We start from the raw sequence: 141,313 nt of genomic DNA on the forward strand, positions 1-141,313 counted from the left end.
GTCCGATCTCAGCCCTGTAAAATCGGGCCTGCCTCTAAGCCCAACACTAAGGAGGTAGGGGAAGAAAGATCAAGTATTCAAGGTCGTCCTCAGCTACTTAGAGAATTCGAGGCCAGCTGGGCTACTGTCTCAAAATAAACCAAAACTAAAGTTCTAAGTTTCCTTCCTGTACCCAAGTGAAGCTGTGCGCCCCTTCGGATCTGCTCGCTGTTGGTTTCCAGGGAGCGGGTGTGTGTCAAACTCAGTTACCTGCTGAAAAGGGCTCCTCTGGACTCTGCCTGAGGGTCCGTCCTAAACAGAATCAGGGAAGCCCTGGACTCTTCACAGGTCCTGCAATTCACCAGAATTGGACCACTTTCCCTTCTCTGGACCCTAGCTTCCCCTTTTGAGTAGTGGCAGATTTGTCCTTTAAAAGTCCATTGTCGCCAGGCGGTGGTGGCCCACGCCTTTAATCCCAGCACTCGGGAGGCAGAGGCAGGCGGATCTCTGTGAGTTCAAGACCAGCCTGGTCTACAAGAGCTAGTTCCAGGACAGGTTCCAAAGCCACAGAGAAACTCTGTCTCGAAAAAAAAAAAAAAACAAAACAAAAACAAAAACAAACAAACAAACAAAAAAAGTCTATTGTCCCTTTGCCTGACAGCCTGAGGAAATCAACTTTGGTACTAAGAGCATTTCACACTCATTCGTAAATGCCCTCAGCAGACCCAAGCTTTAGGGGTGGGGTTGGGGTGGGAGCCTCTCTCTACCCTGCTTTCCTTATCTACTGAGTACCATGTGAAGGCTGTCCCTGTCTCATCTACCGTAGGCACACTCTGACACTCTGACTTTATTTAATGCTGAGGAATCCCACCCGGGGCTTCGTGCATGCTAAGCAAACACTTTACCAACTGAGCACATCCCCAGCCCATTACTACATAATTTTTGTTTGTTTTGGGTTTTGTGCACCACTCCTTTCATTAGTGATAAAATTCATCTCTCCTCCCCTCCTCGCGCCGCTGCCCCAGCGCCGATTTCGGAGGGTCTACTGAGACGAACGCTGAGAGAAATGAGTATCAGATCTGCACTAATGGGGCCACTCTGTTCCATGGTGAGTGGTGGCACAGATAAAATAACCCAAAACTATCCAATCTGACTCTGAGCTGTAGAAATCACTAACGTTTTCAGCTGGTGTCACTCAGATGCAAGAGAAGGGAAACTCTGAGTCTTAGACTTCTCATCCCCCTTTGAATGAGTCCTGGTCACACGGATGTGTATGTTCCTGCCAACACACGTAAGGGGTGTGCTGCCCTCACTCCCAGTCTGAGCCTTTGGAATTCACATGTCTTCTCCTTCTAGGGTGACCCAGCCTCTCTTCTTTCTGGTGCTAGGGTGATAGGTGATAGTGTGTTTCACTCTGTCACGTGTTCTTAGCATGGTGTGCTGCTCTACCACAGGCCCAAGAACTACAGGGCCAATCAGTTACAGCCCAAAACTGAGGTGCAGAATCACCCTTTCCCTTTATGAGTTTATTACCCTGGGTATTAGTTGTAGCCACAGAAAGCTGGCCAACTGCTGGTTTGTCAACTTGACACAAACTGAAGCCATCTGGGAACAGGGAACTTCAAGTGGGAAAATGCCTCCATCGGATTGAGCAAGTCTGCAGTGGGAATTCTTGATTTACGACTGATGTAGAATGTTCCAGCCCACGGTGGATGGTGCCAACCCTGGGAAGGTGATCCTGTGCGGTACTAAAAGCAAACTCAGCAAACCATGTGTCTTAGGGTTTTATTGCTGTGAAAAGACATCATGACCACAGCAACTCATATAAAGGAAAGCATTTAATTGTGGCTGGCTTACAGTTTCAGAGGTTTGTGATTGGAAGCGTCACCCAGTCCCTGGCATCCATCTAAGCCCCCTCCCCTGGGATATTTGGTTCGAAGCATCACCCCAGCCCCTGGCCTGGAAGTTGCCTTGGTCTGGATTCCACTTCCAGAAAAGCCCGCCAAGCACTGACTCCTCCCCAAGGAGGATCAGGACCACTCCCACAGGTTATTTAGGCTTGCAGCGGAAAAAGGATCACGTGACTTTGGGCTTTGTATGCCCCGCCCCTTTCTGTCTCTCCCTTCTCCCACCCAGGAGCACTGCATTTATTAAATATGGGCATCTTTGATTCGGCCTAATCTGGTCTAATTGGAATTATTTGCGTCAGCAGAGAGACTCCTCCAAGATGACCAGGCTCCTGTGTGACCAGGACAGCATGGAGAGAGGGGGAGACCACGCAAAATCCCGGAGACCACCTGTTTCTTTTCCTGCCGCAAGCCTAAATAGCTGTGGGACTGGTCCTGCCCCTCCCTAGGGAGGGGTCAGCCCTTGGTGGGCTTTTCTGGAGGTGGAGTCCAGACCAAGGCAACTCCCAGGCCAGGGCCTGGGGGTGAGGCTTCCAATCAGGTTGGTCCATCATCAGCACGGCAGGAAGCACGATGGTACACAGGAAGACATGGTGCTAGAGAAGGAGCTGAGACTCCTACATGTTGATCCACGGCAGCAGGAAGAGAGACTAACACGAGGCCTAGCTTGAGCATTTGAAACCACAAAGTACACCCCAGTGACATACTTCCTCAAGATCACACCTACTCCAACAAGGCCACACTTAAGTACCGCCACTCTCTAGTGACCAAGCATTCAAATCTATGAGCCTATGGGGGCCATTCCTCTTCAAACCGCCATAGACTTCTTTCAGTAAAGTGTGAGAGAAGAAACACAACTGAGCGATGGCTATTGTATGAAGTGTATGTACACAGGAACACCTATACCCAGAAGGAGGAACTGGTAGCCTTGGTCCATAAACACCCACAAGTACCTCTCCCAAAGGCCCAGCCTTGTGGTAGATAGTACCGTCAGCTCAAGACCTTGTCTCTTTCTTGATTCTCACTTAAGGTTAACTAGAATCCCTAGTGGACCGTCCAGGCCACTAGAACTCAGCATAGAGAAGGGTTTTGAGTCGTAAAACCATGATCTGGATATTTGAATGATGCCGTTTGAAAGTCACGAGCACATTTCCATAAGGATGACAGAAGTTGGAGCCACTTTAGCATCTGGGCTTGTGATGCTGCACAGATAGCATCACAGAAAGTCAAAGACTCTGGGAGTCCTGAGGTCAGCCAGGCCCGAACTAGTACTCCAACTCTAGAAATTACTCCCTATGTCTCAACAAGAGTATGGTTCAGTAATGTGATATTTGTATGGATTAAACGGCATGTAAAACCCAGCACATGCTTTGCATATCATAAACTCTCCATAAATGGAAAACTATCACAGTTAGATGGTGCACTTACATAATTGACAGAAAATAACAGTTTTGTTAGAAAGTGGAATCTGTAGAGCGAAACTATCTTGTTGATGAAAATGAACACATTCACTCCCTGTTCGAGGTGAGCCATCTCCAGACCCATAGTTCAAGTCTGCAAACTTTATAATACACACACACAGCTTACATACTTACTGGCATAGGTAAATGCCTCTGTTGCTACTTCCCTGAGCATAGGCTGTGGCTTATTTGTAATGTGTGAATTAGCTCCTTTTCTGTTGCTGTAGTAAAACAGCTTGGCCAAGGCAACTTATAGAAGGAAGAGCTTATCTTGGCTTCCAGTTCCCAAGGGATAAGAGTCCATCATGGTGGGAAGCATTGCAGCAATGAGCAGGCAAGGTGGAAGAAAGGGCCTGAGAGAGAGGTCGCATCTCCCTCTGCAAACAGGAAGCAGAGAGCAAACAGGAAGAGACCATAAGCACTCAAAGCCCACCCTCATACTTCCTCCAGCAAGACTTCATCCCCTGAAGCCTCCACAGACTTCCTAAACAGTGCCACCCACTGAGGACCAAGTGTTCAAATGTGTGCATCTCATTCAAACTACTACAAATGTGGAGGGCAGAGGTCAGCATCAGGTGTTTTCAGACATTTGCCCCCTAATTTCCTCTTTTTGAGTCAGGGTCTTTCGTTGAACCTGGAGCTCACTGATTCAGCTGCCAGTGAACACCAAGAATTCATCTAACTCCATCTTCCCAGTGCTGAGGATCTATTTTTATTTTCTAGATTTACTTTACGTGTATGAGTGTATTGCCTGCATGTGTGTATGTGCACTACATGCATGCAGTGCCTGTGGAGGCCAGAAGAGGGCATCGGATCCTCTAGAGCTGAAGTTACAAAGGTTGGGAGCCATCATTTGGGTGTTGGGGATTGAATTTAGATTATCTACAAGACCAACAAGTAGCCGGGCGGTGGTGGCGCACGCCTTTAATCCCAGCACTTGGGAGGCAGAGGCAGGCGGATCTCTGTGAGTTCGAGACCAGCCTGGTCTACAAGAGCTAGTTCCAGGACAGGCTCCAAAACCACAGAGAAACCCTGTCTCGAAAAAAACCAAAAAAAAAAAAAAAAAAAAAAAAAGACCAACAAGTGCTCTTAACTACTGAGCTGTCTGTCCAGTTCCAATACCTGGCTTTTATGAGTGTTGGGGATTTTAACTCGAGTCCCTATGCTGTGAAAGCAAGCACCTTTACTAACTGGAGTTACAGTTGGCTGTGAGCTACCACGTGGGAGCTGGAAACTGAACTTAGGTCTTCTACAAGAGCAACAGGCGTTCTTAACTGCTAAGCCACCTCCCCACCTCCCCCACCCCACCCCTCATCTCTCAAGACAAGATGGAGACCAAGTATGGTAGAGCATGCTTGTAATTCTAGCACTGTGCCTAAGGATAGCCTGGAACCCATAGTGAGACAGACAGAGAAAGAGACAGAGAGAGATTTAAAAATAATGAAATTGCTTTATGAGACGATTACAGGACACGCACATTTCAGTGTATTCTCTCTCCAATTTAAGCGTCTGCTTCTTTTTAGTTCTCAAGAAACAGCAGTCTGAAGCCTGTTCACCAACCAAACTTAAATGAAAACCCACCTATGAAGGACTAGAAATAAGAAGCCTTATAAAACTGGTCAGCAGTTCACTCTCTGGCTTTCAAGAATCAGGAGCATGATTTCTTTTTGATTCCACACAATGCAACTGTTTAGACCTGTCGTTGAGCCCTATTGTGACTGGACTGGTTCAGATAGCTGTCTATTCAGGCTCTCATGCAGTTCTTATCTCTGAAACAGAGCATTGGCCCTGCCACAGTGTCATGCATAAGTTATGTTGCTGCTTCTTCTTGATACTCTCTATGACGTCAGGGGTGGAGTCAGTTAACGGAGGCTGGGAGAGCCTGTAGTTTGGAGCTGTGTGCAAACCTAGGTGGGCTCCTGTGGCTGATTAAACCACCCATTTCTCAAGGGTGTGTGAAACTGTGTCTCATTTGTGTGGAGAGTCTTCCCACTAAGGTAAGGGAAAGTTCATATTTTCTAGCCCCTTGTTGTTGATGACTGTGTTCATGATGGCCTGACAAAGATGCGTTCTAGGAACTTTTCAGTTTAGATGCAATCATGACCCCGCGTTTCTTGGCAAATCCTTTGTTTTCTGGGCTAGTCTGTTTTACAGTACATTTTGGTGTACTAAAGTGTTTCACTAATAGAGTTCATGGTGAAAAAGTAATGTGTTTACCCACCACTTTAAAAATGAGAACACCAGAGTTTCTAAAGTGAAAAAATTGAAAGCATAGTTCTAGATACAACAACCTCTCCTTGGGTCATTGAGAAGGTATATCAAGATCCTGCATGTCCTGTCTCCATGTCTGTGAGTGGTCCATATTGTCCCCTGTAGCTGTCCCAAAAGCAAGGTTCCCAGAGGGACAGGACACACAGACATGCCTGTCAATCCACCCTAACAAAACCAAAATGTTTTTGTTTTTGTTTTTGTTTTGGTTTTTCGAGACAGGGTTTCTCTGTGGCTGTGGAGCCTGTCCTGGAACTAGCTCTGTAGACCAGGCTGGTCTCGAACTCACAGAGATCCGCCTGCCTCTGCCTCCCGAGTGCTGGGATTAAAGGCCTGCGCCACCATTGCCCGGCTCCAAAATGGTTTAAAACAAGCAAAAGTATGTAAAAGGCTTTGCCTGAATCTTAAGAGTTTAAGCATTGTCCTCAGCTATTGGTCTCAGTCTTTAGACCCTTTGGCTACACTTTCAAAATGGCTTCGAGCACCTGTAGACACATAACATTGCATTCATGAGGATTGGGACCAGGGGCAAGCTGAATCCTCTGTCCTCCCTGAACCATCCTGTGTGGCCTATAGGCCCTCAACAGCTGTAGTTGGAAGACATGCGATCATCTAAAGATTACCTTTCAAGAAAGGCCGGGGAGGGGGGAGGAAGGAAGTGGGAGAGTTGGTGAGGAAGGAGCCAGGCAGGATGTGGCACAGCCACACACACAGACAGGTGTGCCATGGTCTGGACTGGATGATACAGCCATGCAGCACAAACTGCACTGTAGATGCCTCACAAAGGGACTATCCATTTGTATTCTTTCTCCTGAAGTCACTGGCTATTCCCCAAAGAAAGTCACTCATTCATCAGATCCATTCTCTGGAAAGCGGGGATATGTGACTTCAGCAGTGGGTGTCATACAGCTAGGTCAAGAGCAACGGAAGGGGTCAGCGTAGTAGCATGACAGCTTAGACTACGCTTCCGGAACCAGTCTACACTGGATGTGTGTTTTCTGTGGGACCCAGAGACACTGCGGCTTTTAAACTCATTGTTCTTTCCATTCTCCCATTGCTCACGTCCTCTCCAGCTTTACATCATATGCATGTTTACACTCATATCTAAACCTGGACTCCAGCTATAAAAACAGGCAGCATTTGTTTGACATAAAACTGTTGTGTAGTGTCTGGAGACGGGGGGGGGGGGGGAGAGGAGGGGTGGGAGAGAGGAGAGAGAGAGAGAGAGAGAGAGAGAGAGAGAGAGAGGAGAGAGGAGAGAGAGAGAGGAGAGAGGAGAGAGAGAGAGAGAGAGAGAGAGAGAGAGAGAGAGAGAGAGAGAAAACGCTGGTGTGCATATGTGCATATGCTGTGGTGCATTGAAGAACAACTTTTTGGACATTTGTTCTCCCTCCTTGTACTGGGGCAAGGTCGCTCTTGTTACTTCTGCTTCCCTGCCTGTTCCTGGCCTCCTGGTGATGCTCCTACCTCTGACTCTCATCCCCCTGGAGGGATGGGATTACAGATGCTCCAGTCTGCCAAGTTTTCTGTGGTACCAGAGCTGGAACACAGTGGTCAGGCTTGTGCAGCAAGAGATTTTACCCACAGAACCATCTTGCTGGCTTTCCCATGCATATTTTTTGACACGTTTGTCAAAAGTTAGTGGCTGCAGCTCTGAGAGCTTTCGAAGTCTTTTATTCTGTGACATTGGCACTAAGTGTCTGTTTTTGTGCTAGGGCCGTGCTGTTTTCATTACCATGGTTTGGGGGTACAGGCTGAGATCGGGTCTTATGATAACTCCAGCATTGCTCTTTCTGCTTAGAATTGTTTTTGCTATTTGGGGTCTTTGGTGTGTCCACGTTATCTTTCTGACTCCCTTTTTCTAGTCCTGTGAAGAATGTCATTAGGATTTTGATGGCTATTGTATTGGTAGGATAGACATAACACCACATTAATTCTTCCAGTCCACGAACATGGTGGTTTTTCTAACTTCTGGTGTTTCAATTTCTTTCACCCCATCCCCTCTCTCTGGGTATGTACATGTGTTTTCAGGTATGCATATGTGCAGGTGGTAGCCAAAGGATAGCTAATGTCAACTACCTTCCTCAGTCATCCACCATCTTATTTTATTTTATTTTAGGTGTAAGAGTGTTTACCCTGCATGTGTGTAAATGCACAGCATCATGCGTGCTATCCGCAAAGGCTAGAAGAGGCCCTGGAACTGGAGTTCAAATGGTTGGAAGAACAGCCAGCGTGCTAACCATTGGTCCACGTAGCAGCATTTCCTGTTGGCCTGCCACCAGAGTTAGCAACTTTCCCTCACCCCTACTGGGCCACACCTAGCCTAGCTCTGGAGTTAGCACCCAGCCCTAATCCATCCTTTGTGTTACAGATACCTTTTGTCACCCAACGTGAATCTTGTCTGAGAGTTTTCCAAGGATACAATGCTTATGTAAAACTTGGTTAGGGGGCAGCATCAGCACCTCCTGAATCAGGTATTTGCCCTTGGCATTGTATTTTTGGAAGCTTCTTTCAGGTTGTTTTGAGCTTATGGAAATCAACTGGCTAAAGTGTAAATACAGGAAAAAATAAAAATGCCCTGGGGGAAGGAAAAAATGCTTCAGTCCATGAAGGCCGGGGACCCCTGTGGCCACAGAAGGCTAAGTTGATTCTCCAGTGTCTCTGAGTCTTCATTTCACGGACCCACGTGAACCCACAGCCACATGGCAACACCTTCAACAGATCCATCTCTCCAGACTCTCTATCTTTTCCAGTCCAAACTGGATGACACAGGTTTCTTTTCATTGTTATTTTATTTTACCAGTACGGGTGTTTTGCCTGCATGCATGTCTGTGTACCACATTCATGCAGTGCACACAGAGGTTAGAACATGGATCATGACAGGTGTGAGGCTCCATATGTGTGCTGGGAACCAAACCCTGATCCTCTGGAAGAGCAGCCAGTGCTCTTAACCACCGCAGAATCTCTCCAGCCCCTGACACGGGTTTCTTTTTTTTTTTTTTTTTTTTTTTTTTTGGTTTTTCAACAGGGTTTCTCTGTGACTTTGGAGCCTGTCCTGGAACTAGCTCTTGTAGACCAGGCTGGTCTCGAACTCACAGAGATCCACCTGCCTCTGCCTCCCGAGTGCTGGGATTAAAGGCGTGTGCCACCACCACCCGGCATGATACGGGTTTCTTAATAGCCACCCTCTAAAATAGTAAATCAGAAGTGGGGAGGGGTGAATGTACACGGGATGTTTTCAGGAGGTGCAGTTGAAGCTTGTGGCCTTATCTACCAGTAGGAGGCAGAAGGAGACGGCTGTCTGGGAATGGCACGAGCTTCTTAAATCTCAAAGCCCACCCACCCCCAATGACACATCTCCTCCAACAAGGCCACACCCTGTAATTCTTCCCAAACAGCTCCACCAAGAATTCAAATATATGAACCTGTGGGTGTCATTCAAACCACCACAGCAACATTCTTTTGTTTTCCTCACCTATATATTATCCTGAGATTATTTTAAGTTTTTTTTTGTCTGTGTGTGTGCTTGTGTCCTCATGTCCACTTGTGCACACATGTGTGCGCACATATGTATGTGCCTGCTGCTAGGAGAAGAGTGTGTCAGGTCCCCTTGATCTAGAGTTAGAAGTGATTGTGAGCTGCTTGCTGTGGTTTCTCGGAGCTGAATTTAGGCCCTCTGTAAGAGCAAGAAGTGCTTTGAACCATTGAGACATCTGCAACCCGAGTTGTCTTCTTTTAATCTTCCTTTGGGGGAATATTTTGAATGAGAGAATAAGATTGAACAAGTTATAGACTCCCTGTAGCAAGCTTTTTCTTTTGGACCACCAGCCAGCTCCCAGATCATGACACGGAGATTTTACTGTCAGTTATGAATGCTCAGCCGTATCTTAGCTCTATTTTAGCCTGGTTCTCTTAATCTGCATTTTGCCTCAGGGCTTTTTTACCTTTCTTCCTTTCTTTATGTCCTACTCTGTCTGCTGGGGGGGTGGGATGCCTGACTGGTCCCAGGCATTTCCCTTGTTCTCTCCTCTCTTCTCTCCTATTTCTTAGAGGCTAAATTTCTCCTCCTAGTCACTCTGTCTGCCCTCCATTCTTGCCTATACCTCTCCTGCCTAGGTACTGACTGTTTTGTTTTTTATTAGACCATTCAGGTGCCTTAGGCAGACGAGGCGAAACAAATGCAACACATCTTTTCATAATTAAACCAATGCAGCATAAACGAATGTAACACATCTCTGTCCAATTCAAATAATATTCCACAACAAATCCCCGTACTGGATTGCCATTAGCCATTTCTTAACCATTTCTATTTTGTGGTTTGTGAATCTACTTTTCACTCTGTTGTCTTCTTCAGGACTTGACTTATGTTCCCCCCCCCTTCATATGTTTCTGCTAGACCACAACCTATTGTGTATGTGTAAGGGCTTTAGCATAAATCCTAAATATCCCTTTACTATTTTATAAATCTTTCCATATATATATATGTGTGTGTGTGTGTGTGTGTTTGAGAGAGAGAGAGAGAGAGACAAAGAGAGAGAGAGAGACAAAGAGAGAGACAGAGACAGAGACAGAGAACACTGAATAAAGAGAAATACTTCCATGTCAACAAACATGAGCTGGTGGTGTCCTCATTTCTGTTCACAGACTCGGAAAGATGAACTCTTTCCTCTGGGATGACTTTGGGCCCAGGATACAGAACAGGGCCATGGAGCAGATCATCACACCCATGGCCATCCGGCTTTGTCAGCTGCTCATCTCAGTGGAGAGGAAAGAGGTACAGAGAGAAGCACTTGCCTCCTTGCAGAAGGTGGCAGAGGAATTGGCCAATGCAAGCGAGGCATTTGTGCATGCTGCCAGCAGGTAATATCTCCAAGGGACCTAAGGCCCTTGCCCTGACGGCCTGGCAGACAATGAAGCATATAAATAGAACCTGGTTCTAGTTTTCAATGCTTTGGGGACTGGTGGATGTAGCTCAGTACCTAGCATACAAGAAGCTCTGCTTAAGGTGGATGTGGTGGCGTGCACCTGTAATCCCAGAACTCAGGAGGTGGAATGTGGAGGGCCAGAAGTTTGAAGTTTTCCTTGGCTACTGTCTTAGTCACTATTCTATAGCTGTGAAGAGATACCATGACCAAGATAACCCTTTTCTTAATTAATCTTTTTAAATTAACTTTTCTCATTTTACACACCAATCCCAATTTCCACTCCCTCCCTTCCTCCCGCTCTCTCACCTTCCCTGAACCCCACCCCTATCCACTCCTCAGAAGGGGTAAGTCCTCCCATGGGGAGTCAACAAAGTCTGACACATCACTTTAAGGCAGGACCAAAGCTCTACCCCCTATATATAGGCTGAGTAAGGTATCCCTCCAAACAGAATGCGTTGACAGAGATTTCTGTTCTGTCAGGTCCTGCAGCCATTCAGTCCCAAAGAAACACACAGAGGTCTGCATTAATCGTAAACTGGTTGGCCTAGTAGCGCAGGCTTCTTATTAACTCTTACATCCTACATTAACCCATAATTCTTGTCTTTGTCAGCCACGTGGCTTGGTACCTTTTATCAGAGAGGCATTCCCATCTTGCTTCCTCTGCTTCTGGGTCACGACTGCAGACTGCGACTTTCCTCTTCCCAGAATTCTCCTGTTCTTGTCTCCCCACCTGTACTTCCTGTCTGGCTACTGGCCAATCAGTGTTTTATTAAAATGATACAACTGACAAATCTTTACAGGGTACAAGATCATTGTCCCACAGCAAGAATGGAATCCAAAATGCCAGTTCAAGCACTAGGGATAAATCCTGGTCCCACTACCAGGGGCCCCACAGACTGCCCAAGCCACACAACTGTTACCCACATTCAGAGGGCATAGTTTGGTCCTAGCAGGTTCCCCCACTGTCAGTCCAGAGTCAGTGAGAGCCCACTAGCTCAAGTCAGCTGTTTCTGTGTGTATCTCCATCATGGTCTTGACACCTTTGCTCATATTATTGCTCGTCCCTCTCTTCAACTGGTCTTGGGAAGCTCAGGCCACTGCTTAGCTGTGGATCTCTGCATCTGCTTCCATCAGTTGCTGGATGAAGTTTCTATGATGACAATTAAGGTAGTCATCAATAGGGTCTTAGCTGGGGTCATCCTTGTGGATTCTTGGGAATTTCCTTGGTGTCATGTTTCCATAATGGCTCCCACAATCCATAACCAAGATAACTCTCATAAGAGAAATCATTCAATTGTGGGCACTCTTACGGTTTCAGAGGTTCGTCCATTATCATCATAACAGGGAGTACAGCAGCATGCAAGCAGACATGGAGAAGCAGCTGAGAGTTCTGCATCCTGATCCAATTGGAGAGGGAGCCTGGGCTTGGAATGGGTTCTTTGAAACAAGTCGATTAACTCCTAATTCTTCCAAGCCTTTCAAATAGTACTACTCTCTAGTGACAGAGCTTTCAAATGCATGAGACTGTGGGGGCCATTATTGTGTATACAGTGTTCTGTCTGCATGCATGCCTGCAGGCCAGAAGAGGGCACCAGATTTCATTACAGATGGTTGTGAGCCACCATGTGGTTGGTGGGACTTGGACTCAGGACCTTTAGAAGGGCAGGCAGTGCTCGTAACAGCTGAGCCACTCTCCAGCCTGTGGGGGGGTCATTCTTATTCAAACCACCACAGCTATGTAGTCGGTTTGAATCCAGACTGAGCTACATGAGACCCTGCTTCAAAAATAAAATAAAAAAATAAAATAAAATAAATGCTTTCTGAAAGAAGACGTGTGGAAAATAAATTAGTATAAGAATGGATATAGATTGTTTTAGTTTGCTTCTCTGTTGCTGTAACAAAACACTGGCCAACAGGCCAACAGCAACTTGGAGGAGGAAAGGGTCCACTTGGCTTAACATCGTCATCGAGGGAGAAACTCAAGGAAGGAACTTGGAGGCAGGAACTACAGAAAAAGCCGCGGAGTGACACTGCTTGTTGGGCTGCTCCTTTGACTGCTCAGCTACACTTCTGGACTAGCCCAGGCCCACCTGCCCACGAGTGGCACCGCCCACAGTAGGCTGGGCCCAACCGTGTCAATTATCAATAAAGAAAATGTCCCCATAGGCCTGTCTACAGGCCAATCTGATGAAGGCAATTCTTCAGCCCAGGTCCCTCTTCCCAGGTGTGCAAAGCTGATGACCAAGATTAGCCCTCATGGAGTTGGGGCAAGGCCTAAAGATCATGTGACTCTAGGAAGGTAAAAAGGAAAACTACAGTGAGAAATAATGCAAGATATTTGTTATAAATTATGTACAGGAGCTGGAGAGATGGCGGAGCACTTAAGAGTGCTTGCTGCTCAATTCTGAACCTAAGTTCAGGTCTCAGAACCCATGTAATAACATTCATACACATACCTAAAATAAATTATGAAGGAATTTAGTAACAGAGCAATTTTATACCAACTTAATACTTCTTTGTAGATTTTGAATTTCTGACAATGCATTTTTTTAATCACAAGAAGTACAGTCAGTTTTGAGAGAGGCTAAATATTGTTTGTGTTCACTGCAGGATAAATGCCTTTGCTCCATTGTTTGACCCTGGCAAGATAAATTATTTATACAGACAATTATCATCAGTGTTCATGACCGTGGGAAACGGTCCAGCCTTCTTTTTCCTAGCAGAACTGTGATAATAAACATTTGGACTTGAGTTAGGCTCCACCATCGCTGAGCAGTTCCCAGAGAAGCCAAATGGAGGCCAGCAGCACACCCCACTGAGTGTTGTTGGGCTGGCAAGTTCCTGCCTTCCTTTGCTGGGCAGGCTCTCAGGGGGCCAGGACCTGCCTCATCAGCTGCTGTCCGTCAGCCAGCCTGTGCCAGTGAGAAGAGGCCGGCGCAGGGATCCGTTTCCTCTTGCTTAGAAACATATCTTATGATGAACGTTTAGGAAATATGAATGAGAAAAAGAAAGAAAATAATATTGCCCACAAACCTGCAGCCTAGAGAGGCCAATCGGAGGATTCGAGTATATACTTACCCCACATGCTTTCCTTCTCTTTCTAACTTTTCCCTCCCCATCACTCCACTTTCAGTTTTTTAAAACTCATATAAAACTATCTCTGTTAGGGCTGGAGAGATGACTCAGTAGTTAAAAGGGAGTTCTGCTCTTGCAGAGGACTGAGTTTGGTTTCCAGAACCCATGTCACATGGTTCACAATCACCCTTAACTCTAGTTCCAGTGAGTCTTTCATAGGAACCTGCACCCACTTACACATAAATACACACACACACACATATGTATAATTTACATATTATTTAAAGTCTTATTATGTATATAATAACGAATGAAGAAAGTATGATACATATACATATATATACAAGGAAATATGATACACGTAGACAATAAAATTACATTTTATTCACCTATAAAGAAATTGTGACATTTTCATGACAATGGAAGGTACTAGCAATCATCATATGAAAAGAAATAAGACAAACTCAGAAAGATAAACACCATGTTTTCTTCACTTAGATCTAAAATTGTTTGTGTGTGTGTGTGTGTGTGTACACGTGTGCGTGTGCTCGTGTGTGGGCATGTGTACACATGCCTGGAAGTTGTGGTACTAGAAAGGGAATCATGAGGGGGAGGAGGAGAATAAAGAAGGCAGTGGAATACATGTGACATGAAAACAGAATGGGGGAGCCTGTGGAGGAGAGAGGAGCACCAGGAAGGGCGGTGAGAGAGGGATGAGGTCAAGACGTCAATGTGGGGGGACTTGATGAAGTCCATTACCTTACACACTAGCTTAAGTTAATTTAAGAGGTTTTAAAAACCTGTGTGGGTGTTCCTATCCACATACGTGGTATACATGTACGGACACACGCGTGTTTGTGCAGGTGCAAGGGCATAAAGCAGTCTAGACTGATAAGCCCCACTCATCCCGGGTCTGTGTGAACAGTACTCTGAGATTGGATAGCACAGTTTCATATGCGTCCTGGTAGCTTCATACATATTTCACTGTTTAAGGCATTGCCAGGGGTGTAGTTGGGGTGAATCTGGGAGGAGTAATGACCCAAACACATCACAGGCATGTATGAAGTTGTCAAAGAACTAATTAAATACTATTTTTTGAAAGAAGTTGCCAGGGCTGGAGAGATGGCTCAGAGGTTAAGAGCATTGCCTGCTCTTCCAAAGGTCCTGAGTTCAATTCCCAGCAACCACATGGTGGCTCACAACCATCTGTAATGGGGTCTGGTGCCCTCTTCTGGCCTGCGGTCATACACACAGACAGAATATTGTATACAAAATAAATAAATATTTAAAAAAAAAAAAGAAAGAAAGAAGTTGCCAGCATATGTCACATTGTGTTCAGCAGTACGCGAACCCAGTTCTCACACACATTCCTCAGCCCCTGAAATAGTCAGAACTTTTTGTTTGTTTTTCGAGACAGGGTTTCTCTGTGCAGCCCTGGCTATCCTGGAACTCACTCTGTAGACCAGGCTGGCCTTGAATTCACAGAGATCTGCCTGCCTCTATCTTCCTAGTACTGGGGATTAAAGGTGTGTGCCATTATTGTCCAGCTAATAATCACAATTTTTAATTTAGCTATTTTAGCAAATGTTTTTACTGTGATTTTAACTTTAATTCCCATGAAATAATGCCTTAAAATATTTTTATTCAAGCCTGGAGGTGGTGGTACAAGCATTTAATCCCAGCACTTGGGAGGCAGAGGCAGGTGAATCTCTGTGAGGTCAAGGTCAGCCTGCTCTGCAAAGTGAGTTCCAGGACAGCCAGGGCTCTGTTATGCCGATAAACTGTCTCAAAAAGTTAAAACAACAACAACAACCAAAAAAAAAAAAACCAAAAAAATAAAACAAACAACAACAACAACAAGAGATTCAGAAGCACATATATAGGTGTGCACACCAATTCAAAGGACACAGAGAGAGCACTTAGCTATTTGTGTGCAAAAGTAATTGTGGAACTGTATACGAAGATCAATTCAAAATCCATCAAATGTCTAACTATAGCTCTTAATCTTATAAATGATTCATAAAGAAACAGAGGGATCCGAGTCTTTGAGATCTTGGGTTAAGTACAGATTTCCAGATGTAAAACTGGAAGCTTGGCTCATGAAAGGACCAAACAAGCTTCTCTTTGGAGGACTCTATTAAATAGGCAGAGAAGAGTAGCCAGACGCTGGGAAACGCTTTTTCATGGAGGTGTGCTGACGGTTGTCTACAGCCTTGAAAGTGCATCAGAACTGACGGGAATCACAGAATCAGAGCTCCTTTCACGTTTAACATCGTGGGTGATATAAAATAAATACACTTATACAAATGCACAGTTGCTGCTGCATGCAGTACGGTCCACTTTACAATGTATAATTATAATAATTATAATGTAAAATGTATAATTAGTGGTTTTATAGATGTATCCATAGATACAGACGTGGTTTTATTGTTTGTTACTATTATTTGTCTTTTCGACTACTGGATTGTTATAAACATTTTACGCTTCTTACACCTTTATGATCTCTACACATAATGCTATCACACAATCTTTGTGCTCAGGCAGTGTAAACAGAGATGCTTTTGATTCACCCAGGTACAATCGCCAGCATCCATTTTCTCATCAATAAGAAATAGGGGCTGGTGAGATGGCTCAGCCGGAGGAAGCACTTGTTGTTAAGCATAACGTCATCGTTAGATTCCTGTTGCTGTGGTAAAAACCCCATGACCTAAAGCAGACCTGGGAGGGGAGGGTTTATTTGTCTCGAGGATACAGCACTTCATCAGGGAGAGCCAAAGCAGGAGCAGAGGCAGGAACCGTGGAGGAAGGCTTCTTATGTGCTTGCTCTCCATACCTTGCCCAGCCTACTTTCTTATACAAACCAGGACCACCTGCTCAGGAGTGGCACTGCCCGCCGTGAGCTGTGCCCTCCCACAACCAATATTAATCAAGACCAGCCCCACAGGCTTGCGTACAGGCCCATCTGAGGGAGGCACTCTTACAATTCCGGTTCCCTCTTCCTAGTTGGTTCCAGCTTGTGTCAGTTGACATAAATCAGGCAGCACACCCAATGACCTGAGTTCAATCCCGGGGCCCCCGTGGAAGGAGACACAAGAGTCATGGCAGAGACACAGCATCACGTTGCTTTGACTAACAACAAGCCAGTCTTAGTGTTCTATTGCTGTGAAGAGACACCATGACCAAGGCAACTCTTATAAAGGAAAGCATTTAATTGGGGCCTGACTTAGAGTCCATTATTATTATGGCAGGGAGCACGGCAGCACACAGGGAGCACGGCAGCACACAGGGAGCACGGCAGCACACAGGGAGCACGGCAGCACACAGGGAGCACGGCAGCACAGGGAGCACGGCAGCACACAGGGAGTATGGCAGCACACAGGGAGCAAGGCAGCACAGGGAGCACGGCAGCACACAGGGAGCATGGCAGCACAGGGAGCACGGCAGCACACAGGGAGCACAGGGAGCACGGCAGCACACAGGGAGTACGGCAGCACAGGGAGCACGGCAGCACAGGGAGCACGGCAGCACACAGGGAGTACAGCAGCACAGGGAGCACGGCAGCACACAGGGAGCACAGGGAGTACGGCAACACACAGGGAGCACGGCAGCACAGGGAGCACGGGAGCACGGCAGCACACAGGGAGCACGGCAGCACACAGGGAGCACAGGGAGTACGGCAGCACACAGGGAGCACGGCAGCACAGGGAGCACGGGAGCACGGCAGCACACAGGGAGCACGGAAGCACACAGGGAGCACGGCAGCACACAGGGAGCACGGCAGCACAGGGAGCACGGGAGCACACAGGGAGCACGGCAGCACACAGGGAGCACGGCAGCACACAGGGAGCACGGCAGCACACAGGGAGTATGGCAGCACACAGGGAGCACAGGGAGCACAGGGAGCACGGCAGCACACAGGGAGCACAGGGAGCACGGCAGCACAGGGAGCACGGCAGCACACAGGGAGCACGGCAGAACAGGGAGCATGGGAGCACGGCAGCACACAGGGAGCACGGCAGCACACAGGGAGCACGGTAGCACAGGGAGCACGGGAGCACGGCAGCACACAGGGAGCACGGCAGCACAAGGAGCACGGCAGCACACAGGGAGCACAGAAGCACACAGGGAGCACAGGGAGCACGGGAACACGGCAGCACAGGGAGCACAGGGAGCACGGCAGCACACAGGGAGCATGGTACTGGAGAAGCAGCGGAGAGTTTTGCATCCTGATCTTCAGGCAGCTGGCAGAGAAAGAGAAAACACGCTCAGCCTGGCATGGGCTTTAGAAACTTCAAAGCCCGCACTCCCAGTGACACTTTCTCCAACAAGGCCTCACCTATTCCAAGATGGCCACACCTCTTAATCTTTACCATGCCCTGGTGATTAAGCATTTCAATATATGAGCCTATGGCAATCAATCTCATTCAAACCACTGCAAAGCCTAAAAGAAGAAAACCAAAAAGATGGAAGCCTGGTGTGAAACATACACCTCGGGCTCTTGTCAATACGTGGCATTGAATATCAGTGGTCTGGCTCACATTTCTCAGTGGTGGTTTAGTCTTTACCATATGCCCACGTAGCAATTAGAGCTACACTTCTTTTTATTGTAATAATTAATTAACTGATTGATATTTTTCCCCTTGAGACAGCATTTCTCTGTAGCTTTGGAACCTGTCCTGGAACTCATTCTACAGACCAGGCTGGCCTCAGACACCCAGAGATCCACCTGCCTCTTCCTCTGGAGTGCTGGGATCAAAGGCATGTGCCACCACCACCTGGGCAAAATTGTTATTTTTCTATTGTGAAATGCTTGTCTCCTGTCTTGCCCAGGGTCAGTTAAACTGAAAACCACGCATTGTGCTTCCTTTTTTAAAGCAATGTCCATTTCACATGGCCACTTGGTAGCTCTGATTTCTGACGCCTAAGTACTTTGGTGGCACAGTGAAAATAGTGTTCATATTTCTGTGTATCGTATAACTGAATAATAGCAACTTGCAGATAGGTTCATCCCCAAAGGAAAGGGACTGGTGTATGACACAAAGTGTCAAAACTTGCATCCAAGCACTCTGCGGAAGCCACATTTGATCTTTGAGAAAAGTCTGGAATATGTTTTCTCATTGGCGATCACTAACTCTTGGGATGTTTAAAATGAAGAACGACCTCAAGTGTTGATGAGAATGTGTGAGAACTTGAACTCTCTCTTTGATGAGTAGAACACAGTATGTTGCAACTACTTTAGAAAGTATTCTCTAAAAGTTAAACATATACCCGTTGTTATCTAAGAGAAATGGACTCCTGTGTCCGCACGAAGACCAAGGCATGCATAGCCACAGCAACCTTCTTTCTTTTTAGTTCTGTGTCCCCAGTACTGGGGATTGAACTCAGAACCTGGCACTCGAGGCAAATGCTGCATTACCCAGTTAGATCACCAGCCTTTTTATTGCAAGCTTCAAAACAAGTTTCCAATAAGTTGCCCAGGCTGGCCACAAACTCCCTGTGTGGTCTATGTTCACCGAGAGCTTGTGGTCCTCCTGCCTCTGCCTCCCAAATAGCTGGGCTTATAGATGTGCCCCACCGTGCCAAGCTTGGTAGCTTTATCTTATTTTAATAACTAAGATAGAGTGGCCTCAGGTTTCTTACCTGAAACTCTGGAGGACAGAAGATGATGGATCAGTTGTATACAGGCAGTTGAAAAGAAAAGCCTGAGACTCAGAATTCTCTACCCAGATTGCCTGTCATTAACCTGTTTAACCTTAACGCATGAAGTTTGTTAAGGCTAAGATTGAGGTAACAACTCTAGTTCATAACTAAGACACCTGAAGAAAGGATGAAGAGAGTTTTTTTTTTGTTTTTGTTTTTTTGTTTTGTTTTGTTTTTTAAACTCAACATGTGTCTTGGCTTGTAAGCACAGGCGTCAAGGTTCAGTTTAATGGCCACCTGGTGTTGTGCCTTCTGTGTAGCCTCGTTTCCATGGGACTCTTTGGGCTTAACATGATAACATTCTAAGTGCAATGTGTCCACTCAGGCTAGCGGAAGACTCTGAGGATGAGTGGTTTAGGGAGGAAATGAAGCCAGTGGCGGAGTCTCTGACCCTCTCCGGGAGGAACATCCTGCTGGTAACCCAGAAGCTCCCCGTGCAGCCAGAGTGTGAGCGCCACTGGGAGGAGCTAGTGGCCACAGCTCAGCAGATCCTGGTGGACACTACCAAGGTGAGGCTCCCTCAGAGCTGGTTGGCAGCATGGTCATCGCTGGAGAGCACGTATGGCCATGCAGTTCTCACAGGGACTCCTGGCCGTCCCTTAATTTGAAACCTGCCCAAGTGCTTGCCAAGATCCTAGACAGAGTTCATTACCGATTTAATCAAGGCTAAAACTGAAGCTGTAACAGGAGCTGGTAAGAACCCCTCAGTTTCCAAACACACTCAGTTTTTCATCCTGACCCACATTCCTTTCTAAATACAACTTAAATTTACTTTGGAGAGTTTATGCATTTTTATTTTATGTCTGCGAGTGTTTGCCTGAATGTGTAGCTATGCACCACGTCTGTAAACCCATTGAGGAAGAGGCGGGCAGAGGAGGGCCTAGGAAATTCTAGTGTTGGAATTACAGACAGTTGTGCGCCCCCTTGTGGATGCTAGGAATCAAAGCTAGGTCCTCTGGTAGAGCAGCCCGTACACTTAACTGCTGACCCATCTATCTCTCTGGCCCGTTTACAACTTTTACATTGGGATATTGCTCCTGGTTCAAATACAAATCTTCAAAATATTTTGTTGTTGTTCATTGAATAACATCTGTAGTGTGGTTTATTGGAGCGTATTGCAGTGGGGTAGGGGAGGATGAGAGGCAGAACCGGAGGGGTTTGGGCATCTGCTGGTGGTGAATGAAAGAGAGAGAAAGGCTTTTGGCTTGGGTACCAGCCCCAGGGATAGGGAGTGGATGGATGGAGCTGTCTGTGAGAGGTGAGTCAGGCTAGAAAAGCTGCCTCAGGGAAGCCCTCCAGCCCATCGTTCTCATTTAAATAATAATACGTCTTTGGACAGTCCAGAGTAAACGCCACGCCCCCTAAATATGGAGAGAAGGCAGCCAGTTCAGACCTCTGGTTTACAAAGAAATGCGCACACACGCAAACCTCCAAGACTGGAGGGTGCATTCTCCAGTCCGGCCACCTAGACAGTGTGTTTGGTTACATTCAGGTTAAGTGACAATGTAAGGTCTCCTAGGCTTAAGCTACATGGCCCCAAGAATGTTCAGTCATCTTCAAGTCTCTTTCCTGTGACCGCCCCAGCAGGTCTTGCTGCTTGAAGACGCAGCAATGGCGAGGAAGACGGTGCCAGCGGCTGGTTGGTGCCTGACCTGCCTGGAGGCTCTGGAGGCGGCGGAGGACTCCACCTCGCTGCGCGCCTCGCTGTCTGACCTGGCGACTGCGCTGCTGCGACTGGGAGGCCTGACCACGCGCTGGGCCCGGGACGAACGCCTGAGTCGAGTTCGCCACCGGCTAGGGTGCTGCATCCCAGCGCTGCTCGCAGCCGCCCGCGGCCACCTCCGGCACCCGCGCGAGCCGCAGCTGGTGGCTTCACGGCGCCGCATCTTTGCCCTGACCAGGCAGAGCCTCAGGGAGCTCCTGGCTGTACTGCAGCCCGGCATTGCAGGGCCTGGTGCACTCTCTCAGAATGGCGCACTGGCGCATCGTCTACAGAAGCTGTGGCAGGTCCTGGAGGAGCCCGGGCCGAACCACCTGCGTGGTGAGCTGCTGGATGCTCCAATGGTTGCCGTGGTGTGGCACTGCCTGCACCTAGCCGCCTGCTCCACGCCAAGGGAGAGGATGCACCTAGTGTCCCATTGCCGCCAGCTGCTACAGCTCTGCCCTGGGCTGCACGGGTCTCCCCAGAACAGCCAAGGGACAGAATGCGAAGCTGTGCAGGCCGCGACTGAGGCGCTCTTTCGGGGAGTCCGCGCTGGATTACTGCACCAGATTCTGGACACGTTCACAGATACCCAAAGTCCTCTAGAGAGGCTGGTCCAGGCCGCCTTGGCGACTTCCACCATCAGGTACCAGTGCAATAGCGAAGCTTTGGCAGAGACTTTCCGACTTCTCCTTGATGCTTTTCACAACCAAGCCAAGCAAATGATCCGAGTGGCACACTTGGTTTGGGTCTGCTGCCCCCAACAGCAAACTGGCAGAGACGTGGAGGCTGCCGTGGCAGGTCTTTGGGGGCTTGTGGTCAAAGCTATGGAACTGTTTTCACAAAGTCCCCAAACGCAAGGCCTGGACTGGAGCCCTGACATCCTAGAGGCTCTGCTTGAGGCCTGGGCTAGGGAATCGGAACACCTCTTGGCATGCTTTGATGTCGTTCTCGATATTCCTGAATTCCTGAGTTTGTCCATCCAGGAAATGGCTAAACATTTGGACTTGTACACAAGTGCTCTGAGGAGCGGAGCACCCAGAGAATTTTCCAGACCTGTGGCGTTCTTACGCGGAAGAGCCACACACATAGTGCAGGTGATGAACAGGTATGTGGGTCAAGACCCAGATCCCATTTTTCGAAACGGGATGAGAGTCGTGGTTCAGCAGCTGGCGCAGTCTTCCTTGACGCTGGCTGCGGCCACTGAAGGCAGCACAGGTAGGGACAGCGCCCAGGACACGGGTGTCTTTTTAACCATGGCAAAACACCTCATCTATTCAGCTCAGCAAGTCCACGAGGGGCTGGATGGGACCAACCACCCAGACATCCTCAGCCCGCTTCGATTCCAAGTCCAAAGGTTTGACCTCGCCAAGGGATGGCCTTATTTGACTCTCTCCAGTCGCCAGCTTCCTACAGCTCCCAGGCTGAGATACCAGCAGGTGCCTGGGTTAGGGGGAAATGACATGAACACCTCTTTCCTACCCCTAGAACAACTTTCCTACACGGTGGTCCCTGACACCTGCAAACAGGGGTGGGGCTCACCATTCCTTGCTGTCAGCAAAGTCATCACTACTGTGGAGAGCCAGGAGCACCGGGTAGTGACCTCACCACGCACCAACATGCCAGAGCCCGAGTCCACTGTGAATACAGCCCCAGAAATCCAGGCTGGGGAAGCACCCCTGGGACCAGAGAGGATGTCAAGACTATACAAATTCTCAAGAGTGGTGCCTTTGATTACTGACCTAGCCAGGGAGGAAGTCCATAGCACAAACACTAGAAGTGACAGACTTCTGGAAGTGGCTCTTCAGCAATCTGGGAGGACCAGGGAAGCCAGACAGGCTCTCCTAGCCAGGGCTGGTGACTGGTACCCTCTGTGTCGACAACTCTTTTGCCGTAGCCCAACCACTGAATTACCAGGGAGCACGGAAGTGTTTGTGGAACTTCAGCAGAATTTGGCCTCAATGGTTCAAGTAGCAGCCAAAAGTGGTCCTGTGAATTTGGACGAGAAGAGCCCTGGCCCAATGGAGCACCCAGGAATGATTTTAGAGCTGCAAGGTAGATTGGAAAAAACAGAGGTCCATGCTAAACAGCTATTGGACCAAGTTCTGTCTTCTGTTGGTCGCCAAGCCCCCAAGGCGAGGGATGAGAACGTTGACAATGAGTGCCTTCTATGGGCAGTGGCTGTGCAGGACCTGATGCAGTGTATGAGGAGGCTCAGCAGGAGACAGAGCCTGTTCCTACTGCCCCTGCAGGAAGCAGTGAAGAGCCAGCAAGGGTTGCAAGAAGGGTTAGAGCAGGCAGCGCATGTTTCCCAAAAGTTACAAGAGGCCGCTGAGCTGTCTCGTGCTCTGTGTGGTGATGAACAGGTAAAGGATGAGGTTTCCTTCCTGTATCGAGAAGTTCATGTACTCACAGATGCCTTGCTGGAGGTGGCACATGTCCTGGTCTCCTCCCCCAAGCCATGTCCCAGCCTCTCCACACGCTTTGAGTTTCTCTGCTTGGAACTCGGCCTTCAAGTCAAGGCCCTGACCAACCATCTGAGCAGCATTAACGCTGTCTATGAGCATATGTTCCAAGATGCTGTTGGCAAGGGCTCCCAGACAAGGATGCTGTCTATTATCCAAGCTGTGCAGGGAATCATAGCAGAAAGTCAAGAGTCTGGACCCTTCCAGGAAGACCTGCTTGTGTCTCTAGAGAACATACTCATGCTCACTAAGGAGGTGGCCGAGAGGGTCCCTGAGCTCCAAGAACACCCGGAGGAGCAGGGATTGCATATGCTGGATTGGCTTAAGTGGGAATGGGCAGCCAAGGTCCACCATGCAGTGACTCAGCTCCAGGCCTCGGAAGGTGGTCCCACTGAGGCCTGGAGACTCCTAGTCCAATGCCTGAAACCCGGGGAAGAGCCAGCAAATGCCCCAGAGGATGTTCTGGTCCAGCTCCAGCTGCAATGTAAAGAATGGGCAGTAGAAACCTCTGCAGGGGGCAGTGTGGAGTTTCAGGATGCTGTTTCCAAAGGCATCACAGGAATCTCAATGAGGACCTGTGCTGATGAGCTAGCCACCACGGGAACCACCACAGCAGACGTGAGCATGGTAGGCTACTTGGCATCTTTCATCTACCTACACCTGGACCTGTTTTCTAGTAACCAAAGACCCTCACATATTCCAGAAACTCAATGCCCACAGAACATGTATAATTCGTACAGGGCAGGCAGTATGAGCAGCCTCTAAAAGCCTAGGCTTGGGGTTCAGCTACCCTAGCCCGCAGCTACCTCTGCCATGTCCTTACCAAAATCAGAGAGAAGTCTCAGCACCATTTAGACGCCAGCTTTCTAGTCCTCTAGAGGGCTGCTGAATGAGTCTCTGCAAAAATATTTCCCCTCCTTTAGCATCTAGTCTGTGTCCTAGGATGAGTGCCTTTCCATCAGCCTTTTGGAGTTTTTCCATGTTACTTTAACAAACTTTCCTATGGCTGCCAATACTCAGGCTGCTTCATCCACTTTGACCTGTACAGATGTCGCCTCCCTGCTCCAAAGTGACAGGAACACAATTAGAATAATTGTAGTGGGGGGGGGGTGAAGGGGTTTATTAGAAAGATACTAGGTCTGTCAAATGCCTCCCCTACATATCTGCTTCTTTCTAGGGCAAGACAGGACACTTAGGCATTAAGGATCTTAAAGATTGTATTTCTACTGACCATAACCAGAGTCAGTAGGCAACAGTACAGCTTAGCAGGACTCTAGTAGTTTCTATGCAGATACACTTCATTCAGTGTTTACCGCTCTAGAGGTGGGACCTGGGAGAGGAGAGCCTAAAACGAGGCAGACTCGAGTCTCCTGCCATAGCCAGCCTTATTCAGAGCCTCAGACAGTTTATACTCTGAGAGTTAAGAAAGGTCACATGAGGAAAGTTCTCGTGAGTTTGGGCTATACACAATCACAAGGACAAGCCCCATGTGGTACAACCCATTTTTCCACAGAAGCAGATAAACAGCAATAGGCAATTGTCATGGATAAACTCACTCCTTTCTGCTACACCCGGGAGGAGCACGAAGCACATTCCAAAAACAACTCTGTGGTTTTGAGGAAGCTGAGGTCTCAAGACTCTTGTTTTCTTGGCGTTCTCTCACAAGCACTCAGAATCCCGCTGCATGACTCCATCCTTAAACTGTGTTCTGACAATCTAGGATTTGATAGAGACCCATCTATCCCCACCGTGACCTTATAAATCCAAATAGCCTTCAGACTTCTCTCCCCTTCCCTGGCTCTCTGTAGCCGTCAGCACACACTAAGGATGCCACCCACTTACCAACTTGACTCCGGTTTCTGTCAATGCATCAGAAGTGTCACCCATAGCTGCAAGGCAGGGCGGCAGGGTAGGGAGATGGTGGGCAGCCAGCTTTCAGTCTCTGAGTCTGGAGTCTCTATCACACAATCCTCGGCCAATGTTGAAAAGTTTGGAGTCCCATCTGATTTGGATGCTGAAAGTCTCTGGTAGGTGTTAAAAAGGCCCTTTTCCAAGCTTCCTTACATATTAGTTCAGGTTTCTATTGTGATGGAGGAGGGTCATCTGTCTATGTGTTACTTTCATTGGTTGATAAAGAAACTGTCTTGGCCTTTGATAGGACAGAAAATTAGGTAGGTGGAGTAAACAGAACAGAATGCTGGGAGGAAGAAAGAGTGGGGCAGTCGCCATGACTCTCCTCTCCGAGACAGATGCAGGTTAAGAATCCTTCCCGGTAAGCCACCACCTTGTGGTGCTGCACAGATTATTAGAAATGGGTTAAGCAAGATGTGAGAGTTAGCCAATAAGAGTCTGAAACTAATGGGCCAGGCAGTGTTTAAAAGAATACAGTTTCCATGTAATTATTTCGGGTATAAAGCTAGGCGTGCGGGAGCCGGGCGGGAATGCAACCCACTGCTCCTACTACACTATTGCTGTGATAAAACATCATGGTCAAGTCAGCTTGAAAAAGCAAGTGTTTAATTGACATAACGGTTTCAGAGGCTTAAGGTCAGTGACGGTGAACTGAAGATATGGTGGCGGGAGGCTTGGAGAGCTCATATCTCGATCCGCAAGTAGGAGGCGGAGTGCACCCTGGGAATGGTGGGAGGCTGTTGAAACCGCAAAAGGGACACACCTAATGATACGCCTCCTCCAAGATGGCCACACCTCCTCACCCTTCCTCAAAAGTCCCACTAACTGGGACCAAATATTCAAACACATGAGCGTATGGGGGCATGCTCATTCACCCTGCCACACCCACTTTTAGCTCCAGACCACAACGTCCATTCTCCGTGGTCTTCAGTTGCTGCTGCTGAATTCCTGGTGAGTGAGTTCTTCATCACTTACTTCTTTTCAGCTACTCCTGCCTTCCCAGCTCCCAGCAGGCTGACGGGTGAGCCTTTCTAGAAAAGGCCTCTGCCCTCCACTCCCAGCACATAGGGACATCCTGATCTAAAGTCAGGCCATTGCTGAAGCAGACGACATCATTCATTTTCAGAAGGATGCTTTATATTGAAAAAGTCATACAGAAACCCCAGCAAAGACATGCGATTTATTAGTACTCACTAGCTGAGGATCCTAGCCCACTCCACAGGGCTACTACAGAGCACCGCAGATGAGGTGACTTGTAAAGAAAAGAAACTGAATTGGCTCACAGTTCTGGAGTTTGCACCTGTCTGAGAAGAGACAACCAAGGATATCTTCAATGCTTAGTTATTGGGGTCACTTCCAGTGTAGGACAATTTATCTTGATTCTGGGGTCAGAAAGAACACAGGAAAGATGCCACTAAAGATCTGATAGAAAAACCACATCTAAAAAAGTCAGGTCCAGCAGACTTTTCAGATGTTGGGGCTGCTGTTTCCTTAGGAGGAAGCCAAAATCAAGTTTTTAAGAAAAAAAAAATAGTTATTCACTGTGAAGACCTTTGGAATAGGATGGGTTCAAGTTGAAACATCCAAGAATTCCTGAATCTCCTTTTAAGAAGATGAACATCTTTTATTTATTCTTTGGCAGTTTTACACATGTGAACAATGTATCTTCCCCATCTCCATCCCCAACCATCACCTCCAATTTGACTCACAGGTCCCCTCTCCTACTCCCACTTAGTCTCCTCCCCACCCTCTTTTGGAATTGTCTCAGACCTATGGTCTCACTGTGTAGTCCTGGGTAGATTAGAACTCTATGTAGCCCAGATTAGCTTTGAACTCACAGAGATCTGCCTGTCTTGGCTCCCTGGTGCTGGGATTAAAGGTGTGCACCACTATGTCTGGGATCCCTATTTTTATTTATGTGTATGAGGGTTTTGTTTATCTGTATTTCTGTGTACCGCATGCATGCAGTGACCTAGGGCCAGAAGGGGGCATCAGATTCCCTGGAAGGAAATTACAGATGGTTCTGAACTACCAAATGGGTGCTAAGATTTGAACCTGGGTCCCCTGGAAGAAAAGCCAATGCTCTTAACTGCTGAACCATCTCTCCAGCCCCTTCTCCTAACAAAACAAAAACCAGAGACTGGAGAGTTGGGCCAATGGTTAAGACACTGGCTGCTCTTCCAGAGAACCTGGGTTCAATTCCCAGCACCCACGTGGCAGCTCACAACAGTCTGCAACTCCAGTTCCAGGAGATCTGACACAGTCATACAGAATATAGAAACAGCCAAAACACCAGTGTTTATTAAATAGATTTTAAAACAGGCAATCAAAAACCAAAACTGTAACCAAACAAACACACAAAACTGAATCCCATCAGTGCTGCCTGCTGAAATGCTAACTGTTCATGTTGGCTTGATTTTGTCCAGGTAATCAATCATAGCTGTGGTGGCTCCATGAACACAGTGGCCGTGCTGTGTCCAGAAGACAGCCTCGACAGCTCCCCATCCTCCAGTTCTTATATTCTGCCCTTCCTCAGTGTGCCTAGGCCTCGGTGGGGTGTCAGTTCAGATGTCTCATATAGGGCTGAACACTCACCTGTCACTAATTCTCAGCATGTTGACTAGCTAATGAGTCTGTGATGGCAACTGCAGAGGGCGGCTTCTCTGGCTAAGGCTGAGAAAGCACTAATTCATTCCTTCCTGAGCTGTCAGCAGCCTAACCCTAAGTTCTCCTCAGGAGGCCACATGCTCGTAAGCCTGAACACTCACAGGAAAGAAATACACTATGCCGCCTAGGTTGAGATTCAAGGATGCCGTGTTTCAGTCTCTGCAAATTCCAGGGAAACGGAGTACAGACTCACAGGGGATCATCATGTCTCTCCTTGGTGCTTCCCTACAGTACATTTGGAAGATTGCCCAGGGCTTTGAGGACTCAGAAAATCTGCCTGATTCCCTTGTGCCTTCTTTAAAATGATTTAAAAAGCGATTGAGAGGATGGGGTGAGGGAGAGGGCTCATTTACCGCTCCTGGTGGTGTGAAAGAAAATGGTCCCCACAGGGAGTGGCACTATCAGGAGGTGTGGCTTTGTTGAAGTAGGTGTGGCCTTGGTGGGAGTGTGTCACTATGGAGGCAGGCTTTGAGGTCTCATACATGCTCAAGCCACGCCCAGTATCTCAAACCACATCCTGTTGCTTGCACAAGATGTAGAAATCTCAGCTCCCTCTCCAACACCATGCCTGCCAGCGTACTGTAATATTCCCAGCCACCGTGCTCCCAACCATGATGACAAAGGACTGACTGAACCCCTGAAACTGTAAGCCATCACCTCAGTTAAACGTTTTCCTTTATAAGAGCTGCCGTGGTCATGGTGTCTCTTCACAGCAATAGAAACTCTAGCTAAGACACAAGCGTGAGGACTTAAACTTTATTCCCAGGTTAAAAACTTAGGTATACTAATTGTTACACACTTGTAATCCCAGCACGGGGGAGGGGGGAATGGCAGAAGTGGGCGAATCCCTGGTCCAGTCCAATGGCAGAGTCTGTCTCAAAAAACAATGAAGACATCTCCTGAGGAACACTGGCCTCCACGTGTGTACGAACACACATACACACACACACACACACACACACACACTCACACACACACACACAGAAGCATCCTCACTACAGTTCAGTGGCCTGAATGTCAGGAACTGTGTTGTTCTAACCCTCTGACCATCTTTCAGCACCAGCGTGGCAACCCCTCTCTGCCTCCTGCTCAGATGGACCAGACTGTTGAAGAGAATGGCGGTGCAGACAGCGAGAACAGAATCACACAGATCATACACGAGATGGCCAAGGAGGTGCTCCTGATGGCTCAGAGCTTGAGGAAGAGAGGGCGAGTCCTGGTACTTGATCTTCAGCAGGTCATGGTGGTGGGTGATTGGGCGCCATGTGGGAAGTGGTGTCTTGGCATTCCTAGACAGGGCTGGAAGGAAGGGTCACACTGAAGATCCTGTCAGTACCCCATCTCTGTAAAGTCCACCTCACTTCTCTCCTCCTCTCCTCTTTCTGGCTTGACTACTATGGTTTTCATCAATTATATCAGGGAAGATAATTTTGCCAAATCTTCAATGCAGTAAAATTAGTAAAAATCAAGGTGCCATTCATTCCCCAGAACAATGAGTCAAGAGTGTCATTTATGCCTTTTAAATTTTACTTTTTTTCTCTCTCTTTTTTTTTTTTTGGTTTTTCGAAACAAGGTTTCTCTGTAGTTTTGGAGCCTGTCCTGGAACTCACTCTGTAGACCAGGCTGGCCTCGAACTCACAGAGATCCACCTGCCTCTGCCTCCTGAGTGCTGGGATTAAAGATGTGCGCCACCACTGCCCAGGTTAAATTTTACTTTTAAGTGTCATTTCATTATTCCCCTATGTGTGCATGACCCACGGAGGGGCAGACGTGCTACGGCATGCCTATGGAGGTCAGAGGACAACTTTGTGGCATCAATGCCTTCTGTTTTTGTGGGTTTCAAGCTCAGCACACAAAGCGTTTGCAGCGAGTGCCCTTTCCCCAAAGCCACTTCAGGAGCCTGTTATTCACATCTTTTAAAGCTGACCTCTGGAACACTGTCTCAATGCCTATCAGGCCTTTAACTCAGTGTCCCCAGTTTACCTCAGTCTTCCGAGTGCTGGGATTACAGGTCCACGTGTTAGCACACCTTGCTGCTTCCCCCTCCACGCCCCCGCTCTGGCCGCCCCCGGATGACAGAGAGGACTGAGTTCCCTTGAATGCTAGCCCATTATGGCTGGCATCCCTGGAGGGGAAGGGCCTTTTCCCACTAGCTTCTAGAGGCTGACTTCCACCGTGAGCCTATTCCCACTCTCTGTAACCCTCTTCTTGATTAAACTGAGGCAATGTTAGCTATCAACATGCCATAATGGGAAAAATAAATAAATAAATAAATAAATAAAGAAAGAAAGAAAGAAAGAAAGGTGCTTACTTTGTGCATAGACCAAAAGGAAGACACAAGATGGCAGGTAAAAAACTTCCAGCGTGGGCCTAACAGGCACAGATGGCTTCAAGGGACCTGACTTTCCTATCCTGGGGCAGGACAGAGGGTTCAGGAGAGAAGGGAAGTACACCCCCTGGCTATATTACTACAGGGACAAACCCAGAGCCTCCATTACACCAAGACTCAGATCTTCCGTTGTTGGGTCCCTTCTCTCAGCTCCCCCAGCCAGTCAACTCTGGCTAAACCAGAGACACCCAAGGGCACCCAAACAGGTGTGGCTTTCCAGGATGTGTTTCCAAATCCAGTGTTCTGATTTAAATAGGACGCAGGTTTCTGCAGGGGTGTGTGGCTAAGAACCTAGGAACTTGCAAGCCCTGCATCCCTTGTGTTTACGGAGAGATGTACAATCCAAGGGCCATTTTAGGAGTGGGGTTTGCTTCTGGTAGGAAGTGGCTATGCAGAATTCACCCGAGTTCCCCAATCTCACATCCTGATCATAATACCATTTTTTTTTAATAACTGAAGTATTGTGCTCTTGAGTGAAACAAAAATAAGACAGAAAATATCTAATTAGGGCTGGGGTTATTTGGTAGATCTCATTTGGTAGGACACTTACCTAGCATGCACAAGGCCATGATTTAACCCCAAGCACCACATAAGCCAAGCGTAGTGGTACGTGCTGGTTATCCCAGCACTCTCAAGTCAGAAGTCCAAAGCCATCGTCAGCTATATCAGGAGTTCGAGGTCAGCCTGGGATATGTGAGCCTAGGAGTCTGGGTCCTGGTCTTCTGCTGCCCCCACACAGGAAGAATATTGTTCCTCATTCAGTCAGGTTTTCTATAACCCAAGAGAAAGCCCTTAGAGTTGACTCAGGAGATGGTGGTTTAGGCTCAAACGCACTCATTTCCAGGGGCAGAAGTAGTTGAGCTAAGAAAGCTGAGGGCAAGCGTTGTAATTTGTCCCTGATGTCTCGGGGGAAACCTATGAAGGCAGTGTTTACCTACCTCTCACATTTCCTTCTCTGATACAGACCAAAGATCAGCTCATTGCCTCAGCCAGAAAAATCTCAGCTTCCGGAAGAAACATCGCCAGACTCATTCACATCATTGCTAAGAACTGCATAGATCAGAGATGCTCCGGTGAGCTTCTGTGTATGGTGGAGCAGATTCAAACCATGAGCAGCCAGCTCAGCATCATCTCCAGGTAGGAAGCAGCTTGCGAGAGAATGGCTAAGTTTTGTGAGGCCCAGTGGGGATGGAGGGTGAGTTATTTGTATATGTTTAATGACTTACCCTCCTAGAGTTTACACTGGTCCCTCCCCCATGCCGAACACAGGCCCTTACTCTATGGCATGGCTGAGCTCACAACACTTCAGGGGTAGTTAGCCTTTGACACAAGTGACTGACACCCTTTCTTTGTAACCACGTGTACATTTTGACAATCCTCTGTTTTTATGTTAATCATATCTAATGAAAATGCCAACTACCTTTTAAAACATGGTGCACAGTGACATTTTGGACAGCGGAAGACTGCATATGTGATGCTGGTTCCATAGGATACTCACGTGATAACAGCACAGCACTCTTGGTTTGTAGTGTAGATGCATGCACGTCCATGCCAGAGAACATGGGGAAGTCAGAACAACTTGTAGGGTGGCCCCATGGTTAAGAGCACTAGCTCCTCTTCAGAGAACAGAGGTTTGACTCCCAGCACCCACATGGTGGTGCACAACCGTAACTCCATCTCCTGGTGATTGGCATCTTCTTCTGGCCTTCATGGACACCAGGTACACACATGGTACATGTGTACACATGCAGGCAAGATACTCATACATACAAAAATAAATCTTTAAAAAATAATAATAAAACTTGGCAACTGCTCTCCAGGAAATACCATTTCAGATGCATCATCATCTTGTTTTCCAGGTGCCCAGACCCGAATAGTCACATGGAAACTATATTAATTACAACACTGGCCATTGGCTCGGTTGTATTTCTAGCTAGCTCTTACGTCTTAAATCAACCCATTTCTCTGTATTACCACGTGGCTATGGCAGTACCTCATTTTCTACACATCTTGCTTCCTCAGTGGCTGACTGGCATCTTTCTCCTTTGTCATCTACATGGCACTCAAGATTAGCTGACAATATTTTTCTACATAAGACATAAATATGAAAATGACTACCACAAACAAATCTGTTTTATCATCAAAATGAGACCACCCCATAGACACAAGGCTCATGGTTCCAAGCAGGGAGAATGAAACAAAAAAAACTTCTCTGGAGGCTGGAGAGATGCCTCAGAGGTTAAGAGCATGGACTGCTCTTCCAGAGGTCCTGAGTTCAATTCCCAACAACCGCAGGGTGGCTCATAGCCATCTGTAATGAGATTTGGTGCCCTCTTCTGGTCTGCAGGCATACATGCAGACAGAACACTGTATACATAATAAATAAATCTTACAAAAAAAACAAAAAACCAAAAAACTTCCCTGTGTCAACCGGCAGGAAGCACTAGGGGGAAATAGGCAAAGCATTTCACTGGGTTCTCATGGGAAGGAATGGGCAAGGCCAAATGAGCAGGCTAAGCATGTGTAGGACTGATTATTTTGGATTTGGAAGCTGTGTTTGCAGGTAAGTCATTTGCTCCGTCTGGGAACTGGTGAGCCCTGGAAGAGGCAGTTCCTCCAACATCAGCCTGCATACAGCTCTGTGCAGGGTTTATTCTTGTTCATGTTTTGATGACAGCTGGCGTCTGTTCCGTTTCCTTTACTCAGTCATTTCCATGAACGACACACTCTTCTTTGTCATTATAGATGCTATATGACTCACATTTTCTTGGCATTAAAGCAAAATTTTCACTTAAAAATGCTAAATTAAGCTCTTAGAGTGGTCTTCCCCGGGACTATGGAGACAACACCTGCATGAGGAGGACTTGAGTTTGATTCCCATCTAAAAACTGTGTGTGGTGGTGTGTAGGTCTAACCCCAGGGCTGAGGAGGTGAAGACAGGGGGTTCTCCGGGGTTTACTGCTATAGCCAAACCTGTTAGCTCCAGGCTCAGCGAGAGACGCTGTCTCAACAACAACAAAAATGGAGGGGGGGGGACGACAATTGAGGAAAACATTTTCATTGTTCTCTGACATGCGTGTACACACACACACACACACACACACACACACACACACACATCCTTTGCCTGAATATTCCTACCAAAGTGTCTCAACTTTCTGTATGGGGCTTCTTGACAATACTGGTATTTATTGGCAATCGCCTCCTAACCTGGGTTAAAGACTTCTTTCTTTCCCAACACCCACAGCGTAAAGGCCTCCCTGGCAAGAAGCAAGTCCTCTGAAGAGCTCCTTCTAGACAATGCACAGCGACTCCTCCAGGCAGTCTCCAAGGCTGTGAGGGCTGCAGAAGCCGCCTGTCTTCGGGTGAGTGCCACAGGGACCTGACAAATGCCAGCAGTCACCAGGACGCCTTCTCTTAGCTATTCCACGCTGTTCCTTCGAAACCAGTGACCTCACTTCCTGTCGGTTTATTTGCATGTTTTCTCTAGCCTGGCCTTAATTTCAACCCTTCTTTAGCCATGCTCAGCCTGCAGATGAGCCTACCTTAGCGTTCCACATACCTTTGCTATGTGTTCTTCTGTTTTAGGTTTCCCTTTTTGTTTGTTTAGTTAGTCCAATGAAGTTTTTGTTTTTGAGGTAAGAGCATGGATAGCCCACACTGGGTTCAAACCCACTGTGTAGCCCAGCCCGACCTTTAAACTCAGGGTCTTTTTACCTCAGCCTCCTGAGTGCTGAGGTTGTCGGTGTTTACTACCAGGCCTAGATCTCTTTTTTTTTTTTTTCTTTTGTAGGATTTATTATTTACCTGTGCATTTTTGCTCACATTTCAGTTAAAGTTGTGAAGATATTAATTGCAGGGGTATTCACTTTCTTCTCTGATAACAGGCTCAGATCTGACTCTAGCTGATTTAGGGGCTTTGACTTTTGTTGTTTCTTGACAATGGATGGGGAGTGTTTTGTTTGCATGTCTTATAACTTTCCATTGGAAACTTGACATTACATGTAGATTTTAAATGCTAATTTTTACACATATATTCATGTCCTCCAGGCATTGACCTGACTTGGGTTTTATTGTTGCAATCACTGAGGATTTCAGGCTTACCTTGTGTTTGGTTTACTGTCCTTTCCTCAATAACCGAAGACTTCCATTCAATAAAAAAGGACATATCAACAGTGGTTCACGCCTATGTGACAGGAGTTGCTCCCTTCCCCAAAGCCTGCATCTCAGAGAGGGCTTCTTAGTCCTCTATCCCAACCCGAGCCTTTCTAGGGAGCATCAGGCGAGGTCTTAGACAGAAAACTCTGAGGACACATGGACCTTGCTTGTGGATGGGCGCTATACTCACACTAATCCAATTTGGACATTAGCAATTTGTTCATTTTATTTTTCAGTTCTGGAGGTCAAAGTCAGTGCCCTGAAGAGACTAGGCAGATGCTCTCCTACTGAGTTGCATTCATAGCCCTTAAAACTTTTCCCCAAGCCTTACGTTCAATTACATGGCTGCCCTGTCTCCCCACAGGCTGAGTCTTGTGCAAACCAGTCCTATTCCCATCTCTCCTCAGAGATGTCTGTTTTTCAATACACCTAAGGCTGGAGAACCTCAAACTCAGTTCTCAAATAGATTCAAGAAAGCACAGTTTTGTGTAGTGACTGACTGTCTCATTGGGGGGAAAGCAACGCTTTCCTGGCTTCCCGTATCTTAAGCAACAGCTTTAGATGGATGCTATTGGCATGCCTAAGAGGGCACCTCCCCCGGTCTGATGTAAGACACTGGAGGTGGATGCAGGAGGATCGGAAGTTCAAAATTATCTTTAGGTACACAGCAAACTGGAGGTCAGCCTGAGCAACATGAGACCCCCATCTCAAAGCAAAACAAAACCCAAATCAAAAATAGATTAAGTAAATAAATAAGAGATTGCATAAGGCCTCTGTGTGAGGCCTACCTCTGTCCTCATCACTTCTTCCCAGGCCTGGTCGCTTCTCCTTCAGACCTGAACTTAAATCCTACCTCCTCTGAAGGGATGAAACACCTCAACTGTACGGAGGCCTTTTGACTCCTGATAGAGTTATGCCCCTAGGAACCCACCACAAATTGAAAATATGGTTAAATCATAAATGCATTTCAGGCCGGACATTGTGACATACACCTATAATCCCAGCAGTTAGGAGGCTGAGGTAAGAAGATTGGAAGTTGGAGGCTAGACTGGGATTCATAGTGATGAAACCTTGTCTCAAAAAGGGAAAAGAAGGGGCAAAAAAAGCTAACAAACAAAAACATAGAAGACACATTAATAGTTTGACCAAATTCTTAAAAATTACTTAGTTTTTATTTTATGTATATAAATGTTTTGCCTGCATGTGTGTCTGAGTATCATATGTATGCAGTGCCCTCAGAGGCGGTTTTGGGGGCGGGGGGTGTCAGATCCTCCTGGAACTGGAGCTACAGATGACTGTGAGTCAGCATGTGGCTGCTGGGAATCAAACCCAGGTCTTCTAGAAGACCAGCCAGTGCCCTTAACTGCTGAGCCTGGTCTCCAAGCCCTAATAGTAATATCTTAAGACATAATCATATTTCAAAGCTGTAAATTGGTAATCATAAGTCAGGGATCATCTGTAATGCAGACTAAGTCATATCCAGTTTCTTGTTTCAGTTCTTTGTGTGCAAGACACAAGCAGAGGAAAATTTTGGATGGGGAGGGAAAAAGATATTTTAATATGTGTGGGTATTCTGGCCTGCATATATGTCTGTGTACACACGTGTGCTTGGTGCCCGAGGAAGCCGGAAGAGAACACTGGGTCCCTTGGAAGAGGAGTTAGAGGTGATTGTGAGCTATCATATGGGTGCTGGGAATAAGACCTGGGTGCTCAGGAAGAGCAGCCAGTGTTCTTAACTGCTGAGAGGGAATGTAAGAGAGCTGGCGGTGATCTCAGAACATTTATTTCACTGGGATAAATCTAAAGCCCTTTGCTCTACTTTTCATCTCCTTCCAGGGTGGGTGGTCTCTTGCCCCCTTCACAATGATACTTGATGCTGTATAATGAGAGCTGTGACTCTAGAAGGAACCCCATAAGAGCAAGCTCCACCAGGGTCCTCAGTATTGAGCTTGACTTCTTCCACTCCTGCAGGGCTTGAGATGGCCTTCCTCAGATCCAGAGGAGCTGGAGGTGGCTGCCTTCTGCACACAGTGGAAGAGGAAACTACTACAACACCGACTTCAAGAAGCCTCAGACAAAGACTGTGATGGGCTGGGCTTACGAAAAACAAGCACGAGGAACCTCCCAGCATTGGTGGCCCTGGTTCAAGACACATTATAAAAGCTGAGGCATATTCTCCAAATCAGCCTGTGTTGACCAGTACTGTGGTAACTCAGCACGCCTGTTGGGCGGAATCTGAGACATAGGTAGATGTGGCCAGGGCTTGTGCTTTACAGAGCTTCCCTGACAGCATTCCTGGTTAAGAACATGGGGCACTGATGGAAACTTAACAGGGAATGCTCCGGTCTATATGTGATACAAACAGCGGGATTTAAAAAAGAGCAGCACAGACAGAAAACGAATGTGAACGTACTTGAAGAGACTCATGCCTTTTTGTTTCTTGTTTGTCCCATCTATTCTTTCACTCTGTTCTGCTCATTCTGTTTTTTAAACCACTTTATTATTTCACATATCATAATATTCATACATCTAAATTATATCTTCAGTGGTTTTTAATGCTCACAGATTTATCAACACAGTTTAGATAATCCCTTTAGTAGTCTTTTCTTTTGCCCAGCCTAGTAGCTGTTAATTACTTTCTGTATTTATTTTAATTAATGTTTTAAGTTTCATTTTACATTCCATCCCCCATCCACTCCTCCTCAGGGGTAAGGGCTCCCATGGGAAGTCAACAAAGTCTGCCTGGTGCTTGGTGTGGATCTTTGCATCTGGTTCCATCAGTTGCTGGACAAAAGCTCTATGATGACAGTTGGGGTATTCACCAGTCTGATTACAGGGGAAGGCCAGTTCAGGACCCCTCTCCACTATTGCTAGAAGTCTTAGCTGGGGTTGTCCTGTGTGTTCCTGGGAGTTTCCCTAGCACCAGGTTTCTCCCTAACCCATATGTCTCTCTATATCAAGATCTCTCTTTCATTGCTCTCCAACTTCATCCCTCTCTCTCCTCAACTTTTTTTTTTTTTAAGATTTTCCTAGACTGGACACTTTCTATAAATAGGATAATATAAGTGGTTCTTTGTGACTGGCTTACATTGCTTAGCATAGATTTTGAAAGTCCATTTATATTGGTACTTAATTTCTTCCTGCCATTTCCATTGTATGGGCATACCACACCTTACTTACCTGCTCACCAATGGCTGGACATTTGGGTTCTTTCCAATTTTAACTCTTCTGAGTAAAACTCGCATTGAGCTTATTGGAATGGTATTGTGGATAATACTTCTGCATTACTCTCTTTTTCTGTCAAATATATAATTATGTCACATCTCTCAGTTTCCTTACAGTTCATCTGTGCACTGGTCCCCCTCCCATTATTACGGCTAGTGATTCATTAATTTTATTAAACTTCTCAAACAACCATATTTTGGTCCTGTAGATTTTCTTGTATTTTTGTTTTTATTTCCTACACTCATAGCTGGTTAAGGCAGAAGAATAGAACTTGTTCCCTCATTGCAAGCGGAGAAGAAGTCCTGTGGGGTGGCTTGATGTGTGGGCAAAGTGAGTGAAGGGCCGAGGCTAGGCAGGAGGAGGAAAGTCCTCAACCATCAAACCCACCCGTAGATCCTACGTCCCTGAAATGATCACCTGCTGCGATAGTGGCACCAATGTTCTGGGAGTGACCAACTATTTCCTAGTCAGGATTTGAGGGCTGATCCACGGGATGGAATATGTGCCCGGCATTGCAAACCTGGTCAAAACTTTTATGTCTATGTGGGTCACAGGTCCTATAGTGAGCGTACTACTGATGTTTTGCCAACTTGTAGCTAAGCTGCCTTGTGTTTGCACGCATAGACTAGTGCAGTTCTTAGCCGTGGTTAGAGAGGCCTATTTCAGCAATGGGCAATGGTCAAAGCAGGGACTCATAACTAGCTAAAGTATTGGAAATGAGTGTTGGTCCTAAGGGGAACATCTGTGTCACCTTCTCTGAGGCCCAAGGAACATCAAGCAAGATGGGATAGGACTATGGGAACCAAGCATGGGAAAAATATGGCGGGGCATTGAACACGTGTTCTGAATATGACACAACAATCACACCAATTCAGCAAGCCAGCTGACCAGTGAACTCCAGGGATTCTCCTGCCTCGTTCTCCTTGGTGCTAGGATTATAGGTGTGTGCCATCGTGCCTTGTTTTTCATATGGGTGCTGTGGACCTGAACTCAAGTTCCCATTGCCTGTACAGCAAGTATTGGGCCAACTCTCCAGTCCCTCCATCATTCTTGAGCAAAGGAATTTGCATCTTGTAGCTGTGGCATGTGATACTCAGTTAAAGCCTGAATGACACTGTTCATACAGAAGAGGCACCAAGACTAGACTATGCTGGCTCTCAGTGAAGCAGTTTCTGGTGATTAGATTGATTGGTCAACAATTAAATCTAGTAATCTTGTAAGTTCCCATAAGGCAATGAACACTTGATCAGTGAACAGACTAAGAGAGAAGCCAGAAACCATCTTACTGTCATGTTCCCTGACCATGAAGGGTTGCTGAGCATCTCCTGCTGCAATGAGATTCCATTTTGACCCCAATGAGTTCCTGCAGTTGATTTTCTAGCAACCTGTCAGAGTCACATATTCTAAGCATAGTCAACCTACAGCCTGTGTGCTGCGTGCATCCCGGGGTGTTGGAGCACACAAGATTATACAGGAAATGTACAGCTGACAGACCAATAGACTAATCCACAGGAGTGTATACATACATGTCCACATGCAATAACCCGTTTTGCAGAGCTGCAGGAACACTTGTCTTTTGAAAAAGTCATTGTTGTAATGGTAAAAATAAAATGGCACCATTCCCTGAGGGGCCCGTGAGCCTTGAGGGGTAGTGGGTCCCAGGCAGGTGAGAGACAGAGACAGAAAGGCATGCCATGCAGAGAAAGTGGGTATTTACTTAGTGGGTTATGGAAGGGAAGAGGAAAGAGGAGAGGGAGAGAGAAGGCAGACAAGGAGAAAGACAGACAGAGAGAGAGAGAAACAGAGGGGGGAGCAGGGAAGAAGAGAAGAGAAGAGAAACTACTTCTTCGGGAAAGAGATGGAAAAGGAAGGAGTTCAGGCTGGAAGTGGAGGATGGGAGGGAGTGGACAGGGCTTGTCTCTTAAAGGGACAGGACAGACCATTACAGTTGTCATGTCTGTAAAAGCCTCATGTAGCCATGATTCTCCCTTCAAAATGGGATTCATTCCCAAAACACCTCAGCAGTGTAACTTCTCCTGCACAGGCAATAGAATGAATGACCTTTCCATTCCCCACACCATGAGACCTTAGGGTGATAACATTCACTCTTTGTTCTAACAGTCAAGATTACATAGAGTCAATCCCACAGAATTACCTAACAGACCACATAAAATTTCTATAGAAGACAGGCACTGAGCAGGAAGGCAGCACACCTGCTCTTACCAGACAGACAGGTCAGGGTGTGAGTGAAGTCCAGATTCAGGGACAGTTAGTAACTTTATTTAATGGTTTGGAATGTCAGCTATTTCCCCTTGAATTCTGACTCTTTCCTGGGTGGTGTCACCTGTTCCAGAGTGCTGCTTTGTCAGGTTCTACCTGCCCTTTTTGTGTGTGTGTGTGTGATTTTGATATGTATATTATCATTGTCCTTGCCTATGGGATTTTCCAACCATGTCTGTAAGAACTAGAACCTCATTGGAGATTATGCTTCTTCTTCTCCTCACTGTTTCTTCATGCAAAGGAATTAAGAACATGTAGTGGTAACATTGAATTATTCTGTTTACCCTCAGATCCAGTTATCCAGTTTTTGCTGGCCATAGCAAATCTTTCTGGGTCCTGAGATTTAATGGGCTTAACCCCAAAATAAACCTCAATTACCAGGGTAACTATGAATGTCGCTCAAACAAAACCATCAACCTTAACATGCCATTATGTCTTTTTAGATAGCTGCCCAGTGCAAACTCTGTAGGTGACGTCACAACATCAGAAGAATGCACACACCTGAATGTAAGAGGGTTCCTAGAATGAAGACAGCTGGGAACAGGGCCTTATGCTGCTAGTCTGTAGTTAGATAAGGCATAATTTCCCTGAAGAAAGGATTTGCTGAAGGACAGTGTTCCCTTTTTAGGAAGCCTTGGGATGATCCCCATTTATAAACTCTTGTATGTGCACAAGGCTCCCTTGCCTTGAAATGCTGAAATTAGAGCAAAATAGCACACTTCTAGATGCACACAGTAGAAATGCTTTTAAATTCAGATAATACAGAAAAAATACTACAGAAACTTGCAACAGTTCCTCTGCTGAGAATGTCAATTAGAAATTTTACTAGTAAATTAAACAAAAAACAAAAAACAGCATAATCTGCTTTTTCCCAAGTGATTTGCTAGCTCTTAGTGTTATAGTTATCAATTCAGCAAAGCACACCCTTGCTGTATTCTCTGAACAGATTAGCGATGGAGTTGTTCCAGTAAATTGGTATATATAAACTTTCCAAGGTGAAATAGAAGAATTACCCAAAAATCTGACATACAATTTTGGGAAATAAAATAATCACACTGGAAGCGTCAAACAAAACACTTTATCCTGAGTAGGTATAACCCAGATTTCAGCCCAGACAGATGGTGCGAGTGGATCTGAAAGCAAACACATCACCAAGTCTAGACACCTCGGGCACAGGCCACCAAAGGCCCTGCCTTATGCAAGCACTGAAGCCCTGTGGAATCCTAATCTTGGATCTATGCTGAGCACCTTTCTGAGTGAGGCGGCTGGGGCATAAGCAATGTAAAAATGTTTTAAATTTTGTCAAGTCAATATGCAAATGACTACTTCTTGACTTCTATTTTTATTTACAAGGCAGTATACTGTTTTTTTTTTTAAAAATCTCTTCTATCTTAACTTCCCTCCTAAGCACCTGGAGGAAAAACTGTAAGATGGAGGCACGTGACACCCTCCCTGAGTGGGTGACCATGCTCTCCTTTGTGTTGACTTTAAAAGCATGCAAAATAAGACAGGGCATCACTGACAACACAGAGGCACGATGGCAACGGGGATCCTGGGAAAAACTGTTACTGTTTAAAAATTCGGCCTCTATGTGTTTATTTCTTTATAATAAATTATTATGGATAAAACCTCCTTGGCAAGATACTGCCATTGTTATGATTTTTTTTTATTGCAGTAAAGAGACATCATGACCATGGCAACTCTTATAAAAAAAACATTTAATTGAGGGGGCTTGCTTACAGTTTCAGAGGTTCAGTCCATCATCACCATGACAGGGAGCATGGCCGCGTGCAGGCAGACACAGTACTGAAGAGAGCTGAGAGTCCACATCGTGCGGGCAACAGGAAATAGACTGGCACATGGGGCAGTATCCTGAGCATAAGAAGCCCCACTGCCTCCAACAAGGCCATTCCCATTCCAGCAAAGCCACACCTCCAAATAGTGTCATTCCACCATGGGATTATGGGGGCCAGTTACATTCAAAGTACACTAACGAAATGCAAGTTTTAATATTCCTTCCAGCCTTAATATCCTCAAAGATACTTAAATCCATAGCGAAGGGCTGGAAAGTGGAGCTCAGTGGCAGCTCTTGCCTGGTAGCTTGAGGCACTAGGTTCCATCTCTGGCACTGAAAGACAACAAAAGTTGTTTGTATAAAATCAACAGTGAGTCGGATGGATGGGGACTGATCAGTTGAAGAGCTGACACTAATAATACATTAGAATATTTCCATTCTTTCTAACACATTTTACATTTAAAATATGAACAACTCATGAATAAACAGTGTGGTCATATGCCCACCTGAGCCAGTATCTCTGCTGTTTCTAAGAACCAGTGGCTTTTATACTGAATAGATGTCCACCCCACCCTCACGTATTGTTTCAGAGACATACAACGTGGCCCAGCAGCAGAGCAGTTGTTGACATCCATCAACATCCATCATGTATGAATTGGGCAGATCAGATCCTTATGACAAACTACAAATCTATACACCTACCTCTAGGGTAGAAAAGGTCTGTATTTCTTACACACTGCCATTTGAAGACTTGCTAGCCTGGTGGGCTAGTATTCTTGGAAACAACATCTCAGGTAATTCTCTTATGATTTCAGTGCAAATCTAAAGCTTCATAAAATCGGTAAACCACACAGGTCACGCCTAGTTGTTCTGGAACAACCTGGAGTAACTTAATAACCCTGACAGGAATGTAGGGATTGTGTCTACGATATACAGAAAGCAATTAATTATATTTACAAATATGCTATAAAGACAATTCCCTCCTTACCTCAAACCTAGGAATAGTTGAAATTATTTATATATCACAGATAAGAAACTAGACGTTGGCATAAAGCTCAGAAGTCAATTCAGAACAAGAAAGGGAATTCCTTTGTCCTTAGACATTGAGACCTTCAAAAGTTCTCTGTCCTTCCAGCCCCGTAGCTATTCAGTTGAAACAAGACTTAACTACTCATCTGTTCTCTCACTCTTGAAATAAATAGGACTAGCAGGAGCATTAAGGTTTGGAAAACTAAGGCAAGTTAAAAGACAAAACAAAACCAAACCAAACCCAAAACCCGAAGCACATATCATCACATAATGTGGCTCTTTTTACTGCAGCCCAGTGCTGGGGATTCAAATACAGGGTGGGAAACATGGAGGTTCCATACAGAAATGGGGTCAAGTATCTAAGAGTGAAACAAACCATTTTAACATCTGATTTGTTTTCAAAGTTCAGAATAAAGTTCTAACCAAGATACAGGAAAATAGTTGACATATCTAAATTCTTATGATCAGCTGCTATTCCTATTTTATGGCCTGATTCGTACTCTATCCAACCAAAGTAAATGGGTATGAATTCTGAGACCCAGCAGGAAGGTTCAATGCATCACAACAGAAGCGACTACACAGTCTTCCAGAACCAGCCTATTTCTGTTGTCTGGAAATGTGAAGCTTCTAAGAGCAGGGCATGTAGGGATAAGTCCCGCCCCTTAAGGGGCGTGTTCGCCTCGGGCTAATGTCTGCCTATAAATTTGGCGAGCAAGCTCCGAGCTCTCGCTTCTGCTTTCCTGGACTCCGCGGGAACGGTGGTTCTGTAAGTCTATTTCTACATTAAAGCTATATATATATTTTTACACTCTGTCTGCATTCGTTTACGCCGCTACATTTTGGCGTCCAACGTCGGGCTATTTTGCCCCCGACTCAAGCGGGTAGCCCGCTAGCTAACACAGCACCCTCCCGGGTGCTGTTTTTCAGTTCGTCACTCCGGCCCCAGTGCCGAGTCCGAGACACACTCGGCAACACAGGCCCATTCTGCCTGCCTTGGCTAAGTTTTGCAGCGGAACCCCACTGCCTGAATTAGCAGAAGCTCAAGTACTTGCGGTTTTGCAACAAAAGCTGCCACAGTGTCAGCTTTGGTCTGTTACAAAGTGACTTGGCCGGTTGTGGTGGCCCACGCTGGTAGGATTTGCTGAAGGAGGCAGAGGCAGGAGGATCACAAGTTTGAGGCCGGCCAGGCAGTGGTAGAGCACGCCTTTAATCCCAGCACTTGGGAAGCAGAGGCAGGCAGATCTCTGTGAGTTTGAGGCCTGCCAGGCCTTGATAGTGCACGCCTTCAATCCCAACACTTGGGAGGCAGAGACAGGCGGATCTCTGTGAGCTCAAGGCCAGCCTGGTCTACAAGAGCTAGTTCTAGGACAGGCTCCAAAAACACAGAGACCACCACTGGCAGGAACCGATCATTGCAGGTAAAAAAATTTTCTTTTATAAATAAAATGTCTGAACACATTACTGTTCAAGAATTTAATGATTTTTTTAATTGTACCATGTGGGAGATTTTACAAGAGGTGTCTATCACCCCACATATATGGATCCTTCTGGGATTCGTAGTTTTCATTGGCACCAAATGGTTTGATAATAGAAATATGATAAAGTCTTTACGAGACGAATCCAGGATTCTTAAGGTAGAGATTGAACACTTAAAAACAATTGAGAATGACAACAATCTTCTCAAGAATCAGTTTGAAGTTCTCCAGGCTGATAACAATCTTCTCAAGAATCAGTTTGAAGTTCTCCAGGCTGATAACAATCTTCTCAAGAATCAGGTTGAAGTTCTTCAGGCTGATGTTAAGGAGAAATTCATTACTATGGAAGAGGGAACAGCTGATCTGGACCATAAGATTCAGTCCCTTTCTGTAGGAAATGAAACATTAACTGAGAGAATCAAAACTGCTGAATGTGACAATCGGATTTTGTCTAAAGCTTATGACAGATTGACGGAAAGATTGTCAATACAAGAAGGCACGGTTTATGCCATAAAAAAAAGATGAGATGTTATCTCTAACGGACAAACTTCATACTTTAGAATCCTCAATGAAGGCTTTGGAACATAATTCTGGACAGGAGATTCAGACATTGCAGAAGGCAATGGTGAATAGAATTGAAAAGATTGAGGAATTTCTAAATTCTGATGAGGAAGAGCAAAGGGTAGAAAGGCAAATTTTAACTACATCTGTGGGTAAGTCTCTCCGGGACAATTTCCACAAAGCTCTACCTACAGCTCTACCTGCCTTTCCAGTAATAACAACAGAGAAGGTGATTGGTTCCAAAAACCCTAGGGTCATCAAGGAGGATACATGGGAGCCTGTGCGTATGAATGATCTCAAGGAAATAAAACAGGCTGTCATGACTTTTGGGATGCAAGCCTCTTTTGTTAAAGAGATGCTAAGATCTTGGGCCACGACAAGCAGAGCAACCCCCTCAGACTGGCTCCAGCTGAGCTCTGCGGTACTCGAGAGTGGACCGCAATTGAAATGGAAATGCTTATTCAGGCAAGAGGCTAGACTCTTAGAACAGCAGGAAAAAGCGAAGGGAATTGACATTTCCCTAGATCAAATTCTAGGTGAAGGGCTCTTTTCCGATCCTCAGGAACAAGCTAATTTGGATGAAAACACACTCTCCATGTGTACTACAGCAGCCTTAAGGGCTTGGGACAGGGTACAAGACCCAGGACAGAGAATGGAATCATTTGTCAGAGTTAAACAGGGTCAGAGAGAACCCTTTAGTGACTTTTTACAAAGATTAACTAAGGCTGTACAAATAGGAATATCTGACCCAGAAGCAAGACGTATAATGATTGAGTCTTTGGCTTATGAAAATGCAAATGTGGAATGCAAAAGGATTTTGGGTCCTTTAAAGCTCAGATCAGCGCCGTTGGAAGAATCGGTCTTGCATACACTCAATGTTGATACATTTGATTATGGCACTGAAGCATGGGTAGAAGAAGCAATTTCCAATGGTAAAAGGAGACACCAGAATACCAAATGTTTTAATTGTGGAAAAATGGGTCATATTAAAAGGAATTGTAGACAACGGATTTTCAGAAATAATAAAAATAATAATAATAATCATCTTTCAGAAATAATAATAATAATGCATCTTCTAGAAATAACAGAAATAGGAGGACTCAGCCTTCAGGTTTATGTAGAAGATGTGGAAAGGGCAGACATTGGACGAATGAATGCAGGTCTACAAGAGATAGACAAGGCAACCTGATACAGCCGGGAAACGTGAGAGGGGGGGCCTCACAGGCCCCCATGGCAAACATGGTTCAGTCATTTCCAGTTTCTGCAGAGAACGTGCCTCATCAGGACAATTAGGAAGCCCCATGCCTACTGTTACAAGCAATAATGATCAGAAAGATAAGTTACGTGTGTTTTGGCAAACTTCTATAAATGATCAAAGACCTAAACTGAGAGTGTGTGTAAATGGCATTTTTATTACTGGCCTGCTGGACACAGGTGCTGATGTAAGTATCATTACCCCAGAATCTTGGCATCCGTATTGGCCTCTTCAAAATGTAAATGTTCAGCTCCTGGGAATTGGAACCCTATCTCGAGTAAGGCAGAGCATGAGATGGGTTGAATGTATAGGGCCAGAGGGACAAATAGGAAAATTAAAGCCATATGTAGCCAATATCGCAATGAATTTATGGGGTCGTGACCTATTACAACAATGGAATACCGAAATTAACATTCCTGCTAAATCTAGAGCCTATATTTCTGAGAATAATATTAAAAGATATTACAAACTGAGAAAACCGGCCATTCGGGCTGTAAAAGAACAAGCAATTGATGTCCCTTCAGAGATACCAACAGCCTTGCCTCTAAAATGGTTGACTGAGAAACCAATATGGACAAAGCAATGGCCTTTAGCTGAGGAAAAGTTACAGGCTTTAGAACAGCTGGTACAAGAACAATTAGATGCTGGACATATAGAAGAATCTACCAGCCCTTGGAATTCTCCTGTATTTGTGGTTAAGAAAAAATCAGGTAAATGGAGAATGGTGACAGATCTCAGGGCCATCAACAAGGTTATTCAACCTATGGGCCCTCTGCAATCTGGAATTCCTTTGCCCTCTTTATTACCAAAAGGATGGCCTCTCATAGTTATTGATTTAAAGGATTGTTTTTTCACTATACCTTTGCAAAAAGAAGATAGAGAAAAATTTGCCTTCACAGTGCCTACTTATAACAATTCTCAACCTTCGAGGAGGTTCCACTGGACCGTTCTCCCCCAGGGTATGTTAAATAGCCCCTCCCTGTGCCAATATTTTGTGAAGCAACCATTGCAAATAATTCGCAAGAAATTTCCCAAATCTATAGTATACCATTACATGGACGACATCTTGTTATCCGATTCAAACATGGATACCTTGAATAGACTGTTTGAAGAAATAAAGATACTTTTACCTAAATGGGGATTGCAAATAGCTCCTGAAAAGATTCAGAAGGGAGATTCTGTTAATTATTTAGGTTATAAAATAGGTTTGCAAAAAATTAAGACACAAAAAGCACAAATTAGGAGAGATCGCCTACGGACTCTTAATGACTTTCAAAGACTGTTAGGAGACATTTCCAGTCTACGACCAGCTATTGGAATAACACCTGATCTAATAATTCATTTGAACAAAACCTTGGATGGTGATAAAGATTTAAACAGTCCCAGAGAATTAACAGCTGAAGCAGAAAAAGAACTGACAATGATTGAGGAAAAATTACAACAGGCACATGTGGACAGGGTGAATCCAGAGCTCGATTGTATTCTCGTCATACTACCATCAAAAATTTCTCCTACAGGAATTTTAATGCAGAGAGATGATATTATTTTGGAATGGATCTTTTTACCACATAAACCAAGTAAGAAACTGAAAACTTATGTGGAAAAAGTCTCTGAGTTAATTATAAAAGGCAAGCTGAGACTTCGTCAACTAGCAGGCATAGACCCAGCAGAAATTATAGTGCCTTTCACTGCTGATGAACTAAAGAAATTATGGGAAGATAATGAACCATGGCAAAGAGCTTGTGCTAATTTTTTGGGAGACATTAATAACAACTATCCAAAAAGCAAGCGGCTTAACTTCATAAAGAGAACTTCTTGGATTCTTCCTCGAATCGTCCGTGATGCTCCAATAACTGGAGCCCGTACATTCTATACTGATGCCAATAAATCAGGGAAGGCAGGTTACAAATCAGAAGACTTGGATAAGGTGGAACAAAGTCCGTATACTTCTGTCCAGAAGGCGGAATTATATGCCATTCTTATGGTGCTAAGGGATTTTAAAGAACCTATTAATATAGTTACAGATTCACAATACGCAGAAAGAGTTATTTTACATATTGAAACTGCTGAATTTATACCTGATGATACTGAACTAACCTCATTGTTCCTCCAGGTTCAAGATTTGATCAGGAACAGGCTTTGCCCTATGTACATAACACACATCCGATCCCATACGGGTCTGCCAGGTCCTCTAGCACAAGGTAATGCAGAAATTGATCAATTATTGATTGGTAGTGTGCTACAAGCCTCTGAATTTCATAAAAAACATCATGTTAATAGCAAAGGTTTGAAGAAAGAGTTTTCAATTACATGGCAACAAGCTAAGGAGATTGTAAAGAAATGCCCTACTTGCTCTTTCTATAACCAAACGCCACTGCCTGCAGGGGCTAATCCAAAGGGCACCCAAAGGAATGAAATCTGGCAGATGGATGTGTTCCACTTTGCAGAATTTGGCAAATTAAAATATGTACACCACACCATAGACACGTATTCAGGTTTTCAATGGGCTACTGCCCTGAGCTCAGAAAAGGCTGATTCAGTAATCACACATTTATTGGAAGTTATGGCCATCATGGGTATACCTGCGCAAATAAAGACAGATAATGGTCCAGCATATGTATCTAAGAAAATGAAACGCTTTTTTGATTATTATAATATAAAACACATTACAGGTATACCAAATAATCCTACAGGTCAGGCAGTTATAGAAAGATCAAATCGTACTATAAAGGATATGCTGAACAAACAGAAAGGGACTGAAAATACCCCCAGAAATAGATTACATAATGCTTTACTAACCTTGAATTTTCTTAACGCTAATGAGAAAGGAACGACAGCAGCAGAAAGACATTGGATAATGGAAAAGTCTGCTGAACTAAATCAACCGATTTATTTCAAAGATGTGCTGACCTCTCAGTGGAAGCCAGGAGATGTGCTACGTTGGGGAAGGGGTTTTGCTCTTGTTTCCACAGGAGAAGAAAAATTGTGGATACCATCAAAATTAATAAAGTTTCGATTTGAAGAGGAGAAACCTCTTGGAAAGGAGAAATGACAACTCATCCACAACGATGATATTCATACAGGTGGTAAGAAAAACATATAAAATGGGGGCAGGGTTCTGTTCTTATCTCCACAGGAAAACACTCATCTTTGAGAAATTCAAGGGACCCTGGATGTTTGGATACTGACAGATGGAAAAATACCTGCCCAATAGGAAATATCAAGACAACTGAATGGGTTGTGTAAGTAATATTAAACCATATTTCTAAATTTATAAAGCTGGTTTTGAAGTTGGACTCTGGCTCAGTCCCTCTCCAATTCCAAGCCTGTTAGTAAGAGAAAAACCCAGAGTTTCTGGAGTTTCTGTCTCATGTCAAGAGCCATGATATGGGACAGAAAGAAATATGAGTTTAGAAAATATCTTTGCTTTTCTTCATATCTATCATACTTTTCATTGAATATATCTATCATGTCTTTCATTGAATATATATATGTCTATATATGTCTATATGATTAATGTTTAAGTTTTTCATAATGAACAATGAGTTTTTCCTGAAGTGACATTTGAAGTTTCCAGGAAGAAGATGGGGCCCCATAACAACAACTCCACCTGGTTGATATGACGTCATGATACTGATAGCGCTACTACAAGACCTGCTTTGGGTACCAGCTGCACAAGACAGTTCCAACTTGGTTAGCTGAAATGGTGCACATCTTATACAACATTTTGGCCAGACCTGCACGAAAATACTCAGAGACTATTTGCAATTTTAAAAGACATTATCTTGAAATTTAACCATCATTTTACTTTCACAGGATCCCCCAGAAAGAACGTCGCCCCTATGACAGCTGGAAGTAATTCTAGAGAACGACGTCCCCTCTCCCAGTAAAGTTTGCCCTTGGGTTTAGGGACATCATTTAGGGGTTGATTATAATTAGTATATGATTGAGGGTTGGGGGAGGAATTTTATAAGCTCAGGGATCATTTTGAAAAAAAAAGAGGGATGATGGGATAATAGACAAATATATTGGTATAGATTGACTATTGTACGCATGCATGTTTCTACCTCTGTTTAAAACATTTTTATGTATTGACATATATTGTATTGATATATATATATTGTATATATTTACCATATTGCAGTGTACATTTCTACCTCTGATTAAGATACTTATATAATATTTGTGTATTGATATATATTTACCTACTGCAATGTATATTTGTACATTGTTTATATTTGGAGGTCATTGTCCTCATTTGTTTCACAGTCATTTATTGTCTTAGTCTTTAAGTTAGATAGATATTGAGAATTATATAGACTAATTGTCATCTAAGTTTGTCATTTATAATTAGACTAATCAGGTTCTTTATATATATAGAGATTATACTCAGTATAGATAGATAATCTTCAACCTCTTCAAAGAGCTGTAGAAAATGGCCTTTAATCTAACTCAGAGTTTTGTGATAGTGAGACACAATTGCTCCTGGCAACACCGCTCTATTCCCGAGAGAATGTTGAGCACCAAAAACAGAACTGGCCTTTGGGCAAAGAAATGCCCATACCTCAACCACTGACACAGATACAGAGCGTGCATCAATGGATAAAACAGGACTGTCATATCCTGCCAAGACAGGGTAAGATAGTTTTGAAAAGTTCCTTGCCTTTAATAATGGTATGTCAGTTATGTTAGGCCTTAGCCAAAATTGGTTGACTCAACGTTGCAAACGAGACTTTGGGTGATTGCCCAGGTAGTCAGTTGTCTCTGTCAATTGTTGCACATTTTGGATATATCTCGTTTGTTGAGTAGTGTTTATTCCCTTCTCAGATCTTTGACTGAGTTGAAGATTATATAATTGTAGTTACTCTTTACATTATTTGGACTTCTTGAGATAGAATGTTTAGCAAAGCTTTTGTTCTCAATATTTTTTGTTGTATTTATTATTTGTTGTTATTGTATGTAGTTGTATTTGGTTTAGTTCTGTCTTATTTAGACAAAAAGGGGAGATGTAGGGATAAGTCCCGCCCCTTAAGGGGCGTGTTCGCCTCGGGCTAATGTCTGCCTATAAATTTGGTGAGCAAGCTCCGAGCTCTCGCTTCTGCTTTCCTGGACTCCGCGGGAACGGTGGTTCTGTAAGTCTATTTCTACATTAAAGCTATATATATATTTTTACACTCTGTCTGCATTCGTTTACGCCGCTACAAGGGCAGAACTTACTTTCACTGTAATATTATACACCAAATTCCACAAATTCTGAAAATACCAACTCCATCAGCTGCTTCTCTGTTGCTGTGATGAGGCCCCATGACCAAGGTAACATACAGAAGAAGGAGCTTATCCTGCCTTGTGGTTCCAGAAGCATGAGTCCAACCCGCAGGGAGGCATTGAGAGCAGGTGAGCACCGCTGTGGAAGTCAGAACTTGAGAGGTCACATCTTCAAAGCATGAGATGGGCAAATTGGAAGTAGGTGAGTCTTTTTTACTCTCAAAGCCAGCCACAAGAGACAAACTTCCTCCAACAAGACCACATCGCCCAAGCCTCCTCAAACAGCAGCTCCAGCTGGGTCCATGAATTCAAATATCTAAGTCCACGGGGAAAGTTATTTTTAAACCCCAATGCAACCCACTTTAAAGAAGGGCTTACTCACTGGGAGAAGCCGGTATTTGTTACACTTTTTGGGAGATAGTAATAAAGGGGGATTAAGCAAGTCTATGTTGACGGGCTCTGTAATCGAGTATCTCAATCCCAAAGACTTGTGTATATTAAAAGCCCCATTTTAGATAAAAAATACTTTCATATAAACTGTATTGTCAAACCTGCAACTAAGAATAAATTTGCTTGTAAAATAGTCTTTAGGGCACTAGCTGATATAATAGACATCCATGAATGAGTGTGGTGGTTTGAATAGTAATGGCCCCCATAGGCTCATATATTTGAATTCTTAGTCATCAGGGAGTGGGGCCATTTGAGAAGGATGAGGAGGCGTGGTCTTGTTGGAGGAAGGGTGTCACTGGGAGCAGGCTTCGAGGTTCCAAAAGCCCATGCCGAGCCCACTTCCTTCTCTTGGCCTGCAGACAAGGATGTATCTCTTAGCTGTTGTTCCAGCACCTTGAGTGCTGCCATGCCCGCTCCATACTTCCTGCCATGCTGATACTGACAATGGATTAAACCTCTGAAACTGTAAGCAAGTCCCGGGCTAAATGTTTTATTTTGTTAAGAGAAGCCTTGGTCATAGTGTCTCTTTACAACAACAGAACAGTAACTGAGACAATAAAATGAGTAAACAAATATTCCATTATTGGAATTAATAACTTTGAAATCCTACTTTTAAATTATCCATTTAATTTCCTTTTCAGAAATTTAAAAAGGAGAGCTTTTGTTAAGAGTTTCATGTTTAACAAGCCAAATTATCTTCTTTTATATATTTAGAATTATTACTAATTCAACAATAGGGATAAATGCATGAGTGGAACTAAAGATTTGTTGCGATTTTTGATTCACTAAAATTTAGATATTTTACTGATTTTTTAAAAAATTCCAATGAAAGGAAATTGTACTACTTTGGGATACATTTTTTTGTCAGTTTTAACTACTTTATTGACTTTCCAATTAACAGTAAAGTAAAGTAAAGTTCATTTGAACAGTAAGTTAGAAAATGGTTTCTATGGTTGCTTTAAACAGTATCTTTAATCCTACCCTGTTATCCAGATCCATTTTAGGCAACAAATAGAAACAAAAACCTTTGCTGTGAACTGTGAAAACTGCTTCGGTGGGCGCTCTCTTTAACTAAGCACTGGAGTTATTACCTCCTTTGTCTCATAAAAACTTCCCCTTTACAAGCGATTTCCTGAAGGCACCCCAGCAAACACTGCCATACACCAGCAGTTCAAGAGACCATGCCAGTGTAACACTGTGAGTTATGAGTCAGATCATAAAACACAGGTATCATTGTCTATACTCATCAACGAATACACAAAAATGAATACAAGTTACTTGTCATAAAATACAATTTCTAATCAATTTAAATTTCTAAGCTATGAGAACATTAAATAATTAGAACACAAGTGACCTCTGCTATAGAACCAGTCATGTGAGATCTAAAAGATTGTTTATTGGTACCCTATACAGTGGAATATATCTGCCATCTCAGTGGAAGTTTTTGCTATGCAAGAAAAAATATAGAAACTAGACATTTAAAACATTATCAGCTTATAATTACTACGGTCTCACTTTGAAAATTGTTAAAAATTGCCAGTCATAATGAACACAATTATTGCAGTTACATCATTTGAAAGAGATAAAAATTATGTAGCTAAAGACCAAACACTAAAATACATACATTATTATCACAATGTGATACAGCAATAAACTCATAACTATTTAATATGAAAAATTAAATTTTAAAAGTTCTGTTACAGAACCTGGGATTTTTTTTACTGTAGCAAAACATCTTATTTATTTCCTTCAGCTTCTATGATACAGTGTACAATAAAATACTTTTAAAAGATACAACATTCAAGTGCTTCATGTACACAAACAGTGTTGCCAATGCTAATGAAGTGATGCCCTTAAACACGAGCTGAGCTAACTATGGTTTTAAATGTTTTCACCTTGCATTTTATTTAGCAGTTGGCTTTACAAACTAATCAGTTTTGTGCTGGCAGAGAGGATCCTAGTTAAAATACTGATTCTCAAAATTAATGTATATCATATTGCTTGAAACTAAACAACCATATAAAAGTGTTAGTTGTTAACCTAAACATTGATTATGAAAGACAACTGGCATTTACTTGGGCTGAGTGTTGAGTTCATGATAGTTCACTTACTTACAAGTAAAAAAGTACTTTTACTAGTTGGGTGGTGGTGGTGCACGCCTTTAATCCCAGGACAGGTTCCAAAGCAACACAGAAACCATGTCTCAAAAACCAAAGAGAAAAAAAAAAATACTTTTACTAATGCTAACATGATATGTATCTATACTACAGTCTCTTGAAGTTATAAAAATATTATATAAAATACCACAGACTTTAGAGGATATAAGTTCATGTGGTTCTGATACTAGCAGCTGAAAAATGCTTATAATTTAAAAAATAAATAAACTATAGAGGTAAACCAGTTACAAACAGCAGAGAACTGTGAGAGGGTGGCAACAGCTTAATTACACAACAGCTAACAAAATGGTGACGCAGTTGGATCAAATGTCTTAAAAACCTCTCTCAGAGACTTGTCATCGTCTGGGGCTGGGCTTCCCTGTCCTGGCTCTCTGGCCTGCCTTGGGTCACTGTATGGAGGTCTAATTAAGCCTGTTAAGGCCTGAACAGGAAGACTGTGCAGAGCGGGAACCTGGACCTTATCAGCACTCCCCAGAGTATCTGCCTGCATGTCTACTGGCCCCTCAACAGGGACTTCCATGTCTGTAGAAGATTTCTGTAGGATCACTTCTCCAGGGGAAGGGTCATTTTTATCACTATTTTTTAAACCACTTGTTTCCTGGTTCTCTGCATTTTCTTCTGAAGAAATGGCTGCTAGCTCTGATGAAGATGATGAACCCTTCTCCCTGGGATCATACAAACTAATGCCACTAAGAACTGAACTTGAAGTTCCTAGTGGAAGGCCAGCTGAAGAAGACAGTTTGGGGGCATATGGAGGAAGAGCCACAGGTCCAGCATTGGTAGGTAATGCTGTTGAAGGCTGGGACAAAGTAGGGTTTGATCTGGCTAAGTTTGGGGCACTCTTTGATACATGTGAGTCCTTTATAGCCACTTGATGTGACTCTGTATTGGGCAGTCTGTGAAGCCTAGGGTCAGAATTCTTTTGCAGCCTAGGGTCTCCTAATTTACCTCCTGAACTATGCAAGTCTGCACACTGTTCTAAGTAGCCCTCTCTCTGTGTTAGATTCATTTTGGCTTTGGCTGCTGATTTTAGATCAAGGGACAGGGCACTTTGATGGTCACTTTTTGTATTCCATAACATACTGAGCCTCTGGTCGGCTATAAGTGGAGGCAGAGGTAAATTGATTGAAGATACTGGATCAGGTTTAGGTAAAGGTACTGGAAGTAAGTCTTCTGGAGCCCACACGATGTGTTTTGCAAAGTTGGGTTTGGTTAGGATAATGTCCATTTTAATGTGACTGAATTGTCTTAACTGTGACCTTGGATCCTGGAGTACTACTCCAGGTGAAGAATCCAAAGGTATTAAGAAGGGTTTTTCTCTCAGTTCTCGTTCTGTATCTTCATCATCATCATCTCTTCTTTTCGGTTTGCGATTTGTACCAGCATTTGCATGATGTAAATCACACTTTGTTCCACTAGCAGAAGAGCCTCCAGGAGCACTTCCATTCCCTCTTAATTTCCTGGGGTCCCACGCAAGTCTAAGATCCACTGGGACAGACTCATGAGGCTTCCTAATGTCTTGCCTTGGGACAGTCCGAAGCCTAGGGTCAACCACCTGACTTCCTTTCCTCTTCTCTTTAGCAAGTCTCGGATCAGTAGGAATGCCAAGCTCTGGGGGAGGGTGCTGCTGACTTCTTAGAGTTCCTGTTTGTTTCTGTAATGTTCTCAGTATTGACCTGACACCACTTCCTTCTTCCTCTTCACTGCTGGAGTACCAGTTAACTGTATCGTCTAAACAAAGACAGAAGCTTGTGGTCAAAAACAAAGCATTCATATGTGACCTTAATTAAGACTAAAAGCAATACTATTTCTGAACTTTATTATAGTCATTAAAAGAGATCCCCCCCCAACCTACTTGGCTACATGTACTCTCGCCTCTAAATAATAGTACAGATTTCTCCACTCCTAGTAACAAACAGATTTAGACAGTTTCTATTCAAGTGTATTCTCAATGTTTAGGAAGAGCTGATCCTGCATCAACTGGTTTTAGGGACATGCACAGTAAGGCAAACTGTGACTTTCAAGTAAAGTTTTAGGAAGACTATTCTATCTGCCATCTTTTTTATGCTTATATATAAATATAACCTTTGCAACTGCTATTTAAAGCCTGTCACTGAAGCCAGGAACAGTTATAAGACGAGGGCTACAAGGTAAACTGGAAGGTGATGGTGCAGAGGAACTCATTTTCACATCTAACCTATTAAACCTTCTTCCTTGCTTGATGTTCTATGAGGCCGGATGCCAGCTGCTTCTTCTTGGTATCTCTGAGCCAATCGGATGAAAAGAGCTCTCTGCACTGCAGGAGGGAGCCCTGAGGCAGGCAGAGGGCAGTGACCTGTCATACTGCTGCTGGTGTCAGGCCCACTCCCAAGGTTAGATGAGTCATGGGCAGTGGGAGGCTGCTGGGGTGCAAATTCTTCAGGCCACATCTCATCTACAGAATCAAAAGAAGAGACACTGTGAGCTCAAGCTCCACCAAAGTGTAAGAGACTGAATCTCTCCTAATTACCACATTAAATTCTTAAGTTGTATAATTAAATATTTAAAAATGTCTAAATTCTATTGTTTTAAATTGATGTGGGATGTCCTTCTGTATATGTGCTGCTTTTATTGATTGATGAATAAAGCTTTTTTGGCCAATGGTTTAGCAGAGTGAAGCCAGGCAGGAAATTTGAACAGAGATATATATAGAGAGTAGGTGGAGTCAAGGAGATGCCATGTAGCTGCTGAAGGAAACAGATGCCCAAACCTTTACTGGTAGGCCACAGCCTTGTGGCGATATACAGATTAATAGAAATGGATTAATTCAAGATGTAAGAGCTCTCTAGAAATACACCTGAGTCATTGGCCAAGCAGTGTTGTCATTAATATTGTTTCTGTGTTATTATTCGGATCTGGGCAGCCAGGAACAAATGAGCAGTCACCGACAACAAATGGCACACTAACATAGACTGATTACATCCACATAAAACCTGAGAGAGCTTGGGAAGAGATTCTAGACACAAAAGAACAGAGATAAACACAATTTCTTGGTAGCAGCATTTTCTTGGGTGGGATCTGTTTGCTGGCTGCAAGCAGAGATACTGCTCCTTTAAGAAGGCTTCCTGGTTCATACTGGCAGCACAAACAGATGTGGCTCTTTCAGGAGGTCCTGCTATGGAACATTTAAATGGGGTTTGTGAGCAGCATGTTACAAACTGCTTAATGGTGACACAGACTCTCTGCGTCCCTGAAGCTGGGGCAGTGAACATGCCTCTGCCATGTTCACTGTCTGAGAAAACAGACAGGGCTGTGGAGTTGGTCCTAACCACACCCACTTAACATTAAAAAAAAAGCACTCCTAGTCAGAAAATGATTACAGATATGCAATAAAGACAGATTCAGATGAACAAGACCTCTGAATGGATCTTGGATAAAAGAACATAGGCTTGGGAGAGAGAAGAAAAAGTATAGATAGTTACAAAAAGAAATAGGTTTAAAAAATAAAACAAAGTCTTTAAAGAGACATCAAAAGTAATATAAAAGATTACAGACAGTCATAGATTAAAGGAGTAAAAAAAATAAACCACATAAAGATGGAATATACACAGAGAGTCTAGATTATGTATATTATTGTGTTTTCTTTGAATTTTTTAACTGTAGAGAGACATTTGATTCTGGGGGCTGCTAAGCTAAATCATCATATATGTTATAAAAGTATCTTAACTTCAAAATTTGAGTCTAAGGATGGAAAAGAGGTTCTGCTTGTTTTTTAAATTTATTTATTTATTAAAGATTTCTGTCTCTTCCCCGCCACCGCCTCCCATTTCCCTCCCCCTCCCCCACTCAAGTCCCCCTCCCTCTTCAGCCCAAAGAGCAATCAGGGTTCCCTGCCCTGTGGAAAGTCCAAGGAACCCCTACCTCCATCCAGTTCTAGTAAGGTGAGCATCCAAACTGCCTAGGCTCCTACAAAGCCAGTACATGCAGTAGGATCAGAAACCCATTGCCACTGTTCTTGAGTTCTCAGTAGTCCTCATTGTCCGCTATGTTCAGCGAGTCCGGTTTTATCCCAGGCTTTTTCAGACCCAGGCCAGCTGGCCTTGGTGAGTTCCCAATAGAACATCCCCATTGTCTCAGTGTGTGGGTGCACCCCTTGCGATCCTGAGTTCCTTGCTCGTGCTCTCTCTCCTTCTGCTCCTGATTTGGACCTTGAGATTTCTGTCTGGGCATGGGATGTACTCACTCATATTTGGTTTCTAGCCATAAACAAAGGACATTGAGCCTATAGTTAGTGATCCTAGAGAAGCTAAATAAGGAGAACCCAAAGAAAAACATATAGGCATCCTCCTGAATATTAACCTTCATCAGGCGATGAAAGGAGACAGAGACCCACATTGGAGCACCGGACAGAAATCTCAAGGTTCTGCTTTTTTGAAAAATATTTATTTATTTACTTATTATGTATACAATATTTTCTCTGCGTGTATGCCTACAGGCCAGAAGAGGGCACCAGACCTCATTACAGATGGTTGTAAGCCACCATGTGGTTGCTAGGAATTGAACTCAGGACCTTTGGAAGAGTAGGCAATGCTCTTAACAGCTGAGCCATCTCTCCAGTCCTGAGGTTCTGCTTTTATTTCCATAGAAACCTGTGGATTCCCTCTAGGCTACGGTGGTTTGATGGAAAAATATCCCCTGGAAAGTTCTCCGTGAACCCTGAAAATACTTTACTCAACAAAAAGCAGGAAACCATTTAGAGAAAACTACATCCAAATTCCCAAAATGATTGTTTATAAATGTTTGTTTTCATTTAAAGGGGAATATAATATAGATATAAGTACTTTACATTTGTATGGACTTTGGTGTATTAATACAAATTTAAGGTCAACTTAATTATATGCATATTTCTACTCTTATTTAAGGTATTATGCCTGTACAGATCATTTAACTGCCAGATATTCTGCAGGACAGAAGAAAGTGACTGACAAACTACCATTAAAGGCAGAACAGATCTTCGAATATCCCGCTTCACGGAAAAGTCTGCTTGATACTATGGGCCTGTAGGCTGAAGACGGATGCCCCAATGGTACAGAAGAACTATGGGTGACTATCCAGGCAGTAAGATGTCTAAGTCAATTCTAGAATTTTGGAAGCTGCTTGGCTGCACTTCTTGCTTGCTTAAGTAATATTATTTCCTTCTGGGGTCTTTGATGGGGTTGAAGAAAAATAGTTTTAATTATAGTTTTCTTTAGTTATGATAAAAGATAAATATGAGACTTTAGACTCACAAAAAAATTTTAACTATAATTCTTGCTTGATAACAGTTTTGTATATATGATTTTACTATGTTAAAGTTAAAGCCTTTCTTTTTAATTACTCAGGAAAGGGGAGATAATGTAGCTGTCCTTCTGTATATGTGTTGCTTTTATTGGCTGATGAATAAAGCTGTTTTGGCCAATGGCTTAGCAGAGTGAAGCCAGCTGGGAAATCCAAACAGAGATATATATATATAGAGAGAGAGAGTAGGTGGAGTCACAGAGACACCATGCAGCTGCCAAAGGAGATAGTTGCCCAGAACCTTTACCAGTAAGCCACAGTGTCATGGTGATACAAAGATTAACAGAAATGTGTTAATTCGAGATGTAAAAGCTAACTAGAAACATTCCTGAGTCATTGGCCAAGCAGCGTTGTCTTTTTTTTTTTTTTGGTTTTTTGAGACAGGGTTTCTCTGTGGCTTTGGAAGCTGTCCTGGAAGTAGCTCTAGTAGACCAGGCTGGCCTCGAACTCACAGAGATCTGCCTGCCTCTGCCTCCCAAGTGCTAGGATTAAAGGCGTGTGCCACCACCGCCCAGCTCCAAGCAGTGTTGTCATTAATATAGTTTCTATATGATTATTTGGGTCTGGGCAGCTGGGATCAAACAAGCAGTCTCTGTCTACATTAAATTCTGTATTCTTAAATATTATCAGAAATTTTGTTGCATCAGACATTAGCTAAAGTTTTGTTCCTATAGTTTTGAAGAAATTGAAAACATTTGAAGGTTTCAATTTCATCAATTTTACTTAACTTAAAAATGCATGTTTTTTAATGAAAAGCAAGTCTTAACATTTTAAATTGGAAATTAGTTGCCTTCAACTTACCAGCACAGTTATCAGGCAGTTGAAAACTATGTGCAGCATGCTGTGAGTAGTAGTCCTCGTAAACCTCGGCTGGGACTTGAGGGGATGCGGAGTCTGTGCTAAGCTGCATCTCTCCATGCATTTGCTGGTACAGTGAGGCTGGAGAGCAGTGGTTCTCTCTAGGGACTTTCATTGCAGTTCCTGGAAAGCCTGGGGAATGATAAGCTCTACCCGTGGCTGGTAGTATGTCCAACTGAGTAAGCCCTCCAGCTTGACTATGAGAGCTTACAGTTTCAGGTAGACCAGGTGGCAAAGGTGCACTCTCCTGCACTGGTGGGCCAGGAGGTCCCACACATGGGTGATGTCCAGGGGAGCCTGGACGCCTCACAGGACTATCACAACCTTGAGGCACATTAGGGCCCGGATCTGGACTTGACTCAGAATTGTACATGTGCTGTGGACAGGGACTGCCTTCCTGAGACTGTGGTCCTGGCGGTGAGGCACTGCTGTAAAATGCTGGTGGTCTGTAGAAAAACCAAACAAAATAAAAATAAAAAACAAAAACAAAAAGCAGTATTTCTCAGTTCAAAGCAAAGAGACAAACAAAAATGTTATCATCCTAAATAGATAATAGTTAAGGATGATCTTTTATGTTCAATTAGAATCCTGTGTATTTAAGAGATTACTTAAAAACATACATCTCTTGCTTTCATTTAGATATGGTTCTCTTAATTGCTGTTAACTGCCAGCTGTTTGGAAAATACAGAAAACTGCAAATATAAATAAAGTCATTTGAAACCAAGTACTAGAAGACTCTTTTCTGTTTTTCTGGATATACACAAACTTATCTACAATTAAATTAAAATCTTATTATCTATACATATAGCTCTGATCATGATTTCCAATGGAAGCTTATTATGTTGATGGCATACAAAAGATTTCATTTTTAATGCTGACTTTATCATTTCTAATAGTTTTGTCAGTTTATTTTTTGGTTTTGCTGAGAGAAACTGCCCAATGATGAGTCTCCCACTACAATTCTAATTTAACATATTTATATCTTTCATTAATTTCATTGATTATGATATATAATATTGGAAAAATGGTGGGTATTCCTATTCTTTTAAAATTTGAGGCAAACTCTCACTCTATAGCACATAGCGGCCTTACACATATAACCCTTCTACTTCAGTCTCCTGTCCTAGTCTGCTTTCTATCACTGTGACAAACACTGCGACCAAAGCAACCTGGGGAAGACAGGGTTTACATCATCTTATAGCTCAGCCCATCATGAAGAGAAGCTGGGCAGGGACTCAAGGGAATGAAACAGCCCATGGAGGAACACTGCCTTCTACTGGTTTGCTCCCATTGCTTCTTCAGCCTGCTTTCAACCCAGGTCTACCTGCCCTAGGATGGTGTCACCCCCATGGGCCATATTCTCCCAAACAATCAAGCAAATGCCCCTCCAGTCTTGCCTACAAGCCAATGTGATGAAGGCATCTTCTCTAAGGTTTCCTGTTCCAGATGACTCCAGCTTGTGTCAAGCTGACCGAAATAGCACACCTCTCAACGCCCAAGTTCTGACATCATGAGCACATCTACCACCATGTCTGGTTTTCTCCTTAACTTTAACTGAAATACTCTTTCTGGCTCATGTTAGTTGTGATATTTACTCTAGTTTCTTGTTCCTCATCTGCTGAGGTATCATTGCCTCTCCGGGCATTCAGGATTAAAGAATAATAAATAGCAAGGCCTGGGTATATGTTCACTAAAGGACAGGAATCAGGACTGAAAAGGACTTGCTAGAAAATGAAAACTGGATGCGGCTTACCCAGAGTCTTTCCTAATACCTTAAGGAAATTATTTTCAGACAGAACCAAATAAAGGAGACAGCATATCAGCCATTTGAAAATGTAAGCTCCTAAGTAAGTAGACAGAATGTCAAATTCACCCTGCCAGTGCTACGATACAGCAAAGCTCCTAACGTTGTGTAAAATCCACAAGAAAATCACTGGGGGCAGGAAAGAAGGGTAAGGGTATAGAGAAAGGGGAAGCAGCAACCCCAAGCCAGGCCAGGTAACTGCTGCTCCGCCTAGGTTTAACCATGTGAATGACCTGGAATGCTCTTTGGTATCTTAATGTAGAATTTTAGGGGAGAATGCTGCCATATTGGTGGTGTTAACTTACTTCTTCCCAATTTTATGTGCTAAATCCACAGTAGGTTTTACGACTATTTCAAAAAGAGATGGAATTTTCTTCATATCATCAGAAAGATCTGTCTCAAAATCATCTTCAGGATCAGAAAAGGGTAAGTGCTCTGATGGGGTTGGCAGAAGCCCGACTCCTGGGGGTGGTTTGGGGAGAGGAGTTATGCCACGCTTTCTAAGTTCTTCCAATTCTCTTTCATCTTCATTTGTAAGTTCTTCATCAGCATTCAACACCTAGACAATTGCAGAGGTTAGTGCCTCAGAACAAGCTTTCCTCCTCACATTGAAAATGAAAGACCTCAGTAAGCTACTTTCGTTAAAAGAAAAAAAAGTAAGATTAACATTAAAGTTTAAATGGATCAGAGATGAGCAATTATTTTCAATACTCAGAATGAGGTTCAAAGTGGTTTAAAGCAGTCAAACATAGAAGGTAATTTAGTCTGGAACCCTTTCTAGTTTTTGCACACACCACAGACACAGACATACAGATACACACACATTCTTGTAACAATGTACTTGGAAGCCTAGCTACTTTACTTGCATGTACTATACATACATACCCCTCTCCAAATAACGTACCTAGCAACCTCAGAATCCCCTAGGATCCCCACCTGCTTGGCTACATATACTCTCATTTCTGAACAACAGTACAGATTTCTCCACTACAAGTAACAATCAAATTTAGACATCTTTTATTCAAGTATACTCTCAATGTTTAATATAAAAAACAGAAGGGCTGGTCCTGCGTCAACTGGTTTTATGTGCATGCACAGTAAGGTAAACCATGTATTTAAAGTAGACTTTAGGGGTAACTTATTTACCATCTTATTTAAGCACATTTTGCATAATTGGATATATATGTGATTAAAATCAGATTGTATTATGGGAAGAGACATGAACAATAAAAAATTATTATATGACCTAAACTACTAAGCAAAATAGAGAAGTAGGGATTGAAGCAATGACCTAGTGGCTAAGAACATTGACTGTTCCTCCAAAGAATCCAGGTTAAGTTCCCTGCATCCACAGATCCACTTCAAAACCGTCTGTAACTCTAGTTCCTGGGGATCTGACACAATCTGGCCTTCAATGACATCAGGCACATCTATTGTACACACACATGCATGTACGTAAAACACTCATAAAATAAGAAGATAATAATTTTTTAAAATAGAGAACTACATGCTACATTCTTCTTCTTCTTGAACCCCACTCATGTGCCCACTGTCAGTCCTGACAAGTGCCCACTCCAATCCAACTTTGCCCCAAAGAAAGTTATCTTGCTACTTTGGCAACTTTGTATGAACCCTTATTTTCTTTTTCTCATTTTAATCAAGCAATTTACTTATTCTTTTCTCATATATTACATCCCAACCGCAGTTTCCTTTCCCTCCTTTCCTCTGGTCCCCTCCCCTGCTCCCCCAGATCCACCTGTCCTCTGTTTCACTTCAGAAAAGAGCAGGCCTAGCAGGGATATTAACCAAACATGATGTAACAAGTTACAGTAAGACTAGCACCCTTATTTTCAACCTTTAAATAAAGGCCAAGATTCTAGAACTATTGATCCCTAGTAAGTTTGGAGTATTGTTCAAAGTAAATTACTTCTTTTAGTATCAGAATAGGGATCAGATTAAAATATTCTCAAATTTCTAGACCATAAATTCTATTTTCCAACAAACCATATTACTAGAACAAAACCTACAGGATGTTCCTCAATTTCTTAGCAACTTTATAAAATACTCTTTATAAGGTCTGATTTAAGTAAAATCTGAGGGAAGATCTAACAAATAATCAACAGTGCACAAGCACAACTCACTTTGTCCAAAAGTTTCTTTGTCTCTTTAGTCAGATCATCATGGGAAAACTTGCAGTTGTCTCCTTGGTAGCACTTTGCTCCACTATGATAAAACTTGCAAGGAAATTCACGTAAACGAAAGCATTAAGGAACAGACCGAGTACGAGCAAGGATAACTGTGTGTGTGCAGACCTGTGCATGCACATGTGCACATACACATGCCTGTATACATGGAGGGCAGAGATCAACACTGAGTGTCTATCACTCTCAACCTCAATTTCTAAGACAGTTTGTCACTGAACCTGGAACTCACCATTCAGCTACACTGGCTGACCAGTGACCTCTAGGGATTTGTCTGTCTCCATCTACCACCCAACACTATGTACACATGCCACTGCACCCAACTTTAACATGGGTGCTAGAGATCTGAACTCAGCTCCCCATGCTTGAATAGCAAGCATTGTCCGGAGCCATCATCCCAGGCCCAAGGTTGAGTCTTTTTCCTTTGAAAAACTGTTATAAAGATGATTCACTTCCAGATATTTGCTGTATAACATTGTACCTACAATTAACACTTACATGTTATACCTTCTTAAAAATTGTTAAGAGAAGGCTGGAGAGATGTCTCAGAGACTAAGAGCATTGGCTGCTCTTCCAGAGGTCCTGAGTTCAAGTCCCAGCAACCACATGGTGTCTCACAACCATCTATGATGAGATCTGGTGCCCTGTTTAGGTATGCAGGCATACATGCAGGCAGAATACAGTATACACAATAAATAAATAAACCTTAAAAAGAATTGTTGAGAGTATATCTCATATTAAGTCTTCTTACCATAATAAAAAAATGCTAAATCAATACAACTTTGCTAGTATTTGCTATACTGAAGAACCCGTAATCATGTCTAATAATATATTATAGATCAATATTTTAATAATTTAGAAACATTAAAAATTTTAAATTCTTATTCTACAAATACAAATGTACTTTTTTCCATTTTTATTAGTTCTTTGAAAATTACATTCAGAATGTTTTGATAATATTCACTACTTAACTTCCCTCAGATATTCTCCCTTCCCTATCCTCCCAACTTTTTACCCCCCAAAACTAAAACCATCAAGTCTAATTTGTGCTATCCATATATTCTTAGGAGTGTGACCTACAGGAGCACAGTCGACCTACCAAAATCAATACTTAAAAAAAAAAAAACTAAACTAAACTAACATCTCCCCAGCTGGGGTGGGACTTCCTGCTTGAATTATTGTTCTTGAGTCTGCACATCTTGTGCTCGATGTCACATGTGTTCTGAGTTCATACATGCAACAGCCCTGCTATGTCTGGAAAACACCGTTCCCCGTAGTCATCCACTGCCTTTGGCTCTTAATATAGTTCTGTGTTATGGAATGACCTTTTCGTATACTGTAAAGATGTGTCTTTGCCAACACACCATTTTTTTTTCCCCTAAGGCAAGGTTTCTCTGTAGCTTTGGAGCCTGCCCTGGAACTAGTTCTTGTAGACCAGGCTGGCCTCGAACTCACAGAGATCCGTCTGCCTCTGCCTGCCAAGTACTGGGATTAAAGGTATGTGCCACCACTGCCAGGCTGCCAAGGAGCCTTCTTAATGGCTTAAGAAAAAGCTAACTGGCATTAGCTAGGCAGGAGGTATAGGTAGGACAGCCAGATACAGGACTGCTGAGAAGCAGTGAGTAGTATGAACACTATGGAGATGAAGGAATATGAAGCATGATTAATAAAAACTCAGAGACAGAAACTGGGGTTCAACCTAAAGTTTAGAAACGCAAAATAGCTGACCACTTGCTCTTACCTTTACCTCAGGCCGAAAATGGCGATCCTGCTTCCAGAAATCTCAAATGAGACTGTGTCTGTGAGCTGTCTCCTCCAGTATTTAAAGCTCTGTAGGGCTAGGATTAAAGGCGTGCACCACTAGGATTAAAGGCATGCACCGCCTGGTTTCTAGGAACTAAAGGTGTGTTACCACTGTCTGCTCTGTAAGGCTGACTAGTGGGGCTGTTTTACTCTCTGATCTTCAGGCAAGCTTTATTTATTAAAATATAAATGAAATGCCACTACAGTAATAAAGCTAAGAGGCAGAAAGTAAATGAAAAGAAATGGGTTAATTTAAGTTATACGAACTACTTAGAAACAAACATAAGCTAACAGCCGAGTTTTTATAATTAATAGTAAGTGTCATGATTTGGGAGCTGGCAGGAGGAACAAAAAAAATTCACCTACAGTTCTACCCATTCTCAGAAGGGTGGGATGGTGACATACATGTCCTATTTAGGTCTAGCATACCAGTTTTATTCTCTGCCCTGGATGGCTGTGGGTCTGTGTTAACCATCATTTACTGCAAATAGAAACTCTGATGAGGGTTAAGAGATGTACTAAAACAGATGTACTTTTAAAAGAAAACCATTTCTAGTCATTATGAAAGGGTATTGATTTTAATATATATAGGTGTCATTCTTTTCCAATGATTACATATTATAGAGAACAAAAATGTGTAAGAAAACATTTTATCTATAAAGAAAAGAAAGGGAATTGAATATGTTATGTTAAAAATAAAAATCCCAACAATTAAAGCCACAGACTAGTTTTACTTGAAGTTTTAGAGACAAATTTCTAAAGAAAATACAAAATTCAGATGTATAGTGGAAATGTACCATTTGGGTGGCAGGCATTTGGGAATACCTATGTGGCATTAAAGCTATCTTGCATCTCAGGCATGGTGGTCTACTCCTTTTATCCCAGTCTTGGGGGCACAGACAGGTGGGTCTTTGTGAATTCAAGGCTGGAATGGTCCACATCCCTCTTGAGTTCTAGGGCAACATAATGTCTCAAAAGAGACAACAACAACAATAAAACCTAAAACAAAGAGAAGGATAAACTCAAGGGAGAAAAAACACAAGACTAATTTTGGCTAATGCAAAAAACACTAATAAAATTCAAATTCCTTTTTTTAAATTAATAAAAATCTTTGTAAAATATACTTATTTTGATTTTTTTACTTATTTTGATTTTTTTAAAAAAACTATGTTAAGACAAATATTTTGTCTGCCTCAATCACTACTATTAAACATTACTGTAAAGGTATACTGAAAATAATTAAAATTATAAAAGTCATGGTGACATACATTTGCAATCCCACAAGGCCAAGAGAATTCAAGGCTGCCTTGGGCAATAAGGTGAGTGTAAAGTCAGTCTGGGCTATATAGTGAAACTCTGTCTCAAAAACAGAAAACAAGGAAACAACCCCCCAGAATAATCAAAAACTATAATGAAATATAACAAAAGTTACTGAACTAAAATACCATTTATTTACAAGTGAAATGAGACCCTAAGAACCGAGTAGAAACTTTTAAAAACAGAATTTGATATTCAGTTTCTAAAAAATGCTATCAAATCTGAAAACAATATACTTGTATTTTCTTGACCAAAACAAATTATATTTTAACAAAGAAATGAGGTGTATTTGTCAGATTATCAAATACACTCTTGGGGAGGTAGGGTTCGAGATAGGATTTCTTTGTGTAGCCCTGGCTGCCCTGGAACCCAATCTATGGGTCAGGTTGGTCTTAAACTCACAGAGATCTGCCTGGCTATGCCTCTGGAGTGCTGGGATTAAAGGCGTGTGCCGCCAAAACCGACTCAAATACACTCTTTTGGAGGACAAACAGCACAATAGATAAAGGTGTGCTACTGTGACCTTCTCATCAAGAAAATTCTAGTGTGTCTCTTTTCTCATAGCCTTGCTAATAACAAACAAATTGTTTGTGTCTGTGTGTGTGTATATGTGTACATCTGATGGCTGTTATCTTGGTGTGGTTTTAATTGTATTCCTCTTACTGTGAACAAGATAAAACATCCTTCCATTTGATTTTTGACCAGTTCTTTTTCTGTGAATTATCTGTCTTTCCTGCTCCCCCTCTTCTCAATTTTTAGGAAACTCTCACAGAATTTATAAAACTCATATACTTTTTATATAATTTCCCATGTTTTAATGTGTTTACTTAGCTTGGAGATTTTTGTTGTAAAATTTAAATGCTTGCAGTCACATTTTTAGTCTTTTCCCTTATTGACTCTGGTTTTGAGCCATAATAAGGTTTTCTATTCCCCTGGGTTATAAAGAAATGCTTTTCCTATATTCCTGAGCACTTTAGCATGTTTGAAGTACAGAGGATGACAATACTGGGTTTATATAATGTGTCACTTTAAATATAAAAACCAAGCTAAGATTTTTAGATTGTATTTATGATTTTTTAAAAACCACAATGATGAAATATCAGTATGTTAGTTGATACACATTTCTATAAAGGATATCATGCATATAAATGCAGTTTTCTCCTTTGGTACAATATCCCTGTAAATAGTATTTGCAGATCTCCTTTTTCTTCTCCAATTCTGCATCATGATCAAATTTACAATGATCTCCCTGTTTAAACAAAAGAAAACAGAAAGGAAGAATTCAGATCTATTCTTGCCATGTATCCACGGTGGGATTCTAGTCATTATCCTTAGTGTTAAATACTGAGCTACAAGGATGTAGATAATCTCTCTCAAGTCCTGCCCAAGCAGTGTATGTGGCCTCAGGACTCTGCCAGTGTCCCACCAGCACCCACCATTTCTAGACGTGGCATAGGAACTTATTTGACCTCTTGGTGTCATGCCTACATCGGAGCTAACAGTAGCAGCTAAGCAGTGCATCCCTAGGAGTAAACGCCGTGCTCCAGCCAGACCATGAATGCTTTCTGTCACACTGCCAGAGAGCCACAATGCTATCTGTCACAAACCAAGTGAAATTTGTTTTCTTCCCTTTCTTTGTTGCTGTCCCAGAATATAATTAAATGAGTTTGTATATACAGTAATTTCATGCAAGGTACATCTTAAATATCTAGCGTTATTGCAGCTATCTGAGCAGTAAAAGAAAATATCCACTCCTCAAAGGACTAAATTCTAAATATTACTTTGAAAGTTAGAGTGCTCTATCATACTCTTTACGGTAACACTTACCTTAATACACCTCCCTTCCAAGAAGTATTTACAGATCTGTTTTCCTTTGTGTTCCACTGTGTGCTGGTTAATAAACTCCTGAGTCATAACTTTCCACTTTTTCCCTGGCTTATTGTACTGCAAGAAAAGATTCACTGAAATGTAAGATATGAAATACCAATACATATTAAACATACTTACATGGATCTGGAAAGCAGTATAAATTAACTATTAATAGTAATCTAGATTAGACATTCTGAGTCTACTAGCTTAACTAGAGAGAAATGCTTCTGGTAGTCTTGTTTACTGCTACAACTGGCTGCAAGGAAACCTTTTTCCTTTTAAAGATAAATTTTAAAAATAAGATTATAAAAGGCTTGAAATTTCATAATAATTCTCAGGTTGGGTAAAGGTACTATAAAATATAGACTCCTATGAATTGCTGACAGAAACATTATCAGCAACTTTAAAACACCCACCCTGACGCCAAGGCTGCAGCTCAGCATTTCAGTACCTGCCTAGCATTGCACAAGGTCCAGGTCAATCCCCAGCACCAAAAAAAAAATAAGCAAATACATAATTGTTAAATACAGAATTTTAAATTTTCAGAATTAGTCTAAGAATAGGGAAGCACACACAAAAATTTATTTACTGTAATTATTGCAAAATCACTTGCCACTGGAAACACTGAACATAGACAAAACTAGGATCTCAATCAGCTATGCTAAGCTACATTAAGGTGGTAGAATATCATGCAGTCATAATGAAATCACGTAACAGAAAGAACTTTAGAATACAAGAAATGCTCACAATCCTTTATGGAACAAAAACCTGACCTAATTTCCAGTAAGAAAAGCAAAGGTAATGACTAAAGTGATTTGTCTTCCCAGTTCAGTGCATGTGTTCAGATGCTGGGATGAAAGGTTTTGTACAGTGTGGTTTCTGTGCACTTCCTGAGAGAAGAAAGAACAGAAGTCACAAGTTACCTTCAAATTTAAGGGAAGAGAAAGAAGTACATTAAGTGAAGAAGCAACTTCTGTAGTTCCCACTTACTATTCAACTTCGGTCCTAAGTATAAGATGGAATAAGGAGGCAGAATATATCACTGAAGCAGGCTAACTATAATGATACACAATCACAAATTTTATATAATAATGCTTTTCAAGTATGAACTATGCCTTGAACATAATATGAACCCAGTAACTATTATTCTTTCTCATTTGATTAGTTTCCCCTTTCCCTTGGGCTTTTGCATGTACCTACAATTAATTGTTGGGGAATATTATGTTAAGGTGTGTTACTTTTGTTTACATTGCATTTGCTTAACTCTGTGAAACTGTTACTGTGTCTGTCTAAAACACCTGATGGTCTAATAAAGAAATGAATGGCCAATGGTGAGGCAGGAACAAGGATAGGTGGGGATGAAAGGCAGAGTATAAGTAGAAGGAAAAATCTGGGAAGCAAGAAGGAGCAGCAAGAGAACAAGGGGAGGAAGGAATTAGGGGGAGCCACTCAGCAACACAGCCAGCCACAGAGTAAGAAAGTAAGACATACAGATGTAAGAAAGATAAGAGCCCAGAGGTAAAAGGTAGACGGGCTAATATAAGTTAAGAAAAGTTTGGTTAGAAACAAGCCAAGCTAGGGTCAGGTAATTATAATTAAGAATAAGCCTCTGAGTGCCATTTATTTAGGAACTGGGTGGCAGGCCCCTCAAAAATCCAAAAGAGTAAAATATCACACAACATAGAATCATAAGTATCTCTGGGCTGGGGAGATTAGTACAGTCAGTACAGTGAATGAGACAAACATTAGAGCCTATGTTTAAGCCCCAGAACCTACATTAAAAAGTCAGACATGGTGATTTGTGTCTGTAATCCCAGTGTTAGGAAGGTAGACACAGGCAGATTCTCTGACCAGTCAGCCAACCTAATGAGGGACCCTGTCTCGAAGAAGGTGCGCAGCTATTGAGCAACACAACCACATGTGCACCATTCATGAACACACACTGACACATGTGCACCTTTCATGAACACACACTGACACATGTGCACCGTACATGAACACACACTGACACATGTGCACCGTTCATGAACACACACTGACACATGTGCACCGTACATGAACACACACTGACACATGTGCACCATTCATGAACACACACTGACACATGTGCACCGTACATGAACACACACGGACACATGTGCACCATACATGAACACACACTGACACATGTGCACCGTTCATGAACACACACTGACACATGTGCACCGTTCATGAACACACACTGACACATGTGCACCGTACATGAACACACACTGACACATGTGCACCGTACATGAACACACACTGACACATGTGCACCGTACATGAACACACACTGACACATGTGCACCGTACATGAACACACACTGACACATGTGCACCGTACATGAACACACACTGACACATGTGCACCATTCATGAACACACACTGACACATGTGCACCATTCATGAACACACACTGACACATGTGCTTGTACAGTTTCTCTCACTACAGTCAATTAACTAACACAGTTGATAATAAATTTTAATCTCGATTTCCCTACTGAGTAATAAAGAAACCAGTTAGCACCTGCATCTAGAGGTGTTTAAAATGTTAGTGTTTGTAGGCATCCTCAAGAGTTAACACTATATGGGCTGGAGAGGTGGCTCAGAGGGTAAGAGCATTGCCTGCTCTTCCAAAGGTCCTGAGTTCAATTCCCAGCAACCACATGGTGGCTCACAACCATCTGTAATGGGGTCTGGTGCCCTCTTCTGGTCTGCAGGCATACACACAGACAGAATATTGTATACATAATAAATATTTTTTAAAAAAGAGTTAACACTATATGCTTGCATTTTACAGAGTTAAGTAGAAACAGACAGGAACCTTTTTGAGAATGAATTATTTTTAGGCCTATTGTATAAGTATCAGGAATGGAGCAAACTTACATAAAAGGTTTACTTTACTTAAAAGCAACACATTCTAGAAATATTTTATGTCTAGGAAAATGAACAGATACAGTAATAGCAAAAACTATGATATGAAATCTCTTATCCATGGAACAGGAGATGCTGACTAAACACTAGTAGGTGAGGAAAGGAGAGCTGAGAACAATGGATTAACAAAGTAAAAAAGGCCTCTTTATGCCTAACCTGCTCACAGCTTTTCATACATGAAATGTTGACTGATATCCCCTAAATCAGGGTGGTATTACTGCATCTTACAAATTAATCTGGTCATGAACTTTAAAAGATTTTCATATCTGTTTATTTTCATGTATGACTGTTTTGCCTGTATATATGTCTATCTATCATGTGAGTGTCTGGTGCTTGATGTCAAATCAGGGTGGCAGATCCCCTGGAACTGGATTTATGAATGGCTGTGAGCCACTATGTGGGTGCTAAGAACAAAACCAAGATCATCTATAAACACAAGTGCTCTTAACTGCTGAGCCATCTCTTCAGCACAAACTTTTAATTTTTTTAAACCTTATTATAAAAAAAACTTGCAAATAAAATCACACACTGAAATTAACCAGATCCAAAGTTTTTACAGTTCAATAACCTTCCAGTGGTTCTCAACCTGTGGGTCATGATCCCTTTGGCAAACCTCTATCTCCAAAAGAAATACTGACATTACAATTTATAAGAGTAGTAAAATTACATTGGAAATAATTTTATGGTTGGGAATCACACAACATAAGAAATTGTGTTAAAGAGTCACAGCATCAGGAAGGTTGAGAACCACTGCTCTAAAGAGTTAGTGTAGTCACTTGAAAGAGAAGCTGTGGAGCTTCACATTAGGTTTTATACTTTCACTACCAAATATATTATGCACGCATCCACCATGTAAACTGAAAAGTCCATGACAGAGTTAGAACTAGAGAAACATGGGAATATGCCCTTTGATAGCTCGCGTTCATTACTGGCATTCAGTCCCTCTCTCTCCTATTATCTAGCCTTTCTTGTTCTCTTTTCTACATCTGTACCCACTGTGCATTTGTTCACATGTACACAGCGACTATTGGCTAGATTCTACACATGAGGGTGAACACACACTTTTTTGTTTCTAAGATTTTTGTGGGCTAGTTTCACATCACATATTCTATGTTCATCTATTTTCCTGAAAATTTTGTGATTACATATTTTTAGAATTGAAAATTATCAATTTTATATCCAAATTTTCATTACCCATTTTCAGTTGATGGGCAACTAGGTTGATTCCAATTCTGATGGAGGAAGGTCATTGGCTAATAAAGGCACTGCCCTGGCCCATTTTATTGGTTAGAGGATAGGTGGGAGGAGAAAACAGGACAGAACACTGGGAGGAAGAGGAAGTGAGGTCAGAGACTCCACAGCTCTGCTCTCTCGGGAGCAGACGCCTCAGCAGAGACGCCATACCCCGCTCCCGGCATGAAGCTCCGACCCAGGATGGACTAGGCTAGAATCTTCCCGGTAAGCGCACCTTGGGGTGCCACACACAGATGATTAGAATGGGCTAAATTAATATGTGAGAATTAGCCTAGAAGAGAAGGGCCAGGCAGTGTTTGGAGGAATACAGTGTCCGTGTAATTATTTCGGGGCATAAGCTAGCCGGGCAGGCAGCCGGGGTGTTGGGGACGCAGCTCCGCTGCCCCTATTACCACATATGGCGCCCACGTGGACAACTGCTTCCACATAAAGCCTGAGACAGCTTGGGAAGTAATTCTAGAACAAAATGAAAGCATTGTGCCTGGTTTCTTGGTAGCAGCAATTTCTCGGTTCTACTCTGCTTGCTAGAGGCAAGCAAGCGCCTCATCTAAGAGAGGCTTCCTGACTCAGCTTTAGCTGCAAAGCCTGCAGCTCATTAAGAGGTCCTGCCACGAAACACTTAAACGGTGTTGACGAAAAGCTGAACACATGCTTTTCGGTTTTCAGCCATAACAGGAAAAAAGCTGCGCCGTTTAAAAATGCCGGCTTTCTGGGCCGTCCTGCCAGGGCAAACTCTGACTATTTGAGGCAGGAGGGCCGGCTACCGAGAGAGGACTTGAGTGTTGTCTGTTGTAGCTCACTTGCTGGCTACAGCCAGTACCTCAGCCATGAGGCTGGAAAGCTAAGGAATGGACTGGATCTAGCTGGCAAAGCCACGCCTTTAGTCCTACTGATATTGCTTGGTAAATTAAAGATTCATGTGGTCAGAAAAAGAGAGATATACAGTAAAGAGAGATTCAAAGACAGAAAATTTCTGAATGGTTTAAAGTGTGTTAAAAATATATGCAGACTAAAAGTTGAAGTTCTTAAAGTAAAAAACAAAAAAAGGAAGAGAGTTGTTGTGTGTAGTAGCACACGCCTTTAATCCCAGTGCCTAGAAGGCAGAGACAAACAGCTCTCTGTGAGTTCAAGGTGTAGTAGTTTACACCTTTAATCCCGAATGCCTGGGAGGCAGAGACAGGCTGATCTCTGAGAGTTCAAAGACAGCCTGGTCTACAGAGTTACTTCAGGTCAAAGATACAGAGAACCTGTCTCAAAAAGCAAAGAGTTGAAAGTAAAAATAAACAAAATAGAGGTTAAAATAAAGCGTACAAAGATGGAAAATACACAGAGAATTTTGATACTGTATGCTATTATGCTCTCTTTGAATTGTTTAAATGCTGAGGAAGGAGAAACAGATGCTAAAAGATATTTATTTATAAATACTGCTGAACTAATCCAACATAGATATTATGAATTTGGATCTAAGGATATGATACTTTGGAAAGGAGTTTCTTATTTTGTTTTCACAGAGGATGAGACGTTGTTCATTTCTTCTACTCTGATTTGGTATGATGGACCACATCCTCCTGAATGGTTCCTGTGCACGCCTTAAAAAAATTGCTTTGCTCAACTGCCAACTGAGATGAAATTAGCACACAGGTTATACCATGAAAGACCTAATTAACGACGCCCCCATTCAGCAGGAAGCAGTTTGGAGAGAAAAAACTGTGTCCATGTTCCCACATATGGTTTATAAACGTCCTTTTACATTTAAAGGGGGATATGATATAGATATGAATAATTTACATTAGTATAGATTTTGCTTTATTGATAGAGATTTAAGGTCAATTTTGTTATATGTATAAGTGTTTCTGATTTTGATTAAGGTATTGTGATAGTGTAGTTCATTTAAATATGGACTGTATAATTAAGAAGTATAGGTTGTTGATGGATAATCATCGATAATAGTAAAGCTTGTAGTCATGTTAGTTAGATTTTCTAGACATATAGAGATATATTTCAGATAGGCATTCTTCATATCTCTCAAAGGCTGCAGAATATGGCATTTAAAATATTTTAATAACTTAGGACTTTTCATGACAATGAGACACTCTGCTCCTGGCAGCACCAATCTACTTCAAGAGGAAGATGGGCATCGAAGAGGATCCTTATGGAGTTTGATAGCCATTTGTGCAAGAAACTGTTCTTGCCTGGACTATTGCATAAACTGGAAACAGAGAACCCGCAGAGAGAGGACTACTGAACTTGCCTAAATGTGAGATGATCTTTCTGGGTTCCTGATTCATGAGAGAGTCTGCGAGACATTCTTCAGGACAAGCAGATAGTGACTGCCTTTGGAATTTCCTGCTTGATGAATATGTCTGCTGGATACTATGGGCCTGAAGGCTGAAGATGGATGCCCCAACGGTACAAAAGAACTTTGGGTGACTGTCCAGACAGCGAGATGTCTTTGTCATTTCTAGAGTTTGAAGTTTCTTAGTTCTTGTTTACTTAGGTAATATATCTTTCTGGAGTCTTTGATGGAGTTAAGAATAGTTAGTTATAGTTTTCCTTAGTTATGATAAAGATTATTGTAACTTTTACTTGATAACTGTTTTGTTATATGTAATTTTGCTATGTTAAAGCCTTTTTTTTGTTTAAACCGAAAAAGGGGAAATGATGGAGGAAGGTCATTGGCTAATAAAGGCACTGCCCTGGCCCATTTTATTGGTTAGAGGATAGGTGGGAGGAGAAAACAGGACAGAACACTGGGAGGAAGAGGAAGTGAGGTCAGAGACTCCACAGCTCTGCTCTCTCGGGAGCAGATGCCTCAGCAGAGACGCCATACCCCGCTCCCGGCATGAAGCTCCGACCCAGGATGGACTAGGCTAGAATCTTCCCGGTAAGCGCACCTTGGGGTGCCACACACAGATGATTAGAATGGGCTAAATTAATATGTGAGAATTAGCCTAGAAGAGAAGGGCCAGGCAGTGTTTGGAGGAATACAGTGTCCGTGTAATTATTTCGGGGCATAAGCTAGCCGGGCAGGCAGCCGGGGTGTTGGGGACGCAGCTCCGCTGCCCCTATTACCACACAATTCTTCAATTCTTTACCATTGAATAAAACAGCAATAAATACATGGGTACAAATATCATTATGGCAGTTTTTATTTTTAGACCAAACTTGTGAATATACCCTTAAATAGTATTCTAAGTAGTAAACAGTAAGAAACCTCAGCCCATTGTCTAAATATCCATCAAAAAGCAAACATTTTTATTTCTTTTTAAAGATGTATTATTATTTTCTGTGTATGAATATCTTGCCTACAGTATTTATGTTCATCATGTGTGTGCCTGGTGCCTGAAGAGGCCAGAAGAGTATGTCAGATCCCCTAGAACTGGAGTTATAGGTGGTTATGAGCTGCCATGTAGGTGCTGTGAATTGAATCTGTGTTCTCTGCAATAGCAGTAAGTGCTCTTAACCACTAAGGCTTCTCTCTAGCCCCAAAGCAAGCATTTTCAAACTATAACCATGTAGTTTACTCAAGGTTTCTGGGTTTTTTTGTCTGTTTGATTTTTGTTTTTTGAGACAGGGTTTCTCTGTGTAACAGCCCTAGCTGCCCTGGAACTAGTTCTTGTAAACCAGACTGGCCTTAAACTCACAGAGATCCACCTGCCTCTGTCTCCCGAGTGCTGGGATTAAAGGCATGAGCCGCAGCTGCCCGGCCAAGGTTGCTGTTTTTAAAAGTCTATTCTGGTGCCTATGAGAGAGTCTGCTGGTTGAGGCCCCTGCACCAAATCCCAGGACCTATGAGACCCACATGGTGGAGAGAAGCAGCAGGTTGTCTTCTGACCTCCGTCTGTGCTGTCCCTACATATTCATGCATGAGCACAAAATACATAAAATGTAATGAGCACATTAGAGCACTCTTGCTTCCATCTAACTGAATCAAAGCTAGAACTGTGATAGAATACAGAAATGGATAACTCCAAGTCAGAGCTGCTGAAATATACATGCACAAAAATTCAACTCAATCTAACATGTATTTGCTGAATAACTGTTACATAAAAAGTATTTAAGTTCATCTTTCTGATCATTTATATACCCTTTTTTCCCTTTTCAATGCTCTCAGCTCTGATAATTAGACAAACTTACTAGCACCTTCCTTCCTGGCCCACTGAGCTATATTCCCCTGTTATAGCTATTTGCATTGGGGAGAATGACCTCTAAGAAAGGAAAGCACAGCGAAGGCAGAATAGGGGTATGTTTTTGCTTGGAAACATATCAATTTTATTTTGAGGCTTTTCACATACACTCATTTTATTCCTAGGTCTCTTAAATGTGTATCTATATATTAATACCATGCCTAATATGTATTAATTTATAGTAAATTCTTTTGGAAGAATTTTATTCATATTCTTTGGATCTCAGCTGAAAATTTTTCATTGATTCAGATAGTAGCATTATAGTTACAATGCATTCTTTGCAACCAAGCGATTTAAAAAAATGAAAAAAAGGTCTTCCCCGCCTTACATATAAGTTCTCAGTACCTCTTGAAAGTCATCCATTCCTGAAAAGACATTAGGGCCTTTAGTCACTCTTGCCCCACGGTGTTCTTTTCTTTTGATTTTCTTCGGCAAAATATGTCCATGACTAGTATTAAAACTTTTAATTCGATATTCAGTACCTGAAAAAGTTAAAACGTATTTCAAATATTACAGAAAAGTAGTGTAACTAACATCAATTAGCTTACAAGTACCAATCTGTCTTTAATAGTCTACAGTGAATCATCCTTTTCCACCTAAGAGCCAGTGAGAAAGTTAACCCAGCTCTATCTTTTGAGTGTTGCTTCCTGCTCAGAAGATGGCGGTGTTAGCTGCACAGGATGCAAGGCTTAAGAGTATCCATGTCTAGAAAAGCTACTCTTGTCTCTTCCCTCCCCATCTTAGAATAAGATGATTAACAAGTGAACTAACCATCGTATCCATATTTTAAGATATATATATATATGTATATATATATCAGTAGTTTATCTGTAGCAAGTCAGATTTCTACTGATAATTTTGTTTCTATATATACACACATATCTTCATTCATTGTTTTTGAAAATGACGGGATTTTAAAGTATATCCCTAGCATTAAAGAGGCTGATCCTAGCACTCGAGAGGCTGAGGTAAGAGGAACACACGCTTGAGACTACACTGGACTACACAATAAGATGTTGTACCCAACAAAAGTATCTAAAAGGGTGCTCCAGGGATACAGCTTACTGGTAGACTGCTTGCCTGGCATACATGAGACCCTAGGTTCACTCTCCAGCATTGCAAAAAATAAAATATTTGAAAAGATGTCCAATTTGAAAAATTGTATATTGGTACTTGGGAGGCATAGGCAAGAGCACTACCATGAGTTCCAGGACAGGAAGGGTTACCCAGTGAGACTCTGTCTGAAAACAAACAATACAAACAGGATACCAAATTACAATACAATGTAACTTTAATATTTTATCAAAGTTATACAGAACTAATAAGCTTTTTAATGACCTATTAAGCAACCAATAAATATGTGAAAACTTTCACTTTGTTACAGGAAATCAAGAGGGCTACCGAAATGGCTCAGCAGTTAAAACTACGCACTGCTCTTTCAGAAGACCTGAATTCAGTTCCCAGAACCCACATTAAGCAACTCACAACCATCTTTAACTTCAGCTCCAGAGGATCTGATCCCTCTTCTGGCCTTTGTGGGCACCTGAACTCCTGTGCACATGTGCGCGCGCACACACACACACACACACACACACACTTAAAAATAACAAATTTAAAAATAAAAAAATTAAATAGCAAATAGAGAACACACTTGTATTTATCTCAAAACTATAAGGATTTGTGCTGACAGGAATTTAGAGAATGTGCACTTTTACGTGCTGAAAAGTACAGTTATAAAAATATTGGCCTATCAACTTTTCAGATGTCAACTTGACATATGGATTCAAACGTCTGTGTATGGCTATGTTTTTAAATTGTGGAAATTTGTTTTTCATAATTGATTATTTTAGTTTGTTTTTCTTTTGAGGCAGGGTCTGACCTTGTAGTCCAGGCTGGCCTAGAATCCCCAGTGATCTTTCCATCTCAGTTTCTCAAGTGCTGGGATTATAAACATAAGCAATCACATCTGGTTCATAATTCATTCTTTTTGTTTTGTTTTGTTTTTAGACTGGGTCTCTATGTAGTTCTGGTTGATCAGAGCTCACTATGTAGACAAAGCTGACACTGAATTCACATATATTCTCCTGCCTCTGCCTCCATGGTGCTGGGATTAAAGACATGCACAACCACACCCTTTTTAAAAGCTATCTCCCTTTTTAAAAACATTAGATTTATTCTTGAAAAGGAACTAAGAAATTTGTTATTATAAACCTATACAGTTCTCATATTCTAAGACAGGTTAACTTTAAACTCACCTGGTGGGCTTCCTTTAGTTCTCTGTTTTTTCCCTGATTCTTTAGAAAATGATGAACCCGAAGATTCCTGAGATTGTCTATAGTACTTCAGTTGACTGGAAAAGTCTTCTTCTCCCTCGTGGTTGTAATTACCAAAGTTGTCATCACTGTAGTTACCAAAGTTGTCATCACTATAGAAACTAGACTCAGCATATTCTTTACTGTTGAATTTTTTGTTATGTTGACTCTTCTTTGATGTCATGTAACTTCCTGATATATGTCCATGCTAGGTAAAAATGGACAATCATTATCAGAAATGTTCAACTAATAATAGTAACTGATAGCAAGAGTATCATTTCCCCCAGAAGTTGGGAGAACAAAGGATAGAAGCCAGTTATTAGTTCTGACTACATTAGTATTTCCTTATGAATATATTTAACACTACATTCAGTACACTAAATGCCACCTCTTTATTGTACTTTCTGTACAAAAACATTGTACTTTTTATTCTTTAGATTTTATTTTCCATGTCTGTGTCTCAATAGTTATAGGCATACAGCTATTTTCAAATCCATGCTCTCATATATAAGACCATTTTCCAAAGAAAAAGGTCTAAGCTCCTCGAGGCATGGAGTGGCCAGACCCCACCTCTGAGGATCTCCAACTCTCAGGATCAACCTACAGAACCAGCCCCTCCAGATACAGGCAGTCAAACTCTGCTCTTTTTACACCAAGTAGAAAGCCTGAGCTCAATTCTTGGGTTTGAAATTCCACCTATCCCTAAGCTCAAAAAACCACCAATCCCTGAGCTTACCCCAAGATCAAGACGTGAAATCACACCAATCCCTATGCTGGAAATCACCATTCTGAGAAGCTCCACTCCCAAGAACTCCACTCTCTATATAAAGCCTACCTCCAGCTCAGTTCTTTGCTGCTTTTCATCCAAGCAGAAACAACCAGTCTCATGTGTCTTTCCCAACAAATCTCTTGAGTGAGGTATATTGTGTGGTTTGACTTTGTGGTATTCCTTTGCTCCAGACTGCCAGCGTTTTTATTGTAATGTTATATACATTTAAAAATATTAGAATTACATTTCTAGTTGAAATATTAAGATATCATACGGATTGAAACAGAGCTGTAACACTTGCTTTGGGGAAACCCTTCACCTTACAGCTGCAACACTATGAAAGTCCTTTCTAAAATTAAAGAAAATAGTAAAGCAGCTTAGGGATAATACAAAAATATGCATATATAAAAAATTAAAGATTAAATAGAATAGGAGTGGACTTCAGGTGACTGGAGACAGAATGAGAGGATCAGAGGGGAGATAAGGTTAAGGAAGGAATTTCAGGAAGAGACAGCTGGAACTGAGGGACATTTGAGGGATGATATGGAACCCTAGTCCACTGGAAACTTCCTAAAATATATGAAGATTATCCTAATGAGGTATCCTAAAAATAAGGGAGACAGAGTCCCTACTGGCCATCTCTTGTCACCAAACAATGCTTCCAGTATTGGAACTGGGTTGCATTCAATTGAGTTGTTGGTCAAAGAGGTCCAGTGGAAATCCTCAAACCCAGGCTGTTGCTAAGACGATGGGTTCTCTCTGCCACCTAACAGCAGGGCCCCACTGCCAAAGACAACACAAATACAACTCATTGAGCATGAATGAGAAGTCAAGCTGGTGCCAACATGGAGCCTTCATCTCTATGTTCTAGTGTCTTTGGTGCAGGAAGGTACTCTGCAAGCTACCAAAAGAGAAACCTAGCCACAAAAACTTTGACCTATGGTCTGTCCTGCCTGCAGGATTTACTAGGACAACAGTGGCAGCAAACAGTCTACCAATGTCTGATTTGACTTAAGGCCCACATCCAACAATGCTTGGGAGACTAAGAACCAGAGACCTAAGGTAAAACCAAACACTACTAGCTTAAAAACAAAGCCAAACAAAACAAAAAACTATCCAGTACAATGACTCCTAATGATACTCTGTTATGCTCGTGGATCAGTGCTTTATTCAGTCATCATCAGAGAAACTTCCTTCTGCAGTGGACAGGAACAGATATAGAGATGCATAGCCAGACATTACACAGAGAGTCTTTGGAACTCACAACAGACTGTAACTCTAGTTCTAGGGGATCTTGCACCCTCACACAGACATACGTGCAGATAAAATACCAATGCACAGAAAAAATAAATAAATCCAGATGGGCAGCAGTGGTGGACATCTTTAATCCCAGCACTCAGGAGGCAGAGACAGGCAGATCTGTGAGTTTGAGGCCAGCCTGGTCTACAGAGTGAGTTCCAGGACAGGCTCCAAAGCTACACAGAGAAATACTATCACGAAAAAACCAATCAGTCAATCAATCAATAAATCTTAAAAAAAAAAATCCAGAGGGGATGGAGGACACCAGGAGGACAAAGACCTCTAAATCAACTGAGCAAGGCTCATATAAACTGAAGCAGCACGCACAGGTCTATACTAGATCCTCTGCTTATATATTAGTTTTCAGCTCAGTGTTTTTATAGGACGCCTGAGTGTGTCCTAGAAAATAAGTGGGTCTCTGATTCTTGTGCCTCCTCTTGCGGCTCTTTTCCTTCTGTTGGGTTACCTTGTACAGACTCAACGTGATGGTTTTGTTTTATATTTTATTTTGTCATGTTTGTTGTTCTTTCCTAGAAGTCTGATATTTTCTGAAATAACTAGAATTTCTAGAAAGGGAGTGGATCTGGATGGGAGGAGATATAAAAGGAACTAGGAGGAATAGAGGGAGGGGAAATGGTAATCAGGCTATGAGAAAAGAATATATTTTCTTTTTTGTTTTCTTCTTTAATTATTGTTTTTATTGAGCTATACATTTTTTCCCATTCCTCTTCCTCATTTTGTTCTATTTAGACAGGGTTTCTCTGTGTAACAGCTCTGGCTGTCCTGAAACTTTTCTGTAGACCAAGCTGGCCTTGAGCTCACAGTGTTCCGTCTGCCTCTGCTTCCCAGGTACTGTGATTAAAAGCTGTGCCACCATTCCCAGTCTGAGAATCTATTTTCAATAAAAGGAAAAAATTCAAAAATATGTAAAAAATTTTGTAAAAAAAGTCAGACATATACAATCTTAGAGTAAAGGGATTAAAAAGGTTTTAAGAAAATAGAAATAGGAAATATGCAGTTACTACTGTTTTAATATCTGATCAAATAGATGTCACACAAAAATAAGAAGATAGAGAGAAGGCCATTTCTTACTGATTAAGGGAAACCCATGAAAAGGGTATCACGATTCTAAAGGTATACACACCAAGCACAGGTGAACTTCATTTTATAAAACAAATGCTACTAGATGTAGGGATGTAAGATTCACCTCAACACAATAATCGTGAGTGACTTTAATACTCTACTCTCATCAGTAGACAGGTCATTGTGACAAGAAAAAGAAACATTTGAGTTTACATCATAAATCAAATGGACCTAAGACAACTACAGTACACCTCATCCAAACATAGCAAAATACATATTCTCTTCAGCAGCTGATAGATTTTTTTCCAAAATAAATTATGTAAAAGAACATAAACCAAGTCTTGTTTATTAATTTATTTATTTTATTCTAACCACATCTTCCCCTGCCTCCTTTCCCTCCATTCTCTCTCCTTTCCTCCATTCTGCTCCTCCCAATCTACCCCTCCTTCATAATCACTCAGAAAGGGACAGGTCTCCCATGGGCTTCAGCAAAGCATGGGAATCAAGCTACCACAAAACCAAGTTCCCTGCCCCCCGTATTCAGGCTGTACAAGACAATTCAGCATGAGGAATAGGTTCCTAATAGCCAGTCAAAACACCGGGGACAGCTATGCTCCCATTGCCGGGAGTCCCACATACAGACCAATCTACACAATTGCCACATATATGCAGAAGGCCTAAGTAGGTCCCATGCAGGTTTCCTGATTGTTGGTTCAGACTCTGTAAGTCCCCATGAACCAGACTAGTGAATAAACCAAATCTTAACAAACACAGGAAAATTGAAATAATTCCTGTACTCTATTTGAGCATAATGGAATAAAACTAGAAATCAACAAGAGAAACTATATACAAATTCATGATTATTGAAAACCACACTCCTGAATGATGAATGAGTTATCCAGTGCCTCAGAACAGAAATTTTAAAATTACTAAAACTGAACTAAATTATAACATAACACATTAAAATGTATGTGTCCTAGTTTTGTTTCCTGTTACTATGATAAAAACACCCTGACACAAACAATTCAGGGTTTGTTTCAGCTCACAGTTTCAGGTCATAGGCTATCATAGCAGGGAATTCACAGGAGCTCCAGGGTGTTGGTCATATCACCTCCATAGTGAGGACCAGAGAGCATAAGAATGAATGAATGAGTGGATCAATGAATGAATACATACATGCTTCTAGCGTTCAGCTTGTTCTTTCCTTTCCATTTCACTCATCATGTCCATGAAATGACGCTGCCCTCATTTAGGGTGGGTCTTCCCAACCTCAATTCAACCTACTAAGAAAATCCCCTAAAAGCTAACCTAATCCAGATAATCACTAAAACTCTCTGATTGTGTCAAATTGACAATTTAAACCATTGTATGGTGGGTGTGGAGGCATATATCTTTAATCCCCTGCAGAGTCAGAGGCAGGCAGGTCTAAGATTATTAAAATTAGGAACAAGACAAAAATGTTCAGTCTCAGCCGGGCGGTGGTGGCGCACGCCTTTAATCCCAGCACTTGGGAGGCAGAGGCAGGCAGATCTCTGTGAGTTCGAGACCAGCCTGGTCTACAGAGCTAGTTCCAGGACAGGCTCCAAAACCACAGAGAAACCCAGTCTCAAAAAACCAAAAAAAAAAAATGTTCAGTCTCCACTCCTATCCAATATAATGCATGAAGTCTTAGCTAGAGCAATAAGACAAAGAAGAAAATAAAAGATACATAGGACAAAGAAGTAAAAGCCTCTTTATTCACAGGTGATAGGGTTCTATACATTAGAGACCCTGAAAACTCCATCCACAAACTCTCAGATCTGATAAACAGTTTCAGAAAAGTAGCATAGCAAGTTATGAAATTAACACAAAAATCAGTAGCCGCCCTTTATACCAATATCAAACATGTTGAAGATGAAACCAGAAAAACAATCCCTTTCGTAATTATTTTCTTAGAAGCCAATACTTAGAATAAATCTAGCTAAGGAAGTAAGAAGTACCCTGTTGTGGGATATTTGTACACTGTGTGAAGATGTGTTGCTGTGACTGGTGCAATAAAAAGCTGACCAGCCAATAGTTAGGAAGGAGCATATAGGACAGACGTCTGAGCCGAGAAAAGTCTAGGAAGAACAAAGGCAGGATTGCCAGCCAGATGCAGAGGAAGCTGAGATGAGGTAATAAGCCTCATGGAAGAACATAGATTAAAGATATGGGTTAATTTAAGTAACAATAACTAGTTAATAATAAACCTACGTTAAGACCGAGCTTTCACAATTAATAATAAGTCTCTGTGCCATTTGTGAGCTGGCAGTCCGAAAAGAAAAATCCAACTACAGTACTCAATAATGAAAACTTAAATGCTGGATAAAGAAACTGAAGAAGATACTAGAAGATGGGAATAATTCCCATCATGGATTAGAAGAATGAAAAGGCTATCTTATCAAAAACAATCTACAAATTCAAGGCAATCACCATCAAAATAACAATACCTACTTCACAGAAGCTGAAAAAATCTTAAAATTCATAAAGAAATATGGGACTCTGAATAATGAAAGCAATGCTAAGCTATAACAATAACGATGATGTTGATGATGAAGATGGCACAGACTACTTACCCAATGGAGTCTGAATCAGTGTATCACAGAGATACTCACACATCCATGTCTACTGCAGCACTGCACATTAGCTACGTTATGGAACAAGCCTAGGTAGCCATTAGCAGAGAAATAGACCGTGTTTTTCAGGCATTTGTAGGAAAATGTATGTAACTGGAGATTATCATATTAAGATAATCAAGCCAATTTCAGAAAGACAAATACTGTGTTTTCTTTGTGTCTTAGACTTTATATAGACACATAAAATCATGTGTACACATGCCATGGAAGTAGAAATGAAACCTGTTTTCAGTGGACTAAACACGGAGGGTGAGGAAGGCAAAGGTGGGAGTATGGCGGGGAGTATCTTAAGTATACATTATACACTTGTGTGAAAATGTTCTTACAAATGATGTATACAATAAAATGTAAAATTTTTGCAAAAACTCATATCTGACGTCTTTCACAAAGAGAGGTTTCTCTAATAGTGAAGTAACACTGAGTGAAAAAATTGCTTATTAAAAAGCTGCTTATAAGAGACATTAATTTCATTGCATCCTTATTAAAGCACGAAAAACGGTATATAATTTAGTACTAGAAGTTTAATTAATGATAATATTCATTTAAATCTTTCATTCAAGTACTTTATAATTAGTTCTAAAATATCTTGTCAGCTTTTTAATAAAACAAGAAAAGTTCCATAGAATTATTACTTGAAGACTAAGAAAAAGCAAAGACCATACCTTGCTATTAGCTTACTGCACTTTAAATGTGGTGTGGTATGAATTCTTTTTATTTACTTATTTATTTTATGTTTTTTGTTTTGTTTTGTTTTTGTTTTGAGACAGAGTTTCTCTGTGTAACCACCCTGTCTGCCTTAAAAGTGTCTCTATAGTCCAGACTGGCTCAAACTCACAGAGTTCTGCCTACCTCTATCCTTCCCTGGTGCTGGGTGCCATGTCACCACCACCTAGTTATGTGGTATTAATTCTAATATTTGCACAGTTAGATAAAATTATTAACTATGGTTTAAAAATTTTAAAATAAGATGACTTAAACATTTTAGTCATTTAGCAACACCAACTATAAAGAAGGCCAACAGGGCCTGGAATACTAGCTCATCTGGTAAAGTGCTTGCTTTGCAAGCAGAGAACAGAGTTCATTCCCCCACAACTCATTTAAAATGCTGGGCAGGGTAATACCAGTGCTGGAGAGGCAGAGACAAGTAGATTCTCAAAACTCATGGGCTAGCTAGTCTAACCCATTTGACAACAGGCTATATGAAAGACGTTTTCTCAAGAATCAAGGAGAGTAGGGCTAGAGAGATGCTCAGTGGTTAAGACTGCATACTGCCCTTCCTGAGGCCTTGAGTTTGATTCCTAGAACTCAGGTTAAGCAACTCACACTACCAGGAACTCCAGTCCCGGAGTTCTAACACTTCTAGCCTTCAAGGGCCGCTGCACAAGTACACATACTATTATTCCCCCTCCACCTACACATCATTAAAACAAATCTTCAAAGAAACAGAAACAAACAAAAAGCAAGGTAATAGTGACTGAGAATGACAGTCAAGGTTGTCTTTTGGCTTTCACATGTATACACACAAGTGCAAATGCATCTGCAATACTTAGACATTTGTACACACACACACAAAAGAATATGGGGCTGGAGACATGGCTCAACGGATAATATCACTGGCTACTTTTCCAGAGGACCAGTGTTCTACCTCAACCACCCAGAGAGCAATTTAAAATAATCTGTAACTCCAAACCCAGGGTATCCACTGCCCTCTTCTGGCCTCTGGGGGCACTGCATGCACACAAAATAATAAAATTGAAATTTAAAAAAAAGGACAAGAGAGATAATCAAACAAACTAATCTGGTTTCTAAATTTATAGGAGATTAATACTATCAGATTAAGAAATACTTACATATGGACTTTGTTCATGCAGTACAAATACTTAATAAAGAAGTATAATGTTGTGGCCTTTTTTTTTTTTCTAGTGCTGGGGATGGAACCCAGAACATGCTAGATAACTGTGCTACCACTCTTCCATTTTTCAAACATTCCAAATGATTGTTGCATTTAAAGGAGCCATTGTCACATAATTCACAATTCGTTATGACCTCCCTTTGAAAGCAGGCTGAGTGTGATGTGCCTAGGTGCACTATAGACTGAAGTGTATCCCTCCAAAAGCTCCTGTGTAGAAGCTCTAGCACAGCAGCTCAGAATGGGGCCTAATCTGGGGAGTGGCCTTAAAAATAACCTCTAATATCATTTGTCTGCTGTTCTTTTCAAGACAGCATTTCTCTGTGTAGCCCTGGCTGTCCTGGAACTCTGTAGACCAGGGTGGCCTTGAATTCAGAGATCCACCTGCCCTGTCTCCCAAGTCCTGGGATTTAGGCATGCACCACTACTGCCCTGCTTGACTGGTGTTCTTATAACGAGGAATAATCTGTGCGTTCAGAGACACCAGGAGCTGCTGTACACAGCAGCATGGCCATGTGAGGGCAAAGCTGTGAGAAGGTGCCCATCTATAAACCAGAGAGGAAGGAGCCTAAACAGACACTTCCATATAGCTGCCATTGGAAACCAACCCTGCTAGGACCTTAAATGGGGACTTTTAGCCTTGTCTAATATGTGATCCAGACAAACACCAGTGCCAGTAACTTGATATAAAATGCATTAAAATGCATTCTTTATCTCAAAGACAGGAGTTTGTAGCATGTATCTGACAAACATACATTAGTATGACAAAAAGACTTTCAAAAAATGTGCAACTTAAACTTGTATTTTACACCTTTAAAAGGAATTTTTTTTTTTTTTGGTTTATTGAGACAGGGTTTCACTGTAGTTTTAGAGCCTGTCCTGGAATTAGCTCTTAGCTCTTGTAGACCAGGCTGGCTTTGAACTCACAGAGATCCACCTGCCTCTGCCTCCCGAGTGCTGGGATAAAAGGCGTGGGCCACCACTGCCCGGCCTCAAAAGGAAGTTTTAAAAAACCAATGAATACCACTTGAACACCCATTTTCTACTCCCCACAGCCAAGGAAAACAGAGAAGAACAGGCAAGGATACAGAGAAGATGGCTCAGGCTTCCCGAATGGGAATGTGAAATAGTACAGTCTGTGAGAGCAGCTTAGAGCTTTCTCAGAAAGTTAAGAGAACGACCAATCATTTCACTATTAGGCATATACTTCAAGAAAACAAATGAAAGGTTTTGAAGACAATTTTATACCCATTTTCATAAACTATTCACAACAGTCAAAAAGCACAAACAATCCAAGGGTCCCTCAACCGATGAGCAGATAAGCAAAAATGTAGCTTATACAACAATGGAGTGTTGTTTAGTCTTAAAAAGAATAAAATTTTAATATATGCTCAACATGAATGAATCCTGAAAACATGCTAAAACAAGCCAAATTCAAAAGAACAAAAGTGAAGTGGTATAGTATTTGTGTTTTAATAAATAAAGCTTGCCTGAAGATCAGAGGGCAAAGCAGCCATGCTAGTCAGCCATACAGGCCAGGGAGTGGTGGCACACACTTTAATCCTAGGATTTGAGAGACAAAGGCAGACAGATCTCTGTGAGTTCAAGGCCACCCTGGGCTTGACAAGACTGAAGGCCAGGGAGTGGTGGCACACACTTTAATCCTAGGATTTGAGAGACAAAGGCAGACAGATCTCTGTGAGTTCAAGGCCACCCTGGGCTAGACAAGACTGAATCTGTCTAAAAGAGAAACAGAGTTCACACAAAGATGATTCAAGCACTTGGGATCCCACAGCTTTAATCCCTGCAATAGGGAGGTAGAGACAGGAGCCATATGGCTAGGCAAAGAGAGAGGAATATAAAGGGGAAGAGACGGGAAAAGAACTCAGTAGAGTGTAAAATGTGGAGTCTGAGGTTTAGCAGTCTGAGGATTGCCCCTTCAGTCTGCGCATTGGTAGAGGTAAAAGGTCTCTCTAATGATTGGTTGCTTTGCTTTTCTGATCTTCAGATTGAACCCCAATATCTGTCTCTGGATTTTTATTATTCATGGCACACAAAAGTATATGATAAGAGGGCCCTAGAAAAGTCAAATTCATAGATGAAAGTGAGGGCAGCAGTTGGAGGAGTGAGGAGCAGGGCTCCTCCAAGGACAGTATTTCTGTTTCAAATGCGCACAAAGCCTGGAGATGGACGTGGTGATAGGCAAACACTTCAGATATATTTAATATCATTAAATCATACTCTGAAAGGCAGTTACTTGGTATATTTTATGTTGTACATGTTTTTATCATAATAAAAAGACAATACCTGAGAAAATGGAATGTCATAATCCCTATAGAAGCTAGCTCTTTTCTTATAGGAACTTTCCGTATGTTCAACATCTGAATCCAGGCTGTAGTTAGAACCCTCATCGCCAGAAGGAGAGTTGTGCTGAAAGGAAACAAAGAAATGTGTTCATTCACAAGAAGGAAACTAGTGCATAATCACATAAGCTTGTTTCTGCCAGTAGTGCCAACCAGTAGTGTACACTTATGGCCTTAGACTCTTGGGTGACACTGAGAAATTCTTGCTCAGGTTGGAGAGATGACTCAGCCATTAAATACCAGGCTCACAATCAAAAAGAGAAAGTCTTGCTCTAAAGGCCACCACAACTTCTAGGCTGAAGAACTTTTCTCCTTTTTCTCAGGGACTTTATGGACATATGTTTCTAATCAACCCCATGCCAAGAGCTTAAAACAGAAATCACTTGGCATTTATGCATTTACACTTCTCTGCCTCAGCTTCCCAGAGCTGGTATTACAAGTGCGTGCCACCATGTTCAGTTTAATCTAATATTAAAGGAAATAAAATTGGCTCCTCATCAAAAGGTTTCAGAACATGAGTAGACTATGCATTCATTTGATCTTGCCTAAAGTTGCCGTGGAGTTACTTATTGGCACGAAAATCCTAAACTATTGCAAATTTCCTACATGAAATGAATCCAGTCAACAAAATTGAACAAAAGTTAAATGAAAACCCCAAGTGGTTGATAATAGTTGGCAAAATACGAGAAAAAGTTTGTTTACATTGTAATGTAATTTCAAATAAAAAAACCAACAAGTATTTTTGTTTTTGTTTTTTGAGACAAGGTCTCACTATGTAATCCTGGCTAGTTCGACACTCTCTGTGTAGACCAGACTATCCTCAAACTCACAGACATCCACCTGCCTCTACCTCAGTAGTACAAGCTTTTTTTGTCTGGCAAAAATAATTACCTCCTCAACTTAAGTTCTTTAAGCAGTTCTTAGTATTCTTTACAACAAAAACACTGGGTCTGCATTTTTTAATGTGTAAATTTCCATCATAAGTATGGCACAAACTAAGTAAAATTCTATTTAATTGAACTGAACTCGAAGATTTTTATAGAGGCAGGGTCTGTTTTCCTTTGCTTAGTATTCCTTTGCTTCTAAATGTTTGGAGATTGGTTTTCTGTTTTCAGTCTTGATTTTATCTATTTGACAGATGAACAACCTTTTTACAATTATGCTACCAAGTATTTCAAATACATAGCCATTGTTGGTTAGGGTTTGAAATAAACATTGTCCATTAGGAGATAAGTTTGCTCAATCAGTCATTACTTGATTGACTGCTGTGTGATATTTTGATCACATTCTGACACTCCCGAGATTGCCAATAAGAATTTGCCTTTAATCAGGGGGCAGATTTAGTCTTTAGCTGACCAAAATTAACCAAAGAGGTTTTGGAGGACTGAGGACAGACAGAAAGATAGAAAGTAGTAGGACAGGGGCTTAGAGAAGGTCTCGGCCAGTTTTGGATAAAGGAATGAGGGAGGAAGGGGGAGTCTCTGGTCGCTTCTCCACCACTTCTCTGATATTCAGGTTCTTACCCTGATATCTCTGACTCCTGAATTTTATTAATAAAGAATAGCCAGATAAGCGCTTAAATTGATCTCTCTGGATTAGGTGAATTATATTAGCCTGTTTATTACTACTGTGTTCTACTTCCTCTTAGTCATTACCAGCTCCTGCTATGACAGTAGTTATTTTGAAGAATATACAATTTAATTGTATATATTCATTTTGAATTGTGACTTTTATCATTATAAAAGGCCTTTCTTTGGGAGGTTGGTTTTAAGACACAGTGTCTATACATAGTCTACGCCAAACACAGTAGTCTTGCACTGGGGGGAAAGAAGAAGAATCGGGAGTTTAGGGTCATCTTCAGCTACAAAATGAATTCTACAGTTTGGTTACATGAGATATGGTCTCACACAAGCAAGCAAGCAAACAAGAACAAAAAGGAATGGAAAGTTATGTTAACTTAACTTACCTTATGTTTCTCATGCTTTCTTTTTTTGGATTTCTTCTTTTCTCTTTCTTTCTTGTGTTTTTTTCTTGATTTTCTGTAGGCTTTCTCATTTTTCTGTTTTTCATTCTCTTTTGCCTCCTGATTTTGTGTTTCTTCAAACCCTGCGTCATCTATTTCACCATCTTCTAATTCACCATCTTCTCTGTAGAAAATAATGAAAATTTTACACTTTCAATGTTAATTCTAAAACAAATTAAAAAATATTCTGAAAAGAAAAATATTCCAAGAACTTAAATTTCATTCATACAGATAAAAACTGGAAATTTTTCTCAATAAGGAGCCAGCCAGTAAGTAAACATTTTACTTTTTAAAGAGTATCTTTGGTTTCTGTTACAAATTCTTCCCTTAAAAAAACTAAACTGTAACAATCACTCTTAGCCGCCAAAGTTTGTGAATCTCTACTTTATTTTTTAAATAATTTATTTAACTTTTATTTCATGTGCGTTGGTGTGAAGGTGTCAGAGCCCTTGGGGCTGGATATAAGGATGCTGGAATTTGAATCCGGATTCTCTAAAAGAGGACCCAGTGCTCTTAACCTCTGAGCCACTCTCCAGCCCCGAATCTCTACCTTAGATTAAGATCACTGGTTCTCCCAAAATGAATGAATGAATACAGCGTAATTACAAACTATTACAATTAACAGTGACTAAACTACTTTCAATGAAAACAAACGAATTAAGGAAATACTCTAATTACAAGAGAGACTTTTAATTTGTGGCCTGTAGGTAGTTTTAATTAGCTTTAAAATAAAGGCAACCTATGGTATTTTTGCCATCAGAGTAAATTTCAGTAAGCAGTTATGTACAGATTTAGTTGAAAGATAAAATCCAAGCCACTGAAGATTTACAAATTCCTCAGCTTTCATTTATAAAATACATAAAATTATACACCTAATTTTACTTTCGCATGACTAGTGTCTTTGCTATTATCAAAGCCAAATCCTAGAAACTAACTTTTAATGCTCTCATTTTCAATTATAGAAGCTAAAGTTTTAATTCTGTTTTAAAATTCAAACCAAATGATAAACACCAAATTATGATGTGAGCATCTTAAAGGTAAGTTGGAATTACTAGAAATGTTTAATGTTTAAAATATAAACTGTTCATGTCATCCTCCTGTTAAAAATCTTCAATAATAATGCAGTAACTCAAAGTTGCCTCAAGTTTCTTCTAGAAACTTGAAGAGAGGAAGTGGTCTCAAGAGGACTGGGAACTGGTAGTTAAGGAACTGGTTTGTGTAAGTAAAGACTCATTATATTCTTCTTTACATATTAAATGTCTTCTCAATAAACAGTCTTCAATGGCTCCGTTCTGGCCCGAGGCTGATATCAGTTGATATTTATTATTCAAAGGCCCTTAATAATTGAGTCCCCACTTGGCCAGCTAATTTCAGTATCTGAAGTCTCCAGGACTTAAAATATCATCTAAAATTTCTCATTGACCTACTCACCTCAGTAACAACTCCCTAGTATTTCAATATATTTAGAAAACAAATTGGATGCCATTTCCTCCAAGATGCCTCCTCTTAGTAACTCTAGTTTAGAGGAGATAGTCCAGGTACTGCCCTGCTGGTCCTGTTAGAGCACTCAAACACTGTGTTCTAATCACCTGTTCCCTGCATGGTGAAGGAAAGGTTTGACTGTCTTTCCTCTAGCATCTAGCACAGTATCTACTATTGCTCGATCACCGATCATGTCACACCCATACAGAACAAGTACAGGATACTATCCTAAATGGTCTTTGCAATTTTCCCCCAGTTCTATTGAAATGGTGTAGTGTTTGAACGAGAATGCCCACCCGCTAGGCTCATATATTGGAATGCTTGTTCAACAGTTGGTAGAATTGTTTCAGAAAGATTAAGAGGTGTGGCCCTGTTGGAGAAAGTATACCACTGGGGACTTTGAGCTTTAAAGGCCCATGCCATTTCCAGTGAGCTTCTCTGTCTCTTCCTCCCTTTTGACTCCTCCCTCCCTCACTTCCCTCCTTCTCTCCCTCTCTCATTCTGCCACATATGCCACCATAACAGCCATGGACTGAACCATCTGAATCTGTAAGCAAACCCCAATTAAATGATTTCTTTCATAAGTTACCTTGGTCATGGTGTCTACTCACAGCAATAGAAAAGTAACTAAGATAATGGTGTATTATCACTTACATGGACTTGACATGTTCTGTGAGCAAGGTTTGCATTCTGCTATCTTGATGATGGTGATGATAACAATGATGATGTATTTACTATTGTTGCTGTTGCTATGTGTGCATGATGCAGAGGGAGAACACTATGCGGAGCATGCACGTAGAGATCATAGGACCACTCTGCAGAGTCAATTCTGTCCTTCCACGTTTGAGTGGGCCCCAGTGTCACGTTTATGTTATAAGCTTCACATTAACCACCTCACTGGCCTTGGCCCCATCTGTTCAAATTAATTTTTTTTGCATTTGAAAACAACTAGAGAATTCTTTGGCCCAATAAAATTAGTGAATATATTAAATATAAAGCAAGTATTAAAATGTTTTTAATAGCCGGGCCGTGGTGGTGCATGCCTTTAATCCCAGCACTCAGGAGGCAGAGGCAGGCGGATCTCTGTGAGTTCGAGGCCAGCCTGGTCTAGAAGAGCTAGTTCCAGGACAGGAACCAAAAAGCTACGGAGAAACCCCATCTCGAAAATAAAAAAAAAATGTTTTTAATAACTTTAGTTATAAAAAATAAAAACTGTAAACACACATATCTCTATCAACTATGTGAACAGATATATAATATAAATTGATTTATGTAATACAATAAAGAGAAACTTGCTGATAGAAAACAACAATATGGCTGAATCTTACAGACATAATGATTAATCAAAAAAGTGTGGCACAACACTACTATATCATTCCACTTCAAGAACAGACAAAATCTGTAGTGACAGAAGCCAGACTAGTTCTTCTGAAGGAGTAGAAATAACAGAGGGCACTACTTCAGGGTACTGAAATAGTTAGAATACTGACTGTTCACATGTAACTATATGTGCACATGTGTATGTGTGTAGCTACTACCCCTCGGCAAAGAAACTTCTCTTTACAGCTGATGGAGGCCATCATAGAAACCTACACCTGGACATAATGCAGAGATCATAGGAGCCCTGCCCCAACAGACAATCTACAGATTCTAAATTTATGACTCAGGGAATATGCTGGAAGAGCAGATGGAAAGGGGATGGAAAGACTGTTGAGAGCCAGAAATCTGTATGTGAAAAAGACTCTTCTAGAAATGACTTCATAAACATTTGTGTGTGTCTATGTTTATATACATACATGTTGTGGGATAATCTTTTTTACACTGTAAAGATCTGTCTCTGCCTAAGGTACCTTCTGATTGGTTTAAAAATGGCCAACAGCTAGACAGGAGAGAATAGGTAGAGAGGAGCTCTGGGAAGAGAAGAGGCAGGAGATGCCAGGAAGACATGGAGCACAATGGATGTACAGAGTGGGAGGGCGGTAAAAGCTATGTAGATTAATAGCAATGGGTTAATTTAAGTTGTAAGGACTAATAGGACAAGTCTAATCTACACCAAGCTTTATAATTAATAATAAGTCTCCACGTCATTATTTGTGAGTTGGCAGTCCAAAGGAAAGTCCAACTACATGTTTACATAAGAATGATAATCAGTAATCCACCATATAAATAAACTGAAAGAAAAAAACCATATGATCATTTCACTAGATGCTGAAAAAGCATTCGACAAAATTCAACACCCCTTTATGATAAAGGTCTTGGAGAGAATAGGGATACAAGGGTCCTACCTAAATATAATAAAAGCTATTTACAGCAAGCCAACAGCTAACATTAAATTAAACGGAGAAAAACTCAAAGCCATCCCACTAAAATCAGGAACACGACAAGGATGTCCACTCTCTCCATACCTCTTCAATATAGTGCTTGAAATTCTAGCAATAGCAATAAGACAACATAAAGAGATCAAGGGGATTCGTATTGGAAAGGAAGAAGTTAAGCTTTCGTTATTTGCAGATGATATGATAGTGTACATAAGCGACCCCAAAAATTCTACCAAAGAACTCCTACAGCTGATAAACAGCTTTAGTAACGTGGCAGGATACAAGATCAACTCCAAAAAATCAGTTGCCTTCCTATACACCAAGGATAAGGAAGCAGAGAGGGAAATCAGAGAAGCATCACCTTTCACGATAGCCACAAATAGCATAAAATACCTTGGGGTAACCCTGACCAAGGAAGTGAAAGATCTACTTGACAAGAACTATAAGTCTTTGAAGAAAGAAATTGAAGAAGACACCAGAAAATGGAAAGACCTCCCTTGCTCTTGGATTGGGAGGATCAACATAGTAAAAATGGCAATTCTACCAAAAGTAATCTATAGATTCAATGCAATCCCCATCAAAATCCCATCAAAATTCTTCACAGATCTGGAGAAGACAATAATCAACTTTATATGGAAAAACAAAAAACCCAGGATAGCCAAAACAATCTTATACAATAAAGGATTGTCTGGAGGCATTACCATCCCTGACTTCAAACTCTATTACAGAGCTACAGTATTGAAAACAGCTTGGTATTGGCATAAAAACAGAGAAGTCGACCAATGGAATCGAATAGAAGACCCTGACATTAACCCACAAACCTATGAACACCTGATCTTCGATAAAGGAGCTAAAAGTATACAATGGAAAAAAGAGAGCATCTTCAACAAATGGTGCTGGCAAAACTGGATGTCAATCTGTAGAAGAATGAAAATAGATCCATATCTATCACCATGCACAAAACTCAAATCCAAATGGATTAAAGACCTCAATATCAGTCCGAACACACTGAACCTGATAGAAGAGAAAGTGGGAAGTACTCTACAGCACATGGGCACAGGAGACCACTTCCTATGTATAACCCCAGCAGCACAGACACTAAGGGCATCATTGAATAAATGGGACTTCCTGAGGCTGAGAAGCTTCTGTAAAGCAAAGGACACTGTCACTAAGACAAAAAGACAACCCACTGACTGGGAGAAGATCTTCACCAACCCTGCAACTGACAAAGGTTTGATCTCCAAAATATATAAAGAACTCAAGAAACTAGACCGTAAAAGGCTAATCAACCCAATTATAAAATGGGGCACTGATCTGAACAGAGAATTCTCAACAGAAGAACTTCAAATGGCCAAAAGACACTTAAGGTCATGCTCAACTTCCTTAGCGATCAGGGAAATGCAAATCAAGACAACTTTAAGATACCACCTTACACCTGTCAGAATGGCTAAAATAAAAAACACCAATGATAGCCTTTGCTGGAGAGGTTGTGGAGAAAGGGGTACACTCACCCATTGCTGGTGGGAATGCAAACTTGTGCAACCACTCTGGAAAGCAGTGTTTCGGTTTCTCAGGAAATTCGGGATCAACCTACCCCTGGATCCAGCAATACCACTCTTGGGAATATACCCAAGAGAGGCCCTATCATACAACAAAAGTATATGCTCAACTATGTTCATGGCAGCATTGTTTGTAATAGCCAGAACCTGGAAACAACCTAGATGCCCTTCAACGGAAGAATGGATGAAGAAAGTATGGAATATATACATATTAGAGTATTACTCAGCAGTAAAAAACAAGATCTTCTTGAATTTTGCATACAAATGGATGGAAATAGAAAACACTATCCTGAGTGAGGTAAGCCAGACACAAAAAGAGGAACATGGGATGTACTCACTCATATTTGGTTTCTAGCCATAAATAAAGGACATTGAGCCTATAATTCATGTTCCTAGAGAAGCTAAATAAGGTGAATCCAAAGACAAACACATAGGCATCCTCAGGAATATTAACCTTCATCAGGCGATGAAAGGAGACAGAGACAGAGACCCACACGGGAGCACCGGACAGAAATCTCAAGGTCCAAATCAGGAGCAGAAGGAGACGGAGCACGAGCAAGGAACTCAGGACCACGAGGGGTGCACCCACACACTAAGACAATGGGGATGTTCTATTGGGATCTCACCAAGGCCAGCTGGCCTAGGTCTGAAAAAGCATGGGATAAATCCGGACTAGCTGAACATAGCGGACAATGAGGAATACTGAGAATTCAAGAACAATTGCAGTGGGTTTTTGATCCTACTGCACGTACTGGCTTTGTGGGAGCCTAGGCAGTTTGAATGCTCACCTTACGAGACCTGGATAGAGGTGGGCAGTCCTTGGGCTTCCCACAGGTCAGGGAACCCTGATTGCTCTTCGAGCAGATGAGGGAGGGGGACTTGATCGGGGGAGGGGGAGGGAAATGGGAAGCGGTTGTGGGGACGAGGCAGAAATCCTTAATAAATAAATAAATTTAAAAAAAAAGAATGATAATCAAAGGAAGAGAGGCCAACAATTTAAAAGTGGGGGGCATGAAAGGGGGTTGAAGGAGGGTACCTGTGAGGAGCTGGAGAGAGGAAATAGAAGGGGGAAATGATGGAATTCCATCTTAACTAAGGGCATCAAAACCAAAACTCTTTTTCTTTAGATTAAATGTCTAGGATCTGGGAATATATCTGTAATAAGGAACTTTCCCAGGTATGCAAAGTTCTGTGTTCATTCCCAACACCATGAAGGTGAGACGTTTAAATATCTAAATTATAAACAGGTGGATAAAATCCTAATAAACAATTGTATAAATTAATGACTCAGATGTCCCTATGGTTCTCATTCTGAAGGTAACTATTCAGGAGCTGAATATAGTGATGTATGCCAATAATCCTGACACTTGGGCAGCTAAGATAAATCAATCATATATTTAAGGCTAGTCTGGGTTATATATCTGTATCTTATTGCAAAAAAAAAAAAAAAAAAAGTTCTGGCCAGATAGTGGTGCCCGCTAATCCCAGCATTTAGGAGGCAGAGGTAGGTAAATCTCTTTGAGTTCGAGGACAGCCTGGTCTACAGAACTAGTTCCAGAACAGCCAAGACCACACAAAGAAACCCTGTCTCAAAAAACCAGGTATGTCTCAACCTTCAATAATTCTACCTTCGTCCATTCTGACATATTTTGTTATTAGGATAAAGTAGCCTGAATCATTCAGTCTTAATTCCACAAACAGTTTCTGTCTTTACAATGGCTGTTTAGAGGCTTGTTCGTTATAAGTAAGATGAAAAATTAAGTCTTCTGAAAGAAACTAAATCCTCAATAAAAGACTAGCTAAGCACCCCTAACAGACATTACCAAGATCGCTAATGAATACACATATTCGCTGACATAAATATCACACAACAGACATTCTTTAGATGTACTAAGGGACTGCCAGGACATCTTCACAGTGCACATGCAGAGACAGAGGCTGGATCCTCCCCCAGTGTGAATCTTCTCAAGACTTGGCACTTCTACTTTACCATATTTCCCTTTCATGCTTTGTATTATTCATGCTGTCATTTCTCCCTACCCTGAATGACAAGGTAGGACACTGCTCTGCACTGGTCTTTGACCTTCCATGTTTTCACAGACCACATAAGAAAGGTTGAACTGTGGTTCTGCCTGAATCTCAACAGCATTCCCTGTGATTCACTAAAATATGGAGACAGGCAGTGCTGGGAGACGAAGTCAGAGAGCTGCTTCTCACCCACCTCCCAGTTTTGAGAGAGGTTCCTATGAAGCAGTTTTTAATTCACCTTCCAAGGTCCAATGAGGTCTAATTTATTACCTTCTCTGCTCCTTAAAATGTAGCTTCAGGTTAAAGAAAATTGCTTAGCACTGTGGTTAAACAGTTCTTCAGCTACAAAATGCCTGCCCTCCCCCCAGTGCTGTTTATCATCAGGCTCCTTCTGTTTCAGGGCTATGGGTGGGGGGTAAGGGACATGAGCAGATGATACTAAGCTGGTCTCCTTGTAATAAACTGATCCTACCGACAGAATCTGGCAGCAGGCTTGGCAGATTTGTTAGGGTTTAAGGGCTTTTCTCAGGCCTACTCTTACCTTTTGTCTCAACCTAGACAAACTCTGGATCAAGCCACAGGTTATCTCCCTGAATTACACATCTAGACCAGTTACTTGCACTCAAACAAAACCACTGGCTGGTCATCCTGAGACCGTGCTACCAGGCCTTCCATTATATCATCCTAGATTTGGACCTTAGGGTCTAGGTCCTGGATAGTTCTCCTTTTAAGTTACTTTTTAAAAAAAAACATTTATTTGAGAGAGAACTTCACCCTGTAGCCTTGGTTGGCATGGAACTCACTCTGTAAAGCAGGATGGTATTGACCTAACAGAGATCTGTCTGTCTCTGCCTCCCAAATGCTAGGATTAAAGGTGTGTGCTATCATGCCTAACTTTTTTTTTAATTATGTGTGTCTGTATGGGGGTGTAAATGCATATTCTAAGTGCAGGTGCTGTGAATCCAGAAGAGGCTGTCTGACCAAACTTGGGTCCTCTATAAGAGAAGTATGTTCTCTGAACTAATGAGCCAACTCTCCAGCTCTTACTTTCTTAAAAACAAACAACAACAAAAGCAGTAATAAAAAAATAACTAAATAAAAAAATAACTGTGCATGTGTGTGTGCCAGTGCAAGGAGGTTAGAAGGCACTTTTCAGGAGTTGGTCCATCACCTCCTTCCACCACATGGGTTGCAAGTATCAAATGTCTTCTCTTTATAAATTACCATTGGTAAACTCTGATAAACACCCGCAACCTTTCTATCCTTGTCCTTTATTCAACATATTCTTAAGCCTTTTCAGCCATTTAGTTTATAGGAACTCCCTTTACCACCTTTCTTGGTTGTGTTTTCCGAGACAGGGATTCTCTGTGTAGCCCTGGATATCCTGAAACTCATTTTGTACCCCAGGCTGGCCTTGAACTTAGGGATCCACCTGCCTCTGCCTCCTGAGTACTGGTATTAAAGACGTGTGCCACAAACACCTGGTTTTTGTTTTTTAATGTATGAATGCTCTATCTGCACATACACCTACATGCCAGCAGAGGGCATCAAATCCCATTATAGATAGTTGTGAGCCATCATGTAGTTGCTAGAAATTGATCTCAGGACCTTTGGAAGAGCAGACAATGTTCTTAACTACGGAGCCCCCCTTTACCACTATTAAAACTATGTCTATGGGTTTTTTAATTTAATTTTTATTTAAGACTTAATTTTATGTGTATAGGCGTTTTGCCTGCATGTATGTATGTGCACATGTAGGGTCTGGTGTCCATAGAGAGAAGAAGGTGTTTGATCCTGTAGAACTAGAGTTACAGGCAGTTGTGAGCTGTTATATGGCTGCTGCCATCTCTACAGTCCCCTGTGGCAATTTTTACTTTTTATTCCACTTTATTGTTTATTTTATTCCTCAAGCTAATTTCAGAATAGATTAAAGCCTAAACCAGTCCAAATAAAGATTATTTTATGAGTGAAACTTAGTACAAAAATATGGACTTTATATTTTCATTAATCCTAACATTATTCATAATCCTATGGCAACCTTAGAAAACTTCACTTAACTCTACATAAAAGTATTTTTATACCACAGATAACTTGAGAATTCCTTTCTTGTGTTACAAATAATAACTTTTACTTGTTCAGTCAGTAGAGTACTTATTCAACACCAAGGTTGCACAATAACTGTTAAATAAAACTACTATGTAGCAATTCAACAATTGTTCTACACCAATGTGTCCTGACCCCTTTTAAGGTTGTATATCAGATATCCTGCATATCAGATATTTAAATTATAATCCCTAATAGCAAAATAACAGTTATGAAGTAGTAACAAAATAATTTTATGATTGGGGGCCACCAATTAGACCATTTTAAATATTTCCTTCTCAACTCAGAAGACCATGTTTTTCTGAGAGTATCTGAAAGGACATTTATCTTTTTTGGATGGGATCATGTAACTTGAAAAACATTATAAACGAAAACTATTGACTAAAAATGTAAATAGAAATTGTGTAGCCCTAGAGACACAACAAACAAATCTGAAATAACTGATCGAATACTTACAAAAACAGTGCAGCCCTAGGGCTCTTGCTGCCAGCAAGGGAGAAATGTGCAATGCAGCTAGTATTTTCTGCTGTATAGATTAACAACGCAGGGAAGATTACCAATTAACAGTCAAACCAAAAGAAAAGACAACCTGCTTAATTCTGACACCTTAAGACAGAAAATCTTCCTTTGGTCATCCATCTAAATGCTTTTCAGTGTCTCCATGATAGTTGTGGTTATTTTTAATATTTACTTTTATTATCTGTGTGTGTAATTGTGTGAAAGTATGTGTGGGAGGTGCCTGTGGAGATCAGAAGAGGGTGTCAGCCCCCAGATGGGACCCAAACTCTAGTCCTCTGCAAGAGCAGCAAACACTCTGAACTGCTGAGCCCCACTCATGGTGATTATTGTCTTTCAGTTTGGCAATACCTGCTCTCCAGAGTCACATATGTTGCTGCAAGCTGTTACTGCATTTGTGGTACAAAAATTTGGTTTGCAGAAGATATAACTCATTAGTCAAGAGCACTAACTGCTTTTCCAGAGGAATGGGGTTCAATTCCCAGCACTCACATAGCTGCTAACAAGCATCTGTAACTCCGGTTCTAAGGTGATCAGGCACCTTCTTTTGGACTCAAAATACTGCACACACATGGAGATAGGGTGTCACTGGCCTAGAACTCACCATGGAGGCAAGCTGGCTCCCATATACTGTGTTCTTTTATTGTTATTTTGGCTTTGTTTGTTTGTTTGTTTAAACCTATGCAACCCTTGCTGGCTGGGAATTTGCTATGCTGCTCAGACTAGCCTCAGATAGTAATCCTCTTACTTCAGCTGAGTGCTGGGTTTACAGTTTTGTGCCACCATACCTTATCAGCCTTTAAATTATACTTAAGCTGAAATCTTTAATATCATAAATAGCTACATTCCTCAAATATTTTTGAAATAAGCAGAAACAGAGCAGTATGTGAATAAATCAAAAATTTTAATTACCTTGCTAAGTTCTTTGAGATTTAAGTTTTATATATAAAACATAAAATGTCCATAAAATACAAATACATGTATTTGCATTTTTATATTTAACTAGATGCCCAATTAAACTAGGTTTAATTTATTTTCATTCTTCATTTAGACTCGCTGAAAATACAGAAATTCCCAGAAAACATTCATCAAATAATATTATCCATTTTCACACAGCAATTCTCCAGAAATTGTTTGGATGGCTCTAACAATGAGCCCAGGTAAACTACCTGTCATATAGTAACATATCCAATGGCATTAATCTGTAATCCACCATCTGATACTAGATTAACTGTAAATTTGAGGTGATGAGATTATAGGATTTGAAGGTGTGATAGGAATGCTTTTTTGTTTATTTATGGAAATGTTCTACTTTATACTTTGGTCTAAATTTTCAACTAAAATGCACTTTTTTCTAAGTACAGTTTTCTAAGTCAAGTCCTGGATGCCACAGGATCAGAAACTGCCTAATTATTTTACCATTTTAACTCATCAGAATAGTAAAGTAAGACTATACATATGCATGACATTTAGATTTGCTGTAAATATCTGAATATTCCAAATTAAGAATGCGTTTTAGGTACAAGTTGGAATAAAAAAAATCTGTCTTATTTGTTGAAATTTTACCAATTAGATGGAGTATAAATGTATAATAATGAATGTGGAAATGTTACAAGTAATATTTATTAAAGCTATTTTTTAAAAAGAAACTAACCACTAAATAATGACTTTGTCACCTCAAAATTCCATAAGAAAACTTCTAAAGTTTTGTTTAACGCAATAGTTTTTGTTTTGTATCTGTGGATATATACACAAGAAACAAGTTCTTCCAATTGTCTGCCCCAAGTGAAAGTGACCCTAGTGCATGAATTAAAGCAGTAACTGTGCTAATCTAGCAATGAGCAGTGCTGAAAAATATCATTACTATACTAAAATGAATGAATGAAATTTATGCTCTGGCAATGCTGAACCATGCATGGGCAGCCCGTATATGGTGGGTCTGTTGAACTTGTCCATATTGGGTTTCATGGTTTAATGTAGTGGGAGCGGTGGGCTGCGTTCCTGGCGCCTGGCCACACGCACGGATAGCTTTACCCAAAATAATTACACGGAAACTGTATTCTTTTAAACACTGCCTGGCCCATTAGTTCCAGCCTCTTATTCGCTAATTCTCACATCTTGCTTTAACCCATTTCTAATAATCTGTGAAGCACCACGAGCTGGCTTACCAGGAAAGATCTTAACCTGCGTCTATCTGGAGTGGGAGAATCATGGCAACTGCCTGACTCAGCTTCTTTCTCCCAGCATTCTGTTCTGTTTTCTCCGCCTACCTAATTTTCTGTCCTATCAAAGGCCAAGTAGTTTCTTTATTAATTAACCAATGAAAGCAACAGATAGGCAAATGACCCACCTCCATCAATCTAAGTTGATGAGAACGACTAACCAGATCTCTTCCTCAAGAGGGCACCAGATCTCATTATAGATGGTTGTGAGCCACCATGTGGCTGCTGAGAATTGAACTCAGGACCTCAGGAAGAGCAGGCAGTGCTCTTAATCATTGAGCTACCTTTTACTTTGAAATGAGACCACTAAAATTTGTAACAAAGACTGCAAGTATAACTGTTTCCACTTTTTCACATTTGCTGAAGGTTTGTTTATATGATGATGATGACACTGACTTTGGCTCCTACTCTGACTGGCTATTGTTTTTCACACTCGGCCATTTGACATTCAGAAAAAAATAAAGAGGCATTTGATACAATATATGTACAATCAAACCATGAAGGTGCTTCTTATGACAATGAATTATTCATTTGCATTGATTTGCTTATTCAAAATAAAAATTTTAAATAGAATTATATATTTCAAGGACATAGCAATCAAGTCATAATCTAGAACTCAATCCCCACACAAGTACAAGTGTTCCAAGACATTTGTCAACTGTATGTAGAGATTAAAAACTTAAGCAAAAGGAGAATTAGGGATTTTTGTGAATCAAATTAATTTCCTTAAGAAACTGAAATGTGTATGTAATAGAATTTATATTTTCTATAGCTAAAAATGCAGCTTTAAAATGTAATATAATTAGTCCAAGTAACTGGAAGTTTTGATATTTTAAGATTTAGAAGAAGTTATATTTTAAGATTTAGATAAAGGTATGATAAAGGATTAATTTATAAATAACTAAAACAGAATTATCTGTAATTCAGTAATTTCCATACATGATACCAGATTAATCATAATTTTAAAGCAATGGAAAAGGTAGTAACACAGAGTGCCACAGATAGGTATGACTTCTCACTCAGCCATCCAGAGTCTGCCCCTAAACTATGAAACAGAGAGAAATAGGAATTATGAACTGTGGTGCATAAAAAGTTTTGTGGACCATTAGAATTACAAATTTAAGTTGTTTTGTGTCAACTTTGTGAGAAGAAAAAAGCTGTGCTCTAGTTTTATATTATACTTTTAATGATAATTAACTAAAGACTCTTTAAAAGCTACTTGAGATTGGCTTTAGTCATTTTCTCATTCAAAAATATATGTTTGGTGAATGAAAGTTTAAGGCCCCATCAGTACCTGAAGTATTAATGTTAAGCAAGAAAATTAAAAACAAAACACACACAAAATCAGTTATGGTAGAAAAAGCCTACTTTGCTAAGAGTAAATAACCTGTTAGAACTGTCTTTGTTAAAGCCATGGAATTACTATAATCTTGGTTGGTATGTGTTCCCACCAGTCAAGTAATACTTCTCAGAACCCAACCCCCCCCCCCATGTACCTATGTGTGTAAGTGTGTGTGTGTGTTTAGAATAAGAATGTTCTAAGAAAAGAAAAGAAAAGGAAAGAAGAACCAACCATAAAACCAAAAGATTAAACCACACCAGATTAAGAAAGACCAAGTGGGGGGAAAAAAGAAATAAATTTAACGTATTGGTACACAATGCAAAGAACTGTTCTTACCAGAAAGAGGGGTTGTGAACAATAGAAGAGAAAGTCAGTGTCATATGTCCAGGAGGAAAGATATCCTTTAACAGGTATATGATGGAGATGTGAATGTCACCTCATTGGAGCTTAATGCCATTAAACTATCAGCCATTTCCAACTAACCCCCTTGTCCTAATACCACACTCTTGTTCACTGGGCAACTCTTGACATCTAATTTTCTACATAGCATTCTATATGGAGAACACATTCTCTGATGCAAACATCCAGTCTTCATTTCATAGGGATAAACTGAAACTCTTATGTATATACATTCTCTTGACATGGGGATAAAAGTTTACTTAGATAAAAACTGATTTACTTAGTGCCTTTGGGAGCTTTTAAATCTTCATATTTGTTTTCTCACCTTTAAAAGAAAAGACCAATAATAAGCCCTTCTACCTGGATTGCTGGGAGGACCCAGTGATTCATGTGACGCTATTAAGATACTAGCTTTCACAGAGGAAGTGATCAATGTTACTAGTTTTGAGCATGAGTTGGCATGTCTGAATCTAAAGAGCTCTGAGTCCGCTTCTGTATCTGAAAACCTGATAATGCAGGGTCACTCTGAAAGATGACTCTGGAAAAATCACAAAGCAATGTCCTGGCAGCCCCGGTATGACGACTTAATCATGTGAATTCAAGGTCAACCATCCCTGTCAGATGTGCATCCGTTCTGTCCAGGAGGAAACCTTGGTTTAATACTTAGTAAAGGGTTACAAACTCCAGTTGTCGGTCCACACCTGGAGTAAGGAGGCAGAGGTAGGCTGATCTCTATGAGTTTGAGGACAGCCTGGTCCTACATAGTGAGTTCTGGTCAGACAGGACTATATAGTGAAATTTGTCCCAAACAACAACAACAACAAAAAAAAAAAACCCAAACAAATAATAAAGCAGAAAACAAACTCCAGTTGTGAGGGAAGATGCTAACCAGATCACCTAGACAAATGAGGCACCTTGGTGGTAAGGATGCAGATGCAGAAGTAATAACGGACTGTACAGGGTATAAAACATTAAATCAAATCTCTTTTTTTTTTGAATTTTTCTTTTTTTTTTCTTTTTTGAATTTTTCAAGACAGCGTTTCTCCGTAGCTTTTGGTTCCTGTCCTGGAACTAGCTCTTGTAGACCAGGCTGGCCTCGAACTCACAGAGATCTGCCTGCCTCTGCCTCCCGAGTGCTGGGATTAAAGGCGTGCGCCACCACCGCCCGGCCTTAAATCAAGTCTTAAATACATCCAGCCGGGCGGTGGTGGCGCACGCCTTTAATCCCAGCACTCGGGAGGCAGAGGCAGGCAGATCTCCGTGAGTTCGAGGCCAGCCTGGTCTACAAGAGCTAGTTCCAGGACAGGCTCCAAAGCCACAGAGAAACCCTGTCTAGAAAAACCAAAAAAAAAAAAAAAAAATCTTAAATACATCCAAGGAAGCCCATTTTGAAACAAGCTGGGCTTAACAACCTGGCATGTGAAAGGCTGTTTGTTGGTTCATTTTCCAATATAGGCAAAAAAATCCATCTAATCAAAAAACAATGCAAACTTTCAGGCTGAAAGCCGTCAGTTTACAGCACTTTTTAACTCAGTACTTAAATGTTTTAATCTAGAATTATGTATATTGAAGGACAAAAAAAAAAAAACTTTCTGTCCTTCAGTGTTTTAATCTTCACATCCCTGAAAGGTTTTCCTCCTCTGGTTTTTAAAACACTGTGTTCTTTTCTCCGTGGCCTATTAGAGCACATGGGATCACTCAGTGGATCTCAATCATTTCAATTAGCATCGCAGACACCAAGATTTAACTAAGAAATAATTCATGAATCTTGCTTTGTCATTACTGATGATCAATTCTTCACTGAACAACTACGAGCCTAGCTCTGGCTCATTCTTTCTCACACTCGATTTTCAACCCCAGCAATCCAAACATAGCTATCATCACCTAGTACCTAGACTACTGCAGATAGTGCTTTTCCTCTCTCCAGTGCCTCCCACACTACTCAAGAGTACACTTCAAGTCCTTACAGTGACTTAGGGCTGAGCACTCCAGTCTTCCTTGCTGACTTTTCCCTCCAGCATACTGCTTCCACTTCCTTGTTTTTCCTTTAATCCTACCAAACTCACCCCTGAGTCATGGCCTTTTTTTATCTCCCATTTCCCCTCTGGAATGTTTTTCCCCCAAATGGCTTGGGTCCGGGCTGCTCTTCTAGCTCACATTTTGAAAAAGTCTACTCTTAGAAAATGGTTACCTAAAAACTCTACTGAAAAATAGAACGTCCCACAGGACTATGTTTCTTATGTTATTTCTCTCCCAAGAAAATGTGTTTCATTGCTGTATACTCCATGTCTAGACAATAAGTATTAAATATATACTATTAATGTCTACCAAAAACGATCAATAGCTTTCTCACTTTTCTCAGCCTGCTTTTTTCAGGTGATTACTGTCGTACTTAAAAATGTTGCTGTGATGGGGCTGGAGAGATGGCTCAGTGGTTAAGAGCATTGCCTGCTCTTCCAAAGGTCCTGAGTTCAATTCCTAGCAACCACATGGTGGCTCACAACCATCTGTAATGAGGTTTGGTGCCCTCTTCTGGCCTGCAGACATACAGACAGAATATTGTATACATAATATATAAATAATAAAAAACATGTTGCTGTGATTCCCCATATTCCATTCAGGATGGGTTTGGCCCCAAGTTTATTTGAGCCTTTTCCTCACTTTTCAAAATAATTTGATAGTCTACACATTAACACCTTAATCATGTCTGAACCTACTGTTTTACTTCATTTCTCTGTGTTCTATACACATACACCTGTCTGTAATTGGCCAAACTCTGGTGCAGTTTCTTGGTCAAGTTTTCAATCCACTGGGAGACTATAAGTTGTTAGACAATTACCACAATTCTGACAAGCTGGAGTTTTGTTGTTATTGCTTTAGAAGAAGAAAAGCAGAACGGGAGGGAAATAAAAGGTAAAATTCTTCATAAAGAACAAAGAATAACCTCCAACTCAGGAAAATATTCATACCTCCTATTAAGTAAAAAAATAAACGAACGAATGGATAAATAGAATGAATGTTAGGAATCACAAGGTCTTATACTAGGTTCACGTTAAAATCGTCTTCCCTCCAGTGCAGGCCCCGAGTAGCTTTTATCATCAGCATCTCAGAAAACTATGTAATAGTTATTAGGGTTCTACTTGTCTCTTTCTATTCTGCAGGGCAAGAGTCTGAGGCAGAGCGCATTTAACCTTCAGCAGTTGCTTGTGGGGTGGAGTGTAGCTCAATGGTAGAACTCTTATCTAGCATGCATGAGGCCACAGGTTTGATACCAAGCATCATACAAAGCTGTTTTAATGGGGCTAATATCCAGCTGAAGGCTGAAGTTAGAAGGGTGAAGTTGTGAATGAAAGAACTGAGTGAAAGGGGGAATATACCTTTCTTTAACTTCCTCAAGTCTTTCCTCTTTAGCTCTAATTTTTGTTTTGAACTAGGCTCCAGACTTATGCACAGGATCACTAACATTCCACATATCTACAAGTTTATAAGTATTATTATATTAACAAATCCTTATAAACATATATTTTTTGCCTTAGGCATGAAAATGTTAGAGTAAAGTACACCAACTGGATAGCTTTATTTGTTTGTTTCTGGGGTCGTTTGTTGTTTTGAGATGGAGTCTCACTCTATAGCTCAGAGTGGTATTAAATTCATGCCAGTGTTCCTGCTTCAGTGTCCAGAGTGCTGGAATTATAGGTGTGCACAACAACACCTGACTCCCAAAAGGATATTCTCAAAAGGTTATTTTCAAATATATATTTTTTCAAGATATAGCAAACAAATTTACACAAAACACTCACCATATAAAACATGCACAAAAATAATTATAAAGCAGAAAGTTAAACATTTTGTGAATTTCACTTGTATTTAGAATTTCATTGTCCTAAAAATTATTTTTTAATTTATATAAAACAGTTAGAAATGAGATCTATTTTCCTGAATGTCTATTTTAGTTTTCAAAAGTGATAGAAAACTAAAGTTTTCAAAAGTGAGAGTACCTAGTTCTATGGCAAATCTTACATATTCTCCACATAATTCATATAAGCTTGTATTACAGTATAAAATAGCTAGAATATAGAAGCAGAGAATAGTTGAGGAATCCATAGATTATTTTCTCCCAAGTTTCTTTAGAATTAACTAGAAACATATAAAAATGCAGATAGCCACAAACCTACCTAGCGATTTCTATACAAGTTGTTCTGAGCAATACACAAATCTTCATTTGTATCAAAGCAGATCTTATTGGATAAGACTGAGAGTCATTAACTTAATGGTTTGTTATTCTGTCTTTTTTTTTTTTTTTCCTCGAAGTTGAAGAACAAACCCAGGGCCCCTATGCTTGCTAGGCAAGTGTTCTACTACTGAGCTAAATTCCCAACCCCTAACAGTTTATTACATGGGGAGCTTCTAAACTTGAACTTGGGCCAGGTAGCATCAGTGGAAACACTGCAGTAAGCTCTCGAAGGCAGACAGGAAAAGCTGCTTTGGAAAGGTTTAGAATTTTCTGAGAGGATTCGGTTATCCACTTAGAAATTCAGTTAAGTTCACAAAGCTAAATAGTTGCAGGGCCATTTCTATAGCTCCCCCGTTCTGTTGGTTTTCTTCCTTCTTTCCTTTAGCCCAGACTGGCCTCAAATGGCAATCCTCCTTGGCATCCAGAGTGTTAAGAGTTACAAGCACAGCCCACAACATCCTGATAGTGCAGTCTCTTGATGTAGTTCTTTTCACGGAAGTGTTTTTTTGTTTGTTTGCTTGCTTGCTTCTAAAAAGGATCTGGTTCATAGCACCACTTAACACTGGGCAAGTTTAAACTGAGCTAACTGGAAATACTTTTAGGTCCTAATTTAAAACAACGCCCTTAATCTATATCCTTCAAATTAAAATTTCATTTTAATTTCTAAGTCAGTATTTTAAAACTTCAAATTCCACTTTAAAACAAATAGAAGTCAAACAAACAGGGTCCTGCGGTTTACGAGGCTGACATGACCAGACCTTCTTCAGGATCACAGTGTTAGGATCACAGGTGTGCACTCCTACACGGGGTCCCAAAGGCTTTTAAAAGTCTGACAGGAGGCCGGGCGTTGGTGGTGCACGCTTTTAATCCCAGCACTCAGGAGGCAGAGGCAGGTGGATCTCTGTGAGTTCGAGACCAGCCTGGTCTACAGAGCTAGTTCCAGGACAGGCTCCAAAGCCACAGGGAAACCCTGTCTCGAAAAAACCAAAAAAAAAAAAAAAATGTCTGAAAGGAACCAGGCATGGTAGTGCACACCTTTAATCCAGCTCTCTGGCGGAATAGACAGGCATTTGAGTGATCTATTTGAGTTCTTGGACAACCTGATCTACATATCAAGTTCCAGGCCGGCTAAGGCTAGTGAGACAATGTCTTAAAAAATAAATAAATAAATCCTCATTCTTTAGTAAGCATTATTACTTTGATTTCTAAATTTGGTGACCTTTTTTTATTATATAAAATATGTAATTCTACATATTCAAATTACTCTCTCCACTAACAAGTGAGAATAAATTTCCTTTCATATCAATGAATTTTAAGTCCATTAACAAAACCCTATCACTGGCTTATCAATAGACTTTTCAACACTATTAGTTAATTCTAGGAACTTCCTTTTAAACTTTTTAAAAAGGTGATATTGGACTATGGATGTAGCTAAGTGTTAAAGAGTATTTGTCTAGGGACCGGTGAGATTGCTCAGTGGTTAAGATCACTGACTGTTCTTCCAGAAGACCCGGGTTCAATTCCCAGCACCCACATGACAGCTCACAGCTGTCTGTAACTCCAGTGCGCATTAAATAAGGTTTAAAAAGAAAAGTATTTGCCTATCAGAGTCCATTTGCCATCACCAAAACCAGAGGCATTAATTTAAAAACTTATGAAAAATGTGTTAAATACAAGTTTCTGCACTTAAAATTTTACAAGTGCATTTTACGATCTAAAAATTGATGCATTTTTTCTGATTTATGTCTTTCTGGGAAATATTTATTACATTATTCAAGTTGTTAAGACTCTTCAAAAATCTCTTTGAAGGTCATCATAAATTTTGATAATCCAAATTTCAATGATATTTTTGGTTTTGCTTCTGGATTTAGAAAAGTGTGTGTTATACTTTATCAAATGCTGACCATACACTCACAATTCTTAAGTCTAATGGGTTACACTGGAACCCAATTTATACTTCTATTTCTATATACAAAAAAAGCAATGTGAGGATGTAGAGTTTCGAGTTTATATTCTACGTAGGAATCAGATGCTTAAGATTCTGCCCCCTTTAAATGTGACTTGGCTATGAATGTAAATTTGAAATCTAACTAAAAGTTAGGTATGCTAGAGTATACTCTGTAAATGCCACCAAATCATTAAAAGGCACCAAGAACGTGCCTCTTGGAGCAGAGCAAAATTTATAAAAGTAGAAAGTCAGAATTCAGCTACAAGATCAAAATGGTACTTAACACCTAGGAAGTAGGTTAAACTAAAATCTGTAGTCTCTGCCATTCACATTCCTGGGGGGGGGGGGTGTACGATTGCAGCACATGGCCTGGGGGTGGGGGATGGGAAGGGAAGAGGCTTTTTTTTTCTCTCTCTCTCTCTTTTTCCTCCTAAAAACTAAACATGTTTATTTTCAGAGGTGGACTCGGGTAGGAGACAAACATCCAAAAGGCCTACTCCTGAGCCTTGGGGGCCGGTCCCCACGGAGCTGCCGACGCCGGTTTCCTGGCCCGGCGGGCAGACGCCACCAGCAGCCCGCGCGGCGGCGGCGGCGGCGGCGCCGACGACGGAGCCGAGCCGGGCCGGGCCGGGGGCGGGGGGCTCGCACGTGCCCGGCGGGGGCGGGGCGGCGAGCGGCGACCCCGGCTCCGGGGAGGCGGGCGCGGCCGGGTCGGCCTCCCCCGCGCGCGCGGCCGGCAGCCAGCTGCGGGTGGACGAAGGTGCGCGTCACGGAACCGCTGGAGCCACACAGAGACGTCTAAGTCATGCAGGAGGCGCCCGGCCCCGGCCCGCTCCCGCCGCCCCGACCCCTCCTCTCTCATCCGACAGAAAGACAGACAAGAAGGGTTGCCGACCTGTCGTGCCCTGCATGTTCAGAGTCTGTCATGTTTGGTCAAGAACGGGGCGGGGCTGGAGGGCAGGTCTGGAGGCCGGCGGCGGCGGGGCGCGGGGAGGACCCCTGCGCCGCCTGCGGGCACCTGCTCCCGGCCGCCGCCGACGGGTGACGAAGTGGTAAAAACTCACGGTTACTAGTGAGCGACACAGACACAGACTTTCCAGTCTATTAACAACCACGCCAGAGAGATGGGGCTCTAACTGCAAAGACTGGGGCAACGGCCCCGCGCTGCCGGCGCTGCCGCTCTAGTCTGTATTCGCCGCCGGAGGCTGAGGCGTGGGAGCCGGCGGGTGGCGCGCAGCGACGCGGGGATTTGGACAGTGGCCGTAACGGTGATTTCTCCTCACCAACATGGCGGCACCCGAGACGGGCAGGCTCAGAAAATGGCGCCGGCCGCAACACCTTGCCCGGGACTAACGGGCGAGTGAGATTCCTCCGCCAGCCGCAGCCCTCTGTCTGCCTGCCGGGGCTGAGCGCATTGGCCATTGGTGGAAACTGCCCGTCAATCACTTCGAGGGGTGGGCTTTTAAGATTCTCGCTGCGGCGGCGGAGGCAGCAATCTCATAGCGGGGCAGGGAGGCTAGGGTTGCGGGGCGGGTGGCGCCTAGAGTCACTTTGGGAGGGGGCAGGCTACCTCGCGGTGCTTGCTGTGTCCTTCAGGTCCTCTGTGCCCCGTTTCTCGGTGTTCCTGCGAGACTCGCCATCCAAGGGCTTCAGGATGCCGGACGCGTCACACAATCCCCTCCCCACCCCCCGCACCTCCTCAAACCGTTAGCTGCGGGAGATTAAAAGGAACTGTCAGTGATCTTTGTGGGAAGAAAACTCTTGTTGCTAAAATAACTTAGAATCATTCTTAGGCCCTCAAAGTTGTTGCTGTTATCAATCTCCGTAATGTTTAGTGCGCGTTTGTAAGGAAGATTAGTTAGCATGCAGCTCTTCCTGATGTTAATTTCCCTTAGTCATTACTTGACAGAATTATAATAGCTGTTGAGGTCATTCAAACGTGATCTTATGTCTTGATATTAACGTTTTATTCGTGGAATGCATGCGAGTATTTAATGAAAAAAGAACAAGACGGTGCATTTTTTCATATATCCGTGACCTTGAGAAACAATCCCGAAGGGCGATGGTGGCGCACGCCTTTAATCCCAGCACTCGGGAGGCAGAGGCAAGCGGATCTCTGTGAGTTCGAGACCAGCCTGATCTACAGAGCTAGTTCCAGAATAGGCTCCAAAAGCCACAGAGAAACCCTGTCTCGAAAAACAAAAAACAAAACAAAACAAAAAAACAATCCTGAAAATGATGGTGTGTGCAAGATAATTGCTTTTTATTAAAATGAGCTTAAATGGGCTCCGCCCTTTGTCATGTTCCCGTTACTCTGAGCTGGCCTTGTCTCCTTGGCTGGTGGGTAGCCCCTTGGAGCACAAGTGTTGTTGCTTGTAGTAGTGGTCATTTCTGTTTAGCCATAGAACACAAGATCGTTTATCCCCTACCCAATCTAAGAAACTGTCCCTCTTTCTAGACACATTTTTACTTGACGACCTGTGTGTTTGGGATGCCTGAATGGGTATAAATCAAAGCACCAGCGGAAGGCTTTCCTTTTTACCTCATGGTTCCTGGGCCTGATGAACCCTACATGGACAAATGATAGCCTCAACGTGAAGCTGTGGAAAACTCTCCTACCTTTTAATAGATACCTTCCTGCTTTGGGATTCATCAAGAGCCAGTGTCTAGGGATGATTCTCCTCCAACCCCTCTCCCTCCATATTTTTTTTTTTTTGATTTTTCGAGACAGGGTTTCTCCGTAGCCTTTGGTTCCTGTCCTGGAACTAGCTCTTGTAGACCAGGCTGGCCTCGAACTCACAGAGATCCGCCTGTCTCTGCCTCCCGAGTGCTGGGATTAAAGGCGTGCGCCACCACCGCCCGGCTTTCCCTCCATATTTGTTAAGGAGAAATTTTTGCTTGCTACAGCTGATATGTTGGTATTTGTTTAATGTCTAGAACTGTGTGATATGTTTCGGGCTTTTCAAAAAAGATTCCCCCCCTCCTCACTTTCTCAATCTTTCTCTTCTCAGCTTCGTCTTCTCTGCCTGTAATTTTTGCCGTCAGGGGCAAATACTGACATCTAGTGTAGCAACAGCTTACTCTCCTTCAATGCGCAACTATCCTCCAAAGCAAAGAATTGTCCAACCCCAAAGGACAGTTGCTTGCGCTGAGGCTGAAAGACTGCTATAAAATCTGCAGCTTTGAGAAGGAAAGTAAACTGTCTCCGGGGGCATCACGAGGTGCCATGCAGAGCAAGCCCCCCCCCCCCCCCGTTTGTACCCTAAATTCCCAGAACTGTGAGAAACGCAACAGCCGTGGGTGATTCCATACACCCTCATGAAGGTGGACCTAGCAAACTCTGGGACAAAGTCTTCCAGAGGTCGTTGCGCCGTCTCATCATGCCAAATACTTCCTTTTCTCTCATTTTGTAAAATGTCTTAAAACTTGCCCTTCCGACCATTTTGAAGCACGTAATGCAGAGCTATTGGTTACACGCAGACTACTGGGCACCAATCACTATAACCCGTGTCCAGACTTTTCTATCACCTCAAACAGAAACTGTAATACCCTTCAGCCTCTGCTATCCTCATTTTACTATGAAGTAGAACATTCTATCAATTCTCCATAAATTATAATATTCTAGATATTTGTCTCGAGGTTAATTTCATTTACTATTCTGACTTATTTGGATGTGTATGAAGGTTTGAGACATGGTCTCCTGTACCTCAGGCTCAAATCAGGCCTCAAACTTTTCTAGGTAGTCAAGTGACCTTCAATGCTTTTTTTTATTTTATGTGTGTGGATTTTTGCTTGAATGTATGTGTATGCACTGCATGCACACCCGGTACCCTTAGAAGTCAGAAAAGGGCATCAGATCCCTTGGAATGCAGAGTTCAGAAACTTGTACGCTACCTTGTGGGTGCTGGGAATTGAATCTAGGTCCTTTGGGCTTAGGCCTAGGTCTATTTGCTGGTCAGTGTTCTTAACCACTGAGCCATATGGGATCAACCTACTGCAAACATATGTAACCTCTTATAATATTTATTTGAGAACACTAATAACTTCCATTTGCATTTCAATTTTTATGCCCTCCCATTTGATTTCTTATGTGTCTAATTATCTTTTGCTCTATTATGGGCATTTAATTTTTTTAAAGATTTTTGAGGCAACTCACAAAGACCAGGACATTTCATTTTTTTAAAATCACATTTCTTTTTTCTTTTTTGGCAAGTGTGTGGTGGTCAGATGACAACTTTTTGGGAGTTGGTTCTCTCTTTTAATCTTGTGGGTTCCAGAGAAGAAACTCAGGTCATCGTGTAGGCTTGGCAGCAAGTGCTTTCACCCACTGAGCCCCTTACCAGACCAAATTCTGAAATATATATGTGCACATGTGTGTATGAAAAGGTCTATATGAAATAATGATTGTATGAGCTAATATTTTCCTCTAAAGAAGGGATATTATTAGTTTTACTTTTTACCTCCTTAATTTTCTCTCGTAATTTAGTAACCAAATGCAAAAAATGGCAACTGTCCATATAACTGGGGAGGTAGACTTGTCCTCTGGAAGGTCTGGCCTAATTTTCTTCATTTGTCTGTGGAGTGGACCACGATTCATGCTAGGAATCAAATAGTCCCTTCAATTACACCAGAGTCAGGTTTTCTTTTCTTGGTTTTTGTTTTTGAAGACAGGGTTTCTCTGTAGGTTTGGAGCCTTCCTGGAACTCACTCTGTTTACCAGGCTGGCAGCAAAACTCACAGAGATCCGCCTGTCTCTGCCTTCCGAGTGCTGGGATCGTGGTGTGCCACCGCGGTCTGTCCAGAATCAGGTTTTCTGTCCTGACCCAGAACAGAGTTTGAGTTTTGCTTTCTTCTATTTACTTCCATTAAACAATTTCCTGGTTACCAGACATGATCTATTTTTCTGCCTTTAGAGTTCTTTTTGGGACATACATTTAACTCCAGTTTCATCCCTTTCTCTGGAAATTATCTCAAGACTGAGCTCACCCCTTTCAAGCTTTCCCAACCAGCTGTTTCCCCCTCCCTCTTCCGAATAATCTTAACACTCATTACTTTTTAATGAACTTGCCTGCTTCAAATATATTTATGTGTTTACTGTTGTAAGGAGATTGTGTAAGTTCCTTTTCGTGCATTTAGTTGTGTTTATACCCTGTCAAATGTGCATTTGAAAAGTACTTACAAATAACTATGATTGCAGCCAGTGGGTTGTCACCACCCGAAAGAAAATAAAGAGCTGCAGAGACAGCTCAGCAGTTGGGAGAACATCTTGCTCTTGCAGAGAACCTGCATTGGGGTCTCAGAGCTCCCGTCAGGTGGGTCACAATAAGTCCATAATCACTGGTCTTCGCAGGCACCTGCTCTCATGTACACACGCACACACACTCGTACACATAAAAATAATACATCTTGTAAAAAAGAATCCTAAAGATTATTATTATTGTTAGTATTATTATTATTTTGGTTTTTCGAGACAGGGTTTACTCTGTGTAACAGCCCTGGTTGTCCTCGTTGTCCTGGCATTAGCTCTTATAGACCAGGCCGGCCTCGAACTCACAGAGATCCGCCTGCCTCTGCCTCCCGAGTGCCGGGATTAAAAGCGTGCACCACCATCGCCCGGCAAGATTGTTTTTTTTGTTTTGTTTTTTGGTTTTTCGAGACAGGGTTTCTCTGTGGTTTTGGAGCCTGTCCTGGAACTAGCTCTTGTAGACCAGGCTGGTCTCGAACTCACAGAGATCCGCCTGAAGATTGTTATTTCTTTTAAATACTACTAGACAGCTGCACAAAGAGGTATGCTCATTGGCCAGGCCAGCATAGAGAACTGCGCGAGCGCCAGTGCAGGCACTGAAAGCGCCCTAGTGAGGATCACGCATGCGTAGTACGGGTGGTCGCTGGTGCCACGGGATCGAGAGAAGGCGCGCCCAAGTGGCGCGTGCGCGTGCGCGGGGCGGAGCCTGCGGGCCAGAGCGAGGCTCTAGGTTCCTGCGTCCCAGCTCTGGTGGTTGCTCAGTAACTGTTCGGCGTGGAGAGGGACGGTTCCCTTCTGAGTTATGGATTTTGAAAATCTTTTCTCAAAACCCCCCAATCCGGCCCTTGGCAAAAAAACGGCCGCCGACTCTGAAGAAAGGTGATCCACACGTTTCGTCGTTTGCAGGGGCAGCGCCGGGGTTCCGCCCCTCAGCCTGGGCTAGCGCGTGAGCCGAGGCCGGAGCGGAGAGGTCGCGGGGGAAGTGGGGTGGCTGGCAGAGTGGGGACCTGGGGCGAGGGCAGTGGCCGGGCGGCGGGAGGAGGCTCCGATCTCTGTTGGTCTGCCCCCGTGCACGTGCGCTTAACCTGTTTCCTGTCACTCCCTCAGCTCAGAGGTGGCTTTGCCCCGACTCCTGGTTCTTGAGAGTTTGAATGGTACTGAAGCACTGCCCTGCCAGTGACCCTGAGCCAAAAATCCCAGAATAAAGCAGCAAGCACCGTTTTGGCTTAGTATTTCTGTTAAATTGGAAAAGCATGTTGTTAGTCTCGTACTTAGTGCAGAGTGCAGAATTTCTGTACAGGTACCTGTTCACTTTTAGTCTTTTGAATTGAAAGTGCCCCCACGCCCCATCTCGCCAAAAACTCTTGTCTTCTATGTTCCCATCTTGCCTCAGTGGAAACCTTGACACACATCCTTCACGAGATTTTTCGCCATCCTAATTACAGATACGTTTCCAGCGCTGGGCCAGACCTGGTGGCACAACTTTAATCCCAGCTCTTGAGAAGCCGAAGCTGGAAGATTTAGCGAGTCTGAGAACAGTCTGGGCTACATAGTGAAATCCTGTTTTAAGGGGGAAAAGAATATATGTGTTCACAGCTCTGTCTCAAAATACGTTAGTGGAAACCATGACCCTAATTGGGCTAGCATCCAGGGTTTCATGTGTGCATCATGTGAAATTTAGCCCCCACATCAGCCTTAAGGAGAAAGTGATGTTCTTATTTTACAGATGAGAATATTGAGGCATAGGGAGCTTATGTCACCTGCCAAGACGACACTGGGGGTGGTAGACCTAGGATTAAGGTGCTCGGGTAGTGTGATTTCAGTAATACGATTTCATCACACAGCTTCTAAAGCAGAATTACTCGTGTAAATTAGGTCCTATAGATAGATACTGGGAAGAAATGGACCCGGATTACTTGCAGATAGTAACATTCAAGGACAGATTTTTTTTTCATTTTCTTATTGATATTTATTGAGCTCTACATTTTTCTCTGCTCCCCTCCCTGCCTTTCCCCTCGCCCTTTCAATCCTCCCCCAAGGTCCACATGCTCCCAATTTACTCAGGAGATCTTGCCTTTTTCTACTTTCTACTTTCGTGTAGATTAGATCTATGTAAGTCTCTCTTAGTGTCCTCATTGTTGTCTAAATTTTCTGGGATTGTGGATTGTAGGATGGCTTTCTTTGCTTTATGTTTAAAAACCACCTATGAGTGAGTACATGTGATAATTGTCTTTCTGTATCTGGGTTACCTCACTCAAAATAATGTTTTCTAGCTCCATCCATTTTCCTGCAAAATTCAAGCTGTCATTATTTTTTTTTCTGCTGTGTAGTACTCCATTGTGTAAGTGTACCACATTTTCCTTATCCATTCTTTGGTTGAGGGGCATTTAGGTTGTTTCCAGGATCTGGCTATGACAAACAATGCTGCTATGAACATAGTTGAGCACATGTCCTTGCGGCACGATTGAGCATCCTTTGGGTATATACCCAAAAGTAGTATTACTGGGTCTTGAGGAAGGTTGTTTCCTAATTTTCTGAGAAATTGCCACGCTGACATCCAAAGGGGTTGTACCAGCTTGCATTCCCACTAGCAATGCAGAATTGTCCCTTTTCTCCACAACCTCTCCAGCATAAGTTGTCATCAATGTTTTTTGATCTTGGCCATTCTTACAGGTGTAAGATGGAATCTCAGAGTTGTTTTGATTTGCATTTCTCTGATAACTAAGGATGTTGAACATTTCCTTAAGTGTCTTTCAGCCAGTTTAGATTCCTCTGTTGATAGTTCTCTGTTGAGGTCTTTACTCCAAATTTTTTCATTGTATTATATGTTCTTTTGGTGTCCAATTTCTTGAGTTCTTTGTATATTTTGGAGATCAGACCTCTGTCTGATGTGGGGTTAGTGAAGATCTTTTCCCATTCTGTAGGCTGTCGTTTTGTCTTGTTGACCGTGTCCTTTGCTTTACAGAAGCTTTTCAGTTTCAGGAGGTCCCATTTATTAATTGTTTCTCTCAGTGTCTGTGCTGCTGGGGTTATATTTAGGAAGTGGTTCCCTGTGCCAATGCATTCAAGTGTACTTCCCACTTTCTCTTCTATAAGGTTCAGTGTGGCTGGCTTTATGTTAAGGTCTTTGATACATTTGGACTTGAGTTTTGTGCATGGTGATAGATATGGGTCTATTTTCATTTTTCTACGTGTTGATATCCAGTTATGCCAGCACCACTTGTTAAATATGCTTTCTTTTTTCCATTTGATAATTTTTTGCTTCCTTGTCAAAAATCAGGTGTTCAAAGATGTGTGGATTGATATCCGGGTCTTCTGTTCAGTTCCATTGGTCCTCCTGTCTGTTCTTATGCCAATACCATGCTGTTTTCAGTACTGTAGCTCTGTAGTAGAGTTTGAAGTCAGGGAGTGTGATGCCTCCAGAAGTTCTTTTATTGTACAGGATTGTTTGGTTATCCTGGGTCTTTTGCTTTTTCACATGAAGTTGAGAACCATTCTTTCGAGGTCTTTGAAGAATTTTGCTGGGATTTTGATGGGCATTGCGTTGAATCTGTAAGGACAGAAACAAATTGATAGCATTTACATGTATGAGAATTGAACTAGATTAGAAAAAATAGTCAATAGTTTGAAATTACTGTAGACAAAATACCCGTTCCCTAAAGTTTGGCTGAAATATGTAAGAGGCGCTTGGACTTGCAGAAGACAGTTGGAGAGCGGCATGAAAGTAAGGTACCTAGCTATTCGTAGGCCTCCTTTTACTTTGGCTTTGGGTCCTTTTCAAGATTTTAGATTTCTGTATTTTTCAGTTTATCTTGATTTTTGCCTTTAGATTTTTTTGAATGCATTGAAACATGTTTTTTTGTTTATTTTAGTTTATTTTATGTGTATGAATGTTTTGCCTGCATGTATGTTTCTGCACCATATGTGTGCCTTGCCCTTGGAGGCCTGAAGAGATCATTGGAACAGGTGGTATTGATGTTTGTTAACCACCGTGTTGGTCCTTGGAAGAGCAGCCATTGCACTTAACTACTGAGCCATTTCTAGCCTGCTGTGTGTGTGTGTGTGTGTGTGTGTGTGTGTGTGAAGTGAGTTAGTCTTCAGGTTTCTGATTCTTTTGCTCATGATGGGAATACTCATTCATTTAAAACAATTTTAATTGCACTCCTGCTACATAAGACACATCATTCTAGGGCATGGTGACAGAGCAATAAATGAATAAAATGCAGAAAAATACTAATGCTCATGAATTGTGTATTATCGAGGTGAATGGCAGATATATGGTACCTTAGATGATAAGGAAAGCCTTGGGCTAAATGAAGACTGGGTGAGGAGTTAGATATTTGGGATAATGAGGATAGTGTGGATAGTATAAAGAAGCCAGTTAAGGAAAAGCCTTAATGAAAGTTGGCTGTTTGGTTCTTAAGGGCAGGAGGTTGGAGCTAGGCTATTGGAATCAGCTGTATACAGATGGTATTAGACTCCAGGAGGATGAAACTGTAGGAAAGAAAGGTGAGGAATGACTTTGGTAAGAGTTGCAAAGATGAGAAGCCAACCAAGAAGAAAAAGTAGCAACTGGGCATGGTGTCACACCTTTAATCCTAGTACTGGGGAGGCAGAAGCAGATGGATTGGGGCCAGCCTGGTCTACATAGTGAGATTGGTAATTTGAATATAATTTGCCCCCGTAAGATCATAGGGAGTGGCACTATTAGGAGGTATGGCTTTATTGAAGTAGGTAGGACCTTTATGGAGGAAGTGTGTCACTATGGGGGTAGGCTTTGAAGGCTCCTTTACTCCCTTGCTCCTTATGTCACCTCGTGACATAGTTCACTTTCTGTTGCCTGCGGATCAGGATGTAGAACTCTCAGCTCATCCTCAGCACCATGTGTGCCTGCATGCCGCCATGTCCTGCCATTATGATAATGGACTGAACTTCTGAAGTGTAAGCTGCACCAGTTGAATGTTTTCCTTTATAAGAGTTGTCATGGTCATGGTGTCTCTTCACAGCAAAAGTCGCCCTATCTTTAAAAAAAAAAAAGTAGCAGCAATGGGGGGAACAAACAGGGACAACTCAGTACTACTAGAGTTGGCTTTCGCGCTTCTGGGTGGGTCAACAACTAGGACTGAGAATCGTGGCTCCTAAAGGAGCAGTGAAATGGAGATTGAGAGGCCGTGGTTTAAGACAGTTCTCCAGGCTCTGATATTATCCATCCCTTCGTCTCGGGTTCACTTTCAGTTCTGTTAGAGCAGTGCTTCTCAGCCTTCCTGATGCTGCCACCCTTCCTCATGTTGTCGTGACTCCGAACCAGAAAATTACCTTCGTTGATGCTTCATAACTGTAATTTTGCTGCTGGTATGCATCATAATGTAAATATCTGATATGCAGGATGTCTTATATGCGTACCCTTATCTTATATGTGAAAAGGTTGTTACACACACACACCCTGGTTGAGAACTGCTGTGCTAGAGTATGCTCAGTAATTACACAGTGTCTATGCATGGCGAGTTGCTCACGCTTGAGTCAGAAGAGTTGTTTATCTTCACATTTGGGTGTTATCTCCTGACCTCCAGAGGCATCCTGCATCGTACCTGACACACCTCGCTCTTTGACATTCCTCTTTGCTAGTTCTTCCATATCTTTTCTGTTTAGAAAACCCCAAATCTAACTTGAGTGTTCCTTATATATGTGCCTGTATTATTCTCCCAAGCAGATAAAAAGCTCTCAGGAGGCTTGTCTTTTTCATTGTTATACCTTGTAGTCTGAGCCCACAGCCTGAATGTGATGAATAATTAACATGCAATGAATGACAGGAATGATGGGTGAATAGTGATTTGTATATATGCTAATTCTTTTTTTCCCCTCTTTTGCTTTTTTGAGACAGGGTGTCTCTGTGTAACTGCCCTAGCTGTCCAGGAACTCTCTGTAGACAAGGCTGGCCTCAGACTCACAGAGATCCACCTGCGTCTGCCTCCTGAGTGCTGGGATTAAAGGCGTGCGCTGCCACTGGCTGGCGTATATGCTAATTTTTTTTTTTTTCTTTTGGTTTTTCGAGACAGGGTTTCTCTGTAGCTTTGGAGCCTGTCCTGGAACTCCCTTTGTAGACCAGGCTGGACTCGAACTCACAGAGATCCGACTGCCTCTGCCTCCCGAGTGCTGGGATTAAAGGCGTGTGCCACCACCGCCTGGCCCGTATATGCTAATTCTTAAGCACTAAGATATATAATATAAACTTTCAGTTCTATAGGTTGATCATATACATATTACCATTTACCAGTTGTCATCATCATCATTGTGGTTATTTTGAGACAGTCTCACTGTATATAGCCCTGTCTGGCCTAGAACTTGCTGTCTAGACCTCAAACTCACAGAGATCCACCCACCTCTACCTTCTGAGTGCTGGGATTAAAGGATTGCACCACCCATACCTGGGCCTACACTGCTATTTTTATTAATGTTATAGAGTATTTGGAGTAGACTTTGAATTTGGAACTTATCTTAAGACCCAAGCCATGAGTTTTAATGCTGTGCGATAAACTCTTTTGTGTTATTTGCTGTTTTGCTGCAGAACTGATGAAGTAGATGGTGCTGAAGTTGAAACACAGACAGAGAAAGTAAAATGGAAAGCAAAGCGAAACAGTGAACAGATTCCCAAGAAAGTAAGGTTCACCTGACTTGTTGGACAGACAGCTCTGGATGGATGTGAGAGCCTGAAGGATCCTGTTTGTCTCATTGTATTTAGCATTTGGGGCCCTGTTAACTTAGGTCAAGGAAACTCAGAATCATCTTTCAGTAACTTTCTTGCCTTTTAGCATGAACTCCTATCATGATCAGATGGGGAATGTGTCCGTGTTATAACAAGATTGATTTCCTCATTTCTGAAATGAACTGTAAACTGTTTTTTGAAAAGCTTCTTTCCTATCAAATTAGATGTAAAAATCTACAGGTCTGTACTTAACCAGCCTTACTAATTACTGACTTAAAATCCAGATTAGTATGTAGCAGGATTCAAACATGGCAGCATGAACAACACAAATGTGTTATCCTGTTGAGGGGCTAGAATTGAACCTGGGAGCAAAGGTGGTAGCAGGGTTGTTCTTTCTGGGGTGTGTAAGGAGAGGTCTGTTCCAGACTGTAAGAAGCCTCCTGACCTCCTACAATGGCCTGATTTCCAAATAGGCCCCATTGTGCAAAATTGAAGATCAAGACTTACACATAAGAATTTAGAGTTGGGGGAGACTCAAGTTCAGTCCATCACAAAGCCAATATCTGCTCCTCTCCTGTTGGAGTTTTTTATGGGGGAGGCAGTAAATGTTAACACATTACATAAAAATATATTATATTGACAATGTAAGGCACAAATGGGCTTTATAAAAATATGCAGGAGAGATGCTACAACTAGCACAGCACCTTCATCTCCTGGGGAAGGCTCTGAGCCCCTCCCTCAGAAATACTGACTTCCATGTGTAGCTGCCACGGATAAAGACTGAGGCCGATGTCCAGAATCTGCAGTGATACAGGCCTCACTCCATGCCCACAGTTCATAGTCTGTGTACTCCCTCTCTAAGAGAGTAGACAGGCAATAGCACACTGTCTTTATTTCTAAATAAGTTATAGGAAAAGGTGAACACCCAGGTTATCCCCAAGCAGAGTTCGTTCAGCTCAGGCTTTTCAGTCACTAACACAAATATATGTAGGGTTATGGCTAACTTAGTAGGGGTACCCAGGTAAGCACTGCAGGTCTAGAAAAAGTATTGTTGCCTCTCTCCTCCGTGTTTGCTCCTGAAATGACCAGTTCTAACTTGTGCACAGATCGCTTCTGTGTTTTTCCCAGTTTTACTGCTTATGTAGTCATCCCTGAGCTTACAGTTTAAATTCATAAATCGAGTGTGTGCTTGTTCACTGTTCTCGCAGCACAGCCGTCCATAGGACAGGCTGTTAGAGGTGGCGCTGGTCTTGCTTTCCTTAGTAGGGTGCTGGCATTCTTGTATTGTGCACCTACACTCTGCACTGTCCTGGGAGAGATGCTGCTGGAGCCTCACGTATGAGCAGCGTTGCTCTTGTAGCGATACTTGCCTGTGTTAGAAAGTGGTTGTACCAGTTTTTATTCCAACACTACAAATGAGAGAGGCTGGCCCCGCCTGAGAATGCCATGACATCCCAGTCTTGTTCTGTTTGCAGCTGCATTTCCAGTCTCGCCCTGTGTGAGTTTCCTGTGTCCTTGAGCTTGGTCTCTGTTCCCCTTACCTTCACTATTTGTTGTTGTTTTCTTGACTTAGAGTTCTATGTACTTTTTGGTCATCCTTGTGCCTTATGTGTTGCAGATACCTGCTCATTTTAGTTTTCTTTCTCTCCAGTGATATTTTTTGTAAATGTCACACCTTTGAGATAGTTGATTTTAAGAGTATGTTCCTGTATACCCAGTCCTTTGTGCACCGATAAGCTTATTTTCTTGAATTATCTTCTAAAGCTTTGTTTCGCCTTTCACATTGAAATTTATAATCACCTTGGGGTGCAGGCAACCCATTTCTTTATTTTGTTATTATTATACCTAATTGTTTCAGGGCCATTTTGTTATCAGTAAGGGGCTGTCTTGTCCCCATGGTTTTACATTGCCACTTTTGTTAAAGTCAGGTATTCATGTTCAGTCTTCTCAGCTGTCTGTTCTTGTCCTCTGAACTACCTGTTCCTTCCCCACTACTCAAAGAGTTAATTAGTACAGTTTTAAAATGATTTGCTGTTATATAAGCAAGTCTTGGCACCTTTGTGGTTTTTTCTTCTTTGAAGTGTCTTGGCTATCTTTTTGTGCTGTTGTTTGTTTTTCAAGATGTGGTTTCTCTGTGTAGTCTTTAGCTGTCCTTGAATTCACTCTGTAGACCAGGCTGGCCTCAAATTCTGCCATCTAATCTACCTGCCTCTACCTCTCCAGTAGTAGGACTGAAGGTGTGCACCACACCACACCTGGTGTGGCTATTCTTAGCATAGGCCTACCTATATAAATTTAAAATCAGTTTGTTGGGTACCACAGAAAGTCTTGGGTAGGGTTTTCATTGGTAATATGTGAAATTTATGGATTATTTAGAGGGAAATTTGAATCCCTAGAATATTATACAGTCTTTGTCTTGAATTTTTCTAAGCATATTGTGTGTGGAACTGTTTGTGTGTGTGTGTGTACATGTAGAGGCGAGAGGTTACTATTGGATGGATTTCTCAATTGTTCTCTACTTTATTTTTGAGATGGATCTCTCTCTGAGCCTTGAGTTCATTGATGCAGTTGGGTTGGCTGTCCAGTGAACTCCAGAGATCTGTCTGTCTCCATTCACCTGGCGCTCACTGTATCCTAAGGTTACACATGAGGCCACCAGACCAGCTTTTACGTGGGTGCTAGGGATCTGAACTTGAGTTCTCACGCCTGATAGCAGGAACTTTACTGTCTGTGCCATCTCCCTGGTCTTCCTTGTGGTATTTGTTTGTTTGGTGTGTGTGTATGTGTATGTGTGCGTGCACATGCATGCTAGTGTCCTTCAAGACTGGAAGTATCAGATTCCTCTAGAGCTGGAGTTAACAGGTGTAAGCCGCTGTACATGGTGAGGGAACGAATCTTGGGTCCTCTGGAAGAGTGCTGTATGCTCCTAACCACTGAGCCATTTCTACAGCCCATTTTTAATTCTGCAAAATTTTCAGGTGTTTAAAAAAAGAGTGTAGAGGGGTTGGAGAGATGGCTCAGGGGTTAAGAGCACTGGCTGTTCTTCCAGAGGTCCTTAGTTCAATTCCCAGCACCCACGTGGTGGTTCACAGCCATCTGTAATAAGATCTGGTGCCCTCTTCTGGCATGCAGACATACATGCAGGCAGAACATTGTCTATATAATTAAATAAATAAATAATAGTCTCAAAAAATGACTACATTTATAAAAAAAAGTGTAGAAAACGCAACACATAAGGCACAAGGATGACTCATGTATCCCTCATACAATTGCAGTAATAGTCAATTAATTGCTAGTCTTATGATATATATGTATATAAAGCTTGCTTTGAATCTTAAGCCAAAAATTTCAATTTTTATTGTGTGATATTTTGATTACATTATGATGCTCCCAAGAAAGTTTGTTTTGAATCAGAGGGCAGAGCTAGATACTGGCTGACCAAAATTTACCATAGAGGTTTTAGAGAACTGCAGACAGATAGAAGTAGTAGGGTGGGGCTTAGAGAGGATCTTAACCCTTTTGGATGGAGGAATGAAAGATAAGAAGTCACTGGTCACTTCACTGCTGCTTCTCTGGTCATTCAGGTTCTTATCCCAATACCTGACTCCCGAGTTTTTATTGATAAAGAATAGATAAATGCATTATCTTTTCATCTTTAGTTTAAGCACCTGGGAAACTCTACAGCATCACCAAAGGGTTTGCCATGTAAAAAATCAAGAAGTAAGGACTATGACCCATACAGTGACGGTGAGACCTGCACTCCGGAACCTGAAGATAATTTTGACAAAGAGCTTCAACAGTACATCCAAGCCAAGGAAATGGCAAAAGCTGCTCAACTCTCACTACTGCCTGGAGAATCTGTGAAAAAAGAGGGAGCGGCAGGCACCCAGCAGAGTAAGCACTTTGTCCTGGTTGTTTGTATTTGAACAAGCATTTTCTCACCTGTACTTTATCTTACAAGACAAGGTGACTTTGGTTGCTTTTTGTGCTCGAGGCAGGTTGTTGAAGTGAGAGGCAACCCGAGACTTGGTTGCGTGGTAGCTCTCAGTTTATAGGAGACACTGGGCTGCTAGTGGGTTATCAAAGGCTGTGTCTCTCTCAGAAGAAGTCTGAATCCCTGGCTTCTGTGTGTATGACCCTTGTTTAAAGAATTGACTGACTGGGTGATTGTGTATGTCTGTGTCCATTTTTTTTAAATACTGGGGACTGATCACCCAGGACTCGTGTATTAAGGAGACATTCTGCTATGGAACTATATCCTAGCATAAAAATGCATTTCTTTCATTTTTATTTTTTAAATTGATATGTATTATTTTAAATTACAAAAATGTGATTTGGCCATAGATATGAGGGCACATGACAGTTTGTAAATGTTTTTTTTTTGTTTTTTTTTTTTGTTTGTTTGTTTTGAGACAATGTTTTTCTATGTAGCCTTGGCTGCCTTGGAACTTGCTTTATAAGATCAGACTGCCCTTGAACTCTGAGACTCTTATACCTCTGCCTCCTAAGTGTTGGGATTAAAGGTGTGCACCACAACTGCCCAGCATAAATGAAATTTTTAATGCTTTCCATTTACTGTGCTTTCCTTCAAGTGTTTTTTCTATTCAAGATACAGCTATCAGTAAATTTAGTGTATATGGTTTTCTTTTTTGGTACACACACACGTGTGTGTGTGTGTGTCTGTGTGTGTGTGCGCGTGTGAAATATTTTGAGATGGGATCTCATGTAGTCCAGGTAGTCTGAACCTTGCTATGTAGCTGAAGATAGCCTTGAACTCCTGATCCTCCGACCCCATTGTCTTCAGTGCTAGGCTTGCAGTTGTTCTCGTTTGTTGTATATTGCTATGATAAAACACCGTGATAGCACCCTGAGGAGGAAAGGGTTTATTTATTTCATGTTATACCTCAGGTAACAAACAGTCCATTACTGAAAGAAGACACGGCAGAAACCTAGAGGAAGGAAGGCTGTTTACAGGCTTGTTCAGCCCGTTTTCTTATACCACCCAGGCCCACCTGTCCAGGGTGGCACCACCCACAGAGAGCTGGGCCCTCACATCAGTTATCAACAACAACATGCCCTACGTACCTGTTTGCAGGCCATCTGACGGAGTCGGCAGTTGAGGTGCCTCTTCCTAGATAATTCTAGTTTGTGTCAAGTAGACAGAAAACTAGCCAGCATGCAAGTTTGGACCACCATCCTCTTCTTTAAGACATATTTTCAAGAGAAAATCTGTAATATATGTGATAATTCTAAGCCACTAGTTCTTTTCTACAGATGCTGTGGCAATTCTAATTGGATCAGTCAATTGTTGACGTCTTCAAAATGTTCTGGCCTGTGGTGTGCAAGATTGACTTAATTCATCATCTTATTTTTCCCTCCCGCCTGTCCCTTCTTTTCAATAACAGTGCATTTGAAGTTAGGATGTTAGAAGCCTTTGTTTGCTTCTGGTTAGCGAGTCCCGTCACTGTCCGGTCTGCTTTCCCTTACTGAGGTGCAGTTTCCCTGAATTATAAGGCCAATTTCTAAGGGTTAAGCTGACATCATACCTTTATGCTATTTTAAAAAAATGAACTTCTTGTTTTTAGCTGCCAAACAAAAAAATAAGAAATCTAAAGCTGGTCACAAGAAAGTTAAACAGAAGAAAATGAAGCGCAAGTGGCCCGACACTGGAAACAAAGGGTCAAGTGTCTCGCTGAAGAACTGTGGCTCCCAAGAAAAGGTACAAGAGTTGTGCTTTTAGGAGGATGCCTATGTGCTTCCAGGTTCTTACCTTTCACTTCAGTTTCAGGAAGTGCTCGGAGATGTGGGGAGGCAGGAGCACCCCGCAAGTCAGGGTATACGGAAACCTCTACCTGCTGTTGACTCTGTGGTCTTCCTAATTCCTTCCTTCCCTCTCGGCACTGGCTGCCAGCACGTCTTCAGCCTCAGGGGTCTCTGAGTGTTAGACCATTGCTAACTGTAGAAAACTGGGAGGCAGAAGGAAATAGCTTTGGAGACAGTTGAAAGGCCGCCCAGTCCTGTGTAGCTGATACACTGCAGTCCCGTAGCCTTTGGGTTGATCCTTCTGGAAATTAAAAACAGCTATTCTGAACATCGGTCTTACCAAAGCTGCCAGTCCTGCACCTGGTGCTTTGACGTTGCTTTGTAAATGTTCTTCCTTGATTTGCATCTGTACTCAGCATAGGATAGTAAATCACCTCTCTAGACTCTTCTGAAGACTTTTAAACCGAATGACAAGCTTTTTATTCAGCTTAGTCACGGGGTCAAGAGTTTGGGGAGGTTAAAATATTAGAAATATCAAAGTATTAGCTAAGCATGGTTGTGGGTGCCTTGTGTTGTCCCAGCTGCTTAGGAGTGGTAGGAGGAGTTGAGGACTATCCTGGGTAACAAACAGTGAGATCCCATGTCAAAATAAGGGAGGGGAATACCAAATATTAAAGATTGAAATCAACTTATGTAAAAACTGTCTCTCTTTCCATATTTTGCGAACGAGAAATGTGAAGTCAGAGTTCAGGTCACTGCCTGTTCCACACAGGCCAAGCCAGGGCTGAACTTTGTTTCTTCCCTGTCTCTGTGTTGTAACATTGGCTCAGATGATTCTTCCTCCACAACTGCAGCCCTTCTACACCAAGAACAAGTTCTAAACATATGTTAGACTCTCATAGCATAATTATCTAAAACCAAAGATTTGAACTGAGATACACTTATAATTTTTTTTAAATATTTATTTATTTATTATGTATACAACATTCTGCCTCGATGTATGCCCGCATGCCAGAGCAGGGCGCCAGATCTCAGTACAGATGGTTGTGAGCCACCATGTGGTTGCTGGGAATTGAACTCAGGACCTCTGGAAGAGCAGCCAGTACTCTTAACCTCTGAGCCATCTCTCCAGCCCCTACACTTATAATTTTTATGGTCTTAATAAATCAATAACTTGATATTCTTGCAAAGCTGGTCATTTAGGAAATGGGTTCGTTCTTAACTGCACACACCATATTCCTAAATCTGTATTTACGACTTAGGCATACAGAAGCGATAAGCTCTGTCACAAGGTAAGACATTAAAAATAAGTTTTGTTTCTAAAGAGCTAAAATAGGCTTTAGGGTTCTCATTTCTTTTTTAAATATTAATCTGTAAAACTGTAGTTGGAACTAGAGATTTTTCACTGCTTTCTGTTAATGGAGTCCCAGCTTTGTTATCTGTGATCCTAAAACCTTCTGTTGTAGACTTCTTTTTATTACAAACAATATACTTTCTTATTTTTTTCATTCATTTTTATAAAATAAGGACAAAGTACATAAAATCCTCAAATTTTACAAACACTAGTATTCAGTGGTTGAATGCTGTTGAAAATGATGAGCACTCATTTTATAAACTGATTTACTAAAGTCCATCTTTGAAAGCTCTTTTAGTAGAGACCCTTTTTTGAGCCAGGGTCTTGCTGTATAGGTCAGGCTGGCCTTGAACTTGTAGCCCTGCTTCAGCCTTGGAATGCTGAGAAGACACATTATGTCAACATGCCCAACTAGAAGAGACACAGTCTAACATATTAAAAGTAGATTAAAACAATTTTGTAAAATAGAATGAAATATTTAATTTTTTTTCTGTTTATTTATTTATTGTATTAAAGGCTGGTGAGCCTGAAGAGAAGCAGCCGTGTGTCAGGATGAGTCAAGGCTTCATCAATCAGCACACAGTGGAACGTAAAGGGAAGCAAGTGTGCAAATACTTTCTTGAAAGGAAATGCATTAAGGTATGAGAATGTGCAAGCAAAATACACTACAGCGTGCTTATGGCAGAAATCTACAAGAATTGCTGTCTCTGAGTCTTTTAAAAACAAACCTGTAAAGTTTTAAAAACCTTTCGCTCTTGGAAACAATTTAATTAGAAAATTAGTGATGTGCCGCTTTTATGCTTTAAAAGGTAATTTATTAAATACGCTTTATATTAAAAATGTTCAAGAATTTTTATAAAGTTCAGCAAGCTAAGTGATGTAACAAGCTAAGTTATCGCTAACACGAGCTTGTTTGGACTCTTTCTGGACTCGCTCATTTGAAGTTAAGTGGGAGCTGAGCTGCAAAGGTCTGACTGTGAGACATGACCTGTGCTTATTCTTACACACAGGGAGACCAGTGTAAGTTTGATCATGATGCGGAGATAGAGAAGAAGAAGGAGATGTGTAAGTATTACGTACAAGGGTATTGCACCAAAGGCGAGAACTGCCTGTATTTGCATAATATCCTTTATCACAAGAGTCCCTTCACTCTTTGTATAGTATGAACTTTTAAAGATGTAGACTTTGTAATAAACCACAGCTTTGACTATAGCAAAGTGCTCTACCTAAGCCCAAGTAGATATCAAAGTTATTGTATTGTATACATATTTGCATAAGAAAGAAAGGGACCCTTCAGAAAGTCTCCTAAATGTAGGTCCATTCTGCTCAGCCTGGGTGGTGGAAGGCTCATGAGACCTAGTCAGGCCCAGGAAGATGTCAGTTTCTGTTGTGGTTGTGTCTAATTGAGTCTATTCGTATAGAAAAAGAAATATTTTATGGAGGTTCCCTGAACTTGAAGGGGAGCCTTGGTTCTAATGGCACAGACTTGTCAAAAAACATGAAACTCAAACATTTAAGCTAATAATAGCACCATTGACCACACAAAAGTTGTTTCTTTATAGTCATACACCATTGAAGTCTCAGATTCTTCTGGGTGGTGGTGGCGCACGCCTTTAATCTTAACACTCAGGAGGTAGAGGCAGGCAGAGCTCTGAGTTTGAGGCCAGCCTGGTCTACAAAGTGAGTTCCAGGACAGCCAGCGCTGTTACACAGAGAAACCCTGTCTTAAAAAACCAAAGAAAAAGACAAAAAGTCTTAGATTTTAACTTGATATTTTCTATTTAATAATGTTATATAAGTCGGTTCTACTTTAACAAACATAATACATAAAAGATCCAGATTTGTAAAACATACTGTAGTCACTGACTTTAATTTACCCCATCCTCAAAGAACCTTTTAAAATAACCACATCTCTCAAGGTAATTAAGACACATTTATTTCATCTGTGAATGAAACTGACCTGTGGTACATTATGAGAATATATGAGGGAGAAGTTGTCTTTCTAAAATGAGACCTTTTGTTTTCTCATATTTTGAATAGAAAACTCAGTGATTGTACTGGTAGGAAAGATTTTAGAGGGAAAATCTTTATTAATTAACAATGAAGTCTTTCAGTTGGGTTCAAATTGTTCTTTCCCTTAACACTGTGCTACATGAATACCCTTGCAAGTTTTATCACACAGGAACAAAATGTTATCAGGGCGATCACTGTAATTTTTCTCATGCCCCACTGACTGCAGAAACACAGGAACTGTTGGCTAGAGTAAGTATGGTGGTGATCTTGTTTTTCTTTTTAAAAACAATATGTTTGTACCAAGGATGACATTTGAAAAAAGAGAGAGCTTCATGGGCTAGTATATGATAATCTAAGTTTACTTAGGTTTGGAAATTTTTTTTTATCTTATCATTGTCTCTGAAAGGAAGATTGATATTCATTGATAGATAGAATTAATTAGAATGTTGTTAGTCAATATTGTTAGCGAGTTACACTTTCTATTATTTACTATGTGTGTACAGACTTGTGGCAGCCAGAAAAAACTCTGGGGAGTTGGTTCTCTTTATCATGTGGGTCCCTAGGATCAAAGTCAGATTGTTGCACTTGGCGGCAACCCCTTTTACTCACCGAGCTGTCTCTTTACCCTAGTTAGCGACTTTAAATAGCTGTTAAGTCGAGACAGGCACAGGAAATAGAGGTACAGCTTAGTCAGAGAGTCACTGCTGACAAACACGTTAGTTATGTCAATAACTGGTCTTCAGGTATTCCTGGTCTTTGAGAAAAGGTTATTGTGAAGTTATGGTCATTGACATTCTTTTCTATAGATTAGGTCAGGGTAGTGTCTCCAAAATTAAATTTAAATAAATGTGAAAAATTTAAAAATCCTCCTAAAACCGCTTGTGGCAAAAGTTCCTGGAGCCTAAGCCAGTATGAGGAAGTCAGGGGTGCTCATTTGGTAGGCACTCTATGTCAAGAGTAGGGATGGTGTCTGTGGAGCTAGAAATCATACCAGATATTTATGTGAAATTAGTTTCTTATTTCTTTTTGTAATACCACATGTTGTTAGGTTGAATGCTATTAGAACAATTGGAGAAGAATGAGATAGGACAGTATACATAGTATGTATTAATGAATTTTTTTAAAATCATGTTTTTTTTCTGTTAGGTTTTGAATTCTGAAAAGAAGTCATGTAAATAGACTGAGAAGGTAAAAGTGACCTGCTAATGGTCTTTCTTATTTAATCATCTCTTGAAGTTGGGATAGCAGCCTTAATAGAGGCTTTTCTGTCTTTTCAAATGGAAGCATTTTTCCCTTCCTTCCTTCCTCAATAAAAATATGTATATACCTGCTCCTCTGTCTGTATTTGTCTGCCGTGTGTGTGTGTTTAATTCTCCTCTTGAGTTCTGTCTGTCTGATATTTGAGATAGGGTCTCTCTATGTAGCCCTGGTTATATCCACGTGCCTCTACCTTCCGAGTGCCAGGATAAAGATGAGCTACCACACCTGGCATTTTATTCTATGACTTGGTTATGATTGGATATCATTGTTGGAGATTTAGATGATTTTCAGTTTTCTGAGGGCACATTGTTCCAGTAACTCTTTATAAATATCTCTTGCTATAAATTGCAACAGTTACTCGGGTCTATGCCAAGGAATAGAATTTAATGGATTGGTTTAAGGTAACACAGTTTTTCTAATGTGTTATATAACAGTTTACATTCCTATAAGCCATAGAATTATTTCTTTTCCACATTTGTTAATACTTTGTGTTTTAATTTTTTCCTATCTTAGTGGATATAAAGATGGTGCCCTGTAGCTGATCTGCACGGCATGCAGCGTCTTCAGATTACTGGCCCAGGGTTTCTGTTTGTCCTTTGGCTTTGCTTTTATATGACCTTCACCTTCCTCTGTGAAGAGTGTCAAGTTTCCCATTCTATAGGCTTTCTTGTCGTCTTTTGTTTTGGTTTTGCTTTTTCAAGACAGAGTTTCTCTGTGTAACAGCCTTGGCTGTCCTGGAACTAACTCTGTGGACCATGCTGGCCTCGAACTCACAGAGATCTGCCTACCTCTGCCTCCCAAGTGCTGGGATTAAAGATGTGCGCCACTACTGCCCGGCTTTTTTTGAGGTAGGGTCTTGCCCATGTGTTATTTTTTTCCCGCAGTTTTGGTTATTCAGGATCTTTTAGATTTGGATTCTATATATGAATTTTTAAAAAATTTCTTTTGCCAGGTGGTGGTGACCCATACCTTTAATCCTAGCACTTGGGGGGCAGAAGCAGGTGGATCTCTGTGAGTTCAAGGCTAGCCAACTCTACAGAGCAAGTTCCAGGACAGCTGGGGCTACAAAGAGAAACCTGTCTCAAAAAAAAAAAAAAAAAAAGAAAGAAAAGAAAAAAGAAACTTCTTTCTTCATTTTTTTTCTTTCTTTTTCCCTTTTTTTCAAATATTTAATTGTAACTTCGTTGTGTTGAACGTGAGGATTGCTTTGGTTATAGTAACAACTTAACAGTATTGTCGTCGTATTTGTGGACTTTGATTTTATTGAGCTATACATTTTTCTCTGCTCCCTTGTCGTTTTTAATGTGTATGTGTGTTTTGCTTGAATATGTGTCTGTACCACACTCATGCCTGGTGCCCGCAGAGGTCAGAAGATGATGCTGGGGCCTCTGAAACTGGAGTTACGCATGGCTGTGAGCTGCTATGTGGGTGGTGGGACTCAAACCTGAGTCCTCGGTCAAGAACAAGTATTCTTCACCACTGAGCCAACCATCCCCTCCAGTCTTCATTGTGAATTTTTTTTTCACAGTCCATAAAGGCTTTTTATTTATGTTTTACATCTCTAGAAAAAGAATCCCAGGATTTTCCCTCCTGTGTGTTTTTGTCTTGCCTCTTCATGGTCCATGATGCCAGCTGAGGTGGTCAGTACAATGAAGCCAAACTGACGGGACAGGAGCAGGTTGTCCTGCCATTTTTCTAGGTCTTTGAGTTGCACATCAAATCTAGGGCTTATTACTCCACACTTGTTCAACCTGCCTGTGAGATTTACGACGATCTTCCCAGCTCTGTGGTCATCAATGATTTCAAATTCACCAATGTAACCGTGCTCATCATCACGGTTAGGAACCGAACAATGACTTTGGAGCAGGGCCTGATGAGGACCTTGCGTTTGCCTCTCTTCTCAGCATTGTTGATGCTCTTAAGAGCATCAGCCAGGACTTTCATGTGCACCATGGTAGCAGGAAGATGGCGGAAAAAGCCATAGTGAAATTTTTTATGTAATCATAAATGAGTTCTTACATTTCCATTCAACTCTATTGTTGTTAATAGGGTTTTTGTTGTTGTTGTTTTTGTTTTTGACAGAGTCTTTCTATGTAGTCCTGGATGTCCTAGAGTTTTCTGTATCTAGAACTCACAGATTCACCTACCTCTGCTTCCTAAGTGCTGGGATTAGAGGCCAATATAGTTGGGTTTATTTATTTATTTTTTTATTATCTTTTTGGCTTGGTTTGGGTTTTTGTTTTGTTTTTTAATGTGATTTTGTTTTTTTTCTTTTTCTGTTTTTCTGGATTTTGGTTCGGTTCTAGCCTTAGATTTTACATTCAAACTCAGGGTATTCCTCCCGTTTTCCCCAAGAAGAATATCTAACGCATTTTGGATTTTATGTTTTCTTTTGCTGCATGGATGGTTTTTTAGAGAGGTGAGTGAGTGTAGGGGGTGATTAAGTTGGTAATTTTCTCAAGCTGATGTGTTTATTCTCTTTTGCAGCTTCTATAGAGGACAAATCTATTCCTGTTCAGGACTTTTGAAGACTGGCCATTTGGAATAGTTGGAAGGTCCCTCAGTTAACGCATCTTCCTGTGTGGTTGTGATCATGTGCAGCTTCCAGATCTAGTGCTCAAGTGAAGGGTGGCTCTGCACTGGGAAGACGGGAGAGGAGCACGTGCATGCTGGCTGCGGTGGATGCTGTGCTGAGCTAGGTCCCGGTCGAGACTGCCGAGAACAAGCTAGGCAGAGGATGGGAAAAGTGAGGATGGGAAGTATAGGGAGGATGACAGTGGAGAATGCCAGGGGACAGTAGGTGATAAAATAAGTTACATCTCTACGTGTCATTAAATACTTTGCACAATGTTTTTTTTTTTTTGTTTGTTTGTTTTTTGTTTTTTCGAGAAAGGGTTTTTCTGTGTTTTTGGAGCCTGTCCTGGAACTAGCTCTTGTAGACCAGGCTGGTCTTGAACTCACAGAGATCTGCCTCTGCCTCCCAAGTGCTGGGATTAAAGGCATGTGCCACCACCGCCCGGCTCTGCACAATGTTTTTTTAACAATAATTCAGAGTTCCATTTTATGGTTTAGCATAGACTGTGTTTCTGTTATCTTTTTAAAAACAATTTTCTGATGGATATTTGTTTCTAATTATTTCTGTTATAAATAAAGTGGGATAATATAATACCTCTTGCTATGGTGTTTTCATACTTGCTGCTTTTAATCTTTGTGTTGTTAAAAATGTAAGAATATTTACCTTGGGCCAGTGAGTGCTCAGTGGGTAAAGGTGCTTGCTGTGCAAGTTTGCCCCCCACATTCCATGGTAGAAAGAGGGAACCAGCTTCAGAAAGTTGTCCTTTGACCTCCGTGTGTGTGTGCAAACAACACACAAATAGTGTTTCTTTTTTTAAAAAAATATTTATTTATTTATTATGTATACAATATTCTGTCTGTATGTATGCCTGAAGGCCAGAAGAGGGCACCTTATATAGAAAAGCATGCAACTTTTATCATTGGCTTATAAACAGTAGCCAGATTATATAGTTGTATAAAATATAAATGTGTGAGTTTCAGGATGTTTTGAACACAGCATACAATAGCATTTTCCAGGTATAGATGCAATTCTAAATATATGTGGAATGTATATTAGACAAATACCATGAGACTTATGTTTAGCACCCTTCTGATACACAGAGTTCATCATTCTAGCGACTCTACCTAGAATCCTATTGAAAATACCAGCTAAGATTATTTTGGTTGTAATTGGAGCCTACTGAATCAAGAAAGTAATTGCTTATGGTGCAAGGATCAGATAGGCTTAAGAAGGGAGGATACCGGAATAGATCCCTGGAAGCTCAGGAGGTTATCTAAGAGTGAGCCTCTGCTCAATGCCCTGTGGCTGCCTGCTGAGCTTATTGCTCCCCCGAAGGTGCACTAGAAGGTGCCAGATAAAAATTACAGAGGAGACCTCAAGGTGGTGGCTCACGCCTTTAATCATAGCACTCGAGAAGCAGAGGCCAGTGATCTCTGAGAATTTGAGGCCACTTTGGTCTGCAAAGCAAGTTCCAGGACAGCCAGTGCTGTTACACAAAGAAACCCTGTCTTGAAAAAACAAAAAAAGCAAAAATTAGAGAACTTTCCAAGGGTCTTTTAAAAAAATATTTATTTATATTAATTATGTCAGTGTATATGCCTGCAGGCCAGAGGAGGGCACCAGACCCCATTACAGATGGTTGTGAGCCACCATGTGGTTGCTGGGAATTGAACTCAGGACCTTTGGAAGAGCAGGCAATGCTCTTAACCTCTGAGCCATCTCTCCAGCCCTCCAAGGGTCTTTTACAAAGCCTTAGGTAGTAAATTGGTGGGAAGGAGTGTTGTCACTGCACATAGGATGGATGCTTTTTCTCTTCTCTGAAGACCAGTTTGAACTGTAAGGAATTCAAGATGATCCTGTGGTTTATTTAAGACCAAGAAGAGTGTTGAGGGGCTTTACAGTCAAACAGAAGTTCGTAGTCATCACACCTTTCAATGAAGTGTTTTGAAGAGGTAAGCATACCTGCCCATGAAATCTATCAACTTGGTTTCAGTCAGTTTGGCAGAGACACTTTCTTAAATATGTTCTGTACATCCACACTAGGTTTCGGGTTCCTTATCTGAGTCATTGCAACTCCTGCCAAATTACCGTGTTTCTTCTGCTTTCCTTGCCAAGAGTAGGTTTCCTAATGCATGTCAGCCATGCCTTCATGGTGTAGCACCACCCTATCCGCCTGGTTTTTAGTGTTCTAAAAGAAGTTTGACTATCACAGCCATAATCATTAAGAATTGTAGTCTAGCCGGGCAATGGTGGCGCATGCCTTTAATCCCAGTGCTCGGGGAGCAGAGTGAGTTTGAGGCCAGCCTAGGAATGTTCCTTATTGATCCCGTGGCTGTGACAAGATACCCACCACAAAAGCAGCTGAAGGTAGCAAAGTCTATTCTGGTCCTCAGTTCAAGGACACAGTGTATCATCTCTCTCTAAGAACAAAGGATTCTGAGGTTATGGAGAGAGTAGCTTAGGAGCGAAGTTTTAGTTAGGCAGGCGAGATTGGTTGGTGAATTGAGCTGGTGTGGATGAAAGGGAGTGGGGAGACAAGCTCATCATATTCCTCAGTTTCCCTTCCGGAAGTGTGACCAGTACACTGGGGGTAAGAAAAGGCATTCCTAGACTCAGCAGGTAGAGGAAAGGGAGGGACCCAAGCCAGGGAGAACTCCTGCCCTAGCACTAGGGTTTCCCTGGATGCAGAGAGAACAGCAGCGAGGGCAAAGGAGTCCATGGCGCAGTCTTCTCAACAAGACTCCTTGCCAGGTTTCAGCACCAGGTACTAAGTTTGAGGGAGGTAAGGAGAAGATATCTGACAGAGAAAGGCACCGAGTTGAGCTGTCTTCCAACGAGAGTTTATTAATACTAACAGCATATCAGAATTCCAAAGTAAAAAGCTTCGGCCTGCAAGGAGAAAGCAAAGTGTCTGCTTTAAAGGTCTGGAGATTTTTGTTGTTGTTTTCAGGGAGGCTGGAGAGATGGCTTAACAGTTAAGAGCATTGACTGTTCTTGCAGAGGGCCCAGCACCCACATGGTGGCTAACAATCATCTGTAAGTCCAGTCCCAAGGGATCCAATGTCTTCTGGACTCCCACAGGTACTAGGCACACACATGAAACACAGACACACATACAAACAAAACACCTATACATATAAAAATTAGTTAAAAATATATTTTGGACTGAAGAGATGGCTCAGCCCTTAAAGACTAGGCTCACAACCATCTCTCTCTCTCTCTCTCTCTCTCTCTCTCTCTCTCTCTCTCTCTCTCTGTGTGTGTGTGTGTGTGTGTGTGTGTGTGTGTATGTGTGCGTGCCTGGTGCCCATGGGGGCCAGAAGAGTGCACCAGATCCCCTAGAACTGAGATATTGTTAGCTGCTGTGCAAGTGTTGGGAATTGAAGCTGGGTATTCTGCAAGAACAGCCAGTGCTGTTGAGCACTGAGCCATCCCTTCAGCCCCTTTATTATTATGTTCTGAAAAACAGTCAATAACAGTGTTAAACAGTTGCTGCTGGTTGTTTTGATCAAATAACCCACCAGTAAATCTATTTAAATCTATCTAGCTGTTTTGTGTTTTAGTGTTGGGATCCAAACCAGGGATTGTGTATGTTCGGCGAGTGTTAGACCCCCAGCCTCCAGAGTCAGAGAGCCCTCTTGACACTGGTCATGTGAGGGCAGTTCCTAAGTGTGCAGCTTTTCCAGTAAGCCATTGAACAGACCCAACCAACAGTGATGCTTTGAAAGTAACGGAACACTCAAAGCATCATCTACCCACTCCAGCAACGGTTACTAGGAATCTTTCACAGCGGTAAAGTGCAGGATTTCAAGGGCTAGGGAAAGGAGAGTATGAGGGATTTCACCCAGATTCATCTGCTTTGCTTGAATACATTCTCTTCAAATTCTTATAAGCCTTTAGTTCATTTTCAGAATTCTGGAAAACATTAATTTGATTATTTTTTTTTACCAGTTCTCAAGCCTTTCATAAAGAGTTTTAAAAATCCTCTTTTTTGCCATTCCATAAACAGAAAGCTTCATTCATTTTTAAGTATTGTTTGTACCAAAAAATTCAGACATGTGTGATGACATCTAATTTGTAAATATTTGTTTCTAAATATATTTCATATAAACAGATATGTATAAATAAATGAATAGAATAAATAAATAGAAAAA

At 41.9% G+C, this 141,313-nt stretch overlaps 3 protein-coding genes and 1 pseudogene across 3 annotated transcripts; 2 read left to right on the forward strand and 2 right to left on the reverse strand.

The window, feature by feature from the left end:
• Positions 1-10,268: 10,268 nt before the first annotated feature.
• Positions 10,269-36,766, forward strand: LOC121460034. Its single transcript, XM_041670153.1, has 7 exons — positions 10,269-10,474; positions 19,640-19,823; positions 20,902-24,108; positions 29,117-29,278; positions 31,413-31,585; positions 33,696-33,813; positions 36,578-36,766. Exons 1-7 carry the CDS (start codon positions 10,269-10,271, stop codon positions 36,764-36,766), a joined length of 4,239 nt encoding a protein of 1,412 aa, XP_041526087.1.
• A 15,698-nt stretch (positions 36,767-52,464) lies between these two features.
• Positions 52,465-113,576, reverse strand: Zc3h6 (zinc finger CCCH-type containing 6). The gene is made up of 12 exons (XM_041670633.1): positions 113,142-113,576; positions 92,039-92,219; positions 90,017-90,139; positions 79,939-80,203; positions 78,029-78,165; positions 69,245-69,361; positions 68,555-68,666; positions 64,238-64,347; positions 62,402-62,655; positions 60,236-60,738; positions 56,316-56,552; positions 52,465-55,849 (listed from the first exon to the last, which is right to left on the reverse strand). The coding sequence occupies exons 1-12, from the start codon at positions 113,171-113,173 to the stop codon at positions 54,396-54,398; spliced, it is 3,525 nt and encodes a 1,174-aa protein (XP_041526567.1). The 5' UTR covers positions 113,174-113,576; the 3' UTR covers positions 52,465-54,395.
• A 4,627-nt stretch (positions 113,577-118,203) lies between these two features.
• Positions 118,204-137,744, forward strand: Zc3h8 (zinc finger CCCH-type containing 8). The gene is made up of 9 exons (XM_041670567.1): positions 118,204-118,370; positions 124,057-124,147; positions 127,854-128,088; positions 129,780-129,913; positions 131,828-131,950; positions 132,322-132,433; positions 133,464-133,573; positions 134,471-134,512; positions 137,072-137,744. Exons 1-8 carry the CDS (start codon positions 118,294-118,296, stop codon positions 134,501-134,503), a joined length of 915 nt encoding a protein of 304 aa, XP_041526501.1. The 5' UTR covers positions 118,204-118,293; the 3' UTR covers positions 134,504-134,512; positions 137,072-137,744.
• LOC121460268 lies at positions 136,146-136,709 on the reverse strand (annotated as a pseudogene).
• Positions 137,745-141,313: the final 3,569 nt, after the last annotated feature.

The sequence above is a fragment of the Microtus oregoni genome, unplaced genomic scaffold, assembly GCF_018167655.1.
Source record: "Microtus oregoni isolate MIOR12 unplaced genomic scaffold, Mior012 000020F_ref0000438, whole genome shotgun sequence".
Taxonomy (NCBI): Eukaryota; Metazoa; Chordata; class Mammalia; order Rodentia; family Cricetidae; genus Microtus; species Microtus oregoni.

Coding starts and splice junctions, on each gene's coding strand:
- LOC121460034 (XM_041670153.1), top strand. CDS start 10,269: ATGAACTCTTTCCTCTGGGATGACTTTGGGCCCAGGATACAGAACAGG. Junction 29,279..31,412: donor GGAAGAGAGGGCGAGTCCTG/GTACTTGATCTT, acceptor TCTCTGATACAG/ACCAAAGATCAGCTCATTGC. Junction 33,814..36,577: donor CAGAAGCCGCCTGTCTTCGG/GTGAGTGCCACA, acceptor CCACTCCTGCAG/GGCTTGAGATGGCCTTCCTC.
- Zc3h6 (XM_041670633.1), bottom strand. CDS start 113,173: ATGACAGACTCTGAACATGCAGGGCACGACAG. Junction 92,220..113,141: donor GAACATGCAGGGCACGACAG/GTCGGCAACCCT, acceptor TATTTTCTACAG/AGAAGATGGTGAATTAGAAG. Junction 90,140..92,038: donor GAAAGCATGAGAAACATAAG/GTAAGTTAAGTT, acceptor GTTTCCTTTCAG/CACAACTCTCCTTCTGGCGA.
- Zc3h8 (XM_041670567.1), top strand. CDS start 118,294: ATGGATTTTGAAAATCTTTTCTCAAAACCCCCCAATCCGGCCCTTGGC. Junction 129,914..131,827: donor ACTGTGGCTCCCAAGAAAAG/GTACAAGAGTTG, acceptor ATTGTATTAAAG/GCTGGTGAGCCTGAAGAGAA. Junction 133,574..134,470: donor CACAGGAACTGTTGGCTAGA/GTAAGTATGGTG, acceptor TTTTTCTGTTAG/GTTTTGAATTCTGAAAAGAA.